This window comes from Oreochromis aureus, linkage group 22, assembly GCF_013358895.1.
Source record: "Oreochromis aureus strain Israel breed Guangdong linkage group 22, ZZ_aureus, whole genome shotgun sequence".
Lineage (NCBI taxonomy): Eukaryota > Metazoa > Chordata > Actinopteri > Cichliformes > Cichlidae > Oreochromis > Oreochromis aureus.
Window position 1 is genome coordinate 26,773,148 of NC_052962.1, and position 105,498 is coordinate 26,878,645.

Genomic DNA, 105,498 nt, shown 5'->3' on the forward strand with positions numbered 1-105,498 from the left:
TTTTCACATACGTGGTTATACAAAGGTTTAAATGTGATGTGCGATGTGTCGATATGCCCGTGCAGTTTGAAACCTCGCAATTCAACCTTCAGTTCTCAACAGACTGTATCTGCGATTACCTCATGGTTACATGAGTTTTACCTTGGCGTGTCAACCTTAAGAGAGCACTATTTTATTCATGGTTATTTAAGTATGCATTCATATCATCCTGCAAACAAACAGAGATAAAGCAACAATAAACACAAACCGAACCAATTACAAAACCTGGATGTTGGAGATAACCTTACTTCCTGTAATAATAACATAACTTAATGTGGTTTTGCCTGTGAGATAACATTTTAACCCTAAAACACAAGAAGATTTAGATGCATGTGAAGGAATGCCTAAAACTTTTAATTAAGTGTTCCACGACTAGTTTGAAACTAATGCTGTACCTTATCTGTGTCTTAACTGTGTCTGAGGCTAGTTTCCATATGGAGACACAACCACAAGTCCATTGTTTTCACTAAGCTCTGACAGGCCGCCTTCAGGGAGCAGAAATGGAAAGATGGAAAACAACGCAGCAGATAAGAAAGGCTCGATTTCCAGCAGAGGTCAGCAAGGTTGAAATGAAGCTTCCAGCAATGCTTCACTTTCTGCTAAAGGAGATGTTATTTAACACTTGACACTTTGACAACTTGCTGGTTTATAACAGCACAACGAAATCATTCATTCAGATCTCGGAGCTGCCCAGGAGAGCCACAGTTATCCACATTTGGACACTAATCATCCCGTATCGATCGTTTTTAGGTTCAGAGTTGTAAACCAAATCCATTTAAGCCTCAAACTGCACTCTCATTGCTGTAAATCACTAATCTAAAAATCAGAGGATCAAGTACAAGAGATTGCTGTAGAACAGTCAGGCCTGTTTTGTGTAATAAGACCGTATCTCTCACAATAAAAAACACCACACTGCTGAGTTTAACTTCAGGAATCCAGCTCAGTCTCCAGCAGCTGAATTAATGCTTCGCCTTGGTCAGTATTTCCAAATAATTTCCTGAAGTGACAGGAAATGAAGCTCAGATATGCTGTTAAGTGGCATAGCACACATTGATCATTCATGCTTCATTATTCACACACACCCCAAGGTTGAACATGTGGAATGTATTCTGGTGCGAGCCTAAGTTTCCAGCCAGATCGCATTACGTAGTCTGAAGTGTTTCTGGATGTGACTCTGGGCTGAGTCATGGGCTGACATGTAGCCCGGGGCCCAGACGCAGTCTCTTTACTATCTATCTGTCAGACAGCTCATGTAGCTCATGAGGGAATAACACTGCTGGGAGAAACCTGCGCGCCATGTCTGCAAACTGGTGCTAAAGCATGTCGTTCGTCATAAATCAGTAGCCCAGGTAAGGACCGAAAACAGGAAATAAAATACACGCCTGCAGGTATGAAGCACGGTTTATAGTAGCTGTCTAATGGTAGTGCTAAAAATCAGAGATATTTTCACTGCGTTCACTAAGAAAAAGTGAGTGAATGCAGGCACCACATTGGATGAGTGGGCGACCAATATGCCAAAGGTCAGTTTAGGGGCCACCCCAGACCACTTCCTGCATGCTGTTACCCCCACTCTCTCCCTGCCTTCCTGTACATTCACTTTAATGTTCTATGAAATAAGGGCAGAAATATCAAAAATAAATCTTCACTGTGCTGAAAAAAATGTGACTAAACGGTCATTATGTGGAAATGTCTGTTATGCTGTCTCAGGCCTTCATAGAAGTATTACACTTGAAATAAACTTTATAGATTATAAGTATATTTCTGTATTAAAGTAAAATAATCTATCGACTGAACAACTACACCACCTTGAGCCATCAGTTTCCTGATTTTTAATCAATGATTTAGGAGCTCCAAGCACCTACAGTCAGGTATAGTGGATAAGAGCCAAGTTCTGAGGTAGAAAAATATGTTTGTCTTTTTCTTTTTAACATTTATAATGTTTATGTAATGTGTTTTGTTTATTTTACTTTTATTTTTAGGTATTATCTGCATCTCTTTATTAAAATTAAACTACCATAAAAATTACAGATTGTTTGTTTCTTTGTAAATGAGCAAACTTAAAAATTCAGCAGGTGATCAAATAATAATTTCACCCACTGTAACTATCAAATATGAAGTAAACGTGGCATAACTAAACAAAATGTAAAAAAAAGTCTGTTGTGATGACATCATTGTGACTTTCTTTTACACATTTCTTGAAGCTCTACAAATATTTTTTAATCGGAAATCCAGCTTCTCTTTGATCTAAAAGATCATTTTTCTTGTTTATCTCATAATTTCATATAAAACTTCTAGTTCGATGCCCTGCAGCACTCATTTTGCTTCCTTATGGATAACACCAGAGCCGTTTCTCACTTAATGGCTTTTGGGAACACCGGTGACTCCCATGTACAGAAAAACTTTATTAAAAGCTGTTCATATTTTTTAAAATAATATTAATAATAATAAATCATAATTAAGATTCAAATTCAAATTTTCTTTATCATTATTACGCCTCTTTTTTGTCATGTATGTCTAAATTGAGTGCCATATACGTTCCAGGATGGTGAAGATTGTTTGCTGGTGTTGCTCTGTGTGTGTGTAGTTTTTTTTTTGTTTGTTTTTTACAAGATAATAATTTAAATAATACATAATGGGTTAAATAATGTAATTTTTTTAGATGTAAGAGTTAAGATATAAAGAATTACATAATTTTTACATTGTTAAATGTTCAGGCAGGTGTCTCTGTGGACTACAGTGTTCACCGATGTAGTGAGAGTAGGGAGGAGATTCTTAGTGGGACTGAACAGGACTGACAAGATTAGAAATGAGCAGATCAGAGGGACAGCTCAGGTTGAGCGGTTTGGAGACAAAGTTAGAGATGCGAGGTTGAGATGGTTTGGAAGGATAGTGGATATGTTAGACAAAGGATGTTGAATATAGAGCTCCCAGGCAGAGGGAAAAAGGAGAAGACCACAGAAACCTCTGAAAATGTGGGATTGTGCATAAAAATGGTTCTACTTCTGAAATAGTTCATGCAGGATTTTTGTAAACCTCCCTGAATTATACCGAAGGTCAATCAAGTCTTCAATCACATTTCGATTGTTAGATTTCTAATTCACTGTGGTGGCGTACAGTGTTTGGACAAAATTGTGTCTTTGTCCCAAACAGAATAATTTCAGTCTGAAAGCCCTAAATGTCCTTTATCGAAGTGGGACTTCCTTAAATAACAAGTCGTGGGTCATTGTGACTTTTCCAGGATTTATCCTCTGAGGACGGAAAGAAATAAAAAATAATGCCAATCCATCTGGTAGTTGTTGAAGTATTTAAGTCATGACCAAAACATTGGCTTGGCACAGACCCTGGTAAACACATTCATTTTCCATCTAGTTTTTGTTGACCAGAAAAGAAGTGTCAGCTTCACAACAGCACTAAAGAAAAAAGTCAGCCGCACAGTTTTCAGACTATACGAATGTCTCTGCAAAAAAATATTGATATTCACCCAGCAGATGTTGAAATATTTCAGTCTGGACCAAAGTGGTGGACTGACTGGCCATCGATAGCCAGCATCCACAGTCCAGCTAAAAAACTGCCCGTTACAAAAACGGAGCAGTAAAAACAGTCAGTGTGTCATTTCTACCAGATGAAATGTGACTGTGGGATGGAGCTGTGGTGGAAACCGAGGAATGTATTCCAGGAATCTTCCCAGTCGGTCTCTCCATCATATGTGTTTGTCAGCAGCTCTGTTTCCTCAGAGCTGCTGACAAACGCCGGACTCCATCTCTCCCATGATGTTTCAGTCCAGCGTGACTAATAACATTGTCACAGCAACACTCAGGTATCCAGCTTTTGAGTTACTCATGAGGAATTTAAATGTGTGTTTTTAATCCAAATATCCATATAGGGAAGAACTGAGTGGAGGCTCGCTAAAAGAGCCTCAAAGGAACCGTTTGGTTTGGTTTCTACAACAAAAAAGACATGATGCTGAAGATAAAGGAGCTCAGATTTGTGTAATTCACACAGTAAAATGTAACGAATGTGGTATTAAGCACGGACTTACTCCTTCAGAGTCCAAAAATAGTCTGTTCGGCTAAAATGTTTCAGTTTTTTACTTGGCAGCAAATAAATAACATCTCAGCATTTTTACCAGAAATGCTGAGATGTTATTTAAAAGTCATACGCACCATTTCCCGTTACATTAAGATTCCCTTTGACTGGAAGTATTTTTATTGCATTCCACATGTTATTACCGTGAAATCATAGACCTCAGTACGTCCCTGCAGTTTAATCCAAAGATCATGTTCAAACAGAATCAATTTGATCCTGATGTGTTGCCTCATCCTTCACCAAACACCTGTGAAGCATCCAAGGGGCTAAAAGATGACGCCACTTAAGGGTCATTCTAAAAGAGAGTGAATCCCCTATGACTCCCATGATAAAATATCTTTTTTGTAAATACTTTATAAGCTGTTAAATCTGCTCATGCCAATGAACCTCTCTTTAAGGCTTCAGTCACACAGGTCTAGGACTGGTCAGCGATTCCCAGTTGCTGGGAAAACGTGTGTATTCCATGGCTGGTTGTGGAGTGATTACTGAAGGTTGCTGGCAGTCACTACTATCTAATTAGTCAATAAGAGGTATATGGGGCTGCACCACAAACCCTCTTGTGATTGCTTTTGTTACTTGCATGAAGTCGTGGTTATCAGTAGTTTGCATAGAAGACGCCAGCTTGTCTGCAAACCTCTTTCCTGTCTGTAACCTTTACTTCAAAGGTGAAATTTCTCCATTGACTGTTTGCATGCACTTCTTTAAGTTTCACTCCTTTTCGGAGAGTAAGTAGCGAGTGTTTGCAAGCAAGTCTGTATCTTCGATGCACACTGTGGGCAACTACGACAATCTGCTAGCAACCAAAGCAATCCCAGTGAGGCTTTTAATGCAGCATCCTCTTCACCTGGTGGTAACCAGGAACCTGCCTGGGAAACGCACATTTTTCCTTAGCAACCAGAGGTCAGCAGGGAGGTCAGAGAGTAGTCTTTAGGCCTGCATGACTGAACCCGAATGTCTATGGCACAGGTGTCGAACTCCAGGCCTCGAGGGCCGGTGTCCTGCAGGTTTTAGATGTGTCCTTGATCCAACACAGCTGATTTAAATGGCTAAATTACCTCCTCAACATGTCTTGAAGTTCTCCAGAAGCCTGTTAATGAACTAATCATTTCATTCAGGTGTGTTGACCCAGGGTGAGATCTAAAACCTGCAGGACACTGGCCCTCGAGGCCTGGAGTTCGACACCCCTGATCTGTGGTGTTGGCGGCTTCTGTGCATTTCGAATCTAATTATATATTAAAATAATGTAGATGATACAGCCTGTATAAGTTTGTCCTTATGGATGGCCAGAATTCATATTCCATAAACAGATTGGCAACGTGACCACGGTTAGGGCCACCTTTTACACACAGACTATGGAAAAACCTAGACCGGACTATGTTGAATCTAAAGAAGCTTTGTCCTCTGATTTTAAAGTAATTATAGAAGGATTTATTTATCTCAGGCACTCTTTGGTAATGTAAAACACAGGAATTTGGAGACATTAACACAAACAAACATTAGAGGACATGTGTGGAGTCTTCTAAAAAGACAGCATGTGGCCTGCTTTACAAAATGCTGATTAGTTGAACAGGAAAGGAGTTCATCACAAATATTTAAGCCCAAAATAAAATACAAGAGAAGTGATCAATGTCAGATATTTGCATTCAGTCATCTTCCAGCAATGCATTGCTACAGCTTTGAGATATATATAAAAAGGTGACTTTACTTTACATTTATAAACTTGAGTAGCATAATGTGAACTTTTCTGGCAAAAGTAGCAAGTGAAAGCTAATTAATGTTTAAATCCTGCCCTCAGTTTCCAAAACTTTCTGACTTGGTTCTGCACTGACCCCTGGATTTGGAGTAATTGTACAGCATTTGCTCAGCCTGGTATGTTTATATATAAAAACCCAACCTAAACAGGGGTGGCACCCTGCTTCTGTCTTCTAGCGCCACCTAGTGGAAAAAAGGAATGCTGGACAGTTCATCTTTCAAACATTTCACAAAATACCACAAAAGATATTCAAGTATTTTATCAAGTAAAGCCATTCAAGTTTAGGACTAAGACGATCCGCACGACCATGTGCTGACAACCATCAGATTGTGCTCTTGTGTACTTAAATAAACATTTTAATGAAAACAAGCTGAGAACTGACAGACGAGAATGTGCCGGCTATTTTCTGCACTAGTTGCATAAACACTGTTGATATTTGCACTCATATACTTGCTATATGTGTGGGAATGTTAGGCTAAACGAAAGCTTCCTGTCATGACATTTTAATAACAGCCACATACCTCGAACATTTTAATAACCAAAACATTTTCTTGCTGAAGTATTTTATTTTTTTGCCAAACAAACAATGTCATAAAAGAATTTGGGGCATTTAAGGGCAATCTGACCATGTAATGCTTAACAAAAAAAGACTTTACTTTCTTACAATGGGAAACAAGAAAATTAGCAACACAATAAATACAGTCATTTTCTTAGAAAAAAAAAAAAAAAAAAAAACACTATACAAGATGATGTGTTACTAGTGGAGAGCCCCACTAGGCGACAAGTAACAAGCAACACCGTATTTCTACTGAAGGTAGATCAAAAAGTGAACCCCATCCAGTGGTGGTGGTGAGGGGAATGTTTCAATTGATGTACACAGTACAGGCTGAAATATGACAACAACATCAAAAAAGAAGAGTGATTAAAAAGAAAAGTCCAGAAATCTCATGAATGCTCATGTGTCCAGGTCCTCCAGGTGTTTTAAGTCGAGTAATCCTGCACATAAAAATAAGAGCCAAGTCACACTTACAGTTATTCATCAATCAGTCGACTAAAGTAATTATTACTTAAATTAAAAGAAATACTTTTTTCAGTTGTTTTTAGGTAAGGAAATAAAAAACGTCATAGATGACAGGAATCTGGATATTTAAGATTTCAGGCTGTTGGTCAGATGATCTAAACTTCTGAATTTAAACGATCAGCTTCCATTTTATTAAAAGATAAAATGATTAACTGTAGTTTTTTTTTTTTAATCCCCAAATTTGGAAAATTCATGTGTCGCAGCTGCCAAAACGATACAAACACAACCTGTAATGTCTAAATGTCTAAAACATATTTTACTGACCTGAACTTTCTTATTTAATTAATGTATGAATAAAAATACAGTAAGGAATCTAGCCTCTATAAAACAAATAGCTCTATCCAAGAGATTCAATAAAGCAAAAGTAAAGCAAAACAGTGACTACAAGTAATAAAAGCAGCAAAGTAAATGTCAAAGACATTAAAGTGTCTCAGTGTAACAGAACAGTGAACTTACAGCTCTGGGTTTCTTGTTAACCTTCATGTCAAACCTGAAACAAGAACAAAGACAGCATTAGTCATCTCACATTAAAATCCTGCTTCTGATGGGAATTATGGAGAAAAGCAGTGCCACTACTGTACCATGAAGAAGCCTAAAAAATAAAAAAAAATAAGCCTGGTAACAATAAAACTACATGACCGCATGATTGTTCTTGCTCACACACAACCTCCTAACCAATCCGTCATCTAACGAGCAACCCAGCAAGCGGAGCTGAAGAAGCAAAACTGAAATGAATCTGGGTAGAAAGATGTGGGAAAACCCATCAACAAGCAAGAAAATCTACTGACGCTCAGAGTGCTGGATGCTGGCATGCGTTTAAGAAAATATGTACATATCAAAGAATGAAGTGTTGGACATGCAGTACGACTGAGTAATAAAATAATAAGCAGGCTTCAATTCAAACTAACCCTACAGAAGGAGAAAATTAATAATTAAAATCAAATCATGCATTAAAAAAAGTTAAAACATGTAAAAATAAAAAGTAAAAATTGAAATAAAATGAAATGTTAAAATCAAAAAGGTTTGAAGTTAAAATGAAGCTTAATTAAAACTGATGCAAAAATAAGTAAAAATCAGAAATTAAATTAAAACTTAAAATAAAATAGATGTAAAAATAAAGTAAACATATGCAAAAATTGAAGAATAAAAAAAAAAATTATTCAAATCAAATAAAAGAATAAAACTTAAAAAGAAGTAAAAATTAGTTGAAATCAAAATTTAAAAAAGAAAAAAGCAAAGATTTAGAGAATATAAAAATAAAAATAGTAAGAGGACATAGAGGACAGGAAAACGGTGGATAATTTGATGATGGGGTTAGTAGCAGGCAGGATGTAAACGTGACAGGAGCAGGAAGTAAAATTCAGACTTACTCAAAGTCATAATCAAACATGGCAGAAGGACTGAGGGAGCAGCATTAGGGGAGGGAAGAGAGCAGCAGCTGTTAGTTTACCAACCTGAGCCTAAAGCCCTACGAGTATATAAAACTGCAGTCCAGACTTTAGAGAGTGAGAGCACCACCCCATCACGCCGTGTTAGGAGGAGAACCTGCTGTGTTAATATGTAGGCATAAACAGTGAGGCCCGAGTCAACAAAAAACATGTCGACATGACACGTTAAACCTAATTTGTCTTAACAAACTTGTCATTTATTGACCCTCCGATAATCTCAGAATAACCAGGTTATTCTGAGATTGTAAAGCTTGGTGATGTGGACCAGAAATCTCTCAACATATTTTAGGCTGAATACCAAAACAATACCCTCCATTCTCTCTGAAAGCAGAAGCTCAAATGTCACAAACACTTCAATTAACCTGCTGTAAGACATCTGTTAAGTTGTCACAAAAAACAAAAACAAAAAAGGGAGCAATTTTATCTCGGAAAACATGTTATTCATCTACTGCTGCCTCAACTGGTTAGTCTGTGCTATATCGTGACTTTGGTTTTTTCTTTGCTTTATGATTGCTTTTGTCATGCATGGGAACACCAGCACACCCAAAATATCTTTTTTTGGCTTGTTGTGCACTAATTACGACCAACTCTCGTGTCTCCAGCACAGCTTGCGTGTACTCGGGCTGGATATGCAAGTGTACAAGCAGATCTGCAAGTGTCAGATAACAGAGGGAGATGCTGAAACAGGAGGAAAAAGTGATACGTTCAGTAAAAAACAAAACAAAAGACACAAAAAAAACAATCGCATTCATTTCCCTGCTATTACTTTTTCCCCATTTTGATTTTTTGTTTTTCCCTGAACTGTGACATCTGTCATCGAGGAAAAGACTACAGTGAGTGCTGAGGATCGCAAAGTGTGAATACTTCTTCTGTCCAGAAGAATGCTCCTTCATTCAACCATGAGAAAATTTAATAGTCTACTGGAAGAGAAAATACTCCTTTTATACTGGCCTGCCCCCAAAATACCTTTAAATAACCCCCACTGTGTACACACTCACACACAAAGGGAGCAAAAAAACAAGACAAGAGCTACTGGAATCCAAGTTGCAAACTTATTCTAGCCATACTAGATCACTTTTTGTGATCTCTCTGTGAACAACGCAATTCAATGAGCTCTCGCAGGTACAGGCAGTAAAATAAGAAATAGACTCCCTGGTGTCTCTGATTGAAGCCACGGGGGTTTAGTCACTAGTAGGAACTTTGATGTATACAGAAATTTTGTGCAAACATGTTCTGTAACGTGGCTTGCCAAGAGCAGTCTACATGAACGGCTATGGACAGATGTAGCTCCGTAATCAAAAAATGGAAGGAGATTTTAACAGCATGCTGACCCCACCGTCATTCCTTTATTTAATACCTGTGTCTGTTTTTGTTCTTCCTCTTCTTGTGGCTCCCGTGGTGGCTGCCTGAGGAGGAGGAGGAAGCAGCCTTCTGAGGCTTCAGGTCCTGCAGCGTCGAGTCCACATCCTCCGTGTCTTCCTGGCTGGGCTCGTTTTCTTGGTTCTGGAGATCTGGAGAGGCATCGCTTTCTGTGCCGCTGCCTGCCTCACCTGAAGAAATCAAAACAACAGCATAAATGACACAAATTACCACCAGTCCACAAAATACAAACTTTTAATGCTGCTTAGCTCAAAAGCAAAACTCACGCTTTTCATTCATGTGATCTGGTATACCACCGAGTGCACAAACGGCCTGTAAAAATGTCACAGATTGAACAGTTTAGTAAGTGCTTTTTGTTATTATGCAGCATATCTGTTTAAAATAATAAGCAAAAGACTTACTGCAACTGATGTAACAGATGACTTGCTGAATAAACGCTCAGCTTCTTTGAATTTCCTATTCCGTCTATCAGTCTTACTATTGGAGTTCCTGTTAAATTAAAACAAGCAAACAAAAATGTAAAAAAAAATTAAACAATGGTTTGGTCCAAAAGTGGTTCCAAACGCCCACACTGGGAATAAGAAAAAATTGCGTATTTTAAATTATTTTAAGTTTTTCCTTATGAAAAGAAAAGAAAGTTCTTCTGACTCCCCCCCCCAATTTTAACTTAAAAAAAAGTTGGACGTCCTGCTTCAACATCAACTAGATGTAGTTTTTTTTTTTTCTTAATAATTTTACTGGAACTTGATTTCAGCCATCGGCTGTACTCTTCTTCCTCCTGCTGGCTTGTACGTAACTAATACAAGTCAATGGCTGACTTTTCATTTAGTGTAAATGCATTTCCACCAAGCTGCTTACTTTTGGTTGGTGAGGTATCTGTCCCATCCTCTGATGATGTTGCCATACATCTGGGTGTCTTCTAGGTAGCTGCCTTCAAATGCATATATTTGTCTTTCCAAGTTCACCAATGTCTCCTGTGACAGTGAAGAACGTGAAGGAAAAGAATAAATGTTAGATATCTGAGTTTTAGTCATTGTATTAATCAACCTGGCTGGTAAACTTTTAACAGACATTTATTTATAGACACACAAATTAGGATAATAAAATATGTCCCTTTTGAAGTGTTAATTATTCACTTGCATTTGCAGGAAGAATTCAGTGAGCGCGCAAAAGTGAAGATAGCGATGTCTGTCGCAATGCTGATTTATTCCTCATGCCAGAGAGGCAACAATATCACAGGTATCTGGCTGGATGTACACAATACACATGTGACACCAACTTATCGCGAGAACTTGGCCAAGCAGGGCGGCTGCTAAAATTTGGCTACGCTAAGCTGTTAGAATATTTTGTCAAAAGCGCTGCTGTAAAGTCGGTATACGTAAAAACACTTAAAAGAAATATTAAGAGAGCTGCATGGAGTCTTGTTACTACTAACACTACTCTTAATCAAACGTTATCAGCCAAACAACGCTGTCGACCCGCTAACTAAGTGAGCCGCTACCGCTAGCTCCGGCTAACATTAGTTTAGCATGTAGCGGGGCCTCGGCTAGCAGCGCGCACGAGAAAATTTCACGCGGTAAAATACTAAATGCGATGTTTATTTTATAACGAAACCACCTTAACGTCTACTTACGGCGAGTTCTTGTTTCCTCTTTACGAGCTCAGCGAGCTCCCGGCGAGTGTCCGGGATCTGCGGCGGAGTCGCCTTCGCATGCATCGCCATGACGGATAGCCGCTTAAAGTGGACCCAAACAGGGCAGACTAGGTACAATAAAGAAGCCCGCCTCCATTTCACCGACAGGTGGCGCTGGAGTCTCGCGATAGATCTGTTTTCACATCACCATAGCAACTGCTTTAAAATTCCAAGGACCTCGAATAGCGTCAGATGGCTTCGACTGAGTCCAAAGTGGAAATAGTTATAAATTCTTAAGCTGAAAACGTGACATAATGGTTTCTTTTATCTTGTAGCTAGTAAAAGATGTTCAATACAAGCTAAGTACCAAATAGCGATGACAACACATCAGGAAAAGAAGGGCTTTTCCACCCAGGCTAATAGGTTTGCTTCTCAAATTAGTCTGGTAGGAAGTTTAACTCCATCAAAATTCAAAGCATTTTAAAAGAATAATAATAACAGTGCCGCATAAATAACGTGTGTGGTCTTTGTGTGTCAGAGTGAAAGTCCAGGACCGGGAACCTACGACTGCTTTACCAGCACTGAAGTCAACAGTCCTTCCTTCTCAAAGAGAGGCACCACCGGCTTTGTCCCATCCAAGGTCAGGAGGTCCACTAGGTATCATCTTGAAACGCCTTTGGGCATTTATTCTTGTTGATTATTTGTACGAGTCAAATCAGTTTTGTTTTGTTAAATCATACTTTTTGCCCCAATAGGGCTTTAAAAAAATCCTTACTTACCCTGTAAGTTATTTTCCCCCCAGCATCATTGCTAGTGGATTTTGTCTGTGTGCCTTTTTATGTATTGCCTGATCCAGGATGATTTTCTCCTATGGGAGACAATAAAGTTATCTTATCATTGTTAGATTGGTGTACACACCCTGCCATTCATCCTATGTTAACAGACTTCAGCTTCACTACAACCCTAATTTGAATAATCTGGCAGGAGATGGCAACCTTTAATGTCAAAGTATTCTTTTCTGAGCAATTTGTGACCAAAAAAAAAGTATGGAGCCACAAAACATCCTTGAGCCTTATAATGAAGATGACACAGAACTTAAAGTCAGTGTTAGTTATGGCTCCAGTACTCAGTTTACCTGATTACTTTTAGTCTAATAAATTTTAATCCCCTGCTGCTTTTAAATGTCTTCATCACTTCATCCTCTCTTCCAGGTTGACAGAAGGCCACAGAGACCCACTCCAGGCCCAAATGCATACAACCTACAGAGTTCCTTCATAAATAAATATGACTTCAACACTGGAGCCTCCAGGGTCTTCAGGCTGCCCATAGCTGTGCAGATGGATGGTCCCAAACATATAACTCCAGCTCCAAATCAGTATGATGTATGTGTGCTGATTATAAAAGCTGACTCAGGGTGTAATCTCTGAGATCCTGTTGTGTATTTTGTGTCATTTTTTTCTTTCTGTACAGGTCAGTTGTGTGAGGAGAGTAAGCATCTCCTCAGTGGTCGGTACATCGCCTTTCCTCTCAAGAACAACACGGGATTCATTTTGCCCAAACAAAAATGTGCCATCACCAGGTCTGCTTTGAAGTTTTGTCTCTTTTAGCCTCTTATTAAATTTGCACTTAAATTTTTAATTAAAAAAAAACTTCTAAAAGGCCACTACGAGGTGAACAGCAGCTTAATCCAGCATGGTTCAAAGGCGGTCTCGTCACCCTTCAGATCAAAAACTCACAGAATCCTTCCTCCGGCCGACCACCGTGTGCCGGGCCCGGGGGCCTACAACCCCCATCAGGCACCCACCCCAGTGAAGAAGACCATCCTTCCGTAAGTAACCATACAATGTTTAGGTTTCACTACTTTTTTTTTATATTATCTAAAGTTTATATCGTTTTATGTGTGTTTGAAGGAGAAGATATTTTTTGGCAATAGCAGCACCTCCTCAGACTGTACCTAAGGATCCTCCTTTGCCGGGCCCTGGGCACTATGACATAGGGCAGTATGACCGGCCATCAAAGCAGTCCATACCCACTGCTGCTTTTGCATCCAGAACTCAAAGAATACCCCAAAAACCGATGGCTGATAAGATCCCAGGACCAGGTAATAAGATAAATGAGGCAGTTTTCTCACATGCATTTGATCTCTGATTTTCTGGGCCTTAAATAACACTGGTGCACATGGCAATATAGATATCCAGCACAGTCAGATCAGGCATTGGCCGTTCTGTAGTCTGAAAGCTCCTCGGTACAGTTATTGTGATATTGGATTGAATCTGCTGTATTTAACACGTTAGCTATCTTTCCTAGACCACATGCATTTTTTTTTTTAATCCAGCAAAACGGGTGCCCATTGAAACTTTTCTGTGTACACGGAGTGGCTGTTGTGTGGCCAACCATTTCCTAACAATAGTGATCATTCGGATAGTCTAATTTTATATTAAAAAGCTTTTTTATTTTTTTGTTGCAACATTTCAGTCAATATTTTCATTATGCATGGATACAGCATCTGTCCCGGGTTCAGTTTTTGTCTTTAACCTCATTGCTTAGCTCAGAACATTGCTGTAGTCTTCATGTATTATTGCATCTATTAAAAACATATTTCTGTACAGACAGGAAAGAAGCTTGAATGAGAACTTTCTTTTTCATTTGTTTAGGTTACATTCTACTTTTTGATGCTTGGTTCTTAAAAATGCGAAAGTCTGGTGAGAATTAATTTGCCTATAGTTTGCCTCACTTGCTCTCTTCTCTTTCCCCTCACTCACAGATGGTTTTGGCAGATGGTTCCCCCTTCCTGAACCGGGATCTACCAGAGGTTTCTTCCTGTTAAAAGGAAGCTTTTCCTCTCCACTGTCACCAAATGCTTCCTCATAGGGGGCTTGTGTGATTTTTGGTCTTTCTTTCTAATACTGTAGGAATCTTGTGTCCACTGTTGTGATTTGGTGTTACATAATTAAAATGGAATTGACTGAATCTGTTTGAAACAAGGCGTCTTTAATAAACTGGTGGTTTACACATTTGCCTAACTAGCTTTGATCCCAGGAGGAGATACAAAAAAAGATCTGCCAAACCAAACATGTGGAGCAATCCCTTATGAATAAAGGAGCAGCCAAAGTAGTTGTTATTGCATTCATGAAAGCATTAAGTAAAACTTTCTCTCTCCTTCCAGGTTTATATAATCCACAGCCCTTGTCAAAGCAGTCCTTCTTTTACAACGACTCCAGAGTCTGGGTTCCTGTGTGAAGCTTCCAGCTCAGACTGCACTGTAGATACGTACATCTTCACTCAGATGAACTGTGATTGTTGCTATTCTTTGATCGGCACTTTTAGAGTGAATAAGATGAAAATTAAATGTTTGCACCAATTTAGTCTCTAGTTCCGTGTTTATGTTGGCCAATCAGACCTTGGAATGTTTGGATGTTTTCGGAAATGAATCATTATTAGTATTTATCCACTGTGGTGGTGGTGGTGGTGGTCAAATGCCAGAATTCTTGAAAAGCCATATGTTTTGTCCTTGTGGATTTGATGCTCTAAAGTGATATAGAAGAAAGTGTTGGCACAGTCCCCAGCAGCTGCCGGTCCAGCCAATGGTACGCCACAGTAACAGCTGAGAGCTCGAGATGACACCACTCTGCCAACTGCCAGAGGGCAGGCAGAGGGGTGGAGTGACTGTGTATGTGAGCAATGTGATTGACTGGGCATGAGGCAGGGTGGTGTTTAACCCAAAAGACAAATGGACGCATCACTCAGTCCCTGTATCACATGTTGCATTGGAGCTGACTCTCTCACAATGTTTTAAAAAAATCAAATATTATTATTATGTTATTAATGCACATATGATTGTAAATGTTCTTTTTGTAAGGCCTTGTGCAGCTGTGGACCCAGATTCTCTTTTTACTTCATTTTTTTTAAATTTTCCAAGTCAGAAAACACAACATAAAGTTACACACGCCATCTTTTAAATGTTTTCTGTGGTTATTGTGATAAATGTGCCACTATAAACCATTTTGTCCACATTAATCATGGAGCAGGTCCTGAGCAGGAACAGCAGCTTTGTGGTTCAGATAAGTCGAAAGCTGCTGTAATCAGTATTTTGATAATAAAGCTCTACCTAATAACTACCTGAAGCAATATGATGCTTTGAAAGAAGGTAATTGTATGACAGCAATAAAGAAGAATTATCTTAATACCTCATATGTCGAGGTGATTTAAAATCTGTCTGACTAACCATTAATGATCTTGATCTCTGTTTCCTCATATAAGTGTTTAACTGTTACTCTGTATGATTACGCTCACTTTTTTGTTACAGTGTTTAAAAATACAGTGTTTGCATTTGTGTGTAAACCTGTTGGCTTACAGATTCTGGCTGCAGTCACTAAGCTAAGCAAAGTAAAGACTTTTAAAATACTCTGTGATTCAAATGCCATTAAAACTCTGACTTTAAATTAATGACTGTTCCCCTTGAAAAAAATATGTGTCGGGGAGTTAAATGTTCAGATATTTCACGATGCGTGGGTTTGAATCAATGCAACAGGATGATTGGCTGGATGTGTTCGACCACTATAGAGAAGATAATTGGCATTTTGGGTCAGGGGCAGGACATGCGTTGTACAATGGGCATCTTTTGTGTTATTCAACTGTGACCTAGATTTTCACTCAGGATTCTTTAACTGGTGAGTCTCTTCTTTATAAATTTTCTGGTGTAGCAGTGTTTTTGGAGATGGTAGAGGCTGTCAAATCAACTTATTTACAGACTGGTAAATAAAACAAGTTTTTAGTACCTCTTGGACATTATTAAGGCTTGAAGGTAGGGGAGTGGCTGGTTTAACTGATATGACAAGAAAAAAACCTGCAGATAAACAGAATTAAACCAAAAGCAAAATAGCAGAAATATTTTTCCTTTAAAGTTAAGTCTTTAAAAGCTTACAAAAAAATGCACATACTGTTCACAGGTGTTTGGGGGACTGCTGATTAAGTAGTGATAAAATGTTGGTATTTACTTTGGCTATTTCAGGGGGTGGTCTCCAAATTGTCACATCCACTCCTACCAGCAACAGTTTACAAAGAGAATCTTCGTCCATAGCATCCTCATAGGTGATGCTTCGTTCTTGTTCTGGATCCTTAACTCGGCATAAATATTGGAAACAATTTGAAAAGGCTTTAAAGAGATGAAGTGACAATCAGAGATGTCTGTTTCCAGGTTTTATGCTGAGCTAACTACATGTAGCTTCATTACTGGCATATAAAAATGAAAGTGTTATCAGTCATCTCATCTAACGCCCTGTGTTTTCCAAAGCATTCAGTCTGAGACATCCTTCCAAACTTTGACGTGGCATTTTGTGTTCAGCAGATGCAGCTGTTAATGTGAAAATTAATTTCATGGAGACAAATCTGGCCCCGACTGACTTCGACGTGAAAAACATTTTGTCTCAGAGCTGTTATGGAAACCTCATGCTTATTTCCATCTGCACACTCAGAAGATGCGATCCACTCCAGACCTCAGTGTCATCTGCTCGCAAGGAAATCAGTTGGAGATTTTTTCCCCACCAACTGCAGACATGCTTGACACCCACATTGTGGCAGCTGTAGTTATATTCAGACTCTGACTTCAGCAGTGTGCTTTCCAAATATGTGCACTCGCTCTGTAAAACCAAAGCATTGTGTTCTTGTGGTTATACAATGAGAAAAGCAATTTAAAACTCTGCTTTTGCTGACAGGAAGGTTCTCTCCCACTCGGGTAAAATGCACAGGGAGTATCCAGACAAATGCTTAAAGTATAACTGCAGGCACGAGGCTTGATCTGTAGCGCTTTTGTGGTGTTGTCCAGGACGGGTCATTAACAACATGCCTTTGTGGGCGTATGGGACTCTCTTTGAACCTCGCCACTTCCCCGTCAGGTGCAGGCGAGTGTGGACATGCACTCCCACGAAGAAAGGCTCACTGAGAAGGAACATTGCTATAGAACAATGCTGCAGGCACTGAAGGAACTGCAGGAACTGAATTTGCTCACTGATCTTTTCTTAAGTTCATTAAGTGCACTTACCAGGTGTTTTACCTAGCACATATATAAAGCACATTTCACCTAAAAAGCATGAGCTACCACAGAACGAGCAAAAAATCAGTAGCAGACAAATGAAAGCCAGTTATTAACTTAAAAAAGCAACAAAAGAAGCAGAAATGAAATTACATAATGACTTAGATCAACAGCAGGCTATTAAAAATGCTGAAACCTCAAAATTAAAATCAATAGAAGAAGCAGAAATTGAATAAAATGCTAATGTAGGATCAGGAACTAGGCCACTAAAAGGCTCATCTAAACATCTAAACAGGAGTGTTTTCAGCTCTGTTTTAAATGCTGATTATGACGCAGCACACCTAATTTGATTCAGACCACCGCTCCAGTGGCTTCAAATATTAAAGGTAAAGGTTAGATTTGGCTCTAGGAACAACGAGACAGGGTACAGCACTGCTTTCTGCACCAGAGTGAACAGCTAATTGTGTCATGTTGTGCTTATGTCTGCTGCTTGGCAGTACACCAGTGGATTGCAGGCACATTTAGTTTTGCTGTAATTTCATGAGCCTGCGTAAAATGTTTAAAGGCACATGGTGTATTTATAGAGTTGTTCAGAATCATAGCATGAGAAGACGACGGGCCTGTTAGTCCATTTTATTTAGATTTTTAGTCTCGCTGGCGAGGCTTGAAGGAAGACAGTTTGGGTCATTCACTTAGTCTTGTGCCTCAAAATATAAATATAGATATGTGTCTTTGTATATCTAAAAATATATATAAAAACACACAAATGCCTTAAAACTGCATTCTTCTTCAAATGCCCCCCAGGGGTTGATTCCTGAGGGAGCTCACATGTATCGTTTTGACCTTAGTTAAAAACTTTCCTGATGAATTTATAACCTCAGTCACTTATGCTGGGTCATACTGTAAAAAGTATGTACATGATGGTTATTCCAGGAGTCACAAAAGTGTGTTACCCATGGTATGATCTTTGTTTAATGACTTCTGCTGTCAAACTTGCCCCCCTCTCTCTACACATCTGGTTTTAAAATGCCAAAATGGCGACAGTCAAAAATGCTCAGAACCCCACAGCCAATATTTTATGTGTGGTTTCATTGTGACACACATGGAGTACACTGAGAAGGAATGAGTGCCTAGGGTAAAAAAAAGAGAGCCTTAAACATGAGTGTAACTAAACCTTTTCTCTGATGACCAACTCTGACAAGTTAGCCCCACCCTGCTGGCTGATGGGATTTCTTCCTTTTTGTTTCTTATCAGGCTTTAAACACTAAAGTCTGATGTAGCCGTGCAGGAGTGGAGAGATGACTCATGTCAAAACAACTCCCAAAATTGATTCGTACTGGGCTGGACAGGCTGTGTGATCAGCTGACCTGTGTTGTCAGCTGATCACACACATCCAAGTGGAATTTGGAAAGTGATGCAAAAGAGCATCGTCAGCTTATGCATCCAAACTATTGACCAAACCAAACAGTGATCACGGAGACCACCACATGGGCCGAGATAGAGGATTCAGAATGAGGGAGGAGTGTCAGGATTTTCTTTACGTGTGTGTTTGTCTGTTGATATTATTCATAGGGCTACTAAAGACAGACATTTGCAGTAGTTACACAGTGCTTTAGTAATAGTTAGTGTAGTGTTTGCAATGATCAAAGCAAATCTGAGCAGTTACAACAGCTCATTAATATGCTTTACTTTGATAACAGGCGAGGTGCGCTGCAGGCTCTCAAACATAGTAAGACTGCACAGATGTTTGCAGTTATCTGCTGAACACATAAAATGCTCAAAATGCCTTAGTTTTAATTTTTTTATGTCCAGTATTCTCACACACCCTTTAAACAAAAACACAAAGAAGATAAAGAACAAAAAACTGTTTAATATACTGTCAAAGAACATTACATTAACCAGATAACTTAGCACATCATTTACACATCCTCTGTCCTCTTCCTCTTCTGTCCTCACATTTGTCACATTTTCTAGTTTAACCTGATAACGTAAGAAGATAACAAGATATAACAAGGTAACCCGACTAAATACAAAATGCAGTTTTTAAATTATGATTTTAAGGGGAAAAGGTTAAAAAACATGCAAGCATGACAAGTATGCAAAAAAACTAAGAAATCACGAAAGAGCCAAATACTTTCCCCCAGCACTGCATGCTTTGCATTAAACTATAAGGAATATTGAAGACTTAAAAAGCTGCACAAACCTGAGTGAATGACCTGGATATTGAGTCTGTAGCTACATCAGCAGCATCAGTGTTTAGAGTCCTGAGTGTCTTCACCTAGCTAAGTGGGTCATGCATATTTTATCTCTCCGGTAATGCTCACATACATTTGGCCCTTTAATACGTCAGTATGTGCTCTGTCACCATGTTGGATAATGTGTCCAGCTCTGAAAAGAACCTCAAATGTGCATTAGGAGGATGTTTGTGTGTCTCTGTATTTCCTATCACTTCCATTCATCATGTCCTGCAGCCTGAAGCGACATATAATGATGACCTCAATCTTAATTTTTAAGCCAAATGAGCAAAAAAAGCAGAAGGCTTTTTCTAATCAGACTGTTTACAAAGCTCCTCTTTTTAAAAAATGTATGACGCTTATCTTCAGCCTCACAGAAGCCAGATGGGTTCCTCTTCTGAGACGTGTTCAAGTGAAAATTCCCCACACTTTCCAAACTTTTTTTTATTATACTGCTACTGCTATGATGTCGGGTTTGTTTCCTTTCTGTTTTCATGTTTTCAGCCTGGATCACTGGCCTCCTGCAGTGACAGGGAGGTCACATTAATTGTTAATTAGCAGCAGATAAGTCCCTGTCATCTTTTAAACAGGGGAAATATGATTGAAACAGCGGGTGTGCAGTATGTAGTGCTCTGCATGTTCGTATTATTTTGAATATTCATGTTTATTGGTAACTTTAAAATGACTTTTTAGTTGTTTTAAATGTAATCTCTATTGGATACTGTTTTCTTGCATACACCTAAATAATGCAGGTTTATAAAGAAATCACGATGTTTAAAGAAAATTTTCACTGTTACAAACGCTTAATTAACACGATGCTAATTGCTGTAATTAGACCGACAGTGTGTTGTTATGACAGCCCATCCCGCAGCAAGCCGCTTTCAGCTGCTGAGGAGTCATCTGATGGGTCAAACCATTCAGCGGCTCCGACAGTTAAGGGGACATTAATGTCCTGTGTCTGCGGATAAAACCAAAGAGAAATTATTGTAAATGTGAAGTTTGACCTTGAGAAGACTTCTTTCGTGAAGTATTGGCTCTTCTGTGGCGTATGTAGATGGGTTTTTACACTCGCTAAGTAGTTGGTACAGTCCAGTTGTCCGGCATGCGGTTTTTCGCTGCCAACGAGGTTAAGCCAGAGCAAGGCGGAGAGAAAATAACAGGAAATGACACAATCCTGCCTTCAAAATAAAAATCTTTACGCTTTTATAGTTCAAAAGATGAGATATAAAATTAAACGAATTAGGACAGTTTTAAAACGTCTGTTACAAACATAAATAAAAGTTTAAGGGCTCAAACAATAACTGTAGGTTTCAAAGTAATTAAAAGTAAATCTCCAAAAGTTGAATCTGTTCATCTGGACGTAGCGTTTTGTGGGAGAAACGTTTCGTCACTCATCCAAGTGACTTCTTCAGTCACTGAGACTGTAAGAACAGTGAGAACCAGTAAGAACAAAAAAACAAATTAAAAATATGCAAAAGAAGCCCCACACTAAATAATCGACGAGGAAATAAACCCAATAACTTTTTACCTGCTGTAAGAAATGTATTTCCTGTGTGTTCACTATCGTATCTGGCATCTTAGTTACTACTAACTAACTAACTACCAACAGATAACAACCTGCAGTTAGAAACACCCTCCAAATGTTTTGCTTACTCTGACTGTAAAGAAGTACATAGATATTCTGAAAATGTTAACATGAGCCATATTCGGAATTTTAATATGCTGGGACCATGAAACCAAAAGAAACCATCTATCTATACTTATTAGACCAAAAAATAAAACCTGTTTTCTTTTTTCAGTGGCAGAAACAAGCTTCCATGGTCATCACATGTACATTACAGTTTATATAGCACTTCTCTACTTCTCTAACTTAAAGGTCATTTTACTGTAAACCTCATTCATCTAACCAGACAATCACACAGATATAAAAGTGCTTGTTTATATACCTAAGCATCTTGTCAAATATTTCAAATAGTTGCATCTGTATCTAATGTTTGCACACACACACGCTCTAAAGGGGAATCTCTGGGTTCAGTGTCTAAGGATACTTCAACCTGCAGACTGGATTAGCCGGAGATCTAACCCTCTTTGATTTATTAGATGACTACTCTACCTCTACCACCTAAGGCGTATAATAATTAATTTTGGAAAACTGAAATGCCACTGAAGTAAAGTGTTGATCAAGGATGTTTTATTTGGAAAATCCTGACCGGAAATCTTGCCTTCCTATTTCTAACTTATCTATAGCTTTTTATTCTCACACTGTAGATTTTCCAGCAGAGACCCACAGGCTCTCTGGACTGAACCGAGTCTCTGCTTTTAAAACACACCCGATAACATTTTATTATCACTTCAGAGACTCGGCGCTGTTTTTCCAGCCGGATCCGCTTTTATTTCCATAGATTTTTTGGCCACTTTTCCCTTCTACTCGGCTTGGATTTTACTAAGGGCGTGTTTGGGAGTTTCATCTCCTGTACTTGTGCGACTCTGAGGAATGACAGCAACTGGAAAGGGTCTGCGATCCGCCTGAATGGAAACAATGGATTATAAGGACCTCGGACATAATTTCGAGGAGAAGCTGACACTAACAGACAAGAGTGAGTATTTTACAGTCAGCATAAGGAAAATGAGGTTAGAATAAAGGGTGACAGTAGGGTGGAATCTGATTATTCATTACTTTAATGTTATGTAAATAAAAAAAAATTATTATGGTTATAATTATAATCTCTGTATATGAAGCGTGGTTTCCCGTGCAAAGACATGGTTGAATAAAATGTAAATTCAACAGCTGAAGCAGTGCAGCCTATCAGATGTCTCCCTCTGACATCTTAAAAGAGGAGATGTGTTTGTCCGGCCACGCCAACAGGCGGGTCCTGACCAGCAGAGATCCGGGAAATGCTGCACTGAGCTGTGGTCTCCATTACCAAACAAGTCAGTGGCGGTGCACTGGGTGAAAAATGCCCCACGCAGATATATAACAAAAATGTATAGTGTACAGTCTCACAGGAGAGAGACAGTGCAGGTGAATGCATGCAGCTCAAACAGAAAATAAATAAATAATCGAACGGGAACTCAGTGTCATGCTCAAGAGCACCTCGGATACTGGATGCTGCAGAATTTCTCACACATCTGAGCTTTTTACTGGCATATGTTTATAACAAGCAGCTGGAATTAGTGCCCCCAGCTGTGTCGTTTACTGTACATTCATATTGATGCCAGTTATCACTGAACATAATAGATTAGGTTGCTTATTTTTGCTTAAAAGTCCAGAAAAAAGGTATTTTAATTAGGCTTATCTCACCATGACTCTTTTGTGCTGTATTAAATGTGTTATACACATTTTTTTCTGTAGACTGAGAAGCTCTCAAGAGACATTCAAGTTAATTTTTTTTTTTACTCATTTTTAGTGTAGTTTTGATTTATGTATGCAACAACAACCCCACACGCTATAAACACATGAATAATTCATCCAGCCTACGTGCTTTTAAGATATAAAAGCACTGAGAATGAGCCTCATGCTGCACACCACTATCATACATATTTGCCATTGACCAGTGTTCCCTGGCAGTAGGTGACTTTCTGTTCACTGGCAGCCCACCCCCATTTTCCACTCAATGTGGAGAGCTCTAGATGGATGGAGGGAAGGAACGTCTGCCGCAGCAGCTCTTTATCACCGCAAAGGCATGGTGCTCGCTCCCTGGATGTGTGGGTGTCTGTTTGAAGAGGAATATGAGCCCCTTATTGAGCAGACATGTGCATGAAAATGGATGTTGATTTCTTATAGTTACACTCTTGAAATCCTGGGGCCACAGTGTGTGTGTGTGTGTGTGTGTGTGTGTGTGTGTGTGTGTGTGTGTGTGTGTGTTTGCCATGGTTGACAACTTTTAAGTAGCTGTTTGGTGCCTGTTCTTTTGGACATCATACGTGCGTTGTTTTGAACTATTGTTCTGGAGCAAATTCACCCATCAGTGTGTTATCTATGATGGAAAACAAAGAGTGTTTTGGTTCCAGGCCCTTTGCAGAGACCGCCGCACGCAGCAGGGTTGACCAGCATGTGACGTTTATCAGGAATGCTAGACACCGAAAAAGGCAGGGGCGTTAGATAAACAGAAACATTCTTTCTCTCTGACTTCTATCTGAGAGATGGGAGTCTCATTCTTGGACAAAGAAAGAGCCAAAAGAAAAGCCTGCCGGAGATTGTTTGTTTATGGCGGCCTGGTGCGCCTGGAGGGCTGGGAGAGGGGATTGTAATCCCTTATCAAAGTGGTTTATTCAGGTCTGAGGTTGGCAGACCTTTGGTTTAGCCCCTAATGCATGTGGACCATCCAAATCCCTAAAACCCACCACCCTGCACAGCCCTCCTTACCCCTCCTGACCTCATCTGCCCGTCATTCCCCATCTACAGTAAAACCAGTCAGCCAGGGACATTACGCCATATATCAGAGCCTTGTTTCTGTGCCTGCTGGTGTTTCAGAGAAAATGCTAGTTTGGGGGAAATGAATCACAGCTACCAGACTCATTCACTTACCCAGGGAGTGCTGGAATCAAGCTAAGCCTCTCCAAGACATGACATGTTCAAAGACTCTCTGTTTGTGGCTCACAATAGGAGTGGCACCAGCTTCCTGCAACGAGTCAATTCACTTTTTGTGCAATGTCTTTCTAAAGAAGTTCACACTGTACATGCTACAACCCCTTCCTACCTAGTTTTAAACCTCTTCTTTCCTGATATCTGCAGTGCCATCACGTTGACTTTTTCACCCCGTTTAACAGTAGTGAGCGTCTCTGTTTGGAGTTAAATGCTCCTCTGTGGAAGTAATCATGAGACGTGGACTCCCTGTGGCACTGTGAGCTTTCCCAGTCATGCTGACGTTATGTTCTTGGAACACTTTCAAGATCGCAGGCAGCCTGGAAATGTAGATTTCAGCCTAGAAACCTTTCACTGCCGGCTTTAGATTTGCCTCTATCCTCCATCAGTTAATTTAGGAAAGAAATAACTCTTGTGTTAGATTTCCAGGTTGTAAATAAAGTGTAATTGAATTAAATTTAAATTTAGTTTTATTTATAAAGTAACAATTCTTGTCTGAAAGAGGTTTAAATTGTGAAGTAAAGACATTACTTCACTACACAATCAGAAAATTAGCAGGACCTAGGAACTATGGGGAGGAAGAACTCCCCTTTAAGAGGAGAGACCTCTTAAAGGAGAGACCTCCAATAGAGCCAGGCTCAGGTAGGGGCAGCCATCTGTCTTTACTGATAGAAAAAAAAAAAACTTAGAGAGATCCCAAACAACAATCAGAACAATACACAAACTGCAAGAGAGAGAAGACAAGCGTTAATGATATGCAGTGGTGAAAGAGACTTTTATTAGTCCAAAAATAATGAAAAATTGTGTTTTCTCTGAGCAACAAGTCAAATAACACATTTACTATAAAATTATACAAAATCAATAAGCAGCAGAAAATCAAGGTTTTTGCAATAACCCTTTAATCTAATCAAGACCATAAACAGCTGCTGCTGTGTGGAGAGGTAAACCTTTATCACACAGCTAACATAAGCTACAAACATTAGCCTGTCTGGCTTCCTAGCTTGCTATGATTGCTACAGTGGAACTAGATCCTACAGTATCTGAATTTAGTTTTATATGATTACTAGTGCTGTCAGCGTTAATATTGTTAAAATAACGTTAACGCCATAACCGCATTAACGCGGCAAATCTCAGTTAGCGTGGATCGCCCCGTGCATGGGTCTGCACGGCGCTAACGCATTAACGAGCTAACTGTGCTAACACTTTGATGCCCCACGCACGGGGCGATTAATTGATTAATAATATTTTGGGGGTAAATCTGTTATCATTGTAAAGAGTATATGTTCCATAACAATGAGAGTTTACAGGAGTGGCAGTGCAACTACCCACTCAGGTTTTTTTTTGGTCCGTGTCTATTCATTACAGTTTATTTTGTTTAATATCTGCATTAATACAGAGCGCAGTTATTTCACTGGTAGGAGGAAAACAACCCCAGAGGACAAAGCTCCTCTCATCTCCGGCATCCAGACGGGGCTCAAGTTCTCACAGCTCTGCCAACTGTGTCTCATTTATGGCCCGGGGGCTTGAACGCTTGTAACTGCAGGTGGGAGGGATGCGTGTGGAGGGCAACAGCTAGGATGACTCTGGGAAACTGGACTGGGAGCCGACGTTTAGGAGTGTTGTTGTGGCTTGATCGTCTCCTTGAAGAAGAACGGAAGGAAGGAAGGATGGAAGGAGGAGACTAACAGGAGCACTAACCCCTGCCGTCCACGTCAGCATCCTAGCGACCAGATGCTATAAATCACAGCCGTCACTCGGGGAAAGCAGAGGAAATGCTCCTTTCTGCTGCTGACTATGAAGAAGGAGAGGGAAGCAGGTTCCTGAGAGCTTATGCACAGATTAGTCATGTTTCCATCCGTACCCAGCATTCAAAAAAGCCGAATCCATGAATGGGTCATTGATATTAATAATCCGTTTTGCAGCATAATCCTTTTAGAGAACGTGTGAGGCAGGGTTAGTCATAAAGGAGGCTGTCATATCAAATTTAGATTAGAGTCAATGAGGTAGCAACACCTACACTTCTGTACACATCTGTGACTATTTTAGAGATAATGTGGGAGGAAATAGAAGAAAACATATGCTTAATTTATATGTTCTAACTTAATGTATGAGCAGTCAGATTTCTACCAGTAGTTATTACAACTAAATGGTAAATGGCCTGTATTTGTATAGCGCTTTACTAGTCCCTAAGGACCCCAAAGCGCTTTACACATCCAGTCATCCACCCATTCACACACACATTCACACACTGGTGATGGTAAGCTACTGCTTAAGGCACAGCTTTGCTAGAGCAATATATAGTTAATGGCTGTGGCCAATGTTGTATATATCTATGAGTAAACAACTGCTTTCGAAAGTTTAACAGCCAACCTACCACCCATGTTGATAAATAAAAAGTAAGACCCATCCCTTAGCTATGTTGCCACAGGCTCAGGCTGATGGGGGACTTCCCAAGTCTCTCTTTCCTGTCTCCCCGTGCTCTCTTTGCTTTTCTCTTTGCCCTTATCCCACAACTAGCAGCCCCGCCCTGATTCTGGAGGAGCTTGCTCTCTGATTTGAGATTCAATTTTTTAAATTATATAGCGCCAAATCATAACAACAGTCACTTAGAGGCACTTCATATTGTAAGGTAAAGACCTTACAATACTACAGAGAAAACCCAACAATCAAATCAGATATTATGAGTAAGCACTTGGCAACAGTGGGAAGGAAAACCTCCCTTTTAACATGAAGAAACCTCTGGCAGAACCAGGCTCAGGGAGGGGCGTCCATCTGCCCAGATACACTATGGAAGATAGTCAGAGATTATTAATAACTAATGATAAAATGCAGAGTGGTTTATAAAAACATAGTGAGTGAAAGAGGTGAGTGAAGAAGAAATACTCATGCATCATGGGAAACCCCAAGCAGCCTAGGCCTATTACAATGTAGCTAAGGGTGGATTCAGGGTCACCTGACACAACCCTAACTATATGCTTTGTCAAAAAATTTTAAGCCTAATCTTAAAAGTGTATGCTGCTTTCCAGATACCTCGGAACGCAGATGTCAGAACGCCACTCCCTAGTTCAGAGAAAGCTATCAAAATCAGACTTTGTTTTGGTTTTTAGCAAAGTCAGAGCCATTCAGGTATCGCAATATAGCATATTACTTATTTTTTGCACTTAAAAAACACAGTGATCAGTGCTATGCATGTGGATTATTTAGTGAGTAAAAAATACACAGCAGTGGCAGTACTGATTAAAGGTTTACAGTTTTACTACTGTGTATGTTCAGTGCCGCCATCTTGGTTTGCTAACTCAGGGTATGTTGGTCTGCTCCAACTGTAGAGTGGGAAATCCAAGTTGAGGGGGCGTTTCACAAATAACTTCCAGCTGGGAACTCATGACTTCCAACTTATTCAGGAATGCACCATCAGCATAGATAACATAACTGCTTCTGTGAATGGGTTTCCTTCCATCCATCCACCCACCCACCCATCCATCCATCCATCCATCCATCCATTCATCCATCCATCCATCCATCCATCCATCCATCCATCCATCCATCCATCTTCTTACACTTGTCTGGGTCTGGATTATGGTGGCAGCAGTCTAAGGCCAGACCTCCCTCTCCCAAAGTCAGCAGAGAGGTGTGATCTCTCAGCATTCCTGCGTCTCCTCCAGGGTGTTGTCCAGTAGGACATGCCTGAAACGCCTCAACTAGGAGGTGCCATTAGAAATCCTAGTCAGACGCCCCAACCATCTCAACTGGCTCCTTGAGACTTTTTTTTGTCTTGTCAGACAACAAAACAACACAGTGATCTGCTACCCAAGTCCAATGGATTAACCCTATGAGCCCTAAGTTATCACAGGTGGAAATCCTAACACCAACCCCATATTTTGGAAAAAGCCTCCAGAATGATTATTGTTTTGTTGTTGGATTTCAAAGCCACTAAAAAACAGTTAATTAAAATAAAATTTACACATGCTGATTGCCTAGAGGCAGAGCTAGTGCTGGAGTTGGCACAAATCATGACTTAGACCTCAGGGAACGACACAGGGATATTGTTTTCCAACTTAGCAACGTAGGACAAGGCCATAAAGTGGGCTTTTGTGGCTGGATATATGTCTGAAAAGACTCATATTTATTTTTCTGTAGATTATTGTTTGTTTGTTAAAAATTCATGAATTTTTCTTTATTCTGCAACTCAGAAAACAATCAAAAGAGCTAAGCCAGATAATTTCACTGAACTTTTCTCAGTTTTATCAAAACTGTACCTTTTTAGAAACCTCCCTTTGATGAATAACAATTTCGCACATTTTTTGCTTTTTTGTCTGATTTTAAATGTTGTCGAAAGATACATGGAAAAGAAATAACATGGGTAAAAGAACTGTCAAAATTATCATTAAAAAATGGAAATGACTTTCCAAAGAGTAGTAACTCCTTTTATATGTCTCCTCAATTTTCAAAATAAAACACGAAAGCAATATTGAGCTTTGATACCTTACCTTAGTTTCAGTTGAATCTAGCCTTTCCTCTCAGCGCTGCTCTGCACTTCAATGTAGCCTAAATACTCTGAAGACTCCCTTTGATGTATGAGAAGGAGCCTACAGTATTGAATGTGTCCTCGGGGCCTTTTCAGTGAACTCAGAGGTGCCCAAGGCAGAAAAAACTGCCTTGTGCAACGGGACTGTCTATTAACATTTAATAAATCTGTATTAATGGAGCCAGATCCATCTCTGATGCCAAAGAGTTATATTTCACTTCATATGCTGCAAAGGAAACCTAATCTGCTCAATCCCTTCCTTCAAATAACATATGTCGTGTTTTATTTTAGATAAAAATCTCATTCAGCTGTATCCTGTATTTTACCCATGCTGCTTTGCAACATATCCTGGATGCATTTGTGGATGTGCGATTTGGACCTCGGGGAAATCACTAGCAGATGCAGCTCCTCTCTCCTGCTTTGAAGTATATGTGTGTGCGGAGATAACAGCCCTGTTGTAGCTCCGCTTCATACTCACTATAGCAAACTCGCAGACGCACATATAAACACACACGTGTCCATCACCGTGTAACGTCCCTTTGACAGGACCCACAGCTCTAATATCAGAGTGCAGATGATGTGATGGCGCATGCTGTAAGGCTGCAGATGATGATAATAAAAACACATGTATGTGGGCAGCCATCTTTGCCTTGCAATGGTCACCAGACAAAATCTTTGTTTTTGATTTTGTGAGAAGCCACGATCATGAGGTTTGTCAGATGTTTCCCTCTGTTTCTCTAGTTTTTCTGCTCTCCGCATGGTTATTTTGGAACTGCGGATGAGCGGCGTTAAAACAGTCAAACTGTAGCTTTTTCCTGCTGCACCAGTCGATTGATTATCTCCGCAGCCTCCTACAGTTTCGTAACACCGCACTGCTTCTTCCGTTACCCACTGCGAGCCCTGGCACTCCAGCTAGGAGCTCATTGTGTTTTTCTATTCACTGAAAAGATCCTTGAAAAGCCCTTCAGTTAAGTGGAAAAGGAAGACCTGCAGTAGGCTGCAGAAAAAGAATAGTGGATTTTCTTCTAGCCTAGTATTGTTGCCTCATATATTACAGCAGTTGTTTTAGAAGGGATGCAAAAAGTGCATTAAAAATTAAAAGATCCATGAATTATTTTTACAACCACATATGCATCCTGCTGTTTTAGCTGGTTTCCATTTTTACTGATTTACAACCATATATTTGTCAGTTTTTCATCATTAGCTCATCTAGCACCAATCTTGTAGTGCAGGATTTTAAATACTCATTCATTCATTTATTATGGATTTAAAAAATGCTGAAATATACCAATTATCTTATGCCTGCAGCTCAAATCCCAAGCGTATGCAGTCTGGTTATCGCTGAAGAGTAAGAAATCCAGCTAATATTTACATTTTACACACCAGAATCACTCACACACGAGGTACCCTCGCTCAAAACCTGCCCAAAATACTTAAGGAGAAATGAAGCTCTTGTACAAATTGGTGTCCTTTGTTGACCTGCTGTTACTGGGCCAAACTCGCACCAAAAGCAGACCTCAGCTGAGATTAAACTTGGTCCGTCATCACATTCGGTGTGCTGCCAGGCCAACGTGAGTCAGCCAGTCAGAGTTATGCCCTACTTTATGAGTCCAAAACAAGAGTGTAGTGGTGGGGCAGCTGGGGTCTATATATGCTTGTGTTGGGTTGATGTTTCCAACAGAGGTTTCCACAACAAAATGATTTTCTCAGCTTTGACTTTATACTACAAACTACAAGAAAGTTCCCAGTGAGTAGCTGAAATTCTTAGAAGAGTGCAGAGTAGGTGGTTAGTGACAGGAAAAGCTAAATAAAGAAAACTCTATGTGATATAGAGACATGATAGGGGCGATAGTGGCTCAAGAGTTGGGAGTTTGCCTTGTAATCGGAAGGTTGCTGGTTCGAGCCCCAGCTTGACAGTCTCAGTCGTTGTGTCCTTGGGCAAGACACTTCACCCGTTGCCTACTGGTGGAGGTCAGAGGGCCGGTGGCGCCAGTGTCCGGCAGCCTCGCCTCTGTCAGTGCGCCCCAGGGTGGCTGTGGCTACAACGTAGCTTACCATCACCAGTGTGTGAATGTGTGTGTGAATGGGTGAATGACTGGATGTGTAAAGCGCTTTGGGGTCCTTAGGGACTAGTAAAGCGCTATATAAATACAGGCCATTTACAGGCCATGATATCAGCGGCCGTGAGACTCGTCGTTGGTCCTGATTTGTTTCCTTCTTACTTCTGCCTTGTTTCACTTGTCTCTGTCATAAACGACTGATTGTCTGATTGTCTAAGATGATCTTCACTTTGATATGGGTGTATCCCAGATTCCTTTGTAACCTGTTTACACTTGCACAAATGGAAGCAGTGTCCGCTTCCATGTAAATAAAACAACACAGTCAACACAAACAGTTCTGTAAAACCGCAAACAATACAACAACAACACAAAAACAACATTAGCAGCTCATAAATGGTTAAAATGTTCATCTTTAGTTGCTTGTTTAGTTTTTGCATTAGCAGTATGCACTGTTTTTGCTTAGAGTTTGGTTTCCTCCAACTCTGGAGGTTAAAAAAATAAACTGTCTTTAGCTGCTAAATGCTCCACTATGTTCACAAGCCCATCAAAGAACCAGTTTTAATAAAATAAATCCTTAAAGATGACCTGTTATGCTTCCATATTTTTTCCTGGACTGCACCAGAGCCACTTTGCACAAGCCTTGATCCAGCCCCTCAGTTCATCATTTGACTGAAAGCCTCCTGCTTTAAACCAACTTTCTTCTGATTGGCTGCACCGCACAAACAGAAGGTTTAAATAGCATGTGGGTGGGGCTACTTTGCTCCCAGCTAGGGTACAAGCCTGAGATGACCATATTAGGATATCCGCTCTCTTTTATATCATAAAGAGCGAGAGGCTGAAGGCTGAGGTTTTGGCTCACAGGGATTACTTGTACGCGCACCAACCTCGTCATTTGAAACTTTATCAGTGATTAATACTGAGCATCCATCAGTTTAACAGTATATATGTATATATGACAGGAAATACGGAAACCTTTACTGTACTTTTTTTGCCTCTTGTCTTATTCCTGTCAAGACTTTTTGAACATGGACGCTGTCGTAACACTGCGACCGCCCCATGCTGCTCCTGCAGTCATTATTATTGCCTAATCTGTATCTTTTACTGTCATTATTATTAGATTTTTGCCTTTTCATTAGCCCAAAAGCAGCCGTCACACTCCTGTTTGACCTTTCATGTCTTGAGTTTCTACATCTTCACATGAAAAATAAAAGAAGCATAGTTCAGCCACTTCAGTAAACCATTGCCAAGTCTCAGTTTGACTAAGACAGAGTCTCTTTATTCATTTTCCTTCTGATTCTCTCCCCTGCTGTGCGGCTTAAAACGCTAAAGAAAAACATCTTGTGGTTGTTTACATCATGAGCATTGCTCATCTTTGCGATGTCGTGGAAGTGATGTAATGATGAGGTCATCGCTGAGGAAGTGAAACCCCCTGACTAGAGCCTCGGGCATATCCTCTGACCGTCTCAAAGAGAAAAAAAAAAGCTTCTCTCAGCGTTAAAGGATTCAGATGTTCCTCTCCCTCTTTATCCTTTTTCACTGGCTAACCTTTGACCTTCTTTTTACTTTGAACCTTGTGATGGTGAATAAAAATGCTGGGGAAAACTGAGTAATGGATGATTCATGTATGATTTATTCTTGGCTCTGTTTGAGGCTTTGTGACTGGGTAACCGACTTGTTGCGGTTAAAAGCATCTGGAGATCGCGCTGGTTTGCAGAGGACTGACATCCTGTTGCCTGCTCTCTTTAGCTCTCACACCAAAACATGTAATGGCTCTGTGGTTCTTAGTTTATACTTTTATTAGGCACTTTTGTTTTTTTTTCATGCACTGACTGGCAGGTAAGGTCCCAGACACTTACACTTTCTGTTAAAGCATCTTGCGTCCCAATCAATTGCATTTTTTGGTTCTTTTGAGCTACCCAGCAAACATTTCTGTGCTGTCTGGCGTCAGAGATCTAAGTTCACTGTCTGCTGGAAGCACTCAATCAATGCTTCCTGAGTGTCTTTGTCAGGCTTTCTACCAAGAGAAGACTTGTGTTAAAAACAGTCTGTCCTTTTATTGAATAGAGGAAAATAAAACAGAACATCTGCGATTTAGAGATGAGCGAGAATGCCAAGACAAAAAAAGCATAAACTAAGAGGCACTTGAACTCTCATGTTGAAGCATATTGATATAAATAAATGGTCGCAGAGTGGTGGTTGTGTTTCAGTCTGTTTTTGTTTCTGTTGTGTTATTTCTTTCATGTGTTCAGTGTACAAAAACAGATAAAGTAAAAACAGACAATTATTTAAATTCTTTCTTGAAAAAATGTGGACAACTTTTCTTGTTTGTAAGAGGTGGTTTGTCTGTCTGCGTGTTCTGTTTTACCATCATACTGGGACAAGTTTTGCTAAGCTAACCTAATTTTCTAGGTAGTAGATGTCAGGAGTCAGGGAAAAAAATCGATACGTGATAGGATTGTGTGGTGATATTGTGTCGATACAGAGACACCAAATGCTGATATTTTGTTAAATAAATTAAAATACTGTAGTAGTACTACGATCCTTAGGGGTTATCTCCTGCACCACCATCCAGAGATAACGTTAGCCAAACACTGGACACACAGAAATGTGAACAGATCTGTGATTTTTGGCAGTTTGGCACAGATAATTGCTGTATTATCAGAAACAGATTGCATGTAATTGCTAACTGGACCCCATTCAGATGCAGACTGACTCCGTCCCCGTCAACATGTGACAACATAGTGACAAATGCATTTTGCAGCAAAGAAATAACTGAAGTGAGATACATTTCTTCTATCTTACTGGATAAAAAAAAAATATTGACAAGTTTGGCAGTTTAAATTTGAGGACACAATTTGCAGTTGAAAAAAGGTGATAAATCAGTTCATATAATAATATCATGATGTGGGGTATCCGGTGATATCACATAGATTCTGCATAACTAGTAGGAAAACAGGAAAACAGGTTTGAGTTTTTATAAATATGTTTGTGAAAAAAGCAAAATAATGGATTTCAGTTTGGGTGAATTACTGTTTTAATAGGTTAAAGAAGGTTAAATCATTCAAAGAATAGTGTCACCTTTACCAAACCCCAAAACACAAGAGCTCCTTGTGTTTGTAATTGCAGTTTGTAATTGAAGCCTAGCTTTAGTTAGAGGTTTCTCCTCTTTGATCAGGAGAGGGGGGAAGTGGTATTTATCCGCGTGTGACAGTGATTCATAGCTCTGCATTTTGTTGTCGCTTGTTGCTGCAACTTTGAACTGATTACAAACACAGCTGTCGGTCCTCTGACCTCTCACGGCGTCGACGGGATAACCTGACGGGTTCAAAGGTTCGTGCAGTATTTGTTTGTGAGGCCTCAAGTTTTTCTGTGCTCTCAGAGCCAGTGGTACTGCTGACTTTTTTTGCATCACACATGTTTGATTTTAGGTTCAGCGACCTCTCAACTCACTTGGTCGTGTTGTTGGTTGTCATGAGATGAATTGAGAAGAAGCTCTCCTAACGCTCAGAGTGGTGATGTGTTTGGTCCCAGGAATGTGTTTCCTCTGCTTTCCCCGGGGGCACGGACCCTTGTTTTTCAAGAGTGTTTCCGTTTTTTCTATCCACAAAGGAAGAAGAGGTGGAGGCATCCGTCAAGGACTCGTGTTCTCTGTTTTTGGGTGAAATATTGCAAATTCCTAGAGTCAGTCAGTCTCGTCATGGAGGTAAACGCAGTGCGATATTATCATTTTTTTTTTGAATACACAGGGAATTTTTAATTGCATCCCTTGTGAGCTTTGCGGCTAATTTTATCCAGGTCCCTGCGAGCCTTCAGCACACGCAGGCCATGGAGACGCAAGCAGAAGACGCACATCTGCTGTTTGAATACATGCAACGGAAATGTGAATGCCAGAGATTCCTGAGATCGGGCTGACCCAGATCTGACATGTCCCACTCATCACAAGACACAAACAAACACACATATGTGTGTGTTCACATACTGGCTCTTTAGTTCACGTAACTAACAACAGAGTCTGACCTGCTTCACGCAACGCGGGGCTTTAACTTTTAAAAAAAAATTCAAATGCTTTATGTACAGTAAATAATTCTGCTATTATATAATAAAGGTTTTGCCAGAATATACACATGCATCAATGATTAATGAAAATAGAACCTTAATTATTACAGAAAACACTTTATTTATACCACATCACATCATATGCTCTAGAATGAATTTTGGCTGTGCAAACTATTATAATGTCTACCACATGTGTGGGTTTAGGTCATTAACTAACCTTATCGTTGGTCTTTGGCTGACTTGAGGCATCTGTATTTGCACTGCAGTCGTTCTAAGCACCAAATTGGAAGCATTCGCTGTGTGAATGGTATTTACAAGTGAGAAACTGGTTATTACCAGGACTTTATCATCAACGGTTCAGAATGTGCAGCTGAACAGCAGCACCTAAAGCAAACAGGTTCACCCAATGTCACTGGTTTTGTCATCCAAATGTGTCCGCCCGATGCCAAATCTGCATCTGTCTGCAGTGCTTTGTTTTTGCTTGCCCAGTTTGCCAGCAGCCTCAGGTAAATAAGTAGGTGCTGGTCAGATTTTCAGCCAAATGCATCGCTTTGTTTCCCTGCTGGAGGCAGGCAGTCCTGCAGTGTGAGCTAATGGCTTTCACTCCAAGGCTTTTCTTTCACCTTTTGGACATTTTCCCTTTAGCTTAAGGTGGACAGCTAGGGGTCTCCAGTGTGGGGATATTGAACACAGAATGTGTTACACATCTTAAGCCCCTTTGGTTAATCTCAATTACCCAGTATAAGTCTTAAAATGCACACAGAGACCATCTTTCTTGATTTGGCCATTTTATTGTTTGTCTTTGTTATGAAAAAAAGGTAAAATCTCCAGTTTATTTTAGCAGCAGACTGAATGCTAACAGACTTTAAAAATCTCTTTATTTACCTGTTTAATGCTGCTTTTAATTGTTTGTACTGTAATTTGTCTTTGTGTACAGGTCACCTGGGACCCAATTTAAAAGAAATTTCTAAAATAAAATAAAAGCAGTTACCAAAATTCCCAGTACTCTGTAGCCAATTGGTACTGGGGGTCATTGGCGTATTTCATTGGGGTATCCTTATTCTCCCCCCTGTGGACACTTCTCTGCTGGTATATGCAGGTGTCTACGGGGGACATTGCCAGAGATGCTGGCCTCCGCAGTATTACTGGTGAATTTCATCTGAAATTAAATTTGGCTCCCTGTTTGTCAGGTTACCAGCACTCATTTCCGTCTTCCTTGTTTTATTCTGTTTATTCAGTTTGGGTTTTACCAGCCAGCATGTCCCACACACAAACAGTTTCCTGTTGTGTCTCTGCAGTAAATCTGACATGCCAGTCTGTGGTCACTGTGAGAGAAGCCAGCCCCTTTTATGGGCGACACTCTCAATATGGTGCTCTTTGCTATTTATAAACCGAGAGTCTGTCACAGTGGCACAGAAACCTGAGACGGCGGCAGAGGAACGACGAGCCTGGGGGGTAGCGGCGGGTGAACATCATGTTGAATTTGTGTTTCTCTGTTAAATGGAGCTGGTCACATGATCGATGATCACGTGGTTTTTACCAGCCAGCATGCGATGAGATGCACTTGTTTACTTGGCACTGAACGTGCTGTAGATGTAGCCTGTATGGGTTTTTCATAATGTTGCAGTGATGTCTGATAATAAGCATATCCCCATGTTTTGATTTTAATAATCACCAGGAATTAGAGCAAGCTGTGTCTGTCCCCAGTTAGCATTTTGTTAAGCTTTGGTGGTTTGACAGTAACCAACAGTGAGTAATCAAAGCATTATTAAAGCCGATGGCTTGTCTGTGATCCCTCAGAGAGAAAGTTAGAAGCAACAGAAGGTCTGCAACTTTTTCTTTGGCACTGTGCACGGCTGCTGTTTCTTCAGGTGAGAGAGGCGGAAAGAGCACGGCTCGTGTGCCAGGAGAGCAAGATATCAATCCACAGCAATTTGATGCTATCCATGGACACCACCCAGCTCTCTGCTCTCTAAAAAATACATGCTTAAGTGATATGAAAAGTGGGTAAATGGAACTTCAGTATGATGAACTGAAACTGATGATCCCTGCTGAGTGACAAGGATTTAATGGTTTATATAAACACATGAAAACCCCAATGAACCAGTATGCAAATACTGTGATATCTGTGTAAAACCCAGGAAGTTTTGTTTCTGAATTTCACCTGTAATCACTATTAAATGTAGCAAATGTTTAAAAACCTTAAAAATCCTACAAATTAGAAACATAAGTGTCCATATCCATGGATTTCGTCTTTCTCTTATTTACATTTGAAGGATAATCATCCTGCACCAGGCGTGTTTCCTGGAATTTTTACAGTGAGGTGGCACATGGCGGGTCCAAACAAGCTGAAATTTCAATGAGGTATAATAATAAGAAGTCATTTTAATGTGCACAGACCCCCATAAACTAGCATTAGAACACATAGCTGTCCCACTGAAACATATGATTTAACTACAAGGTTAGGGGAGCACCTCAGGCCCTAGTTTTAGCCACACTCCTGTCCAATACCTCATGGAAATAACCTTCACTAAAATCAGTGACCTAGAAGCTTCTATGGTCAGTTTTTAGCCTTCTTTTCTCTTTTTCCGTGTATGCCATATTATCTTTTAGTGGTTCCTGTTTGCAGTGTATCCATAGATGTTCAGGCAGCTATTGCTGTAATAATGTAATATTGAAGAAAACATTAAAATATTAAGATTTTTAGACAACTTCTGAAACATTTAGAAGCATTTTCATTCTCAAACCTTTAAGCACACATATGGAGGTTTGTTGGTGATGAGCGTGAGGGATGAAGAGATCATTACAAAGCATAAAAGAATATGATTGCCACCAATCTGCTACCATTGCTAACTGCCTGGCATTTACTGTATCTTTCCTTCACCCCGGTATGGGTGGACAGCTCCATTTTATTAACCGTTTATCCAATTAAGGGTCATGGGAGGAGCTGGAGCCTGTCCCAGCTGTCACACGGTGGACACATCAGCTTGCATTTGATAAAAGGTGATTCTGCAGAGCACAAAGCCTTTTCAGACACTTTGTTGAAGCTCAAATCATTTAATAATGACAAGTGAGTCATCTCTATTCTCTTTTGTACAAAGCTACAAAAAGTTTAACACTAATAAACCTTGTCTAGTTTTGCAGGATTTATTACAAAAGGGGCATAAAACAGTTCTAGAGTTAATTCTTCCCCCAGATTTTAGATTGTAGTCCCATCAGAAAGCAAAATCCAGCTCCTCTCCTTTCACTGCTGTCAGAGATATATAGAAACAACCACACCCATGCTGCACTTAAAGTAATGAGTACTCTCAGTCAGATCTGCAGCAGAAACCAGAGTCCTCTGCCATAGCTGCTCTTTGTTTTGTCATTTTTGCTGTACAGCTTCTTGCCGTGGCACTCTGTGATAATCTACAGATGCAGTAAAATTTATTTAAGACTAGATTTTCCCCCAGAAAAAACTGGAAAATACTTTATCTGAGTTTTCCCGGAACTGTGTGTAAGAGCCCTAAAAGAAAGAGAAACGGGCATTTGATCATGAGATTAGAAAAATTGACGTGTAAGTGAAGCACTCAGCTGTTTTTAGTTCTGTCCTGCTTGGCTGGATTTAGTTTAGATTCTTTATAGACTTTTTAGGTAACCAAACAATGAAAAGGATTGATGGTTGGGGTAATCCCTTGGTAACCCTGCACCAGTAGCAGTACAAATACTTTAGATAAAGATATGAGACTAATCTACTATGTGTTCTGTGCTAATTGAGTAATGTGTCCGGGAAACACACATTTAGTCAGCCCAAGTTTGCAAGTGGCCCCTGCAGACGCCTCCATGTTTGTGTCTGTGCTGTTTTTCACATCATCAGTCCTCTTCTGGATAAGAATCGGTGCTCTCTTTTGCCTTTTTCTTTGAGTCAGCGCTTCGTCTTCTTCAGTCAGGAGGTGTTCATCGATTTTTATGGATTTATTGATGAAAAGCGATTTTGAATTAGCAGTTTTTCACGATCTACCTGCACGTTCAACTCACTTCTACAATTATAGGTCCATAGAGCATTGCTCCTTAGTAGTTTGCTTCATAGTAGAGATGGTGACTTCTTGTTGGCACACATGAATGAGCCTAAATAAAAGAATCATTCAGCTTCCCTAAACTTTACAAGTTACTGGGACAGATGAAATAAATTCTGATCATAAAAAAAGCTTATAACAGAAAGCAAACCGTTCTCCTTTTATAATCGCTCCTCTCCAATAACCATGTGAGGTCACACTGATACAGCAGTAGTTTATAAAGGTCACATCAAACTGTAACATCAAACTCTCTGTTTTAAATAAGAGTTAAGAATAGCTTTATATAGATTTACCAGGAATGTGTTTACTCATAGTCATAGAGTGAGGAAGCAGTAGGGTTGTTTTACCTGAGACCTGTGTGACTGTGCCTTAGTCACACAGACCAGTTGTCAGTGTACTGAGTGTTTGAGTGGTTGCTGGAGGTAAAAGTCTTCTTGTCATTGCTTTGGTGACTAAGAGACGTCTGTAGTTTGCGTAGAAAACACTGACTTGTCTGCAAACACTTGCCATTTGCTTCCCTAAGTTGTGGCAAAACTTGAAAATCTGTGATGCAAAGCAGAAGAAGAGAACATTCACCTCAAGAGTAAAAGTTGTGTTTTACTGGGCTTGACGGATATTCCAGTTGTAATATTTGCAGAAGCATCTACTGAAATGAGTCCCCAGCTGTCTGCAGAAACTGTGGATGGCCCTAGACTTACAGTGCAGTTAATGCATACAGTTATATATGGAGTTTTTCCGGTGACTTTATGGTGACTATCTTTTGAAGCTCCTAGCACCTGCAGTGTAGTGTTTTTCCCATCAATATTTTAAATTCCTGGAATCCTGGTTTCTTTTTTAGCTATATAAGGCTGTTAAACTCTTTCAGTTCAAGTCAGCCACACTTATAATCTCCTCGTGGAAGGAGGAGCACTGCAATCCTCTTTTTGCCAAATCCTAATCCTTTTTTTCAACATCGAGTAGTAGCATTGCCGCCCTGTTTCAACATGATCCTGCATCCTTTTTCTTACAGTTGCTTCCTTATCTAAACACACAAGGGGCTTAATTCACATCCCATTATTCCCCCATTAGTATTCTGTGCTGTACTGTGCATTAAGGCCTTTGTTGAATACTGTGGGGATAGCTGGAGACAAGCCCGGTGTTAATCTGTGATTTATGTGGTTCGGTGAGCGTTTGGACCGGCCTGACGAGAGCGTCATGCTCCATCTGCCCATTGTTGGCTGACTTGAGTGGAGAGCTGGCCTCCAGCCTCCAGCCTCTCACCTTCCTGCTTCACTCTGTCTCAGCTCCTGTCTCATTATTCCTCTTCTCCTCAAGTCCTCCTCCATTGTGACGAAAACAGCCCTCTGCACTGTTTCTCATTGTCCTCCAGCTCTCCTTTCTCTATAAATCTTTCTTCTCAACCTCCACATGTCCTTGTAGAAGAGCACAACATGTACCTTCTTCCTGCACCGCCATGCGTCACTGCCGCTCTGTGCACTGTGTCACCGATTCCTCCAGCGTGACAGCCAGACAGGGAAGGAGGGACAAGCAGCTGCTGAGCAGATCACAGCGACAGCATCAGCAAGCCGCCCAGTGTGGACAGTCAGAGCAGGGATTTAAACAGGATGACGGGTCAGGGAGGTTATGATCTTCATGACCCGACTGAGAATATTAGTCATTTTTAGAAACAACATAAAACACTGTTTGGTTGGGTTGTAACTAGAGATATTTCTGTTTGTTTTGTTTAAATTATTGATTTTACAGCGGTGTCTATCCAGAGAGGGAGGAACGGGGAGTACAGCAGAGCCTGTAAAGCCTGTGAAAACAGCTGTATAATCACCGAGGCGTCTGACTTTGCAGACATTTAACAGGCTACACTACAAAGGGTGACGTGGAGATGTTGGTGTTGAACAGTCTGTGAGGGTCTTGTGCTGCTTTTACATGGGACTGATGAAAAAACAACTAGACAAAAAAAACCTCTCTCATTCCAACACAGAGCCATCCGAAGAATACTTTAAATCCTTTTCATGTTATCTGCATTCCCAACAAGGTGTTACCAGTTTAGATTTAAATCTGTATCTTTGAATTATGGTCTTAGTCAATATGAGATTCAGGCACTTATTTATTATTAATTGTTTTTCCTAATTACTGTTTGAATGTTGGTCTAAAACTGATTAAAAGTCAACATGATGATGATCTTACTGATTTTCTAATAGGCAATTTGATTTTCCAACAGAAAATATTTCATGCCTGTTTTAAAAAATAATTTTGAAATTGTAATTTTATAAAATAAATAAGTCACAATAATCATCAGGAAACTTTACATTGTCAGCTACGGACCTTGCAATCAAGGTTGAAACCCAAAGATTTAGTGCTCTGCTATGAGAAACTACTTGGTGACAGTGGGGAGGAGAAACTCCGTTCTTACAGGAAGAGACCAGCAGAACCAGGCGCAGGGCGGGGAAGCCATCAGCTCTGACTGGTGAAGAGACAAAAGAAAAGCCTAGAGGGATGACGAACATCAAACAGGACAAAACTACAGAGGGAGAGGACAGAGCAGTTAATGACAGTGATGGCTCGCAAATGCATCAGAGCTCAATCTGGGACAAAGATAAAAAGATTTTTTATATTTCAAAATTCTCTAAAATATGTTTGTTTTTTTCATTTTTCTTAATTTGACATAACAAATTTAAAAAAAGAAATAAAAACTACTAATTCTGATAATAGCAGCAGAAATAGCAAATGGACCGCTTTTCTGCTCTACTCGATATACAACATATACAACATGCCTCATTTACACATTCACACACATTCATACAAACAGTTTTTTCTGTGTCTAAGTGCTTTCTGTCTGACAGTCACACTCTGATGAAGGCACCAGGAGCAACTCAGGGTTCAGTGTCTTGTAGACTGATAGAGCCAGGGATCAAACCCAACACCTGAAAGACAAGGATGTGTTTCCAGCTGGTTTCCTCTAACATTTGTGAGTGTAGTCTGTATCAAAGGACCATCAGGACTCTGCTTATGGTGGACCCACAGATGATATTCATTAACTCATCAAAAACAAGAACAAAAAATCAATGGTGCATTTTTTTGAAAGCACACAGGAAGACGCGTGCGTTCATTTTGGCCTCACAGCTGTGGAGATGTTATCAACTGTTTTTTCAGCTGGGGTTAAGGCAGAGGTGTCAAACATGTGAACCCGGGGCCCAGAACTGGCCTGCCAAAGGGTCCGAAAGTGTTCATCAACCACACTGAGACGTCCTGAAAGTGAGATGTGCCACTGTAACTCCACATATTTTTCTTCTTTGGCTTCTTCTTTTGACTGGGCTGGATGTGGTCCACAATGTAAAATGAGTTTGACCAGAGACTAAAAGTCGGGAAATCTAAATGTATGTCATGAAATAGAAATAAAATATAAATTTCCCAGAGCCTAATTCAGCGACCGTTTTGTGGATGCAGTCCAAATGCAAATAACGTTTAATTTTAGTGAAACAAAACCCAGAGCAGCTGTGGTTTGGGGGGTAGAGCGGATCATCTGAAGGTCGGTGGTCTGGATGGTGAAGTATCCTTGCATAAGATACCGCTACATAAATCCCAGGACTTTTACTGCTCACTGTTGTGAAAAGCAGGGAAAAAAATGCACCTAAATTATCGCACAAACTCTTTGAACAGTAATAACATGTTTCTGTGTAAGCCCTGAAAGTGTATAGTTAGAAGTATTAGAGTCTCAGATGAAGTCGAGAAACTTGCTGAGCCCCAAACTCGAGTGGCTCCGTGGGGATATTCAGCCCGATTTAGTATTAATTACTCCCGTGATTATAACTGTGCAAACATTTTCTTTATTTTAGGGAAGCAAGTTGAAGCAGACTTACACAACCATCTCTAATGTTTTCCTCTCTGTACTTAGCCTCCATCCTCCTTATTAATGTGTGTGGTGGTGTCTTTAAAAGGTTTAATCTCCACGCTGTGGCTCACCTGCTGCTCCTGTGTTTATTAGTGTTGACAGGAGACTTTTTACCTCTTTTGCACTGAAGCCATCAGGGACTAAATGCAGGATTTTTTCTAATGAAGCTGAAGTGTTGCTTTAATGAAGCTGCCGAGGGCTTCACAGGTTCGCAGGAAGGTGCGTTTTCCAGCGGAGGTAGATGGAAAGCTTTTACTGGAAGTCTCACCTCGGCGATTGCACAGTAATGATGACTGACATGACAGCAGGATATCACATATTTGACAAAAAGCAGCAGTGACAGCATGAGGAGATTCATGTGCAGAGGTTTTTGGGATAATTACACGCTAATAAGCATCACAACTTTATATTTATCAAATGGTGTTTTTCTCCTTTGTGTGTTGCAGCTCTGCCCCTGCAGACAGACTCCCAGTCCATCCAGAATGGGGACAAATCTTTGGGGAAAGACCTCCTGACTCCAGAGGACTCAGCCGTCTCAGACCTTTCTCCCAAAACAGACTCCAGCTCCAAAACAGAGACCCCCCTTAAGACAGATGCCTCCTCCAAGACAGACGCTCGGCCATCCACGCCCGGCTCAAGCAGCAGCAGCCCTCAGCCCAAGAAAGGTAGACTGAGCTGCCCGGAGCCGTGTTTGTGGCAGCGAGGACAGAGAGTCAGTCTGAGTTTAGCAACTGAGGGGATTTTTATGTCTCTAAACTGAAGATGTAAATGGAAAGGAGGTCAAAGAGAGACGGGAATGATGTGCAGCAAAGTGGCGGTTTTGTGGATTGTGTACAGAAAAATTTATTTTATACAAGACGACCTTCTAGTGTTACAGGCCCTGGTTTTAGTCTCTGGGATTTTAGTGGTTTTGGAGTATTTGAGATCTTCTTAAGAATTTTGTAGGGATTTGATTATATCTAGATTGAGGTTTTGTTTCTTCTTTTGATTTCATTTTCATCCTGGTAAGCTTGGATACTATTACTCGTGCTAGTTGACTATTTGAGCTGCAGTCTTTAGTAAGTATTTAGGAAGTTTTGCCCCTTTTTATTTTAATCTCTTCATTATTATGAGTCTGATTTCTTGTGTTACTGTTGTTTTTTTTAAAGTTTTACTTACTTTTGGGTTTTCTGCTAATGAGTTTGTTTTGTGACCCTGTGTTTTGGGTCATGTTTTCTTTATTATTTTAGTATCTCGAGTTTAGTTTATCGTTCCTGTCTAGTTTGCATAGTTTTGAAAACCTGTTATGATGGTTTATTGTTCTAGTGTTTGTGTTCTTGGTCTTTATTTAGCCAAAGACAAAGACACTATCTTCTTTAGACAAAGAAGATAGTGACAAGAGATGATAGCGACTTGGGAGCCTGCTGTGAGCGGGTCCAGTGGTTTCCAGCGAGTGCTTTTTAGTCTAAAACCAATGATGTACAGATGATGTCTTTAAGTTACTTCAGATTGGTATGAGCCCTCGCAGCTAACAAATATAGAAGAGCAGGCTGTAATTCTCCCTTCACAGTACATGGATAACACTTAGACTGTGAATTATCTTTAAAAAGAAGAGAAGAAGTGGTAAAAGCATATCTGTGGGGGTGATGGGATCACCACTGCTGACTGCCCACTTCCTTCAAATGAGTCAACTGAGGTGAAACACCAAAACCACAGAAACAATTGTTTTCGGTGTGTAAACAGCTAAACAATAGTTCTAGACAGAGTCCAACAAACAAGGTAACAAAAGCTTTTCTGTATTTGTTCCAAAGTTGGATCAGAATGAAAGTTTTTTTTCTTGATTAACTGTGACTTCATAAATGATGAGAGGTGGTTAACGTAAATTTAAGGAAAAATTGTCACTGAAAATGGGGAGGCTACAGAGTTCTCCTTCAGCTTCCTTAAAGTCGGAGTCTCCTGAGCTCCTGCCTCTGTGGACGCATCGTTGCTTGTTTGTTTTAGACATAAAGGGGAATTCCAGCGATTTTACACATCAAAGGCGGTTTTCGGGTCTTCTGAGAGCGCTGCTGCTCATGTGAAAAAAAGTTGTTTAAAGCGTTTTGTGTCTCCAGAGGGAGCTGCATGAAGTCTGCCTCTGAAGCTGGTGTTGTACAGGCACAAAGAAGTGAGACCTCTGTAGCCTGCTGCATTAGCTGCTTGTGGCATAAATCAAAGGTTGCCAGGTCTGTAAAGCTGTTCTCACACATGCACGTCGGCTCTTAATTTTTCAAGAACTTACCTGAAAGAGCTGCAGGTGAGAACAGAAATGTCCAGTGGACTGAGATCGCACATTATCTGGTCTTTAATCTGCTCTAACCAGATCCCTCACTGGTTAATCTATATGTCAGAATATGACAAAGTAAGAAGTGTTGACTTCTGTTTACTGCAAAACCAAGCAGTATTTGAAGTACCGCGACCACCATTGAAGCAGACAGCTTCCTGCTAATTTGATTTGTGGAAAATATATTTACCTTTTCAAGAAATTGTGTGCATGTGTTAACGGGCAATCAAAAATAGCCCAGTACTTAGAGGCGATATCAAGAGAGCAGCAGAGGACATTTCAGAGTGTCTGTGTGTTCATGACGAGTCAGTTTTGTAGGACTTGGATGTAAATAAATTCTTTCATTTTAAACATATGAGAAATATATTTGTGGAGATGCATGAATATCTACAATTTAGACTTTAAATAAAAGTCTCATGCAGTCTGTCCATGCCTGACACATCTGACCCTGTTCATGTTGCATGGTGAGTAATGTACGACGAGATAATGTGTCTCGCTTTGCAGCCCACTGAGAGTCAGATGGTTTTGCGCCTTCTGTTATTCACATGAAGATCGTTGCTGGAGTATTTTTAGCCCATCCCACAAGCGTTGAACAGCTAATGCGAGAACTATTGTACTTCTTTACAAAGTACAACCAAGACCTGGAATTAACGCTCCTTTCTCCAGGCCTTTCCGTGTTTCCTTCTGTCTCTGTATAAAAAATAAACTGTACCACTCCAGCTGCATATAAGCAGTCACAGTAAGACTATCCTCCGTTTCTGATTGCTGGCGATGTCAGGAGAATCCACAGTCTGTGGGAGAAACTCAGCTCATAGGCTTTCAGGACACAGCATCAAGCAAATAGGACATTATGACCATTTAGTGCAGTTTATACTCACTATGAAGCCTCTGCAGATCCACCTTTACCCCTCAAAGCACACTTGCACATGCTCCTTACATAGTTTTAAGGTGAATGTTATTGATCTGTGGAAAAACAGGCTGAATTTGGGGTGCTTATTATTACAGTCGAACCCCGATTTCAGGCAGTGCCATTAAAGTGCGAGGTCAGAACTGCTTTTATATAGTGTTAAAATGACAAATGAAAATTAGTTACAGCTTCATTATTAGCAGAACTGAACCTTTTTCTTCGCCTGCTGCGAGGCTTTTATTAGTTGCTAAAACAGGAGTCAGCATTTTCTCTCTGCGTCGGCTGTGGGGTTCATTTGTTTTCTGATCGAGACCGGCTCTTCATGTTGATCATTCACTGCAGAGAGTGCGACTTTTAAGGTGGACTATTCACGCCCTCCGTTTTTCTCATGCGTGGACATTCACATGCTTTTTCTTCTAATGGAAGTTTCACTCTGTTAGTGAGCCATTCCCACAGGACAGCTGGTCGTGGATGAAAGCCGAGTTGTTATTTGTTGTGGGGATATAGAGTACAGTATGGGGTGGAGGTGGAGGTATGTGGTGGTGGTGGCGATGCATTAAGTGACGTCTCGGCGATACGAGACCTGCAGGCTCACTCTGGAGATTCGCTCTTCTCTGCTCTTATTACGTCTGCATACAGCCATGTAGGATACTCTCTGCAAGGTGGGGTGGGGGGGCAGGTTGCCATGGAGATGGGCTGAAGTGGTGCTAGGCCCTCTGTGATTGGTTTAGAAGATGTGGCATACATATTGCATAGCACGGAGAAGAACCACAAAAGGAGACGGGATCGGCGAGCACCCCAGGAGTCCAGTTTATTTCAGCAGCTCTTCAGTCACGGCCTCTCGGAGTCAGAGAGAGCTACACAAATCCTCGCGTTACACCAAAGTGTATCAAGATTCAGGCTAATTACTGCTTCAGATGAGCATGTCTGAACAGCAAATCACACACAGGAGTTTAAATGTTGACCTTGAAACTGAATCAGGGTTCAGATGTGAACTACCTCCTTTTTAGATGTTAAATATTCCAAAAATTGTTCAGAATTCATTCTAAAAATCATTGTGCAGCACAAGATTGAGAGAAACTGCTCTTAAATCTGTTGGTACTGCAGTGGATAGTCATGGATCGCTTGGCATACTGCAGCAGGTTGAAGACGCTGTATCTGGGGCAGTTATTGTTTTTGGGCTCCGTACAGAAATTTTATCTCATCTGTTTCACTGACCCTCAGTAGATCTGTGTCCGTGATATTCTGGGCATATTCTTTTATAGAGATGCTATAAAAAGAGGAGCCATGGCAGTCAAAGCATCCTGAGCCTAAATCTGTTCTGAAACAGCAAACTTGGAGGGAAATGTGTAACTTTTAGGGAAAAATAAGATTTTTAAAACCTAATTTCTGTCAGATTTGACTGGTTCAGCAGTTCAACAGGAGTGATTATGTCTGAGTGATCGCTGAAATTAAAGTTAAATGAGATAATGCTTCAAAAAAGCTTCCTAAATAAGCACCCAGATGCTTTTCAAGATGGGTGATGAATGGTGAGACTTGCTTTGGTTTGACTTTCTATTTTTCTGGTTAGAATGCTTTCTAGAATAAATTATATTCCAGATTTTCATAGTGGAGAAGTATGACACAAAAACAATCAAGCTCTTTCCTTTATTGACAGTAAGGCCTGAATTATGCTTCAGCTTTAAATCTATATTGTAACTAAGGGCATAACCGGAAACTCCTTTTAACCCTGTAACACTGTAACCTTCCACTTAACCTGACGTGCACCTCCTGAGAAATGCAACCACATGTCAGGTCTGCACGACTTTAATAGCGTGCAAGGTTGTGGTGTAAGGTCAAGAGGGGTTTCCAGTTCCGTCATAAGTTTGGACAGAAAGTCTAAAATAAGCTTTACCGTAGGTTGTTCTCTGCTCACCACACCAGAGGATTGTTGATTCCCTCCCAGTATCAGCTCCTATCATTTGAAACTGGGCCACTGCTTGATTAATTGATCAATCGATTGGTTGATTTTTCTACATGTCTTGGATGTACTGCGTGAACAGGAGTAGCCTGAGCACAAAATCCTGAGGGACTCCATTGCTGAACATCGAGTGGAGGAAGCGTGACATCCAAACTATTTCTTTATGTTATAAATCTGTAACATAGTAAGAGGAAGCTCATTAAAATAAGTAAATACATGTTTCTTTTGGTGTTGTTTTAAAAATAAGTTGCATTTTTTATATCACAGTCATTATTACGACTCTCAGGATGGCTTTTTAGAAAAACAAGTCCATGAGTTGCAGGAATTTTGCCATTTAGTTCGGGTCTGCTTGGGGTTAATAACTCGTGACTTTCTTCGCACAGTAGGCCAAATGATTTTTTCTGGGATTCAGATTTTAGCAATTTCAAAGCTGAGACTCCGTAGCAGTAATCACCTTTTTCACTATAGCTCTGCCTCTGGAGCTGATGTATATAGTACTGTAGTATTATACACACAAAATCATAGTAATACTACAATTTTTAGTATGTAGGAAACCAGAAATGTTTTCCTGCTCTCTTAAGTCTAGAGTCTACTTCTCACATACCAGAAAATTATCAATAACTCTGCAATCTTTTAGCTTATTGTTTTATAAGTTTAGTGAAGATGAGATGAAATGAATAGTAAATACAACTTGATGTGAAAATATGCATGTGTTTGTGAAGTAATTCTTTTTCTTTTCTCCCTTACAGACTCAGTGAGCTCGGAGCAAAGACAGAAGCTTGCGAAGGAGCGGAGGGAGGAAAGAGCCCGATACATCGGTAAGAAATGAGAACGCGGATATAAAACACGATGGACTCAGCTGTCAGCTCCAGAAACCACTGCTATTGGATGCATGAAGCAGGGATTTCTTGTAACCAACTTAATGTGTGCACATCTTTTATCTTTTGTATCCCTCTTTGTGAATCTGTCACTCTGCTCTGAAGTGACTGACGGTTATTGACGTCTCTTATTGTTTCTTCCTGCATGGCGCTCAGAACAGCAAACTCAGCTGCAAGGTAAGGGGCTTCGCTAAAAGCTTTCGCAGCAGTCATGCCATGTGGGAATAATCAGCATCATTATGTGGATCCTTTTTCCTTTCTGCCGTGCCCGTTCTTCTCCCCTCCATCACCGATCGCATTGGTTATCTGTCGCCACTCGGTGGAAACTTTTGAACTCCGTGATCGCTCTGCAGCCTCGTTTTTGGTTTAAATGTATCTTCTCCTATCATGTTTGAATCTATTTTGGCTTTTGTGTTTTGCATTCCCACCCAGCGTGCATGCTCCACACCTATAATTTGGGTTTTACTTTGTGGCTGCAGAATGAAACTTCTCCTTATAAAAACACATGAAAAGCGGAGGACGTCTCCGAAGCGCAGGCGGCCAATCAGAGCAGAGCTTAGTGGGCGTTTCCCAGCAGAGACATCCCATAGAGCCCAAGGCAGTTGGCGTAAAAAATGAGCAGTCATTACCATGAACTGAGGCCAGGCCTCGCAGACAGATTAGATTTAATTACTGCTTCCATTAGTATCAGTTATGTGGTCATGCTGCAGCAGTTGAAGTTAAACGTCGCTGCCTTTTTATCGAGAATATCCCAGGTTCAGACGCTCGGAGATAAGTTTTCTTTTCAGCCGTCTGCCTCTGCGCGTAATTATGTGGCAGTGTTAATCCTTTTTCCCATGTAGAGCCTGCAGTTTGTTGCAGACAGTATGCAGGTGATGCCTTATATGACAGGTTGTTATGTAACTGCAACTGTGCTCTAGACATTTTGTGCAGAGATCAGCATGTGAAAGCAAGTTCCCAAGCGTTAACCTGACATATTTTTCAGTCCTGTTAAGGATAATTAGATTTTTTCAGGAATAGGATTTAAGGAGTGAAGACGGCTTTCTCGCTGTTGATGAAGTGCAGACATGTGCGTGTCGTTGGCTCGTTAGCGAAGATGAGCCGCAGAAAACTGAACTAAATATAAAACACGTATTTGTGTCAGACCATTGCTGCATCCTCGCATAGCTTAGTGCAGTTTTCCTGTTGCTGGTTAACTCATGAAAAAAAAAAGACATTTCATGCCGTTCCTTCAGCTGGATCCAGCCTGTAACCCTCCCACATCTTCACCCATACTGACCGCTCCATTATTCTTTTAATGATTCTTTTCATATAAAGTATGATATGGAAGCTGATTGAAGACGAGTAAGCGCTGCGTAAGATGAAGGCTCTTAAATTGAGAAACGACTGATTGCAGTCAGATTGTTACCCGGAGAAATGAGCCACTGCAGTGTGTGTGCACAGAAAAACTGGCATCTGCTGGAGGGTGCTGTTAAAGACAGCAGGGAACTTCAGCTTATTTACTGTTATCAGGATTAAAGTGTAATGAACACAGTGTCTTCTGTCTGTTTTACCCGTTGTGTTTGGGTGCTGCTGTTAGAGGCCTTTAAAGAGCTTTAGCTGATTATATACTATTACAAATGAAGAACCGACTTTCAAATAAACCCGTATAACAGGCATAAATTACATTTTCATTACATTCCAAAATAACATGTGAAATAATATATTAATGATACACTGGCGTCTAATGCTTATGCTTTAGCCAGGCATGAGGCACAGCTCCAGGGAGTTTGGTCCAGACTGAAATATTATGACAACAGATGGATGGATTGCCATGATATTATCTCCCAGAGAATACCTTTTATAATTCTGGTGATTCCCCTCTTCTCCCTTTTGCACCAAACACAGACAAATCTTCCAGGTTACTGGTAAAATATCTCCACAGAGTTTGTATACAGAAATCTGTGGCTCCCGAAGGATGAGCTATTCCTCAGGATGAACTTTAACAACTTTATCAAACTTTTTATCTGGCACCCTCACAGCTTCAGACGCCTGCAGAATTAATCAGTCTCAGCTCTATTTCATGTTAAGCACTGAGCAGCAAAAATTAGCATTCTAACCCACCAAATAAAGATGCCAAACATACGGTAATCAATGGTAAAATGCATTATCCATAAATGTAAGTAAATAAATGTTATAATCACTGTAAACCCACAAAGCACCTTTTTAACCCTTTGACTGCCTGCTCAACCATTTGGTTGAGCATATACATTTGTTTGTTTGATTGTGATCATTATTGACCCAAAGTATTAGAAAATATGGACAAATAATTCTTTCATTGTATTGTTCTTGGTGAGGCAGTCAAAGGGCTAAAGTGGACCTCTTATGCTTTTCCTTATTTTCTGTCATATAAAGTTATACTGATGGAGTGTTGGATGCTCATAGTAATCATGGCTGAAGATTCAAATAATGAGGTCAGCATATGTAGAAGGAGCCCAAAGCTCAAGCTTCAGACAGTTTTTCTACTCTTGGCTGTGTTTGATGTCATTGAGAGTACTTTTTCTTTAGCCCCACCCACATGCTGTCCCAAACGTCAGCTTATGAGGGGCAGCCAATCAGAAGAAAGCTGGCTTAAAACTCGAGGAGCTAGCGCAGTTTGTTTCAGACAGATTATGAACAGAGGGTTTGTTCCAAGACTCACAAAATGATACATTTTGATTATTTTTTAACTGTAATTAATGCAGAACTACTTGAGTCCAAGAGTAAAAAAGATTAAGCCATAAAAGGTCATAATAGCTCCTCTTTAAGGTGCCAAATAAGGAAAAAGGAGTCCTTTGTTTATATAGCAGTAATTCACAGCATTGCAGAAGCAGCTAACACGTGAGACCTAAATAAACTGTTTCAAACTGATATTTTTTTTGTAAATAATTCTCTTTCTTTCTGTGGTGACCCTGCAGCTGCAAAGAAGGCTCAGTGGCTGCAGAAGGAGGAGAAGGCCCGGCGTCTGAGGGAGAATCAGCTGGAGGAGCGCAGGAGGAAGCTGGAGGAGCAGCGGCTGAAGGCGGAGAAACGTCGAGCGCTGCTGGAGGAGAAACAGAGACAGAAACTAGAAAAGAACAAGGTGAAAAAGTCAAGCTTCCCATTTATCTGTCTTTAAAGTTGACATCTGAATCGTCCAAAAATAGACTCTGTAACAAACACTGCATATTTGAACCCTTTCATGTTATTTCTTAGGTTGATTTTAATGATTATCCCTCAGCTGTTGGAAGAAGCAACCAATACTCAAAAAGAATATTTATGTCCAGTCACAGAATTAGTTTCTGCTCTCCTAAAATTGAGCACTAAATAGGGTCAGGGAGCGTTTATGTAACTAAAACGCTCTGCTGTACACAGTTTTTAATATTCAGTGATTTCCCCTGGGACTTCAGATTGATAAATTTTACTGTCTGACTGTGGAAAAACTGCTTTGTTGGATAACAGCACCATACAGCAGTAACTAGTCGTGTTGCCATCACAGAGAGGATGCCAAGCATTCAGCAAACAAGCTGCACATAAGTGTTGGGTGGACAAATTAATTGCTGACATCATAAAATATTCCCATTATGTAACTAATGAGCTTCAGGGCCTTTTTACACTCGATCCAGTTAGGTTTGGATTCACATTGCAATTATGCAAGTGCACTAAGAAACCCTACGTGACATCTAAGCCTCCTGTCTTCCTTGCATACGTGGGCTGCATCTCATTATACTTTTGTGACCTCATTTACCATGCATTTGCATGCTGTCATTTTGAGTAGATTAAAATAAATTAAGAGATTCACTTTTTACAGGTTTACACACTGCTGCTGTGATTTAGCCTCTTTCATTCTATCTGAAAATCCCTGTTACAGGGGATCCTATTACACTCATTTAAAGCTCCATTATTACTTCTAGAGTGGCTTTGTGTGACTCACAATTCAAAATGATCCTTATTTACTTTATACTGGCCCTAGTTGTACCTCCCAATTACATTCACTGTCTAAAACAAGCAGTTTAAGCTATATTTCCCCCGCCTTTAAGCCAGGTTCATTTTGATTGGCTGCTCCTGCCAAATGGAAGGTTTTAACATCAGGTGGGTGGGGCTTCTGGGCTCACACTCAGAGTGCAAGAGATCATCATATTAAAGATATCTACTCTAACTGACGTCACATCGGGCCAAGAGTAGAAAGAAACAGTGATTACCTCGTAGTTTTAACCTTTGGGCATGTTTTAAATGACTGTGCAGCATTAGTATAGCATACAGACAAGTGACCAATAGCCACGTGAGATTAACTTGTCCACTCTTTTGGACATGTGATAATCATGGTGACAATATAGGAGGATCAAGCGAATAAGACCACAGCCTCACAGACATACAGACCAGTCAGTAACCCCATGGTACCCGAATTGTGATTAGCTTGGTTGTTAGCATATTGCTGCAATCATAGCTTGAATTGAACTCATGGACTTGCTGTTCTGAAACTGAAAAGTGTGATACAAATTGGAAATGGAGACTGTTTGCCTTCAAAGTAAAAGTTTAAAGCATGTTGGCCACCGAGCTGAAGCACAGCTTTTACTTTGAAGTTTCCAGTTTCCTTTGCACTTTTCTCAAGTTGTACTTATGCTGGGCTAGTAATTAGCTATTAATTCTTACCAGCAGCTGTCAGACTCTATAACACAGTTTAACATCCTTTTGGTTATCGAACTCATCAGCTTGTTTGTTCACTGTACATTTTATACATAGCCCTGCGCATTTTATACATATCTCCGTACAATATTTCTATACATATTTCTGTACATTGTTACCTGTGTATACGAACTTCAGTTGCTTATGTATATAGGACCACCTTGTGGCTTCCTTTTATATTTTATATTCCCCTTGCTATAAGAGCTGTATAAAACCCAAATTTCTCATCCGTGGGATAATAAAGGTCTATTCTATTCTATTCTATTCTATTCTAATAATTAAGCTGTTAAGCTTTCATTTCCGGTGCATATTTACTATAAAGATGCCATAGTTTAACACTGACTGTGTGTTTCTTCATGTAGGAGAGATACGAGGCAGCTATCAAGAGATCGACCAAGAAGACTTGGGCCGAGATCCGCCAGCAGAGGTGGTCCTGGGCAGGCGGCCTAAACCAGACCTCCCGCAGAGAGAGTGAGTTTCAGATGAACCTAAACTATAATTATAATGATAATAATAATAGTAATACAAGCACATATGTATGATTTTCTCTCTGTTAACTCAAGTCTTTGTGCTGCACAGACTTGTGACTCACTGCTTCAGCTGATGCAACTCAAGGAAATAGCTCATGAAGGGTTTGCTGTCACAAGGGTGGGGTACCAGAGGCAGATGACCTACTCAGTAATTTATGATTATACCACTCGTAATTCCTCATTGTTGTTTGGGCAAAAATCAGTCCTGAGCGTCAAAGTTGTTCATTTAAACTCAGAAAGACGAGCTTGAAGGTAGCCATCACGCTCACGTTTCATTAGATCAGAAGTGTGAAGTGTGTTTTTTTCAGGGAGCTGTGAACTTATTTCCCCTTTCTCAAACTTCTGTTAATGCTGTGTGACGGGGTGGTGCTGAGGTCAGCACAGTTACCTCTCCTCCAAAGTGTGAAAGGCCCTGATTGTGTGTGGAAACGTGAGTGATATTTTAGTTTTGGTAGCAGGAAGAAAGCTCGAGGTATTTACTCTGAAATGTGACTTCTAACTACACCCACCCCTCCCACGCTTTCCCCCAAATTTCCTCCCCATTTCCCTCCAAATCTGACTCCAGATTAGATGATAGTGAGTCTAATCTCAGAAAACGGTGAGTCCCTGTTGACAGCTGCATGATCCAACCATAGCAGCCCCGTCTCTTGTCAGCCCTCAGCTGGGGCCGCCGCCTGCACCCCGGCCGCCTTGTGAACAGTTGTTGTCTGTTGCGTTCTCTCCGGTGCAGGCAGATGCTCGGCCTCCACGGTCAACTTGCCGAGACAGGTGGACCCTGTCATTAACAACAGGCTTTCCAAGTCCTCTGCCACGCTCTGGAACTCCCCCAACAGAAGTAAGGACGACCCGACGTCAGTGTCCACCAGGCTTCCTCTTCCCTCTCCCTTTCCCTTCCAGTTCATCCCCCTCCTTTTCCACCTTCCCCTTCTCCTCTTCCCCTAATCTGGTTTTGTTTTATTATAACTGTCGTCTCTGGTGGCCTGCCTGCCTGCCTGTGCTTGGTGACTGGTCATTTACCACCTACTCCCCCCTCTTAATCACGCTCTCGGTCTCGTGTGCATCGTGGTTTTTTTTACTTTTTTCTTTAATTTCAGTTGGTGGCTTGTCATTGATTTGAGTCTCCTCTGCATTTTTGATCAGCTTCCCTTTCACCTCGACATCACTGAGCCATATTTTGTGGTATATTTTGGTGTTTCATAGGCTTATAAGTTCACATCTTGTCACCTCCTTTTTGGTTGTCCCCTCCACTGTACTGTTGGTGGTTGGCTGTGGTGGTGGTGGTGGTGGTGATGGTGATGGTATAGGTGGAAGGTATAGTGTGATTGTTGCAAGTGAATCAAGTTTAGCAACTAAATGCAAATATATATATTTATGCTGTCTTAAACTATACAATATTGGATTGTTTCCTTTAGTTTTACATGTTTATCGATATAATGGCTCAGTCACACTAGAGTAAAAAAGGACAGAAACTTTATCGCGACTAAGAAACATCAGTAGTGGTCCGGGGAATCTGCAAGTAGTTTTGATCTCAAGGGTTTGACAGTAATAAACACAGACAGATTGCCAAAACATTGCAATCAATCTGTGCTGATGAGTGCTAATTAGCTGGGATACATCTCTTTGCAATAGGGGCCATTACTCAACTGGTTGTATTCTGATTATATGAGTGTAAACAAGCAAGGTTGCTTTAAATTGCCATCCAGCAGCATTAACTATTTGTAGAGGAACTTCTGTTTCAAGCCTGTAAGGTTATGGCTGGACTCGCCATAAGTAGATACTGTGAATTTCTGTGTATGTTGACAGCAACAGCTTTGCAGCTAATGGCAACAGATTTGTTCATAATCACTGAATTGTTACAAACAGATTGCACATAATTGCTAGCTTGACTCTATTCAATCACAAGCTGGTAGGAGACTAATATCAGACTGACGCTGTCTTATTGATGTTTTATCACACCAAAAGCTACTTTGATGATAGCATCTGACTGCAAGACTGAAGCAAACTTTCAAAGACAACAAGCTCACACGGTTAATAGTTTTGGTCATGCCACAGTCTCCAGCCATTATTTTCCCTGCACAATCTGATATCCCTGTGTTGGTGTTATTCTTTTATCATCATAATAATGTTGATCCAGGATCAACATTGCCATGACTAATGACGGTGTCTGAGCATTCAGTTAGCATTAGCCAAAAATTTTAAATGACCAAAATGAACTAAAACCAAGCTGAACGTTTGTTTTAGAAGAGTTTTATATAAACAAAGGCATTTTTTTCCTTTTTCCCCACATTGAAAGCTATGACATCAGCAATGTGATTAATCTGTTACAATTTTGATCCTGGACAGACATTATTATAACGATGCAGCCACAACACCAGCACGCAGATATCAGACACAGTTTTTTTTCCTAGTGTGACTGTGGTATAAGACATTTTCTCAGTTTCTTACTTTTAGGTTTACGTAAAGATACTTTTCAAGTATATATTACATCATTCTTCTTGTTCAAACAGTGCTTAAAATTATGCAACAAGCTCTGCAGTTAAAATAAGAAACTCATCATGAAACTGTGCTAGCTGGCTCTGTAAGGTTCAACAAGAAGTTGAAAAGTTATTTCTCCAAGATCGTGTTTATGCTTAAAAGTGGATTTTCTAATTTCCCGAGTTGTTGGTATAATTTAAATGGGCGTTAGCACGATTATTTCTACACCGTGTGTGTGCACTGTGCACATAAGTCAAGCTAAACAGCAACATCAGCATGCTAAAATGCTCCCAATGCTAACACGCAGACTTTTAGCAGATATAATATTCCCCTAGTTTACTGTGTTAGCATGCTGGCATGTTTTTATTAGTACTTAACACAAAGTTTTGCTTCAGAGGGTAAATGATAAAATGGAGTACTTGGAAGTATAGCCATCAACCTGAGTTAGTGTGACAGTTTCACCGTAGCTCATCAGTAACATGAAAAAACTACTCGAGTATTTCTGTCATTGTCGTTAATTACATTGTGGTTGTCACACACAACTTGACAGATCTAGGTTTGCTACATATATATATTTATATAAAGCTCTTGCATATTGTCTCAGATTTATGTCCGTTATATGTGTACTCAGCTGAGATTTCAGAGACCTTTTACTATAAACAAGCCACATTCACGCCGCCGCCAACCCCTCCAGCATCAAAATGCAAACTTTTTTCACTCTTTAAAAGCAAAAAATAATCATAGACACAAATCAGTAAATTGAAAGTTGTGATCGTTTCACAAATTGCCACAAGAATTTGATGAAAATGCACAACAGATTTGGATTTTCCTTTTTTTGCTTTTTTCTATTTGTTAAATTTTAAACATTGCTGTAGGTAATATTTTCGAATTTCCATTAAAGTAATATTTCAAATATCTGAAGCTTTTGTTTGAGGTTGTAGAAAACTATAAGATGATTTTAGCATGCCATGTAACAAATATGTAAAAATGTTTCACTAAAAATTCTTCTAAAAACTGAATTTTCAGGCCAGTTGTAATTGTCTTTCAATTATTTAAGTAATTAAATATTTTTTTACATGAACAGAATAATTTCAGGTGAATGCTGACAATTAGAAATTTAATCATAATAATAAATAGAAGTAGTCGCTTTAAGATATTTTTCAGCTTGTAACAAACTGAGCAGTTGTCTTTTTGTCAGCAGTACAATAGTATGTCTAAATTGCTCTATCAGACTTCTTTTATCAGTCTCCCGAGTTCCCACATACACAGATTAGCGACACTGTCTTCATCTCATTTCGTCACGCCTCATGACGTGTTATTATTGATCGTATCACCCATGGCGCAATCACCAGCTCGGTTCTCGGCTCGCTCGCCAACACGATACAGATTCAGATTTTGTGCTTGATCATCACTAATACAGACACTCCGATACTGCAGGCACATGAAAGGACGGTCGATAGCAGAGCTGCTGTCTCTGGGCCAGTTTGCAGAGGGTGGCGGGATGGTGACGTTTACAGATGCAGGTACCTCGAGGTGAACGGTCGATCAGCAGGCGGCAGCTCAGCCTCCCCTTGCCGCATTGGAGAAGGAAGAGGAGGAGGGAAACCACTGTTGCCTAGCAACAGGAGGTAGTCGGGTTATCAGTTTGTCATAAAACATGCTGTGAGAAGGATCTGTCCTGTGTGCAGCAGAGTTGACTGCCTTTACGGTGGAGGTTTAAGAGTGGCGGCATATCGAATGAGTCGTAGCAGCTCTGATCACACTGACCCTTGTGTACGTGTGGAGTTTGTCTGTAGGTGAGGTGTCTCACACTCTGGCTGGTGTGTGTCGTTACAACAGAGGAATGAAAAGAATCTGAACATCATCGTCACACATGGACGAAGCCTCTCTAAAAATCGAGTTTGCACAGCATGTTGTTGGTTAAAATTACCGGACAACAGACAGGAAGTCGCCAAAAACCCGACCGGCTGTCGTAAATTGACGGACGTCACAGTGAGACTTTGTCTGTCTGTGGGGTTTTGGACCAAACAGTAAAAGCAAGACTGTCAAACTCCTTTTAGATCCTGGGTGTGACGTGCAGCCTAATTTCATCTGGAGTGGACCGAACCTAAAAGCGTTTGCTTAAATCTTTAAGTTTTTCCCAGGTTTTTTAACAGTAGCCAGAAAAGCTTAAATGAAAGTTACCACTTTCTTTTTACATTTAAACAACTGACAACAGAAAGTATTTCACCCAGCTTTTCTTATTTATTAATGAACCATAAAAACAGCTTCTCTATATCTAAAAATACTTTTAACCTTTCAGGCATTTCCACTGCTGACTATTCGGGTTGGCATCACCACAAAAGGCTTACCATGTTTTTGTACTTTTGTTTTTTACCATTATTGAAATGTAACAGTAACTAAGGGGTTTACTCAAGTTTTCACACTTAAATATTACAGTTTGCTGAGTTGTTTTTGGCCCCCGGTCTGCATGTTTGACACCAGTACATGATGTTATTGAGACAATAACAATATCGAATTACCAAGTGATGCTGGAAGAAGTGAAAGTACGAGTTCTGCTTTCTTCTGTCATTTGTTAAATGTGGCATCATGTTTTTAAGGCTTTGGTTTTACTTCAGTTTCTTTTAGTTTAATAATACTATTCACAGAAAATTCTCTGGAAAAACAGCTGAGTTTAAGCCAGGGAAAATACAGAGTATATTCATCTTTTATTGATTGTGGGAAAACTACTTCAAAACTAGCTGTAGGGAAAACAGATAAATTTACCACGCTCGTGCCAAACGAGCACAAGCTTCATGCTTCGTCGTGCTTCTAAAGAACGAGGGTCTAGTTTCCTCTCAGACCTCTTTAATTAGCAGCAGTATGCTGAAAAAATAAATGTTCTAGAGTTCTACATATTGGTACAGTGTAATAATATGTGTTAGTCATTTAGATAAATACTAAAAATACATTGTTTTTTTTACAATATGCTGCATGGATTAGAAAGAAAACCATCTATGTTAAAATGAATAGTAGAAATTGTCATTATGTAACTGATTAGATAATTAGATTGTTGTTATTGGTGCTTTAACAGCACACTGTTTACTGCTTTATATATTGTAAATCATCATTATCTATAATCTATAAATCATTAAAAATGTTGTATTTGATGGTTGCTGTTTTAGTTTCGGCGTATACATACACCGCCCAGTTTTACTTTGTCCTGTATGTATTAAAATGCACACCCAGTCATCTGTATACGTCTTTATCGTCAAACCATGACTAAAACCACGTGTACGTGCGCTCCTGTGAGTGCCATTTATTCTTTCTTTCTTCCACCCTTTATTACAATCCGTTGGATTATATCCTCCTGTTGTTGGATGTTGACTCTTTGTCATATGAGACTCGCTAAAGAAGCACGCAGAGCCATGTTCAGGTCAGAGGAGTGCATCTGTGCTTGCAGGACAAACAGCACAGAACCCAGAAAACTCAGAGGCCTCTTAGCAGTTAGTGTGGGGTCGTGTAAATGGCCAAAGTGGGTCTTACCTGATTTTGTTTTTGAGTGGTAAGTCGTAAAAATGAACCAGGGACACTCCTCTGTGTGTGTGTTTTTTTAAAAATATTTGATGTCTTTGTTCACGACATGTTCAGGCGTTCATCCTGTACGACTTCTCTTCAGTGTTGAGTCTCATCATATCTGAAAGGCAGGCTGGAGTTTGACCAAACATTTCTCAGCAGCAGTAAGACTCACTGGATGAGTTAAACCTCAGCGGTCAGAGCTAAAGAAGCAATGGGGTCTGGGGATTTCCTATTTTTCCTATTGTCCACAAATCCCATGAATAAAGTGCCTTATGGGGCTCCATTGTTCCTCAAAATCTCCGTGACATGCAGGTTTTTTTTACTGTCAGAGTGCTGCCACAAACTATTCCCTCCAGAACACCAAATGCATATTAATCCGCTGTTGAAAATAGTTCCTACAGTTCTATTTCCTCCTGTTGAAGTTTCCACCTTTAAATCATATAACAATTCTTGTCTTAGGCCTTCAGTTTATCCATTATTATCTACTCTTTGGAGAACTTTCTTTGACTGGCTGCCTGTTGCAAACCAAAGGTTTGAACAGCAGGTGGGTGGGGCTTCTGCACTCGCAGCCGGAGGTGTGTGCAGGTGATCGTGTAAGTAATATGCCATCTGTTTGATATCATACAGAGCTTTTGACTCACAGCATACCGGGAAACAAAACCCAACAAGAAGAACATAGATTTTATTGTACAAAGAGATCTGGAATAAAGTATTTATAAATCAAATAAAAACATTCGAATCAACCAGTGAGCGTTGATGCTTCCCTGAAATGTTTCCGTAGCTGAGCGTGCATTCAGGTGCAGGTGGAAACTCGTGTAAAATCCTGTGGACTAATCTGCATTTTATTCCTGTCTGAGAATTCAAACCCTGAAGACACAAACACACTGACAGTCTGAGGGTTTGTCTGGCTAAATAAACACACGATGAAGGTGTTTATTTACAGGTGTTTACATCATAACCAGGTAACATCTCCTCATCCGGCTTCATGTGTGTGTTTTCGTGAGGTTTTCAGCAGCACACGAATGCAGCATAAAAACTCCACTCTGCATTGGATGGAGGCAGACGTAGAGAGGGTGTGTGAGTGTGCGTGAAAGTGTGAAGTGGGAGGTTTTTTAGTGTGTAGCTGTAACACTAACTCGACACTGACAGCGCCCTCTTGTGTCAGCCCGCAGCCTGCGCCTCAGCCCGTGGGAGAGCCGGATCGTGGAGCGGCTCATGACGCCGACGCTGTCCTTCCTGGCCCGCAGTCGCAGCGCCGCCACCCTCCTCAACAACAGCGACTCTCGTGAGTGTAAGACACCTGCTATACCTTTCTACCCTTACTCTGCTTAACCTCTGCTTTTGTGCACACGTCTTATTGTATGTAGTGATTTTTTTAAATTCCTTTCATAAAAGGAAAAGAGTTTGTTTGCTGTGACTCAAACAAAACAGAATAACATCCTAATCTTCCCCTGTTCTTTTTATCCTTTGTGGACCATGTGGTATGTTTGTCCTAAACTGTGCCTTGGTTTGAGAGTCAGTCTTACTACATGGTGCATTTATGCCGGGTTCAGGCTACACAATATCATCACAAAAACTTCTCAATTTGAATGATACAGACAAAAAAATGAACGATGATGAGGTCGTAAATCCCTTCATGTCAACCAGTGCCAACAAAACAACCAAACTGTTAGATTGTTTTTCATTCTTGCCATAGCTTGGAGTGTGAGGAAGTGTGGACCCGAATGCAGAGACCCAGCGAGGCAGTGTTCAGAACAAACTGGTTGTAATCCAAAACATTAAAGTTCCATCAAAAGTCCAGAAGCAACAAACAGGACGGATGGATAATTTTAAAAAAGCTCGCCCTCCTCAGAGCTGTTACGAAGTGAAGAACTAACTACAAAGATTAAAGCCGGGCGTAAATATGCTTTTTGGTTAAATGTGGCATAATGTTTTGTGTAGTTGGTCATGTGGGTGAGGCTCAGCGGAACCAGAACAGCATAGCAATATGGATGACCCTCTTTCTGAGGAGGAGGAGGACGATATAACTATCAACCAGAGGACAATGATACAACTGATGAGTTTGATGAGGAGTCACGGGTGTTGAAGCTGCTCCTGCCGAAATATACAAATCCAAAAGTGGTGATACGAAAACCAGCTATGCATGGAATTGAAAATACACCACAGATGTTACTATACAGTAGTTCATGATATTAAAGTAAAAAATAAATAGAACAAATTTATTTTAGAGAGATCTATTCTAATACTTCTCAGTAAAAAGAAGTTAACATAACTTTTTATAGACCTTTTAGATAATTTCTATGAGATTCAAATTACCATTTTGTTAGAATTAGAATGAGAGAGATGCTGTAAAGAAGGCTCTGGGGGCCAAAAGAAAAATATTAAAACCAGCCTTTTCATGGATAAGAGACCCGTTAAGAACTGACCCATTAACATAAGAGATAGTAATAGTTTTGTAAGTAGGTATTTAAACAAAGTGAAGTAAAAAACAAACTCGCCTCTCTTGCGATATTTTTTGGCTGCTAGTATCTGTCACTTGTTGCATAAATGTTTATTTAGTTTGTTTGTCCCTTTGTTTTCCTACCCAGTGACATGACATTGGAGCCAAACTATGATTGGTTGGAGATCAACAGTAATTTATGATGCAACATTCACCTAATCTGACACATTGACAGAAAAGATATATTCTGTAATCTGAACCTGACTTTTATTGTTTTCTTTCTGGAGCTTTTGTTCTCACAGGTTTTTGGACAAAGACAGTTTGTAATTTCCCCTCTGTATACCACCAAAGTCAAACAACCAGGATATGATCCTTCTATTTAAACATAAGAGAGTTTTTCTACTTACTTTTGAACCTCTGAAAATGAAGGACTACTTATAAAAATGGCTGTAATTGCTCGACAGTTAGTTTTATTAAATGTCTTTAATTAAAGCTGAAAGTCTTGCACTTGGCTCACATCTGGGTTGGTGGATTTAAAGTCCACTGACTTGGTGTACAGATGCAAACCTACCAAACATGTGTCATTGTCCAAAACCTTCTGGAAGACATGAGCTTTAAGACACGACCTTCATCATCTGTGTATTTCTATTACTTTTTCAGAATTTTGTTCTATTTTTAAGTAAAACTCATCTTCAGTGTTGGTGAGGCGAAATGTAGCTCGAGCTAGTGTTGTCTTATAAAGTGGAAAGATGCTTTAATCAAATATAAAGCTACAATAGAAAGCAATAAAATTTGATTATTGTTTGAGTGTGATCAATCCGTCACCTTCAACTCGGGTGCCGTCACTTTGTCGGCCAGCGGGGTTTGAGTCATTATCCCGCAGCATGTCGTGTTCGCCGTGTGGCCTCACCGTGGGGTTTTTACCACCCTGCATGGTGTGTGTTTGTATGTGTGTGTGACCTCGGCCCTGCTGCGGCTCTCTGCATGTTTGTTTGTCACTCAGACTCTCACCACTGCTCCCGTTCAGCCTCGGCCAGCCCGCTGAACGCCTGCTCCCATCACCACCCGCACCAGAACACCGCAGAGCGCTGGAGGGTCTCCTCAGCCAGCACGCCGGACATCACCCAGCGCCAGCGCCGACGAAATTCCACCCCGGTAGGAGTGCGTGATTAGGATTAAACAGTTTTTGAGTATATTATCATTTTCACTAAGTAGCCCTGATATCCTGCTATGGTAACAGAAATCTATATCAGGATTGATCATATTCTAATCAATACTTCACATAAATAATTGTTGTGTTTTGTTCATCGTAACAAAACCGTCATAACGCACCAAAGTTTCAGATCAGGTCAGAGGTCACTAGTCATCAAGTAATCTTCAGACAGAATTTTCCACTCTAGGATTCGAATGATGTCTTAGAGGAGCGATAGCCCTATTATGGTCATCTCAGCCATAGAAGCCACACCCACCATCTGCTTAAACCTTCTACTTGTGAGGGGCAGCCAGTCAGAAGGCAGTTGGCTTAAAGGGGGAGGAGCTAAAATAGCTTGTACAGAGTACACAGAGTAGTAAACGTTTTAGTTAGTTTTTAGTGGAGTAAAATTCATTTTAAAGCTCCAGTTAATGCCATAAAAACAACAGTTAACGAGACATTTTTTTCCAGGAGGTGATAAAAACATCACTGGATGGTGCCAAAAATTATTATGTGACTGAGTCTATTGTTGAGTCTTTCTACAGCACACAACATGAATCACACACAAACCTTATGAAAAGTATTATACCTAATAAAATTCAGAAGACTGCAGCTATAATGAACTGGGTTTCATTTTCCAGCTACAGCAGGCTTTAAATTACACGATTATATAATAAGGTAAAAACTGGTTATTTGTCTCATGTCTTCCTTCAAGGTGGATAAAAAGAAGAAAGAGAAGAAGGACAAAGAGAGAGAGAATGAAAAAGAGAAGAGCGCTCTCACAAAAGAGAAAGTGCAGAAGAAAAGACAGACGGCATCGCCTACGACCACGATCCAGAGATCCAGGCCAGAGACCAGGTATCGCAGCAGATTACCTGCTTTACATCAGATAAATATGTACAAAACTGTGGTTTATTAAGCAAACGGTTAATAAATTTAGGCGAGAGGCTGGGAGATAGACTGCTTTAGCCTTGGAGCAGGTTAATGTGTGGTAGATGGTCGAAGGTGGAGTAACCTAACGTTTAAAAGAGACGCTGCTGGACTCTAGCAGCAGGTCTGTTAGAGTGAGAGTTGGAGTTCTCTGACTGAATGACGGCTAAATGCGGAGTTTCACATCGAGTCACTCAGAACTTCCACATGACCTAGTTTTGTTTTTTTATGTTGCGCGCTGGGAACCTTTTTACCTTTTCCTGCACTGATCTGAAATGTCATTTCCCCCCCTCTCTCTCATCTCTGGTACTCGTTCTCCTGCTCATATTTCACCTCCTGTCTGCTCCTCAGCACCCCGAGGCCCAAAAACAGACCTCCGTCACCTGCCGCCCCCAAAAGTCGCCCCCTGTCCCCGTTGGTGCCAGCAGCAGGTGCCGCGAAGACCCCCTCGGGCAAGAAAACGCCTCCTCCTCCCGGCACCAAGACCCGACCGAAACGGGCCCAGACGCCTGCCAGAGTGCAGCCCCAGGCGGTTTCTGCTGTCACCGTGGAAACGGGCCACGAACCCCAGCAGCCCGACACTTCAGAGGAGAAAAAGAGTGAGTGTGGATATCACACTGATGATGTCTGTGGCTTCAAGGTGACCTGGAGGTTTTGGCTGACATTCACCAAGCAGTAATCAGTGTGTGTGTGTGTGTGTGTGTGTGTGTGTGTGTGTGTGTGTGTGTGTGTGTGTGTGTGTGTGTGTGTGTGTGTGTGTGCTGGTTACTCTGCGAAAGCTCAGCTTACAGTGACCTGAATGCATTAGGAACTGAACTTCACGATTAATTTAATGACAGTTTTGTGACTCTTCGGTGAAACGTGCAGCAGAAAACTAATAATAATATCTGTAATAACTGGTTCGATAACCTCTTGGCGTACAGTATGTAACAGGTGATCTATTCACCGCTTGTTTTAAAAAATATATATTTTTAGTTAACTGGACCAAACAGACTTTTTAGGACTTTTGCTTTCCAGCAGGCAAAAGTAAAACCACAATCGTCACCCTAGAGTGTTCACCGATGTCCTGTCGAAATCAAATGCTCAAGCCTGCATCCAGGAGGATGTTAATAAGAAGTTTTAACATGCATTTCTGATAGAAGCATCCAAGTCATGTTCAATTTGCAGGCAAATCTATAATTCCTTCATTTCTGACTGCATCTATTCAGTGAGAACGATAAAGAAAACAGAAGCTAAAACATGCAGCCATCTTTAAATTCAGCTTTAGTTTTGTGATAGAACGAGATTCAGCTTTGTGGTGACAAATAAGATGTGTGTAAATCACATAGATCGATCTAGAAAATGTCTGGAGAGGACTGTCAGTACGCCGTCATGTTGAAGCTGCTCTTTTGTTTAAAGAGGAGGAAAGCGGTGAGCCGTGATTGACGTGCTCGCTCATGATGTCTGACAAAATGTCCTTTCACGCTTTCGCTGTGATCTGCGCTGTGTGGCTTCCTTTATAACAGTGGAAGCTTTAAAATTCATTAAATGCTAAATCAAACCTCACTGTTAAAACGTCTCTTTCTCACCTCTCTATCAGCTCCGGGTAACGTCCCTGCCATCGTGGTGTCCTCCGCACCGGCCACTCCTCTTTCTCCCAGCCCGCCAGTCGTATCAGCAGCGTCTCCAGCTGTACCGAGCGTAGAACCTGCGGCGACCACCGTCAGCAATCCGGCTCCTTCTCCTGCACCCGCTGCCGCCTCCACCCCGGCCGCGCCGGCCAGCAGCAGGCCCTCAGCAGGCACCAACGACCCAGAGGAGGCCGCTCGCGTCCTCGCAGAGAAACGCAGACAAGCCCGAGAGCAGCGGGAGAGAGAGGAGCAGGAGCGTCTGGAGCAGGAGCAAAAGAAGAAGTGAGACCTGCTGTCCACACGGACTGTGTGCCTCATAAAATATGATAACACAGTGCATGACAGGCCATGTTTTTCTGAGTTTGTAAGGCAGTGGAAAACCGTAGAGGTTCTGGATAAACGCCAACATTGTGCTGTGATCTAAACCTAAATAAACACTCACTAATGCACTAGTAAACAAAGCATTAGAGCAACACAGTTACAGTGAATAATCAGCAAACCTACAACATAATAAAATGCATCATCTGAGGCACACGTTCAAAAAAGAAATGATTTAGGATTTAGGAGAGGGCACCACAGACCGCTGATGTGAATGCAGCTCATAACACAGAAACTTCTCCTCAGGATCCTGCAGGAGGAGGCAAGGGCCCGGGAGGCAGAGGAGAGGAAGCGCAGGGAGGAGGAGGCTCGCTTCATGGCCGAGCAGCAGCGCCTGAGAGACGAAGCCAGGAGAGCTCAGGAGGAGAAGGAGGCGCAGGAGAGAGCGAAGGTCGAGCAGGAGGAGAACGAGAGGCTGCAGAGACAGGTGGGTGATGACAGGAGTTATTAAGAAGCTGCAGATTAAGTCATTCCAACTTGAATAAAACCAGTGCATACATGAGTCCAGGAGGCAGGAAAGCTGGTGAACGAGGGTTTAATGAAGGTTTAGCCCGGGGCTTCGAGCTAAGTCAGTAAAAAAATAAATAGATTCTGGTACAAATATGCTTCAGTGCATTTCATCTAGTCCTCAAAAAGGCATCAGGAGGGCAACAATGATTCGAGTTGCCTTCCATTGCACCGCTTAGTCCAACAAAATAATTTATTCTGATTACAGTTTTACAGCCTTTTTCATAAATAACACAAAATTAATTTTGGTCCTTGAGAACATTTCTTCAAACCTGAACATGGCAGCGAATTGGCTGTGTGGGCAATTTCTACTGAAAAGAAGATCTTTGATCTTGTGGCCAACCTTTTGGCAGGAAAAAACAATTCACCAACTAACTTGGATGAAACCTTTTTCTGAATGGCCTCCCCAACTCGTGATTTCCTCTGCAGTGACTGTGCAGTTTCATCACTTAAAACATTTTTGATGCTACTTTTAGTTCAGAGCCTTTCTGAAGCCTCATCTCTTCCTCATCTCTGCTGGTTTGTTTTCAAAATGATAACCGTGATATGATGAAAATGCACACATGGGCCAAAGTTTACCACTTCTCTTGAGCTCATCTGCCTTCAGCATTCAGCTGTTTCTTCATACTTTGAAGGGTGCAAAGGATCCACTTGTGCATCCTCGATTATTGCTCCTCCTGCAAGCCTCCTCTCCCCTCTGTCCTCCACATACATTCAAGGATTTCAAGACATCCTTTCTGAGATTGATTTTCAGGTCACAGGCAGTAGGGCAAAGGAAATGAGAAGGTGCAACTTAATGAAAAAGGAAAAAGCCAGAGGACATGAGGAGAGAAGGCAGGGATGTGCGAGTTAGGTGCAGAACAAAGCTTTAACACGATGGGGAAAAAATAAAGTGTTAGGTGGGGTGTTCATGAGAAAATAAGCATCACAATGCAAAAACAGAAACTTAGAAGCTGATCAAAAAGGAATAAGGCAATAAAATAAAATAAAAATCTCAGTGCTGTGCTGTCTGATTGAGAGCTCTTCTCTCCCTAAATTTAAATGCTCAGAGGCATAATTACTGAGAAAAGTCAAAGGGGAAAGTATGGAAGTCTACTGGATATATGGAAGCTTGTTTCCAAAAGTTTTGGGTTATTGTCCCAAATTTTTGAAGTAATAACTCAAAATTTCAAGTTATTGTGTCAGTTTTGAGTTATTTTCTCAGAAGTGTGACGTAGAAAGTTGAAATTTTGAGATCACTGGTTGAAACGAGCTTCCATGGGCTTGGGCTGTAATGTTCTGAATCATCAGCATCAAAAAGTCAGATTTTTATAGTATACATCCAGAGTGACCCACAGAGCTACAGTGGCCACATTAGTGGGAAATACACTGCGTTGAACTAAACCAGAATTATGCTTTAACCCCTTCGGCACGTTTGTGGTAATCCAGTGAGAATCAGACACCCGTTCCTGACAGATCATCACCTCCCATTAACTGTAAATACCCTTTGTGGTGAAACCCCACTTTAATTTTCCATTAACCACCATGAATCCCAGTGATCCCCACATGCAGTAAGCCCATTTACCATCTGGGCAGATTAATGTGCAGGAAACTGTGATGCATGTGAGCCCAAACATCAGCCTCTGTGACTGTCTGGCATCTGGGCAGATTAAAGAGTATAAGTATGTGCTGCTGTGACTCGTCGTGAGCACTAACAGTCAGAGGGCCCTTGTCTGCTGTGGGCACATGCCAGCTGGTGACCTCCATAATGGCGATGAGGGGGCCATTGTGATGGTGGAGGATAGCGGCGGGCCTGTGCTGCCTCTGTCTCGGTCGCTCGGCTCTGGATAAGCAGCGTCAGTGCGCGCCATGCCTGAAGCACTCAGCTCGTCTCGACTCCCCTGCTCCTCTCAATCAGGCCATTGTTCCACCCTGACAGCGAGCTCGCTTCACAGTGGAGTGGCCTCATATTTTTTTAGAGGTCATTTCGCTCAAGTGTTCAACTAAATGCTCTGAAAATGCGCAGGGCTTTGGGAAGATGCAGGCAAGATTTTAAAAACAGCTGGCTGCACCTCACGACACCTTGTGTTGTTTTCACTGCTGGATTTTAAACATCTGTGTGTTTAAATATCCAGTCAAGCGTGTAATGGGGGTTACTCACATAATATGAGGTCAGGCCTGAAGGCTGCAGACCTGCAGACCACGCTGGGCAGGTGCTGCCCCCTGGTGGTCAGGTGCTGCCCCCTGGTGGTCAGTTGGTTTCAGTTGGATGTTTTTTAATGGTGTAAGGAGCCCCATCTAACACTCAACATATGATTGCTGACTGCAGCACACATGCACCAGAGGTGCGTTTAAGGGTCAGATGGTGAAAAGAAGTCAGTCTCATGAATATTTTGAAGCAATTATTGACTCAAAACTGAAATCTTTTGGCAAAATGTAAAGGTGTGTGCAAGAAAGGGCCTCAAGCATTATCTGTCATGCTCAAGGAAGCTTTTTTATTTCTTTTTTTAATTGTCTACATATACAACAGGTGGCTGGTTTAATATTATTTGACAGCTCACAGCCTTTGCAGAATGAGTTTCTTTCTTCTGGATGAAAGCCTCAAAGTGCCGAAGAGCCGGGTTTAAAACCAGCTTTGTTCCAGCCACAATCACCCAGATAAACCTCAGCTTTTATAGCCCAAATGAGGTTGTTTACTTATGTAATTTACTGCTTTTGTAATGTTGCATGGTGGCACGGTAGTTAGCGCTGTTGCCTTATAGCAAGAAGGTCTGAGTTCAGTTCCACTATCAGGCCGGTGTCTTTTTGTGTGGGTTCTCTTCAGGTACTCCGGCTTCCTCCCACGGTCCAAAAATATGCAGTTAGTAGGGATAGGTTAACTGGAAACTCTAAATTGCTCATAGGTGTGAGTGTGAATGGCTGTCTGTGTCTATATGTTAGCCCTGCGACAGACTGGTGACCTGTCCAGGCTGTACCCTGGCTCTTTTCATAAGACAGCTGGAACATACTCCAGCCCCCTCTGTGACCCTGAAAAGGATAAACGGAAGAGAATGGATGAATGGATTGCTATGTTGCATTTCCTGCTGTCGATATTGGCTTTGAAAATGTCCTTTTTCATGGCTGTCTTCAGAAAGTGGGTATCTTGCTGGCCCAGTAGGCACCGCCAGTCCTCTCTGAGGCCCTCCCCAAACTACAGCGTATTATCCATGCTTATTCCAGTGCATTGTTTTGTAAATACAAGAAAATATGTTTCATATATAGCCTCTCTTTTATTTCTACCTGTATTTCATGTGTTACTTTATTAGGTACATTTAAACTAAAGTTTTCCTATTAAATCTACCTTTACAGTACCTATAATATGTTGTAAAGCTGTGTGGACAGTGTTAGGCTAATATCCTGTTCCCTTTTGAACCCTCAGTCACCTTTAACTTTTACTTGGTAAGATTTAGAGCAGGAAGGACACTTATTCTTTTTTGTCTTTAGTTTTACTGTGAAAAACTTTTAAACTTGCTTCATATTTGTATCTTCTTTATTTTCAGAGGGAGGAAGCTGAAGCGAAAGCCCGCGAGGAGGCCGAGCGTCAGCGCATAGAGAGGGAGAAGCACTTCCAGAAAGAAGAGCAGGAGCGCCTGGAGAGGAAGAAGGTGAGGCCAAAGAGAGAAAAACATCATCTGTAGAGAGTTCAGAAAGTCACAGACAGTTCACAGTCGAGCTAAAACACAAGAGCACTGATCTCTCTGTCTGATCTGCACAGCGCCTCGAGGAGATCATGAAGAGGACTCGGAAGAGCGATGCGGGAGATAAGGTCGGTGTGATTCATTCGAAACAGGCTCCAGACTGAACACTTGCTCGTCTTTGTGGAATAACACGAGTCTTGTTCTGCTCTTTGCAATCACAGAAGGATGTCAAAGCGTCTCCTCAGGTCAACGGAAAGGACGCAGAGCCGAGTAAAGGTAACCGTCACCCGTCGTCAACCTTTAAATCAGTCACAAAAGAACTTGAAATGTTTGAACACGTGTACTCATTCACACCTTTCTACTTTGGCTTTTTCAAAGATTATATCCACCTTTGTGAGATTGTCACCTGGGGCTTTTCCAACCCAAAGGTCTATTACTAACCCACGAAATATACTGTATATAATAAATGGACATTCTTTCTTTGGCTTTGTGGTTCCACCAGACAATGGAGTGCTAATATAATGCTAGTGCGCGTCACCACAGGAGGTTAGTGTGGTGAAACCTGAGATGACCTTATAAAAAGGCAGTTTATTCCTTCTGTTGTGACACGGGATGGTGTGGTGTTGTTTCGGCTTGTCGTGCACCTCCTCTTTGTTGTAACCGGACACAAAACAGATTTCCCTGAAGGAGATTCCTGCAGATAGGAAATATGACATTTTCTGTGGAAAACTTTGATAAAACCTCCGGTATCTGTTTCCTGCATCAGCTTCTTCCCTTCCTGTTCCAGGACTGAACTTTTCTCTAAGCTGTGACACCTCAGGCATGAGCAGAAATGTTTTGTGGGCGGTATGTCCACCAGTATGTCCAGCATAACTCTGGATCATTAGGGAAACCTACTTTTACTGACCTAAAGAGATCATAAAGAGCCAAAAGTAGAAAAAAGAAACTAAACTTGACCTCTTAATGCAAAAGGAAGCCTGAAGTTTTGGCGATTAGCTGCACATACAATAATCTTGTTATTTGAGATTTTGGTGGATCTTGGCTATTTTAACAGTTTACATATGACAGGGACTAAAGAATATTAAAGAAAAGGCTCCATTTAATAAGTCGATGTGTCCAAATGTTAGACTGATTCTGTAAACATCTGAAAAAGTTATTAATGTCCGTTACTTGTCCACTAATTTCTCTGCAGCTCCTGGAAACCTGCAGGCCCCCGGTGCATCGGTGCTCAACCCAGCACAAAGCGTTTCCAGCCCTGTTGTTGTAAACGGCGTCCAGCCCTCCGTGCACCAAAACGGCGTCTCAGCCAACGGGACTGACTTCGAGGAGATCATTCAACTGAACAACAGTGGCGGCAGCGGTAACCCCAGCCAGCAGCAGAGCGGGCTGGTGAATGAGCCAATCATGGCGTTCGAGGGAGGAGAGTCCTTCCTGATGAAAACAGGCCCCATGAAGCCTCAGCATGTCGCAGGTACAGAAACACAACATCAAACAGGAGTGTGAGCAACAGGGTCCTGCCCATCTACTCTAAAACATATCGTAAAAATTAGCATGCTAGTGTAACAAGACTACAATTCTGTATCTGCCCAACAACACTGTGTTATTATTGCAGGAGTAGGTTTACTTTTGCAAATCAGCTGCACAAGAATGCTTCTCATGGTAACAGCAGCTCCATTATTAGCTAAACTTTACAAGAAAACACTCCACCCTCAGATAAGAATCGAGGACCAAACACAGCGTGGCAGAAGTGAGATGTAAAACCACTGCTAGCTTAAGAACATAAGAATATTAGAATATAGAAGGAGTTTAATATGAGGTACGGCCTTCTCTGAACGCGATGCACATCATCTGCACATGGATGGCACAAGTGTCCGGATCTATTTTTGAGGAATTCCTGGATGACAGCCGCCTCTGATGAACATGTTGGGCCAGCATGTCCCAGACGTGTCCAAAAAGAGACAAAAGAAAAAAGAATGAAACTAGTTTAGTCGACATTTAATAAACAACAGAGTTTAATTAAAAGTGTCACAGGTGCATATTGAGTTCCTTATACTGTGAGTTTTATTTTCAATATGAAACAGTGATAAAAATAAGGAAATTAAATTGAGGTTAACTTAAAGAAGAGTAGAAAATAAGACCGAGGTTGGGCAAGAGAATCATTCAAATTGTATTAATAAATCATATTTACACATAAATCTAAGAAGCAGCTGCACAGAAATATGTGTGAAGGGTGAGCTCACCTGTCAGAGAGAGTTATTGTTCAGTTTTATGGAGCACAGTAGGAATGATTTCCTGAAGCGTTCTTTATGGCAGCGAGGTTGAGGGAGAGGGAGCTCTGCTGCCTCGGCAGTGTGGAGTGGAGTGGGTGTGTCTTAGTTAGGCTCCTGTAGGGGGCATCGTCCTGCTGAAACCTGCCACAGGGCCAGAGGTGCTGGGACAAGTGCAGGCTGGAGCACATCATCTCAGCACCTCTGTTCAGCCAGGTTTCCACCAAGAACGATCAAGTCAGAGATGAGCACGCAAGGCTGCAGCAATAGCTCAGCCTCGGGCGACTTCAGTAGCATTAATGAAGATTTCAATAAGCAGAGATCATTTGGAGGACTGACCATGATTTATTGAGATAGAGAAATTCATTAATTTGACAATTAAGCTCCAATGATTGATCATAGCAGAACAGAATCCCAGCTGCGATGGGATTTAGGACCTAAAACCTATTTTACAATCTTTGAAAACTTGTCCCCTCATCTGAAATCAATCTGGCGCTCTTCACTATAACACGAGTCTCACTTTCACCGAACATATTAAACATAAAACGAACGATGCTCACACTCAGGCTTCTGGTTTTGTTCTTGTCCTCCTCCGCAGAGGTCCTGTGAGTCGCCACACATCCATGGAGACGCGCCTTTCGTCTCTGCTTGAGCTATGAGATTCATGCCACACCACAGCGGCTTATAAAACAGCGTGCCAAACAAAACAACCAGCGTTCACCTGCGCTGACTCCACATCCACGGTATCCACAGCAGAGGGACGGCAAGGAGGAGCAGAACTGGCTGGGAAAAAAAAAAACTCATCTGAAACATTAAAAAACACATAAAAAGCTTAAGTATTCTCTGTCTTCACCGCGTGTTATGGTGCAGCATTTTTGTCAAGTTTTACCGAAACGTCACATGCAGATTTTATGGTGCACCTTAAAGATGACTGACTGTGTAACAAATTTTAGAAAATACAGTATAAAATCCTGGAAATACATAATATTTGACAATGGTTGTTATTATTACCGTCGCTATGATATTGTTATTGTTACCTTAAGTTGAGCATTGTGTGTGTGCGTGTGTGTTTTGCTGTTTTTGTCTTGAATTATTGAGTTATTTAACACGGGGAGCATCGGTAAGGACTGGCCACAGTGTATGTAAATGTATAATGAGCCCGGCTGCCTCGGCCTCCTGTTACGGGGGATCTGTGAAATAAAGCTTTATGAAAGGGAGCGAGCTCTCCGTGTGTTTGTGTGCGTCTGTCGGAGATACACAAAAGCTCGTCCAACAAACATTTACAACCCTCACCACACTGGACTTGAACTTGACTTTTTTATCTTTTTATCTCAAGTGGAAGGGAAAACCTATGCAATGACTTTATCATTTGTTTAAAAATGCTGACTTACGGCAGAAACAACCTTCCATAGGTTTGGGTTTTACTATTTTTATGTTCTTTAAGTGACAGGACTAATACAATTTGTGATCTTCTGTCATCGCACGTGGGTTTTATTTTTAAGACATAAATAATCTGAGCTATAAACAGTAGTTAGGAGAGCGAGACAAGGTCTGACAACAAGTAGCGTCCTTTCTAAGCTGGGCAGTTAACACCCAGAGACTTGGACTGCAACTGCACGGAGAGTTAGAGTTGCAGAGGACTGAGTGAAATAAGATTTGCTTACAGAGAAGCCAAAGAAAAACCTGCAGTGATGGACACGTAGCTTATTCAGGCAATGAGCACTTTTTCACCAGGCCAGCCTCCAGGGTGGGGCTCCAGTGTTCCTGCTCCAGGTGAGATCATTTGGATCCAAGATTTCCTCTTGAACAGGATCATCTGAATCTGGCTCCGCACCCAGGACCTGTGACCAGAGGCAAATAGTCCCTCCACCATGGAGAGGACTAACATTAAGAGAAAACATGACCCACTGAACTTCAAATAAAACAGGAAATACTCAAAAGGCAAATAACCAACACAGACATGAAGTCTATAAATGATAACACAGAAGGCGGGAGACGAAAATAAAACAGACTGACAGACTGAGTAAGAACTCAAATACAGTGCAGGGGTGAACACACAGCAAACGTCGCTGTGACTCAAGTCACTCACTTAAAGGTGAACAAGAAGGTCTGGGAGAGGAATTTGAACCATCACACATTTGTTTAGTGCATTTTGGTGAAATTTTGTCTTCCAGTTTTCACCTTTTCAGCAGTTACTGGTAGAGATGTCTTCATACGGCACAAGGTTCACAAATTCAGATAGAAGACCCAGCAGACGGTGGTAAATACAGTTTGGCCGTGATTCACATTCAGCTCCAGAAGGGGGCAGCATTGACCCTGAACTACAACTGTGATGATTCTCTCATCATCATCATCGTCATCAGAGGCTTTTTTCTGCTAAGTCTAAAATCCATCTCCGGGTTTGGCCTTGCCCCCAAAAGCAAAAATCACCAGTATTATAGTAAAAAATTATTTTTTTGAAATGTGAGGTGTTAATTATCTATGTTTTTCTCAAATGGCAAGATCTGGCTGCTTTTGTTAGTCAAGGTAACACATCCGTGGGGACCAATTGTGGTTAAGTGTATTGTCACAGACTAATCTTAAGAACACAAACACTGACTCAGTGGCAACATCTTAAACTTGAGAAACTGAGACTTACTGTATGCAGCTTCTCTGATACATTTGAGAAAATCTGGAAACTCACTGCAGTAAAACCAGGCTCCAACTATCACTATCCCAGTATTCACTATATTTTTTGTCCTAGCTCAGGAATCTGTCTCGATAAGATTAGAGAATAATAATTGTCATTTTTCTCTGTATTTGATGCAGGCTGGGATTCAAGAAGTCAGTTAATCCTTTATGAAACGGAACATAGAAAATTTTTAAACCAATTTCAATTCAAAAAATTAATTAAGCTAGAATATTTTTGTGATCACACATCGGATTCAGATTTTTTCTCGTTTATTATAGTGTATACAGTGGTTTTAGGTCTGACACCAGTGTTCCTCAGCTCTCCAGCTGACCCCCCCCCCATCACCAAAAGAAGGAAAAACACTCATTAGAGTAAATATCTCCACCTGCTCCATCCGTCTCCCGGGCACTGTGCCCCTTGAGTCCTCTGCACCACCCCTCCCCTGCAGTGGAGCCAAAGACAACACCCCTGCCACAGTTTTCTTCATTTTTTGCAGGATAGAAAGAGCTAAAAGAGCTTTTGGACATAAAGTATATCGTGTTTGTTATCTCCTCCCGTGTTTTCCTTCGGCTAATAAAAACTGATATGTGATATGTCACATGATCAGTCCGCAAAGCGCAACAACGGTGCTGCACAGCTGGCAACTACAGAGAAACTACAGAGAAATATGTGATTCAGTCCTTTGTGTCAGGTGATGTTAAACCCAAACCAGTGAAAATACTTTAAAATGATCAGAAAGTCCTTGGAAGATTTCCCTCCCTGGCTGTAAAAAGTCAGAGAACCCAAACAGGTAAAAGATAAAACTATGATGTCTGCACCTAAAATATTTATCAGTCCTGGATTATTTTAGGATCCAAACAAATCTGAGCTTTATAAAAGTCCTGGAATGAATTCAAGGCTTTTTTTGGAGCAGCGTTTTACCCTTTGTGCTTTAATTTGATAGCCAGCAGACCTTTTTCAGTCAGGTCTCTGGGAAAACTGGATTTTCATACTGTAAAGAAGGAGGCGTTAACAGACTGGGTGTTCAGTAGCATCCCATTTGTTTGGCTGTGGCTTCAGGTTGCACAGAAGGGAGAAGTGGCCGCAGACGGCTCTGAGGTGTAGACCAGCCACAGGATCAAAGCTGTTCACATGAGGCTTGCTGCCCACCTGCTACAATGCACTATAGCAACCAAATATTAGAGACCTTGTGGCTGGAGTTTAACTTTTGGTCTCAAGCAGAGCCCTTATCCCTGAAGCAGTCGTACAGTTTGGGTCACAGTCCATCTGTCGATGTATCAAATGTCTAAGTAAACACACTGGACCTTGTTACGCTGTGACCACACTGCCATTTGGCACAGAGATGTGAATCTGTACAGAGAATCGGGGCGAGGACACTGTCTTCTCTGGCCTGGTCATGATTTTATAATTAGAAAGATTACTCACCAGATAACGCAGCTCTGCATACAAAAGACTGTGATTAACGGGACTCTGTTTAGTGCAACTCGTAGTTCTTTGTGTTTTACTGTCGCCCTCATTGGTGAATTGAGTTATTTACTTATTGACAGAGATGTCTGATGAAGTAGATCGAAGCTAGGATTTCTAAACACTGAATGGATCTACTGGATGAATCCACTGCTGTTGACAGTTTGTAACACAGAGATTATAAGCCTGAGCCAGCGGTCTGAGCTCAGGGGAAATTTGAAATGTAATTCATTATATGTAAATGCCAAAAATAAGGTGGAAACAATCTGTGTCCTAATCGCAAAACAGGAGATACAGCATACAGTGTGTTCAGCACCAGGGATTGCTGCGCTACAGACTGGATCGTTCTTACTCCATGTTGTTTCAGAGCCATCATTTTGGGGGGACAGTGGTGTGAAAAAGCAAAGCATCATCCAACGATCGATAGATAGAGACAGCTGAGAAACAAAGTTCCTGACATCCATCAGTCTGGAAAAGGTTACAAAGCATTTTCTAAGGCTTTGGGACTCCAGTGAACTACAGCGACAGTAAGCTTCTACACAAAGGGAGAGGAGTGGTGAAAACTAACACAGGATTTCAGCAGACAGAAGTTTGCATAGACTCAAACCTACTTGTGTTTAACTTGAACTGTTCCCAGATCAGTGTGAATCCCCTGCATTTCCTCTTTCCTCCTCTCCACTCCTGTTGTTTTTAAATGCCACCATTACACACCTTCCATTTTTCTCTTCTCCTGTCCATCATCTGTTTATCCTCCATGTTCATTTCTCTCTGTTCTTTCCCCTGACCTCCCAACTGGTCATGGCTGATGTCTGCCCCTCCCTTGGCCTGCTTCTGCTGGAGGTCTCTTCCTGTTAAAAGAGAGTTCTTCCTCCCTTTCACCAATATTTTGGGATCTTCCCTAACAATATAAATTGCCTTGAGGCCACTGTTTTTATGAATTGGTGATGTATAAATGAAACTGAACTGGTTTGAGCTCAGTCAATATGAAGGTGAGGCGGGGCTATCCTCTTACACTTTGTCAAGGCGAGGACCCAAATAAAACAAAAGGGCCTTCGACTAAAGGAGATCGAACTGCTAAGAAGACAAAGCAGAAGTCCAACCAACAGGTTTACAGATAAAAACCAGTAGGAAACATGAGAGGCATGAATAGAAAGTGGGAGAAAAAACAAAGTGTCAAAAAGTTGTTTTCACTAATGCACTGCAGAGCCGACAGAGGTCCGTTTGAGAGCGTAAAGGCCCAACACAGTCAGACTGGACACGTGTGCTTCCTCCTCTGCTCTCAGTACCTTCTAATTTCTCTATATATAGATTATTTCCTGTTATCTTCTACATATGAATAAGGGGAACTGTGCAAAAAATATTGATGCATGTCCTTTTTATGAGTGAAAATGGCTTCAGACACTAACAGGGGCCTGAACAGGGCAAAGCCAGAAAGTAAAATCACAGAAAGCCAGACGAAGATAAATAAACAATGATAACAAAGAGGGACGTAGAATAAAGTCACAAATACCAACATGAAGATAGACCAGTAGGTAAAGGCACAGGAAACTGAGAATACTGAGTGGAAAAAGGGGAGGAGAACAGAGTCAGTGACTTGGATCATCCTCACCTCGTAACCCTCCCAGTTACAACCTGGTAACATGAGTAAGAGTAAAGAAAGTGGCACAGTGTTTGACTACAGTCAGAGATAAGGTGTGTCATCACTGCAGAAGCATGAGGAAGGAGCGATGCAAATGCTGATGTGGATAGTCAAAGCATGGCTAAAAAAACTGCCGCACACCCGGCTCTGGAATTATTAAGAAGATCGACTCCGAGAAAAATGTTGCTTCTATTAAACTAAATAACGTTTTTATGCTAAAGTCTTAAACTAAAACTCCTGGCTTTGATATGGGATAGACTGGCATTTACAGAGCACCTTTTCGGTCTTACTGAACACTCAAAGTGCTTCACACTACCAGCCACATTTTCTTTTTTACACACTTCAACTCAGAATTTTATTCTGTGCATTTATGTGCATAATTTATGCACACAGGGAGGCCCAAAGCAAGAGATTTGAACCAAGAGACAAAACTACTTTTGCCTATTTTAACCCTCTGAGATCACAGTCATAGCTGGTACACTAACATGACCAATACCCTGAAAAATGTAAATAGTTTTTGATCTGTAATAGTCAGGATTATTATTTTATTTGCTCCCTGATTGCCTTAGGATCCTCAGGGGGTCGCTACTGCATGCAGCCCTGCATTGAGAACAAATTAACAAAAGCAGTAAACTGCATATTCTGACTGCCCAGGTTTAGTGTTCGGGCTTTCTGGTATTTTCTGTATTTGTGAGTCGACTATGATCCGCTTGGTCCTGAGTGATGCAAATGCTGTAATCAGGTGGCGAGTGCGAGGGCCTGAGCAGATGTCTGTGTGCCTGCCGGTTTTTAATCATCAGCGGAGAATCCATTATGGTCCATTTGTGCTCGCCACATTGGTCATTTTGTGCGATGACATTAGGTGATGTCATCGCACAGCCACATCCATTTATGCCATTTATGCCACTTTAATGGGCCCTTACAATGGACTAATTGTGAATGCTCCAGGAGGCGAACTTCAAGTAGACCTGACAGACTTAACAGAAATATAATGACTAATCGTGTCTCCAGCTGTCTGTGTCCACAGCAGAGTTTAATCAAGGCTTTAGGGTCAGGATTGGGTCATCACTGATAATAATGGGATTTATACTTCTCAGATAAATCTATGTCATAGCTACACTGTAAGCCTTTGGTGCAGCTTGTACCTGATGTCGATGTAACCTCCACAGGTATAAATTCTGCAAACAGCGAATACGAAATGGCTCACCAACAGGATCCAATCTGGCCTCCTGGACACTTTGGCATCAGGAAAAGGAAGCAGAAAATTTGATTTTTTGTTTTCAAAATAATTTAACAGGAAGTGTTGTGTAGCAATTCCATATTTCATAACAGGAGATTATCATCTGAGTCATTGTTTTTGTTTGTTTGTTTGTTTAACCTTCTCACTGAGAAAGACTGTTGTGGTCCACCATAACACAGTGAAGTTAATCTTTGGTTAAGGTGAGGAATTTCTCTGATTTATCAGAGTAGCATTTAAATTTGAATAACAGCAGATTGGCTGGATGTGGAAAAGCCGACTTTCTGACGACATTTCAGGCTGTTCGTTGTAAATTTTGTCGGTGAATCATCCATTAAGTGAGACTGTTTTCAAGAAGGAAAGGGACACGCTTGTCTTAAACTGATAATGCACTTCATAGCTGCTAGACATGAGCATGTTAGCATTTATATCCACCGTGCCTGAGTGCAGCCTCCCAGAGCTGCTGCCATTCTGTGAACTCTTTCTCCTGTTAAAGCTCATTTCAGTCAAGATTTCCACCTTTAGGTAAATAAAGAGTCCATCAACGCACTTCTCAGGAATATTTAAATATAGGATGTAACTCGGAGAATAGAGTCATAATAATAATGTGCAAATGCTTTTCCTCCTAATGCTCCAGGACAGTTTGATTTTTGCATAACCACTTGGTGACTGTGATATGAAAAGCATCATGGTCTGTCCAGGTTTGTACGCTTGCTGTCAGTTTGTTATCTCTGGTGCCACACAGACCCATGTCTTTACGGCCCAAACACTGTGTGAGCTGAGATAGAAGCCGGATGCCTTTTCCTGGGGGGATAAAATACGACCACTAGCTGCTCCAGCAGGAGACAAAACCTTAAACACAAGTCATCTACTGTCAGGAGCTCAGTGATTCACCCAACTTAGCCTTCACATAAAAAATAAAGTGAGATCACTATCATGTTTATGTGGTGATGACCATTTGATCCATAAGTGTGCTCACCGAAAACAACATCTACAATTACATTTGTGTTTTTTTTAATGGTTTTAACATACCATCAGGCCCTGCAGGAAGATTTAATGTGTGGCGGCAGAGGGTGAAAATCATCACAAGCTGCAGAAAGCATTTTTGAAAACTCTTCCAGAAGATGAACTATTTATAATTCAGATGCGATTTCTCCAAGTGGCTGTCAGACGGTCACAGGTTGTTGGAGTCTGTGCACGTTTCACTGAGGTTTCTTCTTCAAGCGAGGACACACAGATGTCTCCCTCTTGTCTGTTTTAAGCCACTTTCACTCTTCGCTGCAAGGTGAGCCCTTTCTCTTTCTCCATCTTTATTTTTTCATGCCTGAATGAATTAAAATGTATTGAAGACCCACTGCTGTTGTCTCTGGTATGATGCACAAAAACAAACTAACCCTCTTGTGAAGAAAAAGTAAGAAAATTAAAATGAGTGATTTCATGTGTGTTTTTAAGTTTTCCTGCTGTTTCAGTTTCTCTGTTTTGGAAAATGACACAAATGCTCCAGCGGGTAAACAAATCCCTATAATCTCACTGACTTTACATGAATTTCATGAGCTCACTGGTCAAAGGTGTCCTCTGTCCCTTGGAATTTCAACCTCGACCGACACTATAAACAGCTCGTAACAGACGGTGACAGACAAGGAGCGTTGTGTGGTCTCACACTGTGGCTGAAGCAGAGATTTGTCAGGTTTAAATTTAAGTCTGACACATATAAATGTCCAGCACCTGTGCTGCAAAGGAAAATGACAGTGATTAGGACGTGTTTGCATGCCTTTGTGGAAGGTCAACGAGGGGTAAAGGGATCTCAGCGTGCCAGACTGAGCTGTAAAAATTCAAACCAGGTTCTTTGTGCATGTCGAAAGACGCACAGTTGGCTTTGGGGATCAGCAGTTCATAAGATCGCAGTTAGATCAGCGATATAATCCTTATTTAAATAATAATAATAATAATAATAATAATAATAATAATAATAATAATAATAATAATAATAATAATAATAATAATACATTTTATTTATAGGCGCCTTTCAGACCCTCAAGGTCACCTTACAGTAGCACATAAACAATACCATAAAAAACATTAAAAAAGATGTATATATAGCAAACATGGTAGATAAAATTTAGACATAAACAATCATAAAAGCAAATATAAAAACTGAGCAAGGTAAAAATGGCCTAAGACAAATCAGGTGTATGCAATTCTGAACAGATGGGTTTTGAGTAGTGATTTAAAAGAGGTGAGACAGTGTGTGGTCTGTAGAGCAAGTGGAAGTGCATTCCAAAGTCTCGGGGCAGAACAACTAAAGGCTCTGAGTCCCATGGTAGTCAGGCGAGCAGGTGGAACAGACAGAAGGGAAGCTGAAGAAGAGCGGAGTGTACGAAGGGGTGAGTATGTATGGAGAAGATCGGATAGATATGGAGGAGCGAGGTTATGAAGCGCTTTGAAAGTGAGAAGCAAGATCTTGAAATTGACACCGAGGTGAATTGGGAGCCAATGGAGCTGTTTAAGAACAGGTGTTATATGTTCAGTGGATCTGGTTCTGGAAATAATACGAGCAGCTGTATTTTGAACCAACTGCAGTTTATGGAGGGATTTATGAGGTAGACCATAGAGAAGAGAGTTACAGTAATCCAGACGAGATGTGACAAGAGCATTGACAAGTATGGCAGTACTGTGTGGTGTGAGTGAGGGACGAAGACGGTTAATATTACGGAGATGAAAGTAGGAAGACCGAGTGATATTATTTATATGTGCTGTGAAGGACAGAGTGCTATCGAGGATGACACCAAGACTCTTAACCTGAGGGGAGGGTGTGACAACAGAGTTATCAATGGATAACGAAAGACTGGTTGGAACTGTAGTCAGTTTTGATCTGGTGCCTATTAAAATGAATTCTGTTTTATTGCCATTAAGTTTAAGAAAGTTGTGCGTAAACCAGACCTTGATTTCACTTAAACAGTCAGAAATGGATGTAGGTGGGAGAGTAGCTGTGGGTTTGGAGGATAGGTAGAGCTGGGTGTCATCTGCGTAGCAGTGAAACTGGATGTTATGCTTCCTAAAAATATTACCTAGGGGTAGGAGATAGATGATAAAAAGTAAAGGACCCAGGACAGAGCCTTGGGGTACACCGGAATTAACTGGAGTAGATACTGATCTGTGAGGGAGTAATTGAACAAACTGTGAGCGGCCAGAGAGATAAGAAGTAAACCAGGCGAGTACTGTACCATTGATGCCAATAGATGCTAATCTGTGAAGGAGAATGCGGTGGGAGATAGTATCGAAAGCTGCTGTAAGGTCAAGGAGAATGAGGATGGATATAAGTCCAGAATCAGCTGCAAGCAGAAGATCATTGGTGATTTTTACTAGGGCTGTTTCTGTACTGTGATATGAACGGAAGCCGGACTGAAACTGTTCATACAAGTTATTTCCAGTGAGATGATGATGAACCTGTGCAGCCACTATCTTTTCAAGAATTTTTGCTAGGAAAGGGAGATTTGAAATTGGCCTGAAATTATTTAGATTGGAGGGATCTGAACCATTCTTTTTCAGTATTGGAGTTATTATTGCAGTTTTAAGAGAAGAAGGAACAGAACCAGATATAAGAGAGGAGTGTACGATATTAGCAATCAGTGGGGCAAGAGACGGGAATGAGAGTTTAACAAGATTTGTCGGCAGTGGATCAAGTTTACATGATGATGACTTTAAGTTAGTAATTATGGAAGATAGCTGAGTTATTGTGGGAATTTCAAAAATAGATAGAGAGGATGACAGCTGAGAAGGGCAGAAAATGCAGATAGAACAATTGACCATTTCACAGGACGAAGGCAATTGTTGATGGAGCTTCTCAATCTTGGTGTAAAAAAAGTCCATAAATTTGTTGCAAACTGCGGCAGAGTGTGTATGTATGGCAAAGGTATCTGGGGGTTTAACAATATTATGCAATGTAGAAAACAAAGTGCGAGTGTTAAATTGTGTTGCTGTGTTTAAACTTTGTTTGTTTATTGAACCATTACTTTGTTTTTCCCTTTTTTCCCCTCTCCGTATTTCCTTTCTTGGATTCTACTAGAGTAGCTTTGCATGATTCACAGTTCAACATAATCCCTGTCTAAAACAAGCTGTATTGTTAACTCCTCTTCCTTTAAGTCACCTTTCTTCTCATTGGCTACCCCTCACAAACAGATATTGCAGGTGGGTGTGGCTTTTGTGTTCAGAGCCATATTAGGGTATATCTGCTCTTTTTGACATCATTCAGAGCCAAGAATAGGAAAACTGTCTGGAACTGAGTATTTAGAGCAGTCTGAAGCCTGAGCTTTTAGCTCGTAGGGATTATTCCCAAATGCACCAATTATGTGAATTTTTGGCCATATTTAATCTGACCAGCCACCATTATAACAGATTATAAATGACAGAAAGGAAGGAAAAGCTTGAAATGGGCCATTTAGAGTCACGTGTTGCTTTTGAGAATGTGTAGAAGAATACTTAAAGAATAGTTTTAAATGTAATGGATAAATAATTTAAATAAAGTAGATGGTAAACAGCAAGTGACATCAGATAAAAGCAATGGTTTAACAGTGACAACATCCACATCAGAATCAGCTCAAAGAAGCAAATTTGGATCAATACTGTTCATAGTTACAGAATAATTCAGGTATTTGTTAGATTAAAAATGTAATTTTGTATTCTGTTATGATGTACTTAATGTTGATGCAATTCAGTTTTCCATTTGCAGAAATACATTTCTAGGAAAGAGTAACAAAGATACAAAATATGCAAGAAAAAAGACAGAAATGTAAAAAGCAAAATGCAAAAATTCAATTATACTCAATGATGTAATGAATACCTTCACAAATGTACAATAGCACTGTATTTTGCCAGACCTATTGTCATATTATATTCCTGACACAGTTGCTTTTTAACCCATCCATCCATTCATCAATTTCTTAACTGATTATCCAGTTCAGAGCTGTGGCACAGTTTATCCCTAGTGCGAAAGATGAGCTACACCCTGAATAGGCTGCCAGTCTGTCTCAGGGTTAACACAGAAAAACATGCATGCAAATGTAATCTGAATCACTAATTAACCAAATATCCTTAGCGTGGCTTTGGACTGTGGGACCAACCCACGCTGTCTCAGGGAGAACATGCAAACTCCACACAGAAAGGCTGATGGCAGGTTTGAAAATAAAAGGCTTTGTGTTGTGAGGCGACAGTGCTCAGCATTGACCCACTGTGCCACCTTAACCCATAAATAATAAATTAATGGACTTTTCTTGTTGTCACCACCTGAAGTCCAGCAGGAGGTCAGCAGGTCATAAATGGTCCAACAAGAAGATCAGGATCAGCACTGCTCAGTACACAAAATCAAATATGATTACTTTAGACACAGTTTTAACCAAAGAGCTTAAAACTGACCCCAGAACAGAAAATTGTTGTTCTTTAACGGAAAAGATTTTAAAAATCAGAAGTAAACTGATATTCAATAAGAGCTAAAAACAGCTTATTATCTCAGCAACTTCCTATCTTTTTTATGTTGCTTTTGATCAGCTGTGACACTGATATTTAACGTGCACACTTCAAAGATATAAGAGCCAATTTTTGTCTTTTATTTGAAAATTATTATTATTATTGTCAATGCTTGGGCACGCATATATTATATCCCATACAGTGATGTCATGCAGTATTTCTGCACTAGCAATGAGGTTTTGTTGTGTGTTTTCTTATGTTTAGATTTTGGTCTTTAGTTTATTATTCTAGCGTTTTTTTCTCCCACTATCTCTCGGATTATTTCCTGTTTCACTGTGATAGTTAGTTGTCTCTGATGTTTTGACTCATTGCTCCAATTACCCCATTGTGTATAAATAGTCCTGTGTTTCCGGATCATGTGCTTGCATTTTAAGCTTTGCCTGTACTTTACATCACCCGTGTCCTGTATTTGAGTCCTCCCTCCTGTACTCCACACACACAGAGACACTGTTAGTGTTGCTTAAATTAAAGTTTCTCTAATTATTATTGACGTATGCAACGGATTCTTAAAGACACCTGAACACACTGCAGTTGTAAACATTACATGAACATTTCAAAGTTTGTGAAATCACTAAGGTTCATCCATCCATCCACTTTCAGAAGATGGCATCTCCACTTTCTTCCATACTCAACTATCCCAGGTTGAGCTGACTTCAGAACCACCTTCAGTACCATCAACCCAGGCTTCCTGGTTTGGAACTTTCACATCCTTTCTGTCACTGGAGAAAAGACTTTCCACTAACCATCCCCACATGGTTAGGTTATGCTCCTGCCTCTCTCCCTTCCTAAACGTTGTGTGCTGAGTCCCTTTTTTTATGTTCTCCATACCTATACCTAAAACTGTGTCCCTTCTATGCTATCAGTGACAGCATCGTCTACCGAGAAGAACCTTGGACTGAACTCTACCAAAACAAAATAACTCATAATAGTTTTCTTAAGATAACGACCCAAAACACATCAATGGACACTATGTAAAAAAAAAAGTTCCTCTTTTGAAGTTTTTGGGCATACATGATGCATATTATCACTCCCGATCCACTAACATTACAGTGGTAGTTGAGAGGGCACAACAGAGACTCCACTTCCTGAGGTTTCTCCAGAGAAGCTCACGGTGTCTTTTTACTGCTGCTCCATTGAGCACGTTGTCAGACTGCATCTCTACGAGGTATGCCAGCAGCTCCGTGGCAGACAGGCTAGCCCTTTAGAGGCTCATAAACTCTGCCCAGAAAATCACTGGCTGCACACTGCTGTGTTTGGAGGAACCTTTCAGTTCTCACCGCCTCAACGAAGCTGCAAGAATCACAAAAGATCGTCCCAAACCCGTGGTTCACTACCAACTCTGACATCTCCAGCAGAAATGACACAAGAGAGAATCTAACTTTACTGAATGTATTTGTGGAAAGAGGCTAATGGTCCACCAGCAGCTGCTGGCTGTCTTTATGTGGCTCACTCTGATAAAAATAGAGCACAATCTGCAGCCAGTGTTTACTTCACTGATATAAACATGAAGCGGTGCTTTTTGCTTTCACCAGTGGAAAGACAACATTTATTTTATTTTGTGTTGGATGAAATTTTAGACAGACTGTAAGCAGAGTGTTCATGTAAACCTGATTCATTTTCATCACCTTATTTGTTTTTAATTCATCTTTTTGGTCACCCAGTTGTCATCGTCTGAAATACAAGTTAATCAGATTTTCAGTCTTACTTTTTATTTTCATATTTGATGGTTTGATTATATTTTGTCATCATTTGTTTATTTATAGTCAGGGAGAATAGCTACTCCTGCTCAGAACTTAGTCAAAGTTGCAAAGAGTTATTAAATTTTTAACAGCCAGTTTCCCATTTTTTAATAAAATTACATTCCTTTGTCCTCAATATAATTATTTGTGAACCTCGATGACTTCTTGGTGGATTTGAATGCTCATTTCTTTGTGCAATGAAGCCAACCAGTGACAGCAGAGCTTCTCACTTACTGTACTATTACATCAGTGATGTTCTGTTTTTTTCTTTAATATTTTATTTTCTTAATGTTTGTTTTCAGTCTTGTTGTAAATCATGTTTGCTTACATCTGATGTTTATTCTTCGAATCAGCTCCAGTTTGTTGTTGCTGTTGCTTCCATGGTAGCACTCGTTTTGTGCAAGACTTCATGCTTCCACTAACTTAAAATGTTTAACCAATGTTTTACTGCTTGTAAATTTTAACTTTATTGCATGTGGACTGTTAGTGTTAATTTACTCTAGTTTCCCTGTATCCTCAATGTGCATTCTATATAAGTGTATGTTTTATAAATGCAGTTTACAAGTTTAGGTAAAGTAAATATGTAAAGCATTATGCTGTTAATAAATGTTTCATAAGGTTTTTATCTGAACCACCAAATAAAATGATGCAGCTAGATTGTGACTTTTGATTGAGTCTTTTATAAGGTTTATGTAGGGGATTCATGATCACTTTGGCCTTTGGTATTTTGCACGTCTGCCTTGCCTGTCTTGGTAACAGGCAGGTAAACACAGTGGGCTCAAACTCTGCTAGAGAAGCAGACACATGAACTTAAACAGACACACAAATCTAGTTGATGTGTTTTCCATCTATTTGTTTTCATTTTCAACTCTTTTTTCTTTGACCAAAGTCTTTTTAATTAATTAATCAATTAATGAATTACTTAATTTATATATAAATGTATTTATTAATTCATATTTTTAGTGATTTTTTCTTTTACCTTTCTGCTGGTTTTATGTGTCTTTGTAGTCCTCTTATGTAATTTTGTGTTAACTTCACATGTCTTTTGTGTTGCTTTGCATCTTAGTCATGTTTGTCTTTGTGTCTTCATGCAGTTGTTTTGCCTTTCATTTGCATGCAACTCACCAAGGCTGGTTTTGCTTTAAAGTTATAATGGATTTATCTCTTTTTCTGTTGTTTTTTCTTAGTTTTTTGGAAGCTACATTATAACTTTTGAAAGAGCAGCCTATATTTATGGTTTCTTGTTGCTTTTCCCGGTCATTTTGTGTTTCTTTTTAAACAAGGGACTGGAGACACTCCATTTAACCTGTTTTCAAGCCTTATTTGGAACATCGTTATAATAAAAGTGTGTTCATTACATTTTCAGTAAAAGAAGGAATACGTACAGAACATGCAAGGAAGGCTTTGCGACAAGAAAAAGAAAAAAACATGTAAAACGTGAACTTATACAGGAGGTACAATTATGATGCTTTACATTTGCACCACATTTGTTTTGTTTTCTCATATTGTAGTTTATTTTATTGAGCTACATGCTATTCACCTTATTTAAGCTATTATAAATTATATATATCTTTATGTAAATATTACAAATAGGCCAATAAAAATTAGTGAAGTAGGAAAAAGCTTATTTTATCTTAATTAAATAATCTTATTCAGTTTATTTTATTTTTATTCTTTTAACAATGTCTTAAAATATAAACAGACAGCTACTGGTTTCCATGCCAAATAGTAGCGTAACACTTTTCTAAATATTTTATTAAATTGTGTCTATAATCTTTTTTCATATATTTGTGCATTTTATGCACTTATTTATTTTTATATATTCCATTTATTCACTGTATATATAAGTTTTTAGATATAGTACGTTTGAAAAAATATGTAATATACTGTATTTATATTTTATATTCTACAGGTTTCTCTGCGTTTATGTATCGTCACAAAAAGTCTCGCGTGATCTGGACTCAGCGTTAGCGTTAGATAGCGTGAGGTCGGTCGTTAACTACCCGTGAATGTCGACAAAGCGCACTATTTAGCACAATTAACACACAGAGAGAGATATCCCCGAGTAAATATGTTATGTAGTATGAGCGTGTAGTCCGAGCACCTTGCCTCTCGTAAAGGCACGGTGCGCCTGTTTTGTTCGCTAAGTTGGTTTCGGTGCCGCTGCTAACAGGCTAGGCGGCTAACACTCGCGCAGCGCACTAAACCAGGAAGGAGGGACCCGACGACCAGGCAGCCTGGCCTCAGAGGTTTGTCTACTTCTGCAGACATTTATTCTTAAAAAACACCTCTCGTCCATTCGTGTGGAAACGGGAAAAAGGTAAGCGAGTTTGATTTCGTGGTTGCGCTAATAGGTGGCGTTAAATGGTGAAAAATGAGTAACGTGTTCATTAACGTTGTTGCCTGCAGGGGAAGTATCGATAGCTGCAATCGGTTTTACTGGACTCCGCGGTTGGGGTTGCACATTAAAACAAACCAATCATTAACACATCGATTTTCAATGTTATTTTGTAAAGATTTTTCTTTCTTTTTTCCATCTCTGTGACACCTGCTCTCCTAACCTCAGGCAGTCTTCTTGCTTAAAAACGCAGCCCTAAATGGTAATGGTTAACAAAATTAGTGACCCGATCAAACTCGAGGTTAAAGATGAGTGCTGGTATCCACGCTGACCTTTATATAAAGTGCGCTTGTTCAAGGGCAAAATGAAATTTGGCTTTGTATGGAGTAGTTACAGGGCTTATTAGTGCATATTGTATAAAGCAAGGAGTGACACCATTTGAAGGTAACTGAGCACAGACTGTATAAAATAGATGGCTATAGGCTACGCTCAAGGGTATTTTAGTGCATTCTTACCAACTTGCATTACTCCCATAAATCCAGCCTTGTTGTGAAACCCCATTAATTCTCGCCCCTGAACAGTTAACAGGGTGAGAAAGAGTCGACCCATAGTAACATATATTCAGGACTTACCATGAAGTCCTGTGATTTGGCTCATTTTTATGAAAGATGCCTCCCTTTTTTCCTTTCTCTATCTAAAAGCAAAGTTGAGGCACACACTGTAGCTCCTGCCACCTCAATGGTATTAATAAGCTTGTCCTCCATTTCTTATCCCAGCTGGTAGGTTTACACTATACATAATTAGGGCTGCCACAAACGATTATTTTGATAGTCGACTAGTCACCGATTATTTTTGCGATTAGTCGACTAATCAGATCATGCATCGATTGGACGTAAAACTTACAGCTTGAAAATATGTTAAACGTTTATTTTGTGACCCAGAAAGAATAATAAGAGTAATATTAAAACTAACTAGCTGCCGCCATTGTTGACAACTGCGCTGGGCCGCACTATGAATTCTGGGACACAGCTTCTTCTTCTTCGGGGTTTAACGGCAGCTGGCATCCTTTACATGCACTGCTGCCATCTTCTGTTTCAGTCCGTTATTACACTTTTAAATCCTACTACTTATTCCTGCGTCTTTTGTGATCTTACAAAGCTTCAAACGACGCGTCGACTATTAAATCAGTCGTCGACGATTTTGATAGTCGACGTAATCGTGACTAGTCGACTAATCGTGGCAGCTCTATACATAATGAAACAGATTTTTTTTTTACCAAAGTTCTAATATTTTAACCCACACTAAATGCGTATTCGCCTCTATTGGGGTCAGCCGTCATGTGACACCAATACAAATGACTACCAAATTTGCCTCAGTTTACATTACTGCACGTACATGCATTGCATGTAAGTGCGTTGTCTGCTAGTCTTTCAGTTGCTGTCTTATTTCCCAAAGGGTTTGGTGCAGTGGATCGATCTACATGTTTGATTTGACACAGGTTTTTACGCCAGATATCCTTTCATTCATCGGGGCTTGGAAAAAACTCTAGGAGCACACTAGCTTATGACCCTCTTGAGATTAAGGTTGGGTTTCCTCCAAGGTGTCTAACCAGGTGTTTCATGTGTAAGTGTTAACTATTATAGGTTAAAACACACAAAAAAACCCCACAGAAAACTGAGAACAGTCAGTTCGGCAAGGTTTAAAATAGGGCATGCAAATATTGTACGTGGCTTTAGGATATATATGAAACCATTAATCACATTTTGCATGTCACTGTGCATGCCAAATATCCTTGCACGACATACTAACCCCACGTTGCTTTTCGATGCGTCCACTGGGGTATGAATGTGTGTGAATGTTAGCTAGAAAGTAGTTAGGTAGAAAAGGCATAGAAAAAAGTGCTTCTATGATTAAGTGAATGAGGCAAGTTGTGTTCAGTGCTCAGGTAGAGTAGAAAAACGCTGTATAAGAACCAGTCCATTTACCATTTACTTTGTATTTAAAATTGCACAAAGTCAGATGAGTTTACTGAGTGTGGTTAACTTGTTTATTATCCAAGTTTCTGTGCAGATGGTGATTATACATCACTTTGGTTGTGTGGTAGCGTTGGCTCACTCTGACAGAGCCAACACTACCGATCATTTTCTTTGTCATAGTACAGCATAACAGTTGGCATGGCTGCTATCATTGCCAATGAGAGAGGGTGGGGGTTAACCAGTCTGCTGTCGCGTTTGGATTGTAATATGTGTGAACCAAAAGGTAACTGCTGTTTGCGAATTAATAAAATTAGAATCAGTTATTTAACAAGACTAGTGTTTCTTGTGTTGACTAGTCACGCACACATCCCTAGTTTAAAGTAATGGTGAATAAAACATTAAGTTTATTTAGTTACTTTTTATTAGAGTCAGAAAATAGAATGGTATAAAATTTTCTCATTGGTAAATATCCTGTCAATAACAAGTTGTTAGCCAATAGGAATGTTCTCTCTTTAGTTTTACAGTCAGAGCTACCCCTATGGGCTCAAAATGTGGTCATAAATATTTTGTACTTGTAAATCAGTTTTGTACTTGTAAATCAGGATTTGTATGTGTAAAAAGAATTTGTGCGTGCGTAAAAAAGATTTGTATGTGTAAAAAAGATTTGTGTGTGTGTAAAAAAGATTTGTATGTGTAAAAAAGATTTGTGTGTGGACTTAGCCAAAAAAACCTCTGCAAGTTACAAGTACGAATTTTGACCCTATTTTTCTTCCTGTCATCTGATTGGTCAATGTCATGTCAATCACAAATGTAACAATCCAATCAGAGAACAGATGGGTCTGGCTGTCGGAGGGGCACTTTTTTGAACTGCAGGTCCTCGAAGGGTAATACAGTTTGAAGCTGGAGGATCTCTATATAAATATCCGTTAGCAGCTAGGTCCCCTTTCAGCAGCTGTTGAAAGGATAAAGTTGTGGTATATCAGTGGTTAGAAATACCATTATTACTTTAGGATTAGTTTAACACAAAGTCAGGGCTGACCCGGGACCATTGCTGTGAGTCACAGTGCGCAGCATAAAGGTCCTTTCACATCGGACGCAGGATGTGCTGCTAATGCTAACTGCTAACTAAAAGCAAAGGATCCAGAATTTGTTGCACTGGCTGCTGAGCTCTGTGGGGTTTTGCAGCAGCTCTACCTGTACTAGATGCACCTGCTCCTTGTCGTTTCTATCTCTGACTTTATGTCCTCTACAAGAGTTTCTGTTTTTTTTGCTAGTTCTTCAAATGTTCAATAAAAACATGTATGCTAATTCATAACGAAGAAAGCTTTGTAATGAAGACTGTCATTTCCAAAACACCGCCCCCCGCTGTCCGCAGCAGCTGTTGAAAAGGCTGTGGAAGTCCCTGTATAAAGCACGTAGACCTGTGACACAAAAATCACCAAACTCGGACGACCACAGACTGTTTTCCTTCGTGGTGATGAAGGAAAACGCTGGGTTGGCATATAAAAGGGGATTTATTCCCTTCAAGGACCTGCAGTTCAAAAAAAGTGCCCCTCCGACAGCCAAACCCATCTGTTCTCTGATTGGATTGTTACATTTGTGATTGACATGACATTGACCAATCAGATGACAGGAAGAAAAATAGGGTCAAAATTTGTACTTGTAACTTGCAGGGGTTTTTTTGGCTAAGTCCACACACAAATCTTTTTTACACATACAAATCTTTTTTACGCACGCACAAATTCTTTTTACACATACAAATCTTTTTTACACACACACAAATCTTTTTTACACATACAAATCTTTTTTACGCACGCACAAATTCTTTTTACAGATACAAAACTGATTTACAAGTACAAAATATTTATGACCACATTTTGAGCCCATATACCCCAATCACGTCCAGTGGGGACGTTCAACAGAGAACAGGTATCACAACGGTTGTTATCAGCTTTCTTTCTGCTTCAGGCTCTGTACATGCTCACATAAAAAAGGGTGCTTTGCGGGTCATGTGACCCTTGTTCTGAGCAAAATGATCCCTGTGAGTGTCACCTCCACCAGTCAGATATGTTTTCAAACGATTATTATCAATAAAATGCAACACTGTTGCAAATAAGACAAAATTAATGCTGAAAATTGTTAATCTTGAAATTTATCATACAGTGGTAAAATAAAGCTTTTGATTTGAGTTAATAGTTGCATTCTAAAATGTCTTCATTACTTCTAATTTAGCTATAATAAAATAGACCAGTATTCTGAAGAAACAGCTTTATATTGACGTAGCTCAGTACTGAAATACAGTGAAGACGCCATTTTGAAATCACCTAAGTTTAACCTGATTTGTTATTCTGGTCCTTCCAGTTTTCACCCACGGATATTTTCCGCTCGTAGCTTTAGTTCGTTTCATTCTTCGCTCATCATGCTTATAACCGTCAAGCAGCACTTACTGCTTTTCAGAGTAACCCCAAACCACTTCTACATTATTTATTGCACATTATCTGATAGTTGAGTCGGGGCATGACAAACACTTTGACATTCAGAGATGGTGTGCGGTGCAAGAGCTGAAGTTATTTTGTGCTTGTTTTCACTTCCTTTTTTTGGTCTGGGCCAGTGTGAGTGACGCTTTGGTAGCATACAGTAGGTAATGTGGCGAGCGTCACCTTGCTGTCATTATCATTTAAAGCATACATAAAGTCTGCAAAGGGGGCACACTCAGGGGTGCTGCTTGAATATGCTGCTGTGAATATAAACTCTTTATAAACTCTATAAACTCGCAGCTTTTATAAGCTTAGATTTGCATAACAGTTTGAATTTTAAAATTAAATCAAGCCCTTTTGTTAATGAGAGACTCACTGCTTCAACAGGAAGCCTTTCATGCAAGGAGACTGTTTTCTTTCCTTGGTATTAGACTGATTTTTTTGTTGTTGTTTTTTTTCACTGAAGGAATTTTTTGGCTGACCTGAATATTTATCTTTGTTCGAACCGTGGGAACCTCCCCTGTGGGATTTCCGTCATAGGTTTATTCAGGGGACAAAGACGTATCTGATAATAGGTAGATACTTCTGAGCAGCCTTGAAAACAAAGCATGCAACAATATCGGGTTTGGATCAGATATTACTCAGATCCTGACTTGGAAAAGTAGATCAGACATCACTGTCAATGTGCTGATCTTTTAATTTCAGTTCTGTGTTTATTGGCCACCAACAGCAGGACATTGGTTACTAGTAGGAGAGCTCACAGCAGCAGTTTGGGGTTACTTTCTGCCTGCTACACAGACAGCTTTTCACATTTACTTTTGTACCTTAGACCTAAAGGTCCTACACCTCATCAGCTCTGTTTCCTTTTTCCTAAATATGCTCATCTTTCTCTCCTCCACACTGTTTTCCACCAACAAAAACACTCCATGGGGAACAAAACCTTTGAGGCGAGTGAGATGAACAAGCATTTTTTCAAGTGCAGTAAAATTAAAAGCTCTGAATTAAAAGTCAAAACCAGCAGTCAGTTTTCTCTCACTTGATGATGATGATGGCTCAGTCTAACCACTCCCACACACAAATAATTTTCAAAGCATGCAGAGGTCCAGGCATGAACTCGTTTTGGTTATATGTACTGGGTAGATTCAAATAGGAATTATGTTCATTTAACACGTTAAAGAGAGGAAGTGACCACCTTGATTGATTAGCTATCTCCATTCACTTTGATTATTTGGATCATCATACATCGCTGCAAGCTTAGTTCAGTGCGTCCCTAGTCTTTATGTTGATTGACTAAACTGGGAGATGACTGCCACAAGCAAAAACCCAGCAACCTTGTGGTAGCCAGGGGTAAAAAGCAGGGTAATGGAAGAGATGAAAAATGAAAGTCAGAAATGACTCATTGACTCAGTAAAGGCTTTATGGGCTTATTGCCGTGGTTTGGGCCCTGAGAAATTTAACATGAAAAAACAATCTATAGAGTGAATGAAGAGAGAAAAAAGTAGTGAATCAGAGAAATAAAGCACCATTAAACTTGCCCAGTCCTCCTTACAACCCTGCAGGAAATTGCTGCTTTTAACGGAAAAGCAGGCTTTGTTTCATCTGCTGTCTGTCCCACAGACAGAAAAAAAAGACTGAGACAGGCAGCCTTCAACCTGGTCACTACTTTTTATGATGGCCTGTGTAGATAAACAACCAATCTAAATAATCTTTGTTTCACAGAGTGGAAACCAGACAAATTGCAATTTGAAGGAACCCTGAAAAGGGAAAAGGCATGGGTTCTTCTGAAGTAAAAACAGCCATTGAGCATTCACAAGTTTGGGGAAAAAAACAAGTGAGGACCTTTTGCACCCTAGATTTGCACAAATAAAAAAAAAAACACTCAAGTGGTCTGCGGTGGTGGTCTGAAAACTTGCATAAAAAACCCATTGTTTAGCAGGTAGAAAGTGGCGTCTCTTCAAACCACAACATTCGGTTAAATCCCCCCACAGTTGTCATTTCATTGCTGTCTCAAAGTGAGATCTTAAAGGCTTCAGACTTTAGAGATGACAGTTTGACGTCATTATCACCCAGGATGCGGCCTCTTAAACATCCTCCTTGGTTCCTGTTGCTGTAAACGAGTTCTCCGCGCTTTACTGCACAAAAGCAGCTCCACCCGCTCCCAGCCTGCTGCTTTGTGAGAGTCTGAAAAACACCTGAAACACCCCTGCATCCAATTTAAAGTTAGTGGAGGGTAAAAATACTTTTTACTTTATCAGAAACTGGCTTGTAGATGAGTTATTCACAAAGTGTGGGCTGAGAGAAGTGGCTTACAAAAAATGTTTTATAAATAAGTTGGTGGTTAAATTTTTGATTAAATATTTACATCTAAAAAAATACTAATGAAAAATCATAAAACAAAAGCAAAGCTGTTGATTTTTTTTTAAATTTACCAATAATAATCCTGCTTATTGATAGGAAAATGGATGAAATGGAGAGGTGGCTATCAGCAAGCAAAAAGAGCCATAGATGGGGGGAAAAAACTCAACTAGAAATTCATCATAACATCACAATAAAACTGTGGCCTGTGATTAAAGTAGATTGGTACACGGCGTTCTTAAGTTTAGGAGTTGTTGCTGTAGATAAAGAAAGTCTCATCGTCTTATCCTGCAGTGTTGGGATAAAACACCATCTGCATCCCCCAAAGGCTTCTTTAATCCTTCACCTCCTCTGAGGTTTCTGTCAGCGTTGATTAATTAGTTATTTTTGGAGGTTACTTAACAGGAGACGGCGTCTGTTTACTTCACTGCTGCTCTTTAACTGTTGCAGAAAACAATGTTTAGCAGAATTGGTAAGATTAAAAAAAAAAAAAGAAGTAATTGAGCGATGAATAGTGTTGGACAAGCTGTCTTAAAGACAAAATCTACTTGTTGAATTCAGAAGCATTAAAAACCCTTGTTATTATTGCTTGATTAAACTATCAATCAGTTATTTTGGTGCAGTCTTGATTAATGAACATGATTTTTCATTAACTCAACAAAAGATTAATTTTCAAACCTGAACTTCAGCGCTAACTTGAATAAAATTAAACTAAAAAGAAGTACTGAAGTCACAGGTTCGCAACGCCACTCCCTCAAGAGCAACCGGTGCTCTACTGGCCTGCAGCTGTTGCACGCAAATTTAAAGAGCAGGTGGTAATCGTGAATTTCTATCTGGCTTTCGTAATCCTTTGATAGTTCAGTTGTAATTGAGATTAAAATCACCCAGCCCTATCATCACTGTGTGTTTAACTGTCAGTTAAACCAAATCTTTACAGGGTTGTTATACATTTAGAGATTTGATCCTTTATTAGAAGAAAACAACAAAGGAAAAAAAGTGTGTAAGGTCTTAAAACATCTTAAATGTCACCTGTTGTTTTTAAACATTTGTAATTTGCAGTCATAAATAGCAATAACAAACAGTATTTTTTTTGATTGATTAACCCCTCCACATGTTCCTTTTCTGCTGTTTATGTGGATCTAGGTGACATGATATAAAGGAGTTGTACTTTATTTTGCCCTTGTTGGTTTCCCATAATATTGAAGGTGAAAAAGAGAATAAATTGCCTTCACTCGGGTTTTAAAAACATCTAACAGAGGGAACCCAGCAAGAACTCCCCCTTTTTGTTTCTTTTTTTTTTTTTTTTAAGCCAATTTTTGTGAGATTTGAATTTTGCAAGCTACAAAATTTTTTTTCTACATCTGTTAAATCACGTAAGACTTTAGATAAAGTAAAGACTTACGTATACTCGGCTAGTCGTGTTTACATTCATTGTCAGTACCAAGTGGTCCGGTCTGAGCTGAGCCCTGAACAATCACACATTTGACCAAAGATATTCATGTTCATTGTCTTAACTCTTAAACACCCAGTAACTGCCCAAATATTAGGATTTCTCCATATGACACATAACACAGAGCAAAGTTCACCACAGAGCTCATTCTGCATTTCTGACTGAATTTATTTGATAAATTAATTTTTAAAGAAACAACAAGCCTCTCACATTTAGACCATGTTGTTTGTATCTTGTTGCCATCTCGGTGGCTCAACTGTGGATGTTGAAGTGTGTCTGATGTTGAGCCAGCTTTCGCTCCTCTTCAGCAACAGCCTGAATATCTTTTGTGCACAGAAGCTCTTCTCCTCCTGTCTCGTATTGCTGCCGGCTCTTGTGTACATGTTTGCACCTTGATCCAGCTGTCTGCTGCAGACTCTAGGCCGGCCCATTGGCCTTGGTTGGTTGTGATTTATTTTCATGACCGTTCAAGGTCATGGGGGGCCGCAGGGTCTTGGTGATGGGTAAGAAGGTGTTGCGCACATTACTCAGTGTCTATCTGTCAGCAGGTTTTGAAGAGTGTAGCTGCGTAGTCCTGATATATTTTTGTTTCATTTGATGTTTGCCCAACATTACAACCTTTGGTACTTGTTTCATTTGCTTAGTGACGCCTGGAAAGTACATTCTGTGTTCAAGCAGACTGTTGAAAACACCTTTTCTTGTTCTATTTTTTTCAGGAAAGCAATACTTTTACTGGCCTGAGATCAAAGATGTCAAAGCCTCCAAATTCTCCTGCTCGGTCCCGCTCCAGATCCAGGTCTAGGTCCAGATCCAGGTCCTACTCCAGATCCCACTCTAGAAGCCGCTCAAGATCCAGAAAACGTCGTTACAGGTAAACACTTGACTGAACCTTTGGGTCACAAATATCAGTTTTTACATACTTTGACCTCATACTTAAATAAATAATAGATGGATGGATAGATATCATAAACAAGGAAAGCATATATTAGGTTGAATATAAATAAATATTTCAGTATGGCTCAGCAGGGTGGTGTTTTTCTGATATGTGCTGCTTGTGCTGGATATTGGCGCTTATATGACTCCAAGCAGCATTCCAGCAATGAAGAAAATAATATAATTATTAAGATAAACAAAAAACAAAATGGAGTAATTTTAACCCATGAGAATTTAACAATACCTGTCCACAGAAAATTCATATTTGTGTATGTTAAAGGTGTCTGATTGTTACTTAGTAAGTAGCTTCTAAAGTCAGACCTACATTTGTCAAAGAGGTGTGGTTTCCTTTTGATGTTAAACATAACTGATGAGCGTATAAGAGGAGATTTCTTTAATTAAAAAAAAATTGGCCTGGCGGTGTGCACATTTTACTCCTTAAATGGCCATGATTTGTTCAAAATTCAAATGTTTCAGAAAGAAGAGGAGATGAGCTTTAGGGGATATCATGGTAGCACGACGCATTCACAAGATACATTGTCATACTCAGACACTTGGCAAATAAACTCTCAAACGATGTGTGAATATGATCACCCGAGGACATTTGAGTCTCACGTTAGCTGGTATTCTCTGAACTTACTGGTTGTAAGTTAAGAGCTGGTTTTGTTTAGCTGGCTCTTCTCTGCTGTCCAGTAAGTCAACCAGTAAGACTGCAACCCTCCCACTGATGGGAGGGTTGCATGTCTAATCTTCTGACAGTAATTATTGTCGACAGTATCGGGAATAAATAAATGTATTGTTTTAGAGCTCTGATTTAAAAGAGGAGGAAGAGGAAGAGTTGAGTGAGAAGAGAGCGCAACGAGGAAGAAATACATGATGAAATATACAAATGTTAAATGGTTGAATATAATTTAAAAGGGTTGATCTTCAAATTAAAAAGTAACTCATAATTGACACTTTACAGCATTTTTTTTTTAAGTCTAAAGTAAAGTTCATCGGATTTCATTTATCTTTCATAATTCCTGGGTATCTGTACTATGCTATTAGAAATCCATTGTGGTGTAGAGGGTTAGATGATAGAAGGCTTAGAGGGGAGTGTCTGCCCATTTCTAAAGGAGGTCAAAGCATTTATTTCCAGTAATCTTGCCTAGTTTGACAAACTAGACCTTGTTTGTTTTGGAACATACGATGTTTGGTATATGATGCAAGTAATAGTTGCTGTCATAGATTTTGGCATTTACTATCTAAGTAAAGTTCTAGGAGTCAAAAATGAGTGCAAGTGGGGTGTATTTGTGTACAAAGGTCTTTGTGGCTTTGGTGTTTACTGAGTACGAAATAACAAGGAAATGCTCTGCTCGTGTTTCACTCACTATCTGATTCGGCTCATCTTTCAGTAAAGCACTCATGCAAAGCGCTGAGCGGTTTCAGTAAAGATCGTTCCTAAATTATGCCTCACAAATACAGATGTTTTGCAGCTGCATGTATTTGTGTAGTATGCAGTATTTGCTCAGGTTCACTCTGTTGGTCCTTCATCCTTGACTCAACGAAGCTCATTCTAGGTTTGATTTTGATTTGCATGATTTGTTTTTAAGCAGTTTGCATCAGCGCACCTTCACTCTAAAAATCTACCGGCGTGCCTTTCCATTTCCAGTCTGCCTGTTTTTGGAGCCAATAAACACATTCACAGACAGTTGTTAGATTGTTTTCTTTTTTCTTCTTGCCGCATTGAATGTCAATGATTTGTCAAAGCAGGAAATAGAAGATAAGAGTCACCACTCTTGGCCTTGTTGTTATCTCCCTCCCTTTCTGATGCCTCCTCCCTCTGGGTCTACTCGTTTTTCCGACACGTTCATTAAGGCCCGCATGTGCGAACAAGTGTTGTTGTTGTTTTTTTTCGCGTCCTGTATTTGATGCAGCCGAGTCCACAACAGCTCTGTTTCAATGAAAAGGTCGAAGGGGTAAGCAGAGAAGATTTTTCTTTTTCCAGGAGAGATAATCTGTGTTGCATGAGTAAAAGTTTGACTTTGATTTTATCTGAAATGTGTAGGTTAAGTTTCTTAAGTAATTTTGTTGTTAACGTAACCATTTGCTGAAATGGAACTCTTCTAATCACGGAGATCTGTAATGTCTGTTTTAGTTTACATGTGAGCAACCTGCTGCTCCTTCCAATCTGCATAAGGCCACAGTGCTCAGTAACTGAGCTCTTGTTGGAGTGTGCACCTAGATTAGGGTCTGTGGACCACTAAGGTCCATTTTGCAGCCCCAGAGATCCACAAGTGTTTAAAGGTTTAGTGTGATATGTGAGTCTCAAAGGTTACCAGAGTAAAAAGACCTGTACTTGATTTGGGCTCCATCTGCTGGTCAGGCAGCTGAAGTGTTTTTCCTGTATTATGAATCAGTATAAATTTAAGCATTTAACTTGCAGGGCTTCAACGTACTGCTTTCGATGTCTGTTTTCTGAGTTGGTTGTTTTTGGCTTGTAAGATGATGATCGTTGCTTAATTTGTTCAGCAGCAGCCCAAACAAAATATAAAGTTTTAAAGCAGACCAGGAAATAATCACATTATACTAATAATTTGTGCACTGATAGATTATCTAATCCTAAATTTTCTGTTTCATATCTGTTTTTAAATGAACAAAGCTGCATTTTGTTAACCTCTCAGCCTTTGCAAACATTTGATAGTCAAGTGGACATTTATTTTATTTTAAATCAGAGGTTGATCCGAAATATTGTCTTCCTAACTGTGCAGGATATTACGCTGGATTTGCATCAGAAAAGAGAGACGTGAATAATTTAACCTGCATTTGATTGGTGCAGATGAGTGGGCAGATATCAGTGGTAAACAGTGTTTAGTCAGAACATTTGCCTGGATTTTATTTTTAAAGCTCGTTGTTTGTACTCCCTCTTCCAGGCTGTTTCTATATGTGAACATAATGGTTAACTGTAACAGGGTGATAATTACATACATGAGTTATTTTAACAGATTTAGCTTGTCTATTAAAATCTTAAAAATACAAAATTCCTGATGCTTAGCCCAGACGAGGCAGAGTTTGCCGGAGTGATTTTAAGTTTGAGTGGTTCAATTCAGGTTTTTTGTCTAGTTTTAGTGGCAGTAGTATAATTTAATTTTTGTCTTCTCGACAGCACAAGCTTAAAACAAAAGGACCAACGGTGACAAAAGAAGCCCACCTCGTCACAGAACTTTGGCTCAGTAACATAAGTTTTCTAAGACAGTTTTTCCTCTCTTAGTCATTCCCAAAGGCTGATTCTATTTACTGTGTGTGTTGGGATGATTCAGTCCTCCTTTCTTAGTCCCCATTTCTCAGTCCTTTAGTTTTTACTAACTGGTGAAAGACCTAAACCCCTTCGTTGGATGCCAATTTTTTTTACGTGCAGAAATCAGTACACAGCTACAGCATAGATGTTTGTTTTCAAAGCTTTTTGTAGCACCCACAGACTACTAATGTACTAAGATAAGAAACCTTTAGGTTTATCAGAAGTTTTCATTCAAATCTTATATCCACATGTCGAGTAGCAGTGGTTGAAGTGTGTGATACTTTGCTAAGGAGACAACAGTTTGACAGTGATCTCTTTGTATTTGGTGTTGTGTGAATTACCTGTACTGACTTGTTCGTAATGTTATGAACAGCTTTTCAGATGTATCTCCTCTTCTCTCTCCCCCCTCCTCTTTTATTCAGTTCTAGGTCTCGTTCCCGCTCTCGCTCGCACTCTCCGTCCTATAGAAACTATCCTTCTCGGGACTATCAGAACAACAGAGGTGGCTTCAGAGGTTACAACAGAGGCTACCGTAGGCCGTACCACTACCGAGGTAGAGGCCGAGGCTATTACCAACGCGGTCATTACCAAAACAGAGGCGGAGGAGGTTATGGCTATAAGGGTAATTGGCAGGGTGGTGGTGGTGGAGGAGGTGGTGGTGGTGGTGGCGGCGGCGGCGGTGGTGGTGGTGGCGGCGGCTGGCATGATCGTCATCATGACCAGGACCACCATTCTCACAGCCCCAGGAGGGGCCGCTCACGCTCCCGTACACCCAGGAAGCGCTCGGGCAGCCGGAGCCGCTCCCGCTACTCTGATCGTTCGTCTTCTGGACGATCCCGCCATTCTAGGCGCTCCAGCTACTCCTCTCGGTCCCGCTCCTCATCCCCACGCCACCGCAGCAGCAAGGGAAAGCCCAGCAACAAGGATGCTAAAGACAAGCCAGTTGAAAGTCAGGTTGAGAAGTCTACTCCGGAACCAGATGGAAGCGTCATCGAGAAGGCTTCTGGAGGCAAATGGATTGACTACGACGCAAGCCCCAAACCAACCAGCCCAGAGACTAAGAAAGAGGACGCTCCTTCTGGTCCTGAGGTCAAAGGGCCCAACAGTGGTGGCACTATGTGGAAAACCATCAGCAGTGCATCACCTCCGGCAAAGAGCCCCACAATCTCTGGACAAACGGCCTCGTTCAGCGGATTTGGATTCTTCTCAAAGGATGATGCCAAAACTACAGATAAGACTGTGATCTCTGCTGCCTTCAAAAAGTATGTCCAGTACTTTATTGTAGATATTGAAATGTAATTATATTATTTTCTCTTTTTATTTTTCCTAACAAATCATGAACGTTATTTGTCTTTCAAACATGTTTAGCTTTTTTCAAAGATCCTTGGAAGAATACAGTTTAAAAAGGAATGAAACATAAGACTCCTGATTTTAAGTGAATTGAAAATGTAGCCGGCTGTTTTCTGAGAGGAAGTTGTATGAAATCCCACTTACTTAAGACGATGGTGTTGACGTGAGTATATAACCATGGAAATGTGAGTCATGGTCTGTACTGTTTGCATTGGGGATGGGCTTTTTTTTTTTTTCATAAGGTTGTTGGTGTCAAATGAGGACGACCATCCTGAAATTTGAATTGGCAGAAGGTCACCAAATTTGGTTTTAGTGCTTGTTTGTCTCCCATCAGTCTCTTGAGCAAAGTGAAGGGTAGTTCAAGCTTTTATTTTAAAAAACACACTAACTGGGGAATTAAATTAGCGGTCCTGGTTCTTAAAAGCAAATGTAGAACTGCCTTAAACCTGTTTTTTTTTTTTTTTTTTTTTTTTTTTTTCTAAATGGCCAGCAAAGGGTGATGTTTTAGGTTGCAATAGACTTGTGGTTCTACAGAAATATGTGAGAAAACAGCCTCCGTTATTTCGTGGTGACTTTATGATATGCCCCCAGGCCATACTGTTTAAAATATGAAGCCATTTTGTAAATTATAATAATTTTTTTGAGTTAGAATGGACAATTGTCCAGGATTTGCTTGTTGGCTCACGAGTAATTAGTCGCAGGTAATTAGCAAATGAGCATGCTGTCAGATCCACCCCTTCACAAACCAGTGGGAGATGCTGCTGTCTAAAACCCTTTAAGGCATTTTTCTTCAGAAAAAATAAGGTCTGCTAATGGATATTTGAATATGAAGTCATGAAATTCAGTAATTATAGAGCTCTGAAGGGCCTTAGTACACAGCCTAACTGCTAAAGTGGATCTGACATTAGCTGCTTTAGCTCATGTCCCTTGAATCGAGGAATTACCTTTTCATATTCTGACCTCAGTGACTTCAAACCTTGGCGATGTATATTTGAGCACTGGCCATTGTAAAAATAAATGGAGACAAAAAATAAGGTGCTTTTATATTGTAAGCTAAAGACCCTACAATAACAGACTCCAGGTCATGTAAATGGAGTCTTTTTTTTCACACATTAAGGTTAATTATGGACTTTGACCATTTATATTTACATTATATATTCTTAAATATATAGAAGGCATACATTTTCAATGCTATACAGATGACACCCAGCTTTATCTGTCCATGAATTCAAACAAGTTAGCTGAACTACAGGAATGTATTAAAGACATTAGTTTCTGTATGACCTCTAATTTCCTGCTTAGAAGCAGTACAATAACCTCTGATAACTGAGGTTATTGTATGTGACTCTAATAATCTCGAACCAGATAGTTACTCTGGATGGCATTACCTTGGTCTCCAGTAACACTGTGAGGGATGTTGGAGTTGTTTGTTAAACAACTAAACAAATGTGTAGGACTGTTATATTTCATTTGGGCAGTGTATCTAAAATTAGCAATATCCTGTCTCAAAGTGATACTGATAAACTAGCTCATACATTTATTACTTCTAGGCCATTTCTGCCTATAAATACACATTCAGATTCATGATCCTGATTTTATTAAGTGTCATTAAGCATTTTTTCTTTCAGAATAAAAGGTAGTTTCAAGATTATTTGTGATACACAAGTTTAACAGAAATGATAATGAAAACATTAAGGAAGGACAGAAGGTTGGGTAACAGGAAAATGTCTAATATTTCGGTAAATAATCTTTTTACAACCTGGTTTTAAGCATGCCCATCCCCAGTGTGTATTGTACCTTTCACTTTCAGCTTGTTAGAACATGTTGCACTTGTGTGGTCTTGTTTTTCCCTCTTGCATTATTCATCCCAGTCTGAAATTATTAATTTAAAGCGTATTATTGGTTCACTTGGAGGTGCTGATGCTAAAGTTCACTTTGAATTTCTCT

At 40.3% G+C, this 105,498-nt stretch overlaps 4 protein-coding genes across 15 annotated transcripts in view; 3 read left to right on the forward strand and 1 right to left on the reverse strand.

The window, feature by feature from the left end:
- Positions 1–6,424: 6,424 nt before the first annotated feature.
- Positions 6,425–11,602, reverse strand: meaf6 (MYST/Esa1-associated factor 6). Its single transcript, XM_031735827.2, has 7 exons — positions 11,421–11,602; positions 10,646–10,761; positions 10,189–10,276; positions 10,054–10,099; positions 9,765–9,957; positions 7,416–7,449; positions 6,425–6,874 (listed from the first exon to the last, which is right to left on the reverse strand). The coding sequence occupies exons 1-7, from the start codon at positions 11,508–11,510 to the stop codon at positions 6,860–6,862; spliced, it is 582 nt and encodes a 193-aa protein (XP_031591687.1). The 5' UTR covers positions 11,511–11,602; the 3' UTR covers positions 6,425–6,859.
- A 46-nt stretch (positions 11,603–11,648) lies between these two features.
- Positions 11,649–14,781, forward strand: stpg1 (sperm-tail PG-rich repeat containing 1). The gene is made up of 7 exons (XM_031735826.2): positions 11,649–11,865; positions 11,959–12,060; positions 12,632–12,802; positions 12,891–12,999; positions 13,080–13,248; positions 13,331–13,521; positions 14,587–14,781. Exons 1-7 carry the CDS (start codon positions 11,797–11,799, stop codon positions 14,658–14,660), a joined length of 885 nt encoding a protein of 294 aa, XP_031591686.1. The 5' UTR covers positions 11,649–11,796; the 3' UTR covers positions 14,661–14,781.
- A 7,180-nt stretch (positions 14,782–21,961) lies between these two features.
- LOC116317104 (MAP7 domain-containing protein 1-like) lies at positions 21,962–74,343 on the forward strand. 8 transcript variants are annotated; one of them, XM_031735769.2, is made up of 18 exons: positions 21,962–22,282; positions 43,299–43,517; positions 48,768–48,836; positions 49,053–49,073; positions 51,833–51,996; positions 53,942–54,050; positions 54,840–54,944; positions 61,308–61,433; positions 63,586–63,737; positions 64,490–64,632; positions 65,056–65,303; positions 66,284–66,596; positions 66,939–67,119; positions 70,718–70,822; positions 70,933–70,983; positions 71,077–71,131; positions 72,048–72,326; positions 73,721–74,343. In XM_031735769.2, exons 1-18 carry the CDS (start codon positions 22,216–22,218, stop codon positions 73,729–73,731), a joined length of 2,418 nt encoding a protein of 805 aa, XP_031591629.1. In that variant the 5' UTR covers positions 21,962–22,215; the 3' UTR covers positions 73,732–74,343. The 8 variants fall into 8 exon arrangements, with proteins under 8 accessions (XP_031591629.1, XP_031591632.1, XP_031591630.1 ...); XM_031735772.2 differs by having other exon boundaries at positions 63,610–63,737; XM_031735770.2 differs by having other exon boundaries at positions 61,308–61,427.
- Positions 74,344–89,361: 15,018 nt separating this feature from the next.
- Positions 89,362–105,498, forward strand: part of thrap3b (thyroid hormone receptor associated protein 3b) — a 22,042-nt gene continuing 5,905 nt past the window's right edge. For 2 of the 5 annotated variants that reach the window (XM_031735804.2, XM_031735806.2), the window contains exons 1-3: positions 89,362–89,715; positions 98,708–98,862; positions 102,624–103,463. In XM_031735804.2, coding sequence (XP_031591664.1) covers positions 98,741–98,862; positions 102,624–103,463 — 962 coding nt within the window. In that variant the 5' untranslated portion in view covers positions 89,362–89,715; positions 98,708–98,740. Of the gene's footprint in view, positions 89,716–98,539; positions 98,615–98,707; positions 98,863–100,742; positions 100,883–102,623; positions 103,464–105,498 lie in introns of those variants that run through there. The other 3 variants (XM_039605525.1, XM_031735805.2, XM_031735807.2) reach the window with 3 other exon arrangements.

Bases quoted from the DNA above. Each gene is read 5' to 3' on its own strand.
- meaf6 (XM_031735827.2), bottom strand. From the start codon at position 11,510: ATGGCGATGCATGCGAAGGCGACTCCGCCGCAGATCCCGGACACTCGC. The intron at 10,762-11,420 runs GTAAGTAGACGT...TCACTGTCACAG, and splicing joins AGAGGAAACAAGAACTCGCC to GAGACATTGGTGAACTTGGA. The intron at 10,277-10,645 runs GTAAGCAGCTTG...TTAATTTAACAG, and splicing joins AGATACCTCACCAACCAAAA to GAACTCCAATAGTAAGACTG.
- LOC116317104 (XM_031735769.2), top strand. From the start codon at position 22,216: ATGGAAACAATGGATTATAAGGACCTCGGACATAATTTCGAGGAGAAG. The intron at 51,997-53,941 runs GTGAAAAAGTCA...TTCTTCATGTAG, and splicing joins AGAAACTAGAAAAGAACAAG to GAGAGATACGAGGCAGCTAT. The intron at 66,597-66,938 runs GTGAGACCTGCT...ACTTCTCCTCAG, and splicing joins GAGCAGGAGCAAAAGAAGAA to GATCCTGCAGGAGGAGGCAA.
- stpg1 (XM_031735826.2), top strand. From the start codon at position 11,797: ATGACAACACATCAGGAAAAGAAGGGCTTTTCCACCCAGGCTAATAGG. The intron at 12,803-12,890 runs GTATGTGTGCTG...CTTTCTGTACAG, and splicing joins CAGCTCCAAATCAGTATGAT to GTCAGTTGTGTGAGGAGAGT. The intron at 13,249-13,330 runs GTAAGTAACCAT...GTGTGTTTGAAG, and splicing joins GTGAAGAAGACCATCCTTCC to GAGAAGATATTTTTTGGCAA.